This window comes from Anas acuta, chromosome 4, assembly GCF_963932015.1.
Source record: "Anas acuta chromosome 4, bAnaAcu1.1, whole genome shotgun sequence".
In the NCBI taxonomy this organism is placed as follows: domain Eukaryota; kingdom Metazoa; phylum Chordata; class Aves; order Anseriformes; family Anatidae; genus Anas; species Anas acuta.
The window spans coordinates 51,728,485-51,872,663 of record NC_088982.1 but is presented as its reverse complement, the minus strand read 5'-3'; the positions used below and the strand labels follow the sequence as shown (position 1 = coordinate 51,872,663).

The 144,179-nt window shown below is 41.7% G+C and overlaps 1 protein-coding gene and 5 long non-coding RNA genes across 16 annotated transcripts; 5 read left to right on the top strand and 1 right to left on the bottom strand.

Moving 5' to 3' along the window:
• Positions 1-50,329: 50,329 nt before the first annotated feature.
• LOC137856180 (uncharacterized) lies at positions 50,330-69,792 on the bottom strand. Of its 4 annotated transcripts, XR_011096267.1 has the most exons (7): positions 69,650-69,792; positions 69,125-69,217; positions 61,856-62,134; positions 56,138-61,224; positions 55,113-55,184; positions 54,119-54,225; positions 50,330-52,690 (listed from the first exon to the last, which is right to left on the bottom strand). It is a non-coding gene; the product is annotated as an uncharacterized lncRNA (long non-coding RNA). The 4 variants fall into 4 exon arrangements; XR_011096265.1 differs by having other exon boundaries at positions 55,113-61,224; XR_011096266.1 differs by having other exon boundaries at positions 54,119-56,285; positions 61,118-61,224.
• Positions 66,452-69,256, top strand: LOC137856182 (uncharacterized). Its single transcript, XR_011096269.1, has 2 exons — positions 66,452-66,635; positions 67,687-69,256. It is a non-coding gene; the product is annotated as an uncharacterized lncRNA (long non-coding RNA).
• A 298-nt stretch (positions 69,793-70,090) lies between the features above and the next one.
• On the top strand, positions 70,091-77,224 carry LOC137856178 (uncharacterized). Of its 5 annotated transcripts, none has more exons than XR_011096259.1 (5): positions 70,091-70,231; positions 70,411-70,562; positions 73,684-73,763; positions 74,440-75,437; positions 76,085-77,224. It is a non-coding gene; the product is annotated as an uncharacterized lncRNA (long non-coding RNA). The 5 variants fall into 5 exon arrangements; XR_011096256.1 differs by lacking the exon at positions 70,091-70,231 and having other exon boundaries at positions 70,433-70,562; positions 74,440-74,499; positions 74,944-75,437; XR_011096258.1 differs by lacking the exon at positions 70,091-70,231 and having other exon boundaries at positions 70,433-70,562; positions 73,684-73,767; positions 74,440-74,499; positions 75,261-75,437.
• Positions 70,556-72,743, top strand: HAND2 (heart and neural crest derivatives expressed 2). Its single transcript, XM_068681235.1, has 2 exons — positions 70,556-71,231; positions 71,918-72,743. Exons 1-2 carry the CDS (start codon positions 70,677-70,679, stop codon positions 72,014-72,016), a joined length of 654 nt encoding a protein of 217 aa, XP_068537336.1. The 5' UTR covers positions 70,556-70,676; the 3' UTR covers positions 72,017-72,743.
• A 1,124-nt stretch (positions 77,225-78,348) lies between the features above and the next one.
• On the top strand, positions 78,349-98,808 carry LOC137856179 (uncharacterized). Of its 4 annotated transcripts, XR_011096261.1 has the most exons (8): positions 78,349-78,939; positions 86,006-86,197; positions 86,404-87,421; positions 88,825-88,973; positions 90,260-90,347; positions 91,239-91,500; positions 96,783-96,988; positions 97,406-98,808. It is a non-coding gene; the product is annotated as an uncharacterized lncRNA (long non-coding RNA). The 4 variants fall into 4 exon arrangements; XR_011096262.1 differs by lacking the exon at positions 86,404-87,421; XR_011096260.1 differs by lacking the exons at positions 86,404-87,421; positions 88,825-88,973.
• Positions 98,809-102,170: 3,362 nt separating this feature from the next.
• Positions 102,171-109,527, top strand: LOC137856181 (uncharacterized). The gene is made up of 2 exons (XR_011096268.1): positions 102,171-102,501; positions 108,772-109,527. It is a non-coding gene; the product is annotated as an uncharacterized lncRNA (long non-coding RNA).
• Positions 109,528-144,179: the final 34,652 nt, after the last annotated feature.

The following is a 144,179-nucleotide window of genomic DNA, read 5'->3' as shown; positions in this document are numbered from 1 at the left end:
ACTGTGGGATATTGCTGGGACACCGAGGGACCAAGAACATACCACTACACCCAAGAAATACTGAGGCAGACTGAATACAAGTTCCTGAGCCATCCTGGCAGAAAAGTTGTTTTTTTCATGAAGTGGCAAGCAAGCAATTGCATGTATTTGGAATCCCCGTACAAGCAAATGTCAGAATTTGGTTTTGGCTGGTTTTTCCACTCTGTGCAAGTGAGAGGTAATACTGAGCTGCAAAGCAATATTCTTTGAAAGGTTCCAGTGAATTTACTACAAGAGCATACTCTGAACTGTTATGGGAACTTTGGGATCCATTGCAGCACTGTTCACAGTGACCCCTTCCATTATTTTATGGAACATATGGACCTGGCTGTCAATTTTAATAGGGAAGACAACTTTGTTTAACGCAGAAACATATCTTTAATAGCCAAACCTGTAGATGGGAGCATTCTGTAAAAGTCTCACTCAGACACATTTGTGGAAATACATTTGAATTAATTTAAGGTCCCGGAAAGGACTGTATGTCAAGCAAAATTTATATTTATAAACTATCCATGTTTTCATGGATTATAAGATTTTCTGACATCATGGGACTTTGGAGTAATACCGCAAATGGATTTGGCCAACACCTATAAAGAGGGATTTTTTTTTTTTTACTTTATTTTACTGATTGAAGAATGGGATTTGGAGATAGGATTTAGAGAATTCAATTCTCAGCTCTGTTACTCATTTATTGTGTGACTGGACAAGCCATAACCACATCAGAAACTCACAGCTCTCTCTGAACACATGCACACCCCTAGTAGTGCTCTGAAAAACCTGTGCTCCGGGTACAGCCCAGAGTCAAATGAATCAGTCTCTGCAGCTGAACTGATGACTGTTCATTCTCCATCCAGTACTCTGTGGTCACTGGGGAAATACTGCTCTTGGAGTCACAAGAAGCTTCTGTAGCTGCAGGTCCCAAGTGGCTCATGGGGTTTATTTTCTTTTTTAATTTAGTGTGGGCTGGCAGCCATGGAGGCTACTTTCACCTGGGTCAAACCCTTAACGATGCAGGGAGTAATACTGGACTGATTAGAAGCCATCACCCAGAATTCACACTCTGTTTATTGGCGGTGGTGAACTCCTCATAGAGTAGTAAACACAGGGTCTAGTCTGCTGTTTAGGTTCCCCACCAGCTGCATCAAATAGGTCATCAAATTAGTTTGATTTTTTTTCCCATCATTTTAGTGATTACTTCCTGGATAATATTATCTTCAATAGGATCTACACCAAATATTTTAGATGGGTTTTCATATTTGTTACTCATTGCTCACAAAATTATTTGCATTTAACAGCAGGTCATCAGTATGATTTATTAACAGTCCAATAATTTAGGATGAGTATTTTAGTTTTGTTGCATGTTTAGTTTCTTTATTACGCTTTGGAAATGCTGCAATAAAGAAAGCATCCTGATGCATTTTCTATTTGTTTTATTAAACCTCTTTGCTGCAGGGTGTTTGGCAGTTGTCATGTAGGTTCCTTTTTAATATACCAGCTGTACTTCATGCTTATTCATTTCCTCTATCCTTAAATGTTCCTCAATAAACTAAACAATCTACTTATTAGAAGTAACTTATAATGCAAAATCTGTACACTCCTTTCAGTGCATCAGAAGCTGCTATAACTTTACTTTCTTTCTGACGACAAAATTACAAGTTTTATAAACTTTGCTAATGTATTTTTCTAATCACTGGTATATACATTGTTACATATGCAAATACTGCAGCTACAATTGGTAGTTTGGAGCAAATAGACTATTTTTGTGCCCTTCACTGGACTGTTGTTTCTTTATTTTCAGCATTATTTACTTGCATTGATATAGCATCTACATGGATAAGCATGTATGACATAAATTTAAATAAACATGGATAAAGTAATTTTTCAGACAAATTTATTTTCTAGCTGGTAGTAACATCTAGCTTGTAGTGCAAAATTCTTCTGATGTGAATTAGTCCGGCCTTTATATTCACTGGAAGTGTACATGCATTTCATATGAACTTCACACAAGTGCTACAGTGATGTGGATATGATACTCATGAAATTAAGGGAATAATTCTCATTATATTATTTCCTTAACATGTGGAGCCCATTCTATGAGAAGCATAATATATCAGCCTGCCATCTGCAGAGTCTGAGCTTTAGGCCACACGTATAACTTGAATGGTCACCTGAGCATGTGCCTCTCCTGCTGATGTGCCCTCAGGTCTCACCTTGCAGGCCTATGTGGAACCTTTGACCTTCTCCAAGTATACCCACATGGGTACTATATAAAGACTCTATTTATTCTAAAAGTCCTTGAACACCTTTACAGGCATATTGTTTGGCAGGCCCATTAAATACAAGCCACAAACATAAGGGGCATGGCTTGTCTCACATTATTCTTTGCCATTACCTTGTAGCAACAGGATAGGACTTTTCAAATTCTTCCCTTAGATCAATCTCCAGTCATCTCAAAGTCACACAAATTACTGGACAAGGTAGTCTTCAAAGCCAGTTGCTGGCTCTCAGCCCCACCTAGAAGAATTTTGCAAATCAAGCTCTTCAACCAAGCCAGAACTATGTTTCTTTTGAACTTGACAGCTTTTTACACAATCCAGGGTGAGAAGGTCAGGAAAGATATTTTCCTCCTGCATGTGTCAGGGCTAAACACACTAAGAAATCCATGCATCATCTCAGTTAGTTGATTCCTAGTAGAAGAGAGACATCTACCAGAGTCTTCTGCAGCAGGGCAACCCTGAGTTCCTTCCTCAGAAGGGAAGTGGAAAATGCAGGTGAGTGAAACATGGTTGAGCATCTTTGTCTCCAACCACCTTTCTCTTCTTCTCCAGGATGACATCCAAGAACATGTTTGGAGCCAGAACAGAGTAGTTTGTCTAAAGGCAAGAGAAATCCTATTTCAATGCCACCTTGTTTCAGAGCAGCTTTGGAGAAAACCGGCTGGCAGGCTTCTCAGTGTCGTCACGGGGCAGTGGGTAATATTCTCACTGTGGGATCAGTATCAGCCTATTTTCTTTCAATGATATTTGTGGGTCCCTTTCTGATTGGGATGTTCCATGATTCTTACAGTTCTATGGTTTTGGGGATCCCCATGACTGAATCCTTTCCCTGGAAATCCTGTTCTCCAAAAGGAGAATGCAAGGGAAATTCTCTGGTCCTTTCTGAATGGACTTTGCCTGGACTGACATACATATTGCCAGGCCAACATGAGGGAATGAGGGTGAGAATAGAGTGTCTTGTCTCTTTTGTGACTCTATTTCTATAGCACAAAAGCATTATCCAGATGTGACTGAGGTCACTCTGACTTGTGTTCCTGACATAGGCATACTGTTTTGGTATGAACAGTCAGACATCAGGTGTCTCTTTCTGGAGCTTTAGTGTCTTGTTCCTTTGAAATACACAGCTGTGGTCCAGGGGAGAGAGAAGGGAAAGTCAGACATAGACAGGCTTGGAAAGAAGCCTGCAGGGGAGTACAAATACTTTGTATGTGAACAGAAAACACCACTCTGACATTTTCTTATTCTCTATGATGTAGGGAAGACTGTTTTCTACCAAAACCTGTCTAACCTGACAGATTTTTTCAGCTTGGCTGGAGATAGGAGTTAGTTGCTATAAAGGAATATGTTTGGGGGATCCTGCAATGAGGCAGTCCATATACTCATAACAGGTAATCAGGTGCCCCAAATGCTGATATGCAACCAAGTCCAGATATGCAGGTGCCAGAGAAGAGAGAAAGGGTTCTGCATGAGAAAGGCATGACGTGATGGTGCAGGCTATCCCACTGATATGTGTGCTGGCTGCTTCTGGTACTCACAGTCCCTGGAGATCATCCTTCTACTTGTGACTTAGCTCAGGATTTTTCCATCAGTAGTCCAGTTACTGGACTCACTCCCAAGTGAGTTCCCATGCCAAGGGAATGTGGCCAGTCATGCTTCAAGGCTACTTAGGGGGAAGCTGCCACAAGACAGCATGACACAGCACAAGAGAATGAGTCCTCTCACATTTGAACCAGTAACAAGAATAACTGTGGTGATGTTAACAGATTTACAGTCTGATAAAATCCAAGAAATAAAAAAAAGAGGCGGTTCCAGGAACTCTCTGTTAAATGTGAAGTCTGGTCTTCCCTGTGCAGAAATCATCTCATTCACTTCCTGAATGGACAGATTCTGTGCATCACATTGATGCAAGAAATTGGTGACAACTTCACCTATTCGGGTGTAAAAAGTTTATTTCTCTGCCCTTTCCTCAAGAAATTATCTTACAGTGTTGTTGGGGATGTTAAATACTGGTGGTGATTTAAATTTGAAATGCGTAATTCTGCTAAAATCATCTGCATTATTAGATAGCATACTTAATTATGCCCAAGTAGGAGTTCTATTGTCTTACTATATCAATTCTGGTATATTATGAGTTGAAAATAACACCCAAATATGTAAATTAATAGAAGGCATGTTTTCTGTTGTCTTACACAACAATAATTCTTTCTAAAAATAAAAAATAAAAAATAAAGCAGACTAGAAGAAACCACATCCCTGTCCCACAGCAGTATCAAGAGTGTCTTGACCACATCCAGTGAAAGTTTTTCAAAGTGGTTCTTTGACAGGTCTCTCTTATTCCATACTGAGTCCATTACTTTTGGTTCTATTATTGTTGGAGAGCATTTTTTTTCTTTCCTTCTCCAGAAACTTCTGTGTATGTAAATGCTGCTATCCTGTGTATACTGTGCCTTGTTTTGATTCCAGTTCATTTTTTCTGTATCATTCTCTGACCATTCTGATCATTCATGTTTGTCCTGCCAGTACCCTTCTGTTGCTCCAAATTATTTTTATGGTCACTATGCCCTAGTCTAAAGTGCAGAGCAACACACATGGAGTCCATATTACTATATGTCTTCACAACTCTTTGTGTATATCTCAATAAATATGACAATAACTTTTTTTTTTTTAATATTTCTACACATTTCTAATCATTTAGATATATACCATAACATCCACTGATCATCCATGCAGAACTGCTTATTTTGTTTTTTCACTTCCTGCAGTTACATGACTGATTTATTTTTGCTCCAGAGTAGTTTGGTATAGTATACTTTGTAAATTACATCCTATTTACACCTCTCCAGTATGTTCAGATCACCTTGAATACTAATCTGGACTCTTCAAATTACTTGATGGCCTGTACAGACTAATATATATACTCTTTCCAAAGACTTCCAGTGATGGTAGCCCTGATCCCCAAATAGATTTCCCCAAGCACTAGGTGATAGACCCTTCCAGCCTGACAATGACACTATAGCTATTCTGACAGTATAGCTTACCCATTGTCCACCCACCTGATAACAGTTTCAGTTGCTCAGTATGTTAACACTTTGCTTCTGAGAATGCCATTTGAGACCACATCAAAAACTTCTATTGTCAAACCATACAATATCTACTGCTCCTTCCTATTCACTAAACCATTAGCAAGAGGAATCTAATTGATATTTCTTGTCAGTATTTATTCCTGACAAATCCTTATGAGCTGTTTCTTATCACCTTGTACTTGTATTTCTGCTTACAGACATTATTTGGTCTAGTGTTTTCAGGAAATGGAAGCCAGGTTGATTTTGATCTATAAATCCAAAAGCCACTTTTAAAAAAATAGTTTCTATGTTTGCCATTGTCTAATATTCCAAAAAGTTATAACTCTCCTTCCACAAGTTCTCAAATACAATAACAAATTACTATCAAAATTGCTAAATTATATTTTTTATAATTTATTACAACTTGATATCTGAAGAAATCATCACAGAACACTTTCTTTTATGAACTGATTCTTTTGTGAGCTATTGAAGGTGTTTTTACTCACACTTTCTGGAAGTCTGCAAAATTGACATCTGCTACTTGAGAATGAAAAAAAAAAACCTGAAGCATTCTTCTTTTGTTATTTTTAGTATCTGTTGCCATTGCCTTTCATATCTATACAATACTTTAAATGTTAAATAATGTATCATACTCTTGATTGTGCATTTATAAGGAGCCTACCATGCAGTGCACCTTGCATTTCCTATACACCTGTGTAGAGGTAGAGCTTAGGATGGTTTGGGCTGATTACACATAATCAGCTGTTAAGATATTTTCCCCAAAATGGCTGAAGGGTGAGTACAACAACCTCTCAGGTACTGTTCTCAGGTAGTGTTACTCCCAGTACTGAGAACTATGTGGTTTCTGAGAAAGAACCCAAATGCCCAAAAGGCTGCATGGGAACCTACTTGTGGTATCTGCATTAGCAGTGGAGTGCAGGGATGGTGTTTGCAGTGCGAATCTTCCTCATGTCTATAGATGGATACTTTCAGTGTGTGCTTGAGTGCAGTTTTTCTTCTGGAGGAACCTGGCTTGAAGTCCTGCTGCTGAGCATGACTACTGTGAAGACACAGAAAGGACATAGCAGCTGGCCCCAACCACGTGAGGACACAGGAACAGCTGCTGCAGTGAGCTTCATTGCCTGTGAAGGGCTTAGGTGGATGTACAGTCATGTAACCATAACCCCTTAGAGCTATCGAACCGCAGCCTTCCCTCCTCATACTATACCAGTCAGCTGTGAAGATGTTGCTTGTGCATGCCTGCTCCTTCACCTTTTGGCCTTCCTCAGCCCTGCTCAGGAATTACCTAATATTTGTTTTGGAGAATACTCATGTAAGATGACCAAAGCTGATATAAAGTCTCCATTCTCCTTAGAGGAGTTATTGAGGAGTTATTTACACTTTTGTTTTATTTCATCAGCTTTTTTAGCTCCTTTTTTTTTCTAAATACTTTTGCTTTGTGGAAGGACAAAATCAAAGAAAGCATTTTCTACATGTGACCTGAAAATAATGACTCCTTAAGTTGTTCTTCCTTCCTGGGGAAAAAAAAAAAAAAAAAAGGAATTTCATTGTCTCAGGCAGTCTGCCAGGAAACACCAAGCTTAAGTCTATTGAAAACATCACCAAGGACAGAGAAAGCTCAATTGCTGAGAAACTGAAAGGGAGAACATCTAGAAGGAGGCTGCAGCTTTGAGAGGTAATGTGGCCTTTCTAGCATCTTGGATTCGTTTCCTCAAGGGTCTTTAATACACGGAAAAAGACTTCAAACATTCAGTTGTGTTCCAGTGAAGAAAACTGAAAATTAGGATGATATCTGTGCTACAATCTGTTTTGGTGAGTACAGACAAAGCAAAGAGGGAGGCACAGGATTAAGCTTGTGTTGGTCCAGTCACTACTCATTCTGTAGCCTAGTTTGGGATCTTTTTATTTAGGGGAAACTGTAATGTATTTCTTATAAGGTCTTATGATAAAGAAGTTGTAAAGCAATAATGAGTGTCCTTGTGTTACTCATTTTATAATGATCTAGTATACTTTTGTTTAAAGCAATTGTTCTTCAGTTCCTTCTAGCCAGAAGCAAGGAATGATGATCAATGGTTTACTTTGCCAATTATTTAATAAACATTCTCAACCTAACTTTAACTGAATAAATGACTAGTGAAATGACTGAAGCAAATGTCATCAATCAATCTCATATACCCAATATGTAAGCTGTTTCATTGGAGTAAAACATATGGTTGTAGTTTAAAAAGAAAATCCTTTGGAAAACTTCATACAATGTTGCTTAAATAGAAGCTAATCTTTGACATAATCCAATATGAAGAGAGTGAGAGAGATTTGTTTCCTTCTGATCTGATTATAGAGTCTACATTTGAAAGAGTCTTTTCTGAATGTCTGGTAAGTCACAGTAAAGTACTTTGGTGGAAAAAAAAAAAAAAAGTAATTATATAAATTATATAATGTTTAGCAATTGACATGGATAACACAGATCATGTGATTGAAAAAGCATTACCTAGGAAGCAAGACTCCCTATTATCCTCTATCTTAGGAAATCAGTTATCACTCTCAAGACTTAGATTATCATTTAATGTAAGGAGTGATACAAAATTCTGTAGCCTTGCCTGCTGCTTTGGTAGGAAAGCTGGCATCAAGATTTCTCGCATCTTTGCTGCTAGAATAGGCATTAGAAAGGGTGTGACTGTGCAAGAGAGCCCTCTCTCCAAAATTACTTGTCTCTAGAGCAGGTTGGGTGAACTACAGCATACTGCAGAAGGCAAGAAAACCAGGTGGAAGAACACTATTACAAAACCCACGCTGACTTTTGAGGCAAAACTGTGGTTGACTTTTCCAGATCATTACATGCTATTCTCGTGCATTTTTTTTCTTAAGTGAAAGCATCAGTGTGATCTTTTTCTCATTTATAGGCCTACAGAAAATAGTTTTCATGAGCATATGAACTCACTTCCACCCTCAAACTTCATAGCTCAGTGGAATGAAATGTGAGAAAGTTTTAAATGTTCTCTTTGCTTGGGAGTGGAAGGAGAGCAGAATTAGAACTGAAATATATTTTTAAAAAGATATGAAAACTGCAGTCGTGTGATATATGATGTGCTCTAAAAATGACCAATATTTATATGCACTCTACTGAGGGTTATGTATCAAAGTTGTTACAGAAATTTCCTCTACTATCAAAGGAAACACACTTCATGATACAATCTCATAAACTGACCCATGTTTTCTTTTTAGACTGCTATTCTTATTTTTATCATAACATTTCTTGGGTATTTTCCCATCTATAAATATGCTATAATGATAATCTAAACAGCTGACAGATTTAAGTTGTTTAGATAAAAATTGCAGTTATAAGAACATAACAATGAAATATAATTTAAGCATTTTCCTGAAAAGATTAAAACAAAGATATTTTCACTAAAAATTCCTATGAGATCCTCCTGATCTCACTGTGGATAATGCACAGTGAATTAATAGCAGATAGAAAGTTGTCACCAATTTTCGTTCTGCATTTTTTGCTGTAGTGAAACAGCAAAGCTGAACTGACAAAAAGCAAAGGTCACGTCATCATACTAAATCAGTGAAATCATAAACAACAAACAGGGTTATTTTTAAATGTTTAGGATTTAAATCTTAAACATTATTACAGGCCAACATTAGTTAATTTCTCTTCAAAAGTGATTTAGACCCTAAGTAACTTGAAATAAGATCTCTAGATCATTCAGGCTTCCTTGATCAAAATCAATCAACATCACTTTTAAATAATACCTTTAATTTGTTTAATCTCACAGTAGCTGTCTGAAAAAGCATTCAAATCTCCCCACCTCCAAATAGAAAAAAATAACACCTTTATTTGAAATAAATCAGATGTTCATCATCAGTGCAAATAGATCATAAATCCTCTTAAGCATATCTATTTTAAAATGTGCAAATTTGAGAAACACAAAAGAAAAATACATATATGAAAGGGAAAGTGTTTTGGTACTTCTAAATTCTTCCAACTGTGTAAAGCAGGGTTGTTAATGTATTAATTTGTTCCAGTCTGATGTTGCACCAGAGCCCCAAATTCTCAGTTTCTTGGGGTCTCAGAATCTGGCTTTTCAGACAGAAACAGAATATATAGTTTTCCTACAAACAAGGATAGAGCTGTATGCAAGCCAGCCTGCTCAATGAATATGAACACTAGTGAACATCTGAAACACTTGAACTTCTCTGGTGAACTTTGGAAAGCTCTGGAAATCATGATTAATGTCTAATCAGAGTTGTTGCAAAGGAAAAAACAAAAACCAACAGGCTGTATCCAGAGTCTTCCAGGTTGGAAATGCCATTGTAATTGTTGCTTTCCTAAGCGAAGAACCTTCTCAGGAGTGTTTGGGAACAGGGCTGTCTGCCACAGCTAATAACTCACTCAGTATCTACCCCTCCAGAACTGTAATGCTTTGGCCCCAGCCGCACGCCTGCTCTGTGTGACAGAGAGGCTGATGGATGGGAAGAGCAAGCAGAAATTGTAATGAGTCCTGGGATTCAGGGGGACACTACCCACCTTATGTGTTAGAAGAATTTATGAAGATAACATGACATACTAATATATTTTTACAGCCCAAACAAGATATTTTATGCCAGCTATGGGATCCACACATAGTTCATCAATATAACTTCCAAGACCTTTCCCCTTTTTTCCCTGTGCTTGTACATGGTATTATTATCAAAGTAGGTAAAGGCAAGCTGCTAAATAGAAAACTTGTGAACATGAAGAGGAGCTCTTTTTGTTCTTTTTTTTTTTTTTTTTGATATTTTTAGATACATTTTGAATAATAATAAAGAAAGTGCAACACTTCTCATACATAAAATATCTCCCTTGCATTTAAACACTTCTCTTTAACCCTAATTTCCCTCCTGGTACATTGGTAGTGTAAAATATTTTGTACAGTCACATCACTATGTGTTTCACAGATTCTTTGGCAAATTTTAAAACGTTGTGGCTAACATCAACAGAACTGATTTTTGCTAAAAACCTGTTGCAGCTAGCAGGTTTGGAAATATTATTTGCAAAACTGTAACGCTAACATTAAGTTCATGTCAGTCCTCTCTAACTGCAGCTGCTATGAAACACTAGCCAATTATTTGAAATCTATATGCAATTTAGCATATTCGATTTACTTAATGTCAATCAATGAGCCTGTTTTAAAATAACTGACTTCCCACCTTAATGGTAAAAATAATCATTTCATTCTATTGGAAAAATGCAAAAACACTAGATAATTAAGTACATAATGAGTAGCCTGACATTTCTATAGATAATTTTATCAAACTCATGAGGAGAAACTATCAGTCCGTATGACAGAAAACAGTTCCAAATATCAGAATAGTCATCCAGACAACGTTGAAATAAAAATCCACCTCGTAGCTGAAACAGAGGGTTGTTCCAAAATCACATGTGATAATTTTAAAACCTTCGTAACTGTTTCTCCCCCAGCTACTGATTATAAGATACCTCTAAAACAGGCCCATGAAATTGGGTTACTCTGTTTAGTTCAGTATTTATTTTTGGTGTATTTTGCGGGTTTGAGCTGTGGAGGCAAGTCTAAATGTATGATAATAATGCAGCCAAATAAAAAGCAAGGTGCAGAGCATAAAGCTCTCAAATCAAATTAATATGCTAAATTTATCAAAATAATATTTTAATTTCTCTTTCCCTTCTCCCTATCTTCTTTTTTTTTTTTTTTTCTTGTAGAAAAAGGGCATTAACGGAAGGAAAAAAAAAAAAAAGAAGAAGAAATGGCTATGTTTCTTTTCAGGTGGATGACAGTAAACACACCAGATAACTTTCTTTTAGTTAGATAGAAAGGATTCAAGGTTCTAAACCAAGGAAATTAATAATTCAGCATGACCAGGTAAAATGGATGTTTTGATACACACCTCATATTGTTTTATGGTGCTTGATAGTGCATAATCAAATTCCACAACAGTAAATGTGGATTAAGTCAATGGTGAAAACAGATTGTTAATGAAAATATAATAGGTTTATGCTCATTTCCCAGGAGATTACTTCTTCACTGTACAACAGCTTATAAATTTATAGTGATCTAAAGTGAAATTACATTTCTTGGAATTTTCAAAGCCAACAATGGTATTCAGCCCCAGATATAAAGGAAACCATTAGTCTTGGTCTGTCATGTGCATCAAGGTTTAGAAGGCAGTACACTGTTACATCACTGAACCTCTGCCAAATATCCCAAAAGGAAAGCAGAAGAGCTATACATCTGGATTGCAACTTTGCCAGCTACACTGTCATGTCTGCAGCCTCGGCAGATATGGTAAAATGCACACACTGAATACCTTTGCTAGGATTGCAGAGGTGAGAATGTGATGGCAGAATTATGCCGAGGCTCCTACAAATTTCTTCTGGGAAGAATTTCAATAGTAACTGACCATGACCATGACCCCAATCCCACATCAAGGCTTCACCGGTGCTCAGGAGTGAGGCTACACATTTCTTAGTGTAGGGTTGGAGTCCAAATACAAATTGAAATTTGCTCTGTCTTCCTATGTATCCCGTATGTTTGAACCATATTGTCAGCATCTGTTTAGATGAATCTAGTGAGTCAGGAATTTTCCAATGAAACTGTGTTTTACTAGAAAGATGGCAGTTTATCAAAACTGAAATTTTGTGGCACTGAGCCAGATTTTGTCAAAAAGCTTTCAGGTCCTTGATAGATTTCAGTGAGAGAAAGAACCTGCAGCCCTGAATATCTTCTTTATGTTACCACCCCACTTAATACTTATTTTTATGTAAAGATGTATCTACCATAAACTGGGCTATCACACATCTTTTACTCTGAGGATATGTTGTTCTTTTCAGCCTGGCGATTTTATTTGACTGAAGAGTTTTGCTGTTTGTTTGTGCTTTCTGGACATCTGGTACCCTGGGGAGGGAAGGAAAAAAAAAAAAAAAGAAAAAAAAAACAGCTCAATTGGGCTGTTAAACATCTGGACATTGTGAATGAAGGACCACTGTATGTGAACAGATCTACAGCATGGCAAATGAACCCATGTTTCCATTGGAGCTTCCCCATATAAATTTGGGATCTCCAGTTTCCCAAAACAACATCTAGTAGCCATACCCTAATGAGCTGGCTTTGGTATCTCTATATGTCACCCTGTTAAGCTACTTAACTCTTCACAGAGCAGTGCAACTCCAGTTGGATGGATTGAGAAACCTATCATGTGCACTCCTTAACGTGGAATGCATATTTGAGGCTAATTTATGTATCCTACAGCTGTGTGAGTACTTCCAAACCACAAGATCCAAGGGGTACTTTCCAGGCAATCTCATCAAAGATGTCAGCTGTGCCCACCACCAGAAGGTACAGCTGTGTATTACCCCAGCAGTGCTACAGCAATCCCATATTTCATACCTTATCAAACCTGTTAAATTCACCGCAGTATGCTTTTGTCAATAAATACCCACAAATTTCATGTTTTCCTGATGTAGTAAATGTTTCAATTAGGAAAACATTTCAGCTCATTCCAGTTAATTTTATGCAGGAAAAACTGTCTCTCTCCATGGTTCAGCACTGCCAGCAACAGCAGCACTCTATAAATTGATAATAATAACACACATAATAAGAAAAAAAAATCTTTTTCCTGTAATAAACCACTTAGGAATTTGATATAAATACTTGTAAAAGCTTCTCATACTTCACAGATCTTGAAGTGGCTAATGCCTAGTTGAGTGAAAGAAGATCATTCATTACTGTTGGTATGTGTTTGGGTTTTAAGTAGTGTGAGCTTTGGGGAAAAAATAGTCTCCCAGCAAATGTGGAAGAGGCTCATGGGATTGGGGTAATCTGTTTCTGCCTACCAATCCCTGTTAAACCTCATACATATAGAGTCAAGCCTGCACAGGTGCATTATAATAATATTTTTGTTGACTAATTTCCAAAGGGGCTGGAGCCCTTGCTGCTATGAGAACATAAGCAGCATCCCTGCATTTCCTTGGCCAAAAGACAAATTCCTCACTGCATTAGACAAGAGCAGATAAATCTGATAATTATTTCTATACTCATACAGCAATGCATAAGATGAAGCCACTTCTCAATTGCAGCCAGAGCAGTGTTTGTGAGCATGTGTGCATGTACATATATATGTGAATGTGAAGGCACTTTAATACTTTGCTACACTAGGTGTAGCAAAAAAAAAAACTCATGGGAGAGACCCCTGGAAACACCTATATTACAACAAAGAATATTTTCAAGAGTTTTACAATGGAAGACATGAGCTAGTCATATGGTTATATTAAAAACAGCAGGACTTTGACTCCAGTGAAATCCAACTGGGTTTTGCCTTTAACCTTGAGGTGAAAGAGAATTAGGAAAGCCTGTATTATCACTTTCAAAGAAAGCTCCAGTGGCACTCATAGTTTTGTCATGGTTCTTTTACACTAAATGGTCAAAATATTTTTTTGAATATTTGAGACACTGATGTTTTTCTGTTAGAGTTGGATTGTGTGAATTTGTTTATTTCCCTGGCACTTGGTTGCCTCAGTTAGGTAACACACTTTTTGTAAAAATGTGCTTTTTTAATTGGCAGGGGCTTCTGCATGGTAGTGTTTTCACTAAAAGTATAATAAAACCAGTTGTTTTTCAAAGGGAATATTTATCTGTATGCTTTTGATTTTACCCAAAATAATAATAATCTAGTCAATTAATAAAGAAAACTGTGTTTTTAAGATTTCTAAAACTACTAAGATATCCTATTTATACTTCTAGCTTAGGTTTTCAAAGGAAAAGACGATAAAATATAATTTCTAAATTGTATACAAGTTTTCTTTCCAGATTTGAGTTGCAGATATATAGCCACTTTTCTGTAAAGTAACGTTTGAGACAAAAATATTTTGATTAGATTATGGTTTTAGATAAAAATTATGATTGGTTCTAGTCATTGTCATCTCTCCTATCTGACTTCGATCAACAGATTCATTTAGTTCCGATAGTTGTTCCTGATATTTCCTGAATCATCTTCCTACTGTAAAGTGAGAACAGTTTTTCAGGTAATTAAATGTTTGCATCTATAGAAAACTTCTAGTTGAACTTATGAAAGACTGCAGTAGCCACATGGACCTAGAGCTCCATTCTACACCCACCATAAACTCTACTCCCCTGTTACCAATTTTGATTTTATAAATGTACAGCAATATAATATTAATATTACATCTTCTTATGGCAATGACACACTTCATTTGTATATAACCAAAACACAGTAAAACATAAAACATATAGACAAGAAATATAAAAGGAATACTTAAAGCAAGGTCAAGCACTAGAAGATTGGAGTAACCAGAATTCAGTTGCCACGTACAAACTTTACTTTTTTTTTTTATATATAAATTATCAAATAATCCTTAACTATAAAGTCAGATTTATTTTATTTAAAGTATCAGATCCCAGTCCTAGCCTCTCCATCTTTCTAGTCTATTACATGTACAATCCTAAATTGGTTCTCCTTTTCACTACTGTGAAATTCCTTCTTTGTCTTTATACTGCCTCAGTATGAACAGAAAGAACTCCAGTGAGGTACTCTCTGCTTTCAGTCCCCATACTCACCATACCAGTGTCCCACAATAGACAGAATTTGCAGTTCAGGGAAACCTGTCAGCCTGCCAGCTCTGGGCTTGAGCATGCTCAGCCCCAACAAAATACTCAGCAAATTAACTGTTAAAGTCCAAGCCAGGGTCCCAGCAGTTAGTGTTTCTTTGATGCTGTTGTTGGGATGGAAGGTGTTCACTTTGTTTAACTTGGCTAAGTTTAGGTATATCACTAGTGATCCAGTAAATGGCACTTTCTAAAGAGCAGATGGAATATTTTCCTTTTCCAAATTTTAAGGCTGTATAGAATGGATACAGGAGAGGTTTTCAAGATTTATTTTTTTTTTGTTTATGATAGACTAAATTCTGAACTCTGAGCAACCAGCTAAAATATTCAGCTGAACTTTAAGAAGTATTCCATCAGAGAGAGATAGGGAGGGAGGGATTAGGGATGGAGGGAGGGATCAGGGAGGGAGGGAGGGAGAGAGGGAGGGAGGGAGGGAGGGAGGAAGGAAGGAAGGAAGGAAGGAAGGAAGGAAGGAAGGAAGGAAGGAAGGAAGGAAGGAAGGAAGGAAGGAAGGAAGGAAGGAAGGAAGGAGGGAAGGAAGGAAGGAAGGAGGGAAGGAAGAGAGAAAGAGAGAAAGAGAGAGAGAAAGAGAGAAAGAGAGAAAGAAAGAGAGAGAGAGAGAGAGAGAGAGAGAGAGAGAGAGAGAGAGAAAGAAAGAAAGAAAGAAAGAAAGAAAGAAAGAAAGAAAGAAAGAAAGAAAGAAAGAAAGAAAGAAAGAAAGAAAGAAAGAAAGAAAGAAAGAAAGAAAGGAAGGAAGGAAGGAAGGAAGGAAGGAAGGAAGGAAGAAAGGAAGAAAGAGAGAGAGAGAAAGAGAAAGAAAAAGAAAGAAAGAAAGAAAGAAAGAAAGAAAGAAAGAAAGAAAGAAAGAAAGAAAGAAAGAAAGAAAGAATGAAAGAAAGAAAGATTTTCTGCAGTTACATTGGCAAACGTTGAAAACAACATATTCTGTGATTCTGCATTAAAAGTAGAGTGAAAATGGAGCTTTAGACAGCACAGTCAGTTCTGTTGACAATATTCACAGAGTTAGCTAAGTTTCCTACCTACTTAACTATAACTTTTGGAGAGTTTTTGTCATTTGGTCTATCATGAAGAAAGTTTTAAGTTCCCTTTGGGATCCTGCATACATATGATTCCAGTTGATGTACTTTTGGTCTTGAGGAATGTACAGCCTCTGGCAGCTACAAGTACGTTTATGAAACTAGTTGCTTAAGTTGTGACAGGATCGTAAAACCCCCAAAAAGCAAATTAAATTTACCTTGAAACCAAAGACACACGCATTCACACTTTCTAGTTAAATGGATACAGCATAGTGACTGAATAAAAGAGCAAATATCTTCAAAAACTCAAGTGAAAAAAATGCTCCAAACTCTGCATGCCATGAAGTATCTTAACCATTGTGACAGTGCCTAAAGGAGGACATAACTGTGAAACCTGTGGGTGAAGGAACGTTATTTAGCAGAGGTGAAGAGGTCTGCTATGTAAAAGAGAGGCAGATCAGGAAAGACAGCAGGAAACCCTGAGTCTAGAAAAAAAAAAAAAAAAAAAAAAAAAAGCAAGGTGCTGACGTACTAAAAATGAAGTATTTGGATTAAACGCTTATACAGTAGCAAAATTACAGGAAAAGTTCTGGTAAAGACTCAATGAAGGCTTTATTTCATATGGATTATTTCTACAGTCATAGAACCAGAGACCAGTGCTGTACCAGCACTGACTTTTTTAGTTTTGATCAGGTACGTATTCTCATGAAGTTACACACCCTATACAGAATCAGCTGATTAAGCAGACTTGATATAACAGGACTCTAACAGCTTACATTTTCAGCCATCAAAAGGCAAAGGGTAGGCATACAATTAGCCATGTTATTGAAACAGAGTGCCGTGCACATATATCAAGAAGGTTTTTGAAGATTTGCCAATTTGTTGATCAGCAAATGTTTTTCTCTAGGTAAATAACACTGAGTACACACCAAACAAGAGTATATTTGTGAACATCTACAAATGAAATTAAAGATACTGGCAAGAATATAAGAATAAACCACTCTTTCAGAGTGATTTTGATCTCCTCACTGGAGTCCTCCCAGCAGTATATGGGCTTCAACGCCTCCAGCCTCAGGTCCTTCCAGACCTCCTTTTCAAGCCCCTTGCTTTTTGCCAATATATATCTGGACCCATCTTATTTACCACTGGCATTATACTTGGACTCTACCAGCAGCAGCAGTACAAACTAGAGCAAGCAGGAGCAGACAAAGGCTTTGCCTGACAATACTTAGCCATTGCAGGAGGCTACAAAACAGGCAGATGGTGTTATTAGTGTTGGTTCAACCTTGCTGCTGTTGATATCCAGCAACATAGTTGAAAGGATTCTCTGGAAAGCCAAGGGAACCAGGCATTCAATTCTGATAAATCCTGCTGAAAGACTTACACACATCTTGAGCCAATCAGTTCTCCAACCAGTCTTCTTTGCTGCTTCTAACCAGGCAGACGGTCAGGCTGAGAGCAAAAGCCTTTCAGTGGGTGCGGGCTTACACAGCGACAAAAGAAAAAAGAAAAAAGAAAAAAAAAAAGAGGATACTGGCACTTGTAACAAGTGCTGACCCCTTGTTCATAATTCATAAGAATTAATCCACTCTGAGACATTCAAATGGCTTGAACTCCATCAAGGTATTTCAGTGTTTAGGGGCATCCTGCCAATACTCATGCCATCTTTTAGTGGTTTTCCTTACTTTTCACTTTTTAACATCCAGAAAACAGGTAAAGATTTCCGAAAGATAGAAATAGACATCAATTCTTTATCATGAAATGTGTACATTGAAAGTGACAGGCTCTATTCAAATCCCCTGAGAACGAGGCATGCCAAGTTTTATCTGGCACTCAACCACACTCATTGATTTAGAAAAGTGGTCTCAGGGATTCCTAACCACAGTCAGGCATGGGTTTTGACACAAATCCGTTTGTACCACATAAATCACAAATTCATTCCTTCAAATACCAAAGTCAATTTTGAAATCTAATGTTTATAGAGGATCATCAATATTCATCAGTACTATCACCTTAAAAAGAAGAAATAAAAAAAATTAAAAAAAAGAACTTTTAACAATATTAGAGTGAGTGCAAGAGGAACAGAACACGAGAGGTTTTTTTAGCTACAAATCTGAAGTGGAAGTGAATGTTAAATGTATGCCTCTTACTAAAACTTTATGAAAAATGAAATGTACAAAAAGCTGGATCCTTGCCATGACACCCATTATGGTGAAGTCTGAGACTCTGACCCTTCGTGTTATACTTATTGTGTTTTTGACACATTTAGTCAATTAAAATGGGTGAAGTGTAATTTGTTTTTCTTAAGTTTAATACAGCATGTCAATAGAAGCTAACCAAAATTTATAGTAGGAACACTAAAACTGCCACTTGCACTTAAACAAATGAACACAATTTATCATGGTTGAAATAAAAAGAACATCATGTGCATTTGACTTTATACTTCACATGAGCATGTTGCCAAATATAGGAAAGCATGTTACAGCTGACACTTCCAATGGAAAAGACATTTTACTTCACATTAAATATTGGTGTGAAAAATTTGGACCCTGTCCAATCCTAAGAAGTGTTAACGTTGGCACTTCCACTGTATACTTTTACTGTAAATTGTTGTAACATTTATTTGACATGGAATACCCAAAGGATTGATGAGTAAAGAAAGGAAGACTTTTTATTGTGCCATGTTCCCTTTTTCAGTCATACATACTAAGCCTTTACATCTTCAGAGTTTAAACAAGTCGCCACCTGTACTCAATCGGTGAAAGTTATTTTTCATGCAACCAGAGTTTGCCTTTTTTATAAACCTATAAAAGCACACATTTTCCATTTTATTGGTCAGCAAAGCATTGGCTGATTTAACCATAAAACTTACAAATGTTGTTTCTTAATGGACATCTATGTTTTTTTAACCCTTTATAATTCCTCGGAATATAAGCCTCCTTCATTTAATTCATTGTCAGAGACTGAAAACACAAAACAAACTGCAGTATTTTTTCTTTCTGTTAAAAAAAAATACCTAACACTACTACCACTTATATTATTACCCATGGACTACTAAAGATTTAGGAGGAACAAAGTACTGCTGCGTAAAAATTTATCCACTTCAATTAAGTACCTGCACAAGAATTCTGGGTTCGTATTATGTGAACTGTAACTACATTTATCTGCAGTAATGAAGCACTGTAAAATGTCGGAAAAGTGCTGAGGGGCACTTCATATGATTTACTGAACTGATCTCTAGGTTAAGAAAGCATGTCTAAGACAGGAGATTTTTTTTTAATCCATATTTTTCAAATTAAGAAATTCCATAGTGTTTTGAATTATAAAATTTAATTTTAAAGCCATGAAAATGAAAATGATTGGGGTATTTTAAAAGTCTTTTTTAAATACCAGATCCAAGACCTTGGATTTTGATCTATGTAAATACAACACTTTGAGAATTCTGTGTTTGATTATAACTTAAAAGAGTACTGTACATACATAAATACTGGGAAAATAGATTTTACAAAATAGACAAGCAATACAGCTGTCCTCTACCAGGTAGAAAACTCATCAAAAAATTGACATAATGTACCAGGAGAATTTAACCAGCAGCAGAGGCTAGCTGGTGCCTAGGGGTACATCTGCCAGCACCAAGAACATCATACAAAGGCATCTCCAGAACATCTCTGTAGAGAGGGATAGGCTATTATTTAAAAATAAATAAATAAATAAATCATGAATGGAATATTGGTGGAGTAAATGGAAAATAAATACTTTATACTTTGTGTGCCTACAACCTGCCTGCAATTGAACAGACAGTATGAAAACCAAATCTAAGTTTTGGAATCCGAGTCCTAAGAGAAGGATTTTGAACAGAGGATCCACATATCAGAAACTCACCAAGCACACCTTTCCCTTCTTTCTGTAAATAGCAAATATCCTCTCTAGAAAAGAAAAATGAGGAAAAGAGACAGAGGACAGAGAGGGTCTGAGTAAAGATAAATTAATGTTTTTGGTAGAATTCATAATGGTAGGATGAAGGCTAATGACAACATCGAGAAAAGAGTGTCAGTAAAAGCAAATTCACCTAATCTTCTCTCAGCCATGTATGAGCAAGCTGTGATGCTTCAACAGACTGGGTACAGGCAGTGCCGTATATGGTTATTCTATATTATCATATTCTATATAGAGATCTCAGCAGCTGTTCTCCTGGTTAATTCAAAGTAGGCTGAAAGTTGCTAGAAATAAGGAGTCTCATCACACTTTGATATAAAGGGAAATAAATGTGGCCCCTTATCAAGATGTATTCAGATACAGGTGAAAATTCCAAGTAATTGCACAGGGCTTCAAAAAATATTCATCCTCATTCCTATAAAGCCATTCATTCACAACAATCTGATCACACTGCTTAGCAGTATGGAAGGCAAAAAAATATCTTATATTCAAAAAAATACAACAACAGCAATAAAAAACACTGCCTACAGGCTGCCATTTGCTTTGGAACAGGTTTCCCAAAGAGGTCAGACAGGCTCTATTCCTTGAAGGTTTTCAAGACCTAGTCTAAATACTCATGGGTTACTCTACAAAATGACTTAATCTATTGTCATATGATTAAATTCCATACTTCAGGTGAGACGAAATATTTTTTAAACCTTTTGATTGCTAATGATTAATAAACCATAAAAAAATCTTGTCTGTGCTGCTCCCAAGAGCACACCCTACTAGAAAGTGGGTAAAGATACAGGTGGGAATTTTCTTAGTTCCAAATTATGATGGGGAAAGAAAGTCTGCAGGTATTACAGGGGGCTGCCTGGCTTTTTTCAGAAAAAATAAAAAAAATCCTATCTTTTTGTTTTGTATGGATGTAATGTTAAAATTGGACAGAAGAAGGTTGTGTTTGTGTTACTCCAGTTTCTAGCTGAAGTTAATAATGGGTGTGCGGGAGGAACACTCCATTTTAAAGAAGTAGCACTACCTTTCCTCCCATGTCGTGCTATCATCTTTAATGGCAACAATAATTCACTTAAGCCAGGAAGACATTTTTTCTGTTTTATTTATAGATCATTAGGAAGGTCTGTCTGCTGCATTAATGCCTGCTAAAACGGTATGCTGCTTCCAACTTTATGGCTCTATGTCAAAACTGTCTCTGATAGCTAGTTACTCACTCCACTTTGTCTGTTTTAAACAATCCATTTCTTATTAGATGAACCACACTATCACATGTCAGTTACTTGACTTTTATAATATTGTCTATGGGTCTCAGGTCTCTGGAGGACTGTATGTCCTCATCTCCCACTGAAAACAAAGGTAGATAACACCTCACAGATCAGATGTTGCGACTTTCTGAAGAGCTGCTTAAGATTTTCAGAGGAAAGTGTGGGCAATATTTTTAGCCATACAGCGTATCTCTTCATTTTTGGTAATTTATTACCATCCATAATATGTTACTATGATATGGCCCAAAAAAAATAATAATAATAGCAAGGGCAAATGAATGCAGGTATGAATGTAAAGAACCAGGAGCAAATGTTCAGTAGATAAAATCTATCTCTGTTACATTGACTCAATTACTTGACTCTCAGAGCCTTTTCTTCTCCGCAGTATAAGTGATATTATAAAAAGCCATGGAATGTAAAATCTCTAATTGATTTAGTGAATCAATTGGTCTTAATCAAATTCACTTTTGTTGTATACATTCTGGAAGTTCCCCACCAAGAACAGTAGTATTTGAGAGAAATAGGGAGTAAAGCTAGAAAGAAACAGAGGCAGAATAATAATATTCAAATAAATAAATGAGGAAATAACTAAAAATAATTATACATACCAAGAGAAAATAATAAATCTTTTTGTACAAGTACATACTTGTACAATTGCACAGGAAAGTTTTCTGCATATATAGGGTTGAAAGACTTTAGATAAATCATTCATCAAACTGGAGACGATTTTACAGACTTTTTAAAGGAATATAACATACCTAAAGCTTGGGACAGAAATGGTCTTTCTATAAATGACAGATATATATTCCTGTGTGACCTGATCTAGGTGTTCCTGCTCTGGCAGGGGGATTGGACTAGAAGATCTTTCAAGGTCCCTTCCAATCCCTTACATACTGTGATTCTGTGATATAATGTACATGTACATCTTCTTATTGGTCATCTGTGATTTACATAAGCTAGTTTGCACAATAAGCTGTCTTCACTTTAAATGTAAGACCCAGAGGTCCAGACTGACATAGGATTCCTTCAACACAACCATTTACCAAGGGTGTTTCAAAAACAAATTTTGAAACTCATATGGTAAACATTTATTGTGCTTCTACTATTTATCTAAGAGGCTTTGAGTATGCGTGGCTTACCTGAGTAGATGAGCGGGCTGAAAGTTCCAGTTCTTTATGTGCTGGGCACAACACAAACACAAAACAGAACTCCTGGTCATTATCTTAATCACTAGTGTGCATCAAGATCAATGTATATTACATTTAGAAGAAGACTACTCTGAATAAGAGAACTTCCTCTGTGTCACTAATTTGGTACTTGAGAAAGCAAATCTGAATGAAAGATTCTGGCTCAATTTTCCAAATGTGAAGACATTTTGTCACTTTTTAAACCAAAATCTTGGTTTGAAAAACTCACGTTTTGCTGATTACTTGCTGCAGTCTTCTCAGATAATGACTAACACATTGGTAAAGTTTGGTATAGATCTTCAAAATTTTAGAGTTAAGGTGAACGGAAAGTCTAGAAAATCACAGATGCAGAGGCCTTTCATTTCTGGGCCTTTTTCTTTCTTATGTTCTTACAGGTAGCTTATGGACCACCTTATTTCTTATGTTCAGAAGGCAATATGAAGCTCTGATAAAAAAGTGAAGCTTACAGTGAGTCAGATTAAGTAGACTCTGATTATTAGGCTGTAGGCCTATTGGAAAATGGTTTGAGGCTTCTCTTTTCAAGCTAGAGGACAGACTGTTACCTCCCACTTTGGACAGGAATGTCTTGGCTCCATTTTGGTGTTATATCTATTAGGTGCAGAGTGATGAGTCTATCTTACTGCTGATTCACACAGGCTGTTCCAGCAGCAACATGTGACTGATTCCTCTGTGGCCCAGAGGATATTTTCCATCAGCAGGAACAGATGTTACTAATTCAGAAGGCCAAAAGAAAGAATAAAATTATATGTACATAATATATATAAACATTTCAGTCATATTCTTTTCACCATAGGATCAATAAATGTGAGAGTTAAAACAATGAATGCTGCTGCTGCTGTTTATATTGTTGGAAGACAGCAGTGGTCAGGGAGAAGTCCCGCTGAATAAGGACATGCAGTAAGTTAAATTACTGATGGAAAATAGAAAATAAATTCTGTGAGATCCTGCTTTTCTGAAGGTCACTAGAAATAGATGCAATTCATCTGAAATATGAGGGAAAGTGTTATGAAGAAATGGTGATACAATATAAAATCTTAGCTTTCATCTTAAACATTAAAAAAAAAGGAGGGGGGAGAAGAAGAATTTTATTCCTTGCACCTGCACATTAATTGCATTTCTAATAATTTGAGACAAGTCCTTTAGTTGCAACTGATCCATGGCCAAGGTCAGAATCAAAATCGAGGAACTGAGGGCAAGATGGCTGATATTAATTCCAAACAATATGACACACTGGAGAACTTATGTAGCAGAAATGACAGAAACAAATTTAATCTCATCTCCATCTTTGGCAGGAACTCTGTCATTTCCTAATAGATCATACCTCATCTAAATACAATTTTGGCTAGATATTTATTATTGAAAATTATCATTTTACAATAATCATTATAATATGTGTAATTTATTGGTGCCTGTATACTAAATGAAATATATATATATATATGAATATATATGTACCCTTCTTCATCTGAACTGTGTTGTCTTTGTCCTAGGTATAAATTCTTTTCTGTCTCAACCAAAAAAAAAAAAAAAAGCAGTAAGTTGTATTTTTTAATCTTCTTTCTTTCTGATACAGCAATGAACTCTATATAAAAATAAACTTACAATTCTGTGGATTAATCAAAGTGAAATAGTGATCCTTTTAGGCAGAGGGAACCAATCACCTCCAGTTCATTACATGAGCAGGGCTTTTGTAAATTGTTCAGAACAAGGATCATGTCTTATTCACCGGATAAATTTTGTCATTATATACACCTATGTTATTTCAAGAAATATGGGTTAAATAAGAAAAACATGCAATTTGGAACTTGGCCTGAAACCCACTGAAGTCAAAGAAAATATTTCCATTAGCTCCAGTATGAGCTGGATTAGATTCAAGAGTTCCTATGAACAAAACATCCATGATAATATAATAAAGACTGCACCATAATGTAATCACTCAGGGGAGGCAAATTAAGATACACAGGTGACCTAAACTGTTGTATTTCCGTATGCTTTCAAGCATTTGATTTTGCAACCTTAACATTTTTAACATAGCTGTATTGTCTGTGGTACTTGCAGTGTCACATTACACTACAATACAAATCAGCAGATGTCAAGCTTTTAAATTTTGTCTTTTTTTTTTTTTTTTTTTTTTTTTTAAGCAGGCAACAGCTTTTCCTGCAAGTTACTGTATCTGCAGAGTTACTTTTGGGGCAATAAAAGCATTATATAAGCAAATCTCTTCAAAGTCAGATATAATTACACTTTCTATGAGATACTTTGTGGAATATTTATTTCTATTAATATTGGAATCTAAGCGTTTTGTTTATTGACAAAATGAAAGCAATGTCAAATATAGACCTACACAGGGGAATACACTGGAATTCTGGAAATGTTCAATCTAATTCAACATTTTTGCCATACATGTATTAGGAACAATCCCAAGTGCAAAAACTAATGTCTCTGATGTAAAACTGTCTTCCAAAAGTTTGAAAGTCTGTCATCTTTCTCTATATACTCACTTCATTAAATAGTTTACAACTTGCAAGGGGATCACAATGCTGGAGTAACAAAATGACTGTCCTGACAGATTCAGACAATAAAACAACCAGATTGTTATATGAATGTTTTCTCAGAGACTGTTGCTGCAACACGTAATAAATACAAATATTGAAACACCTGCATGATAAACATAATACTTTTAACAGATGTTAATCCCCCCTGAATGCAACCAGTGGACTTAGATCACATAAATACAACTTGCCCCCTTCAGGTCTCCTTGGAAAATTGCAAATCACATGGTTGCTTTCTGACCAACTGCTGCATGCTACATGCATGGTTGTTTTTCAGTTCTGCTCAAGTACAAACATTTTAGGAACAATCCATATATACAGCAATAGGTATGTATGAAACTGAATCTTATCAAAAAGTTATGCTAGTTGTCTGTTGTCAGCATGAATCAGTTATACCATTTTCAGAAAGGAGTGTTCCAAATGAACTGTTCCAAGTGTTTATTTATTTGTTTGTTTGTTTTCCTAAATAGCCTGGACATGGCAAATAGAGCTAAATGTTCCTCTTGACTTATAGGACTTAGCTATTCAACCTCACTACCCTCCAATCATACATATCTTCCATCAACTTCAGACAATTTAATGAATGTTCAGCATCTTTGAAAATTAGCTATTAACCCTCCACAAACACCACTCAATTTTTCATAGCCCTAGAGAAGCACAGACTTAAAATCCATTGGCTCAAACTTAGGCACCTGTTTATCCACTTTGTTGGAAAAAAGCCTGAATCTACATCTGTCTTTTCATCTTCTGGATGTATTTGAATGTTTATTGGTGTAACTTAAGTTTACACAAACACTTCTGTATCCATATGGCCATAACAGCACTACCAAAGATGACAGTATACTTTTCTGCCATAGTGAGTGGCATTATTTAGCGTTAAGCTATCTAGTCAGAAGGTTCTGACCTACTAGCATATGCATGACTGAAACTGAACAATGTCAAAAGCAGAAAATAACTGGTAAATGATTATGCATAGAAATAGTAAAAAAAAAAAACATAGACTTGATTTCGTGTCTGGACTCCATAGATGCATTAACTCAGAGAAAGTCATGCAAACAGAAACAGGGGCAGAACATTGTCCAGAGATCAGCATAATAAAAAAATAATCCTTTTTCATGGAAAGACAAAAACTTGCTTTGAAAGCTGGAGGATAAACAAATGAAATTTAGTAAAAGAATTGGCATAACAATTAACAATAACTTTTTCTATCCTCATGCACTATCTAGGGCCACGTTGGGCCTAGTACCATCCACGTTGACAGAAATGTGGGATAATCATATTATTTCAAAACAGAAGGTTCAACTGGTGAAGAATTTCCCCAGAGTAATTTATGGGTGTAGAATAGAAGAAACAAATGCAGCTGACTAGAAAGTAATGAAAGTGTTTGACAAATGACTCCAGCGAATCTCCAGAGTTTCTCTTGGTGACAAAGGAAGACAAATTTATGTCTTAGATGCATACTGGAGAAAAAAAAAATATCATTATCAGAAATTAAGACTCTATTTATTAAGCTTAAATTGTATTCTTGATGAAATAATTACAGAGCAAAAAATGTAGTTGGCCATAATAAGAAAAAAACACCAAGATGGATTGCTTGAGTCATGTTGAGCTACAGGAAGATGCTGTTGAGTGCTTGAAGACAGAGATGGACCAAAGAAAGTCTCCAAAACTTCCTATTCAGGCATGAATAAATTAATTTACTTTCTTGCAGGCAAAAAGGAGGATTTCTCACTACTTTTAATTAATTCTGCTATTAATTACTAAAAGATGAGAAGAGGGAGCAGAGTAAAAACATTTCTATTGTCTATGAAGTGAAAAATTTAACTGATTCTTCCACTTTTTAGGATTAATAATCATCATAATTAAAACAGGAAAGAGTATAAAGATTTACATTCAAACAAACAAGCTGTTTGGTTGGATACACAATGAATTAGAAGAGAAAACGTTCTGAAATAACACTGATGATTTCCATTCATCAATGGAAATATCTGTGCAATGGTGTTCACCTCATTTTTAAAGGTTATTAACAAATGGGATTGTTAACTTGTCCAAGTATTGCTATTTGTAGCAAAACTTTCATATGAAGGGGAGATGGCAATATTCTCTGTGTCATTAAAACACCACAGAAAGGTGATAATAAATACATAGTTAAGATAACTAAGGACAACTTCTCTTCTCATCTTACATGTGATAATGACAGAGAAGGATTGATGAAAGTGAAAAGTGACAAATTCAAAAGAGGGAAAGGGTCTTTTTTCAAACCACACCTAGACCAAGGAATGGTTTTAAGCTATAGCAAGGTTCAAAAACTGTTTGTTTTCTTCTATTGTTAGTAAGAATATAAAGAATTTTGATCTATAAAGCACTTTTTTGGGGGGTGGGCAGGATTACATTTATTTTTTATTTTTTGAAGAAGAAATTTAGCATCCCTCTTTTTTCTCATCTAAGTGTAATTTGTAATTTTTAAAACTAAAGCATGGGGCTCACTGCAGGGAGGTTAAAGCTACTTTGATGCAATTTGTTCTAACCACTTAAAAAAATGATGAGACCCAGTAGTTATTTTCTCTGGCTTCAAATCTAATTTTTGGCCTGCTATAGCTATAGCAAATGCTTTCATGCTTCATCTGTGTGTCTGCAGATGACTGGTACCCTGGCTGGATTCATTGCTCTTATCAAAATACAAAGAATTGAAGAGAAATCTGATGTCTGGATGTAGATAAATCTTAATTTTGCCAGGACTGTCTCCCTTATTCATTATAATGCCACCAATTTTACCTTTGAAATTCTGGAAACATCCCAATTCATAGCTAGGTGAAATGTTTTCTATAAGTTAATAGAAAAATTATGCATAGTAATGAAATATCTGATGATAACACCACCCAAATAGGAAGTATTTACTCTCCTTTCTCCCTTTGTCAGATTCCCATTATACGTTATGAGTCCATCTTTCAGCCTATGCTGAGCCTGTGCCTGAGGGTCAATGGTTAGGGCTGACACCCTGGTGCTTGGGGTCACACGGGATCAGACAAGCGTGCCTGTTTCCACATCTCCTCCTCATAATGGTGAAAACACCTGAGCAGACTGGGAATTACTAGTATAAGCCAAAACAAACAAGACCAAAACTCCACTCTGTGTTGGTGGAGTATGCACTGTTTGCATCTTAACTCATTTGTACAAGCTTGTTCTAACCAACCTTTGTGGCTCCCACTTTCACAAGCCGCTGAAGTAGCTCTGAGCATTCATTAACCATTCGTTCATGTTTTAAAAAACATCTTAAAACATTCACTCATGTTTTAAAAATAATGCCCTGAAGCCTTCTTTATGCAGTGCTTGCACCAGACAGGCATCATCTAGAAGAATCTCCAGCTACGGCTATTGCCAGATATTGATGGCAACTGAAAACTTCACACCTCCCAGGATACAGGTGCACTGGAGCTAGGGTGGGTCATGCTCTCCAGTGCTATTCGCCTGCATTCTCCTGCCTTACACATCTGCAGGTATCTGTTTTCTCTCATCTCATGAACAAGTGTTAATGCTCCGGGATTAGGTTTTTGTTCTGTATTTGCAGAGGGGAAGTGTGCAAGGGGATATTGGTATGCAACAATATTCCTAGACAATGTTGTTTTAGTAAACTGTGATTATGATTAACAACAAGCAAATAGTCATAACATGTTAAAAACAACTTTCTTGATTTTCATTCTTAAACCCTGTTTTCACATTGTATTTATGTGCCAGGGTTTCAGCTGAATTTATGTTATTTAGGCATTTCTGAAAAGTCTACACTTTAATGGGTTCAAATGACTAAGTTGAAAATTTAATTTCAGTAATTAAAGTGCAAGTAAGGGGAGGTGTTTCATTTAGCTTTTTGTTTGTTTGCTTTCATTTAAAGGCCTCCAGTGTTTTTGTATCTAAACAGGATAATATAAAATCATCTAGTTACAGAAGAAATGAAAAGTTGAATGATTGGTTATATTTATATGACCTTGAAACATGTTGCAGAATTGTATTTATTACTCAAAAAAAAAATCAAAACAATAAAACATCTTATTGAGTAGACGATTATATGGCATTACAAAAATCTGCCTTCCAGAGGAATCTCTTGGCCTGCATATGTACAACACTATAAATCTTGCTAAATATTTGTTTCAGAAATTGTCCAGAAGGATGAACAGATTGATTTTCCAGACCTAAATCATTTCAACACCAAATAGTACTCTGGAGAAAACTGTGTTTTTCTTCTTGTTGTTTGCAGACACATTAAGATCACACACTAAGCAGCAGCAGTTCAGCTTTCTGGTCCCTTTACTTTGATAATGACAAGACGGAAAATACACAGGCTGGAGATATTACCTAAATAAAAGCAGTTGATGAAGGAAAAAAACACTGTGACAAAATTAAGGAACTAATGAGTCCATTTTATTAATTCTGAATTTCTACCCTACAGATTTGTATGAATTTGAAAACTCAAAGAAGAAGAAAAACAAAGAGGATCTAGGACTTTTTCATAAAATAAAACAGCTTGTAAAGATTTAGAATTTTTATAGAATAAAAGAGTTTCCTACTTTTATGCAAAAGTTCAGTAAAACCTATATTTTTTATTAAACTTGTCAAACTGACAGATCAGCATTTTACAAAGGTAATTTTTTCAGCTATAAAAATTTTGATGTAAGCTATTTTTGTAAGCTATTTATAATTTAGAACCTCCATTTAATGGTGTTCTGATTAATTTCACCAAAGCATTTGCTGATCTGTTCCGAGCTTGCGGTTTCAATTTATATAGCTGTGATTTTAAAAGTGCTATAATACGTATTTCTTCAACTGAAAAGAGTTGTGTTTTTTTGTGTGTGTGTGTTTTTTTTTTTTTCCAAATGCTCTCAAAGGATATCCCACGTGATATACCTTCCTATTAAAGACAATACATACTTACAGCCTAGCACTTAATATTGTGCCTTTAATTCATCAGCAAAAACCTGATGCCATACTTTTCCTGTTTGCACTGCAGGCTCCCACCCTAAGCAACATGCTTGCCAAAGACGATATTCAAAGACCTCTAAGAACAGAAAGAAAAAAACTACATTACATCAGAGGTCATTAAAAAATGAAAAGTAAGGAGTGTTTTTTCTCACTTCTGTCATTTCTAGCATGTATCAAATACAATTATGTGTGTGCATGCTCATCAGTAACATTTTACAACTGCAGTTACTAAACTCCTAAGGTCCAGAAATACTGGTTCAGTTTAGACTTTTTTTATGTAGTCTGATCAATTTTAACAAATCAGGTTTAAAATGTGGAGGCCTGACTCTGTTCTATCTCTGGCAAAGATGAGGAGTTATGCCTAGTATTTTTAAGCATGAAAACATTGCATGGCTGATATGAGACTGGACTTGGAGCCATTATCATATCTGCTAGATGAAATTCTCCTGTAAAGCTAAATGAAAAGTCCAGTTTATTAATTTTCTAGAGGTTTACATACCTTTAAATGCGAGCATTCAGTTAGGGTGCTATGGAAAGAGACTAATGTCTGTTTATATATGTTAAAGTTTGGTATAAAGGAAGTTTAGTATGTAGGGAAAAAAAAGACCCATCCCTTCAGCTGGCAAGTTCTTTGTCTCCCAAAAGATTTTTATTTTTCTGACAGGCTTAGGTCAAGAGAATAATAATAATAAATGCTGGAAGAAATGTGTTCTTCCAACTATGGAACCTGTAGAACAGTGAAGAGAACAGGGAACCTCTGTCATTTTCACTCTAAGCCTCTTTGGATCACGAAAAAAAAAAAAAAAAAAAAAAAAAAGCCTCTCATATTTAACCTCTACTTCTTAGAGAGAACTGTATCATTTAGATAGATCCTGAAAGTCATTTGGATTTGGAAAGGTAGGTTTCATGCATCTTAAAAAAAAAAAAAAAAAACTACAACACCTATTTGTCAAAACTCTCATTTCCTATTAAGTGAAATGGAATTGTTGGTGTTACAGTGGTTTAGAGGGTTTCTCCTTTTCTAAATGAACACAACCTGCTGGATCTAGCAAATTCATTAAAAATGTGATTTTACAGGGTAGAGAGCTTAAGGAACTGCACAAACCCATCAGACTTTATGAGTTTCCAGACCAGTTTCATTCACAGGGTGCGAGTGAATATCTCCCAGTTTCCAGAGAGCCTCCCTTCACAAATAAAAAGAACAGAGATAAATTGGGAAACATGTAAAGCAATCATAAAATATAATTAAAATATAATTGTATTCTCAGTCTATTGTGTCTATCTTAGTGATTAGCAGTTCATCCATCTGTAAATCCTCTGATAGATCAATCACATATAATCACAGGGGGTCCAAGCCTAATTTCACTCTAGTTTTGAAGGATGGCAGTGAGCAAATTTTCCAATGTAATTCCAAGCAGGCTGAGAACCAGTAAACCTACATTATGAAGCGGCAAAACATGTGCCTACTTTAAACCTATGTATGATCTCTGAAGTTAATGGGGTCATTTACATATATGTTAAGTACATACAATACTTAGCAATTGCTGAATCAGCACCAGGGCTCTTTCACATGAAGGAGTTTCAAAAATGAACACAAGTAAAGTAGGCAACCAAGCACAGGTTTTCTCCACTTGATATGTGCAAAATATACTTCATAGTCAGAAAGTGAAAATAAAAACCAGGTAAATTCCATGTTACTGCACTAATATCAGACAGATGACCATAATTTTCCACTTACATCCCAGTTCACATGAGTGTTAAATATCAGTCCTGCTGGTGTTTTATGAACTTTACTCATAGCGATTACAGATGGTACTAAAACCAAGTCCATTGTTTGACTGTTCTTTACAGTCCCTTTCTTGTACATGTGGGTAGTACATCTGTAGGAAAAACATGCCAAAGTAAAAAAACTCAGGGCCAAAAAAAAAAAAAAAAAAAAAAAAAACAGAGAAAACAGGTGTCTGCTTGAATATTCAAATAAAGATGGGTTATACATGCAGTGAATGCTCATGTTGCCCTCTTCAATTTCAGTCCTACATTTCTGTATAATATGAGTCTATTATCCCAAATTAAGTCTTCCAACACATAGCAGCTCTCCAACCAGTGCCAGCAAAGTGACAGGTGAATGACTGCCCCAAAAACCCAGGCCATGTGCTGGTGGTCTTGATGACTGTTAACACCTTGCCTCAGTTCCTGCTAAGCATTGTGAATGGAAATGGCAATGAGACAGTTTCCCCTCCAGATCTGTAGCTGACATACACTTCATTACATACCAGCCTTTGAAGGAAATCACAGTGTACGCTCAAATAAATGCAGCTATATGGGAAATCTAATACGCGGGAGGTTGGCTTGTAGTTGGTGTTTCATGCTGTTTTGATATAAACTGTCTAGGGAAAGTATAACCACACTGACAAGCTTTGTGTTGGTTCAATGTTCTGCCTCCTCGGCTGTCATGTAGCTGTCTTGGTCCACCATAAAATGCTATCTGAGGCTGCCATTTTCATGTAATTGTCTTGCATTCACTTGTTTCACTCCTGACTGAAAGAGACTCCTCTCTGGTGACTCTGCCATCCCTGGGATGGGAGTTTGAGTGCAACCCAGGCACATGCTGACAGATCCCTGTCTGGTTGCAAGAAATCTCATGCCAAGACTTTTTCACGGTGAAAGTATACTTAAGATTTTAGGAATGCTTGAGTGGTTATTAAAATCCAAACCTTACAGATAAGACAATACAGACAGCCACCAGCTGAGATAAATAAATGCCAAACACAGACAGGTCCACCCAGGCATTTCTGGGTTCAAGGATTTATGCCTTCATACACGCCCATCAAGGAATGCTTTGCATTCCCAGTTGTGAAAACCATGCCTAGTTATTTGTTTGCACGTATATGGTAATAGATCTCCTCATGATGTAAACATTTGTGTTTACAAGATGGGCCTTGGACAGTAAAAATTTTTACAGTTCAGGTCTTCTGTGTCTTAAGTTATTTTAAGTTTTAAAAGTTCATGACTCTTGTTTTTTTGTAGCAACTATATGAATGATTTTATCACTGTAGCAAATGTTTCCAATATTTTTTTCAAACACAAAACCACTAAGCAATCTTTGTATTTACTATGCTTTGCTTTAACACATAAATCAAAAGACAATAACAAGCCTAATGTCAAAGAAAATTTTTGACACTTCATACATTAAATAAAAGCAGCCGATAAACAGTTTAGATGAAATTATGGCTTGAAATGTAGTTCCCAAGAGGACTGTGGTTCATAAATTGTTTTTATACTGCCTCTGTCATTGTTGATTTGAGATATGCACAAGACACCCACAGTCATTACCAGTGCGACCATTATTTAACCTGCCTCTGCTCTGACTGATATTTAGACACACGGAGACTACCAACCATCTATTTATGTGAAAAGTGTGTTGTTTTGTTGTCATCACATGTGTAGCATGTTGCCTTCTATTTGAAAGCTTGACACATAATAAAAAAAAAATAAAGGGGGGGGGGGGGAGGAGGAGGAAGGGGGAAGAGGGGAAGGAGAGAAAATCAGACTTTAAATTTTGGCCTTTCCTGAATCCCAGAAGATTTTCTGTAGTTACCTTGGGTACTCAAGGCAAGGTGATTTCTGATCTGTGCAAAAGGCACTTAATACTTGATTGACAATCTATTTAATCTCATTGACTCTCAAAGGTGAACCATTTCAAGCTCGTAGATTCTTCATTGCATCACAGTTTTCAAATTTCTTTAGAAAACATACTTTCTTTTTCTTTTATGCTTAATCTTTTGCTGTAGCTAAAAGGGACAACATAGCTTACTGTGTCAAACATTCCATTCTGATTATTGCCAGAATATTTGTACTAACTGCAAAATAAATATGCCAATATTCACTTTAAATACCAGAAACAGGGAATAGTTTGTGTGGAACTAACCATTATGGTTGGCACAGTTCAGAGCAAGATTTTCATTTCTTCCTCAGTTTTTCTGGTGGAAGAACGTGTTTTCAAAAATACTTGAAATTACATAATATTGCACCATTCACAAGGTCTTGGTTCTTCAAAATTGCACTCTCCATGTGATCACTTACCTCTCAGAAGAATAAGATAATAACTTACTCAGCTATACTCTTCGTTATTTCACCACTGAATACTTCAAAATAAGTTGAGAAAGAGAGCTAAGAGTTGATTCAAGTATCCACTGTAGAAATGTTCTAATAGCAATGAATTCTAAATAGAACATCCATGGACAAGTCCAGTGAAATGATAAATTTATTAAGTCTACCACTTGTTTTTTTATAGGTCAAGGTACATCTCTCTGCAAGCAAAGGTGGTAAGCTTCTCAAAGTACCCCTAATCACTATGCTAACTATGTGACAGCACATTTGCTAAAAGCTATACAGATGGAACATTGTACCTGAATGGCAACTATATGCTTTCAGCACAAACAAAACTTTAAGAGAGATTTTATGCCTTCATGAGCAGCTAGTCTTTAAAGAGTATACATCCTTAGCACAAATCCTGATGATGAAGTATGTGCAAGCAGAGATCTTAAAAAGAGCCTATATGAAAGAAAGTCTACATGGCCCAGCAGATTTCCTACTTGCTGTACTTTCAGTTCAGTATTCTAACACCTCTACACAGAGATTTTACAGCAGTACATGATTATTTGAAAAAAAAAAATAATAAATAAAAAGTGGGTCTATCTGAAATAAACCATAAATATATTCCAGCTCCTCCACTTATGACATTTAGTTGCCATTGTTTTGTGAGGAATGGTACAGTTTGTTGATAGCACTATTTTTTTTTTTTTTCTTCATGACAATTTATACTAGTAGGTGTCACTGACACTGCAGAAAAACTGTAGAAGCTAGCTGGCAGCTAGCAGGCTATATTTGTAAAGTGAGCCTTTGGCTACTGTGTGCATGCAGTGTTGTGGGGACAAGCTGAGAAGTACAAACATATTGTGCTCCTACAAATCATGAATTTTTCAATAGGGAGATTCACAACAATAAATAGTGTACATAAGTGTAACACATGCAACCAACTTAGAAAAAAAAATAACCAGAAGTGGAAAGCTCTTTACCTGTCCTATTTGCAAGTGAAGGTTCAAATAGTCTTGTTGTTGTTGTTATTATATTTCATTGTTTTTAAATATTATGGAAAGGCTGTTGCTCTACTTCCAGTGTCATTAAAGCATATAATTAATTCCCTGAAAACCACAGGCTTTTCCTTTATTTTTATTATTATTATTTTTTGTTGTTGTTTTTGAGGGAGTGAGTGTAAAGCTAATCATCCAATGAAAGGTTTATCCTTTTATGGTATTAGGAGTTGAGCTCACCTTTGGGCTGTATCCAAGGAAAAAAATCTACAGAGAAGAAATGTATTCCTTGAGGGCCATTAAACTTGCACTAAACATTAACATTGATAGTATGTTGATCTAGCTTCTGTCCTCTTACTGCCCTCATTAAAGTGACTAACAACCTTTCCTTCATCAAATCCAGTGGCCTCTCACCCACTCTTTTGTGCTGAAATCCCTGCTACCTTCAACATGTGGGAACAAACTCTTCTTAGAACTTTAAATGTTGCTTCCTTTGCTCTTCTCTCTCTTAGCCAAGTAACTCGTCTCCCCACTTCCTCTTTATTGCTGCAAAAAGAGAAATTCATGATGAGATTCAGAGTGTATTCAGTCAAACATCTTAGTTGTTCAGGACAGGAATTTAGCTGCCTTGTACCTAAGCCAGAGGTTCAGAAACCCTACTCCTGAGCACAACAAAAAGTCTGGAGTCACCTAAATTCATCCAGCACTAACTCTCCTGAAGAGCACAGATTTTATCCTCATGCTTGGGCTCCCCACTTGAATGCAACCAAATTTCAGAAAATAGTAACTGTTTCCCCCCTCCCTTGCTTTCTAGATAGAGTAATTAATGATATATTCAAGAACCAGACATTAGTCTTTCAACACTCAAGAGGCCATCAGTGTTTTATAGAAGAGTAAGAGAGATCCAAATGAAACCAATACCTCCTAGCAACTTTGTTGCCTCCCTTTCCAATGACCCTGTCTTATCCTGGACTCTCAGGTTTGGTGACACCCATCAGTACAGCATCAATACAGCAGCACAGCTCTGCACACTCTGCTCAAGACCCTGCTGTACTGAACCCCTTTGGCAAGGACACAGCCTGTGTCAGGGTCACACTTGGCTCCTGCCTTATTTCCTTAGTGGAGGAGCAGTCTCCCTGTGCCCTGGCAGCCTTATCAACTCAGGGCTGAGACCCTCTGCCTGGTGTCAGCATCCCTGAAAACCCAGTATCACAGTGACTGACTTACTGTCAGAAGGCTGATGCCTAGCATCTCTTCTGGGATGGCTTTACTCAGGGGCTTTGTGCTGCCTTGGCTGTGAGACCTCAGGCCTCCATCTCTGTAGCTTGTCATCTAGCTGTCCACACCCCTGTTACTGTATTTGTTATCTCTTTTTCTTGCTCCAGAAGCAGATTAAATGTGCACAAAAATAGGCACATTTCATCTCTACTTTCTCCCCTCTGTTTTGTCGCTTTTTTATTATTCCATTACATTCCCAGTTATTTGTTGTCCTTTGTTCTTTTATTTGTTTTTTGTTATGTTATTTGTTGTTTTTTGTCCTGTATGTCTTTCTCAGACAAATTCTAGCTCCAAACTGAGGTCCAATTCCTCTGTCTTTCCTTGTGACTAACTAAACCTTCCTTCAAACCTTCTGACTTCATCTCCCTTCACAGTACATAACACCTCACCCTGAAAATGTTCACAAATCATGATTTTCTGTGTTCATGGAAATAGTCGCAGTTACTCTGTCTTCTAAGTTCTCAGGCCAGGGTTGTTTATATGGTATTTTCTAGGTTAAGTTTCCAATATCAGACAAAATATGCAGAGCACAACCCTGCACTGAGGTGAATCTGAACTCCTGCATGTGAAAGCACCCTGCCCAGGCTTGCAGCACAGTTTCTTAGTTTCCTGAGAATAGAAAGAAAAAAAAAAAAAAAAAAGCCAGTAACACTGACAGCTCACTGCAGCTCTTGACTTGAAGGTTAAGATTCAGTTGTTAAATTTTCTTCCTTGAACACTTAAGGATTAATTATTGCCAATGGGCTAAAAAAAAATACTAGTCACAGAAGATGTATTCTAAATTGTTTTCTTTTGAATTGTTTTCTTTTGATGTCAGTTAATGATTTAATTTTTTCAAGGGCTTATGAGAAATATGCTGCTTATTCTCAAACAGGTATATAAAGGGACTTGTCTATATGTGGAACACAAACAGAAAAGAGTTTTTACATAATCAAAGTACAAACATGCTTGACCTACATTTGGTGCTTCTTCTATTTGTTCTTCGTATGTGAGATATAGTGTGACATTACCTTTATGTCTAAGATTTTATTTTATTTTATTTATTTTATTGTTAGAAAAGCAACTGAGGAATGTAGGCACACTCACAACTAAAACAACCTCTTTTTATTCCTGACTGTTTTAACCCTCTCCTCTGAGAAAAGTCCCCTGAGTGAAGGTTTATAGCCAATCACCAAAAAAAAAAAAAAGTAGGGGGTCCATTGCCTTCCCCTTTTAATTGTAGGGCAGGGGCCTTTAACTTTCCATGAGGTTTTACTGAGAATTTCTTCTGGGCAGAATTTCCTTGAACCTGGTAATCAAGACCACAGGATACGTGTTAATTGTCTTTGACATGCAGAATTATCTGCATTTACCCAAGCTAATAACATCACCTCAGACATACTGTTTACATTTTAAACACATGGTTTAAAATCATCTATAAATTCAATTTCTATTTAAATAATACAAAGATTGACAAATACTAGAAAAGATTAAAGAAATTAAGAGAAATAGACAACTTTGTCCTTAGTTCATCCTGTTTGAATTATAATCCCTGAAAGACTAACACAATTTGGGAAATCTCTCTTGTCTATAGTTCTTCTCATACTAAGGTACAATTGCATCGACTAAAAGTCAAGTTAGAGTCTTAATTTTGAATGGGCTTGCTTCTGTGGGATGAATTCAATAACCTTAGTGATACGTACAAGATTTCCAGTTTTCAGAACATGAGAAAACTGAGTGTACATGTATAGTTGTATAAAATGTTAGAAAGAAAAAAAAATATATGCCTTGTAGAAAAGTAGAAATGAGTAGGTGTACTGTTCTGAAACAACATATCTGAAAGTATTTATAAAACTTGAACAATTTTTTAAGTATTTATATAACTTCTACTTTGAAAGAATATCGTAGTTGGTAATGAAACTAGGTAGCATTAAGTAATCTATGAAACAATTTAACACAACTTAATTTCATTTTCTCCTAATTTATCCACAAGATGAGATTTATTTAAACAATATTCATTGCTCAAAGTTACTTGATTAATATTTTCTTAAACTTCATAACTCATTTGCTTTACCCATTACCAAGCACATTTTCAGCATGTAGCATTTAAAAAATAAAAATAAATAAAAATAATGGAAGTTAGTGTACTTAGGCACCAGTTATGTACCCATGACCAAACTACATAATTTTATAAGAATAACTTCTTTTTGTTAGCTAGTTTATTCTATTTGCTAAAGGCATCTATTTGACTTTCTTCTGTCTCCCTTATTCCCATCCAACTCTTATGCCATTTTACAAATTTCTAGGGGTGCACAGCTATGACTATTTCATATTTTATACTACAGTTAAGGCTTCCTAAATTATCATTAGCTTCTCTTGAAGTAATTTGGACATTCAGATCTAAAATGTTAATTTTAAGATCATTTTAAGAGTTGTCTTTCAGTAAATATTCTTGTTCTTTGTTAGACTCACAGAATTTCTAGGTTGGAAGAGACCTCAAGATCATCGAGTCCAACCTCTGACCTAACACTAACAGTCCCCACTAAACCATATCCCTAAGCTCTACATCTAAACATCTTTTAAAGACTTCCAGGGATGGTGACTCCACCACTTCCCTGGGCAGCCTGTTCCAGTGTCTAACAACCCTTCCTAACATCTCACCTAAAACTCCCTAGGCACAACTTTAGCCCATTCCCCCTCGTCCTGTCACCAGGCACGTGGGAGAACAGGCCAACCCCCACCTCACTACAGCCTCCTTTAAGGTATCTGTAAAGAGCAATAATGTCGCCCCTGAGCCTCCTCTTCTCCAGGCTACACAATCCCAGCTCCCTTAGCCGCTCCTCATAGGACTTGTTCTCCAGGCCCCTCACCAGCTTCGTCGCCCTTCTCTGGACCCGCTCAAGCACCTCGATGTTCGTCTTGTAGCGAGGGGCCCAAAACTGAACACAGTACTCGAGGTGCGGCCTCACCAGAGCTGAGTACAGGGAGACGATCACCTCCCTAGCCCTGCTGGTCACAGTGTTTCTGATACAAGCCAGGATGTCATTGGCCTTCTTGGCCACCTGAGCACACTGCTGGCTCATATTCAGCTGACTGTCCACCATCACTCCCAGGTCCTTCTCTGCCTGGCAGCTCTCCAACCACTCATCTCCCAGCCTGTAGCTCTGCTTGGGGTTACTGCGCCCCAGGTGCAGGACCCGGCACTTGGCCTTGTTGAACGTCATGCAGTTGACCTCAGCCCAGCAGTGCAGCCTATCCAGATCCTCCTGCTTTCCTACCCTTGAGCAGATCGACACATGTGCATAACTTGGTGTCATCTGCAAACTTACTGAGGGTGCACTCAATGCCCTCATCCAGATCATTGATGAAGATGTTAAAGAGGACCGGATATTAAAGAGAACACTCAGTGGAAAAGGACAGCTGTGTAGAGAGAGTGTGATGGGTCTTCCTACAGCCACAGCTTTCATCCAGAGTTAATGCAAGCTGAATTAACAGGCTTGATATTTAATTATGTAAACATCAAAGCCAATAATCATGTGGGGAAAAAAAAAGACACTGCAATAATAGCTAAACTTTGCTTATAATTATAGTGCTGCATTGGTCTACCTGGACCAATGCACCTGCTCTAAATCAAATCTGCAGAAGACAACTGTGATATCTTCCTTTCTGCAGTTATTCCTTACCTACCACACTGAGTTGTATTGTTTTATTGTGAGTGGGGACAGTTGAAAGCCAAATGAATAGATACCAAATATGTATTGAAGGTGACAGCATGGAGGTGACAGGACAGTGTGAAGATCAAGATAACAGATAGTGATTGAAAAATAAAAATAAATTAAAAAAAAAAAAAAGAAGTAAAATAATGCTTTTGAGATTTTTTTTTTATCAGCAAGTATTGTTTATTACCAAAAGTATGCTATTTGTAGCTGGTCAGGGGTCCTGTTCATGGGTTAATCAGCCTCAGCAGGTGCTGGTGCGAGGGCTGGAGGCTCTCAAGCTCTCATGGGGACAGGTTCCCTGTCCTGGCCTTCCTGCTGCCTTTCCATCTGCAACTGATCTCTGTTCTCTGATCCTTCCTCCTGTTTTATTCTTTTGCTAAGGACATTGGTAGAGCTGGCTGGCAAAGATGGTAGCAGCACCATCCTGAGAACAGGAGGGATAAGGGGAATGAGAATGGAGTCACACACTTTGCCCTCAGTCTTTCCTTCTTCCCCCTTTATTTCTTTTTTTCTCATGATGAAGATGCCTGACCTGATAGCTTTTCACTTCACTGCCTTCAGATGTCTCTGAACTTTCTTTTGAAGCTGTAAAAATCATGCTATGAATCACAGCAGCAATGAGACACAAGCACAGGCTGACAGAACAAGAAGTCAGGCTGCCAGTTCAGTGCAGCAACATGCTCTCCAAGGTCAGTAAGGTGAATATGCTTTTCAGCAAGGTAAAATTAATGGAGCAAACCTTAAAAAATAAATGCATGGATAGCCTCTAGATCACAGTGCTTAGTGTAATAATCATCTCTCATCCCTTTTGCCTTGGAGTCTTTAGGCTTTGGTGCCCTTTATGCATCAGGTGCCTGAGCAGCAAGGTCTTCACCCCCGTTTTAGGAGCCCAGTTGTTATTGCTTTTGTTCAACCAACTTCCTGTTCAGCCATAATTCTGTAGTAGTAATAATTCTGTAGTCATAATTCTGTAGAGGTAATTTTAAAAATGGCCCCAGTTCTATCTGCATCTTGAAGATTTTGTTATTTCAACACACATCTTCGAAATGCATGGGGGGGGACTGTTTTTACATATGGCAATGCATAGTTTTGCCCTGAGGGCTGTGGTCACAGTAGTTATAAATCCAGGACTGAATATCTTAAAGACAGTGTAAATGTTTTAGAGGCACTACAAGTGGCACCAGGGGAACAAGCATTTACAAAAAAGAGTTCTACATGTAAAGCGAAGTTGTAAGAACACACTTCAAACTGTAACTTCCACTATCGATTAGTTCTCCTCATTTATATCATCAAAGCTCAAGCACAAAGCAACCTGAATAAAAACAAGCAATGTGTATGTTTTACCATTGTTTTATGTTCAATTAAACATCTTTGCTGCTATTTACATAGTTGAATGGCACTACATTTACACCATGCAATTTTGTGTTTTTTCTATGTAAATATTTCTTTAAAGCCAGATGTAAGTTCAAATTAGTTGTGAAAGAAACAGTAAAATTAAATAAATTTCCATTTGGGGGTGATCCCAAATTACTCTAAAACTGAAGAGCAATTTTATTAAGATACAAAGTGAAAAGCGAACAATATTAAGCAATCTGAACAAATGAGGAAAAATAACAGACAAGAATGACTTTAAAAAGGTTTATCTTATTGCAATATATTATGAGGATTACAGGTAAATTTGAATTCAATGAGAGTTTTAATTCAAGCAACATGAAGACACAGTTGTTTGAGATAAAAGCTTGTTGAAATTTCCACAGTGCAACTGGAAGCAGAATTTACCCTTTCTTTCTTTAATTCTAGTTAAATCATAAATGGCAATTTTATTTTTCCATCCTGTTTCCTCTTGAAATCCACTGCCAAAGTACACACTCCCTCAGAAGCCTGCCAAATTCTACATGATTTAAAAGTAAACCTTAAGAGAAAGAATGGAAAAGCACAATCACAAAACAACTAGCTCATAATCTTTCTTCACTTGTTTGTCTGACATCATGTTTCTCTCAGATGCAATGTTGTACCTAATTTAGACTTAAAAATCCTCACTGGTGGCCATGGTTTTATTCCGTCTCTATTTTCTTTTCCATCCCACAGATGATGTTATGTACAAATAACAAGCCAGCTCTTTAAAGCTGTATACTTCGAAATTCCACAGAAGTCTATTGGAACTGCAGGTGTTGAGGAACAAAACCTGAGCATTAAAAAAAAAAAAATAAAAAAACAATTTGAGCTTTTGGGATGTAGTACATTTTCAAACCACTTTGTCTGAAAGAGTTAATGAATACATGGTAGCAAGCTAGATGTACAAGTCCATGTGTCCCAGATTTTCAGATTTCTACTGTTTGGATAATGTTATCCACAGAATACTTACCAGTAGTCGTTTTGCAAATAGAAAGATAGATCAGCTGGTGTTCTGAAGAGATCTGTCCCGGGTCTAATTATTGTCAGCATCTCTATGGATGGTCCCAATCATAAAGTATAAAATGTACATACATTTTGTACATAAAGGATAATAACAAGAACTGCAAGTATGTGGAAGAGAAAGGCCTGAATTAAAAATAATCTTGATGTAAGTGAGAAGTGATTGAGGAACAAATAGAAAGTTACTACACTTTCTGCAATAATCAACTGCACAGTAAGACAGAGAACAAGCAGCTCATGTTAATTTGTTTTAGAGAAATATTTTGTTGCTTTTAGTTGTTATTATTATTAGCTGAACATTAACAAACAACATCAAATTACTATCAAAAATAAATAAATAAATAATAAATAATAAAAGAACATAGGAGATATTAATAGATGCACATGCTGCAAGAAAAGTGAGGTAAGCCTTCATTTTTACTCAACATGGGAGAGGTCTTGTTGCCCTACTGTGTCCGATTTTAGTCACTAAAAGGTGAGCTTAATTAGAGACAGCAAAACACATTAGACATTTAAGAAGTGTAAAATTTAAATAAAATTTAAAAAAATAGTTTTTAAAATAAATACAGTGTCAAGAAAAGAGTACTAAAAATAAACATGCTAATCAAATATATAGAAGTCTGCTCTAAAGAAGAAAAGAACAACTTGCTCTCCATGTTGATGGTAGCTAGAAGATACAACAGTTTCAGTAGCAGCAGAAGAGTGTTCAGCTAAGATTCAGGAACAACTTTTGTCAGCAAGAAAGAAATACTGAAATAAATCACCTGGAAAACAAAGATTTCCAATCTTTGGAAATCTGTGAGAACACAAACACCTGCCCTGTACAGTGTTCTTGACACACCTCTGATCACACCTTGCAGCAAAAGGAGAAATATATGCCTCCTCAGATGCCATCCAGCCTCTCTGGCTTCTTTTAGTCTTTACAGTGTAAGCTGAGATTTCTAACAATTTATTTTTAATACGAAAAGTAATACTTTATTAAATTTATTAATTTTACTAATACTTTAATAGTAGCTTTAGAGTCTAATATTTCTTTCTGAAAATATTTTGACTTTGTTTATTCAAAAGAATAATGGAAGGGCCATTTTGTCCTGTCAAAAGCCTAGAAAGAATATTCATACTGAAGAAAAACTAATTCCTGGTCATTTTCTGAGTATGCCACCATTCATCTAACACACTTCTTCAGCTACTTTTCAGTCCCATTATCAGGACGAATTCTGACTATGCCTCTGCATATGGTTAGGCTTTGCTCAGATGAATGTTCTTTAGCAAGGGAAGTAACTTCATTTCATTGTATTATTAAGGTAATTGCCCCCGAAAGTGAAGGGTTAATGACACACACCAGATTTTACAAAAATTTCTTAAGGAAGAGATTCATCTTGGACCCACAGCCACAGAAAAGAACGACAATGATTGATCTTCTCACCACTCAGCAGCATCGGCAAAGTTACAAACATATTGTTTTTACTCCTCTTGGAGTTATTTATTGAGCAAAGGGAGGGTGGACAGCACTTCCTTTGAAGTCAAACATCTTGCTTGGATAAGGAGATATGTTGCATGAAACGAAAGTAATAAAAGGACAAAATACATTATTAAATCTTCTTTATCACAACATTGTGTTCCAATAGCATGATCTAATTAAAGACGTATATGAACCTCTTTTCATCTGAGGATTAGTTCAGAGGCCTTCATTTATTCTGAAGTAAATACACTACTGAAAAGTTTCCAAGATTTCCAGTGATGTATTCTTTCCATTTTCTCTAATAGGTGTTGATGCTTTAACTACCTCTGCAAGATTTGTTGTGCAAAGAGGGGGAATGGCAGTTTCTGAAAGAAAGAGACAAACGATGTCTTTATTATCAGAGCAGCAAGGAATATACAGGTTAGTCACTTAATATTGTAAAACTTCATAAATTGCATAGACATAACAGTAGACAGTGCTCAGAGTCTATTTCATTGCTTAGAAGTAGATAACTTCATTTCAGTCCTTTCCTTTGTGTGCGAGAGATGTCAAATCAAAAGTTTTAAAGATACTTTGGTCCAAAAACCTTTAAGAAATTTGGCATTCCATGCAATTCCCTTAAGATCAGTCTGACTTCCAGGTAATGAGTAGAGGGTGCTGATAATTTTCCTTAGGTGCTGCTAGAGGGGAAAAAAAAATGTGGGACAAAGCTATTACCTTTATCCTCAACCACCTCACTAACTTTGTCTCTGATACTTGCAGTTGGCTTAATCCAGGAACAATATTTGCATTCAAAAAGATCTTGTTTTACTTACAAAATATTTTTCAACAAAGTTTGTTTCTATTTCCTGGTAAATGTGGTTCTGTCATGTTCAGTATAAAACAAACAGATAAATCTGATATTTCACATTCAGTAAGAGTTAACCATATAAACACTATAAATTTGTTTGTTTGTGCGTACTCTATTTCAAATCTGTAATAGCAAGGATTGGATGGCAAATAATTCCAGCCATTCTATCCACTATCTACATCTCAGTAACTTTTGTGCAATGGAACTGTAAACTTGCATCAGGAGTATGAATGCCCCAAATTAAAAATCAGGCAAAATACTATGTATGTATTTTGAAGTGACAGAATTGAAGTGTTTTTGTAAAATTTTTGTATTGCTGAGTTTCATTGACCTAGACCTAAAGGAGATTGTTACTTATCTAGAAACAAACATTTAATAAAAGGAGTGTCTCTTTTCTTCATTTCTTTTGCTACTAGATTATGTTTTTCATATTGCACACAAAGGTCTTTTGGCTTAACCTGCACTCACTTTTTGGTTCTTCTGCATTCAACAGTCATCCCAATATGTGTGTATGAAGATTCTTAATTGAGAAAAGTAATTTGAGTGTAATTTTTTAATTATGCTTACAAGTATGCTTCTTGTAGCCCTTACCAACTTCCATCAACCCTGTAATAAGTTCTTTACTCTTTGTAATCATGTATGAAATGACTGAAAGCAAAAAGCAAACAAAAACAAAACCAAGAAAAAACAACAAAAACTTGACACATATACGTGCTTTTGTTCTTATTGATATTAAATATTCAAGACCTTTGTTCCTCCCCCTAAGCCCTCTCAGAAGATGGCTGAGATGAGGATGGGAGGATGACTTTACATTGTACTCCTTATAGTCAAACAGAGCTCAAATTTGACAAACTTAGGACCTCATCCAAGACCATCTGTTTTATCAGGCCTTTAATCAACCCTTCTTAAGCCATTGTTTTAAAAGAGAGAATAGGGATGCATTATTAACTTCTGTAGTCTGGAGGGGGAGAGAAAAACATTTTCCTCTTCAAGTGATATAATATACCCATGTGCTAAACCAACTGAAGCTATTACAAACAGCTTTTAAATACTGTAAATTAAAACTTACCTACAGAATGTGTAAAGCAAAGTAACTTTGAAGAAAAACAGATGAAATGGACTATTAAAGTCAAAGGAGGAGATATATTTGGGGGAACAAGGAGCTCTATATTTGTATTTCAAAATTTTTTTCAACTAATGAAAATTCAGGCTATGTGTTAAACTTTTGGGGAAAATGAACTTCAAATAATATATTCTTTAGACTAAGAAAGGAGACAATTTTAGAGAAAAAAAAAAAAAAAGTATGAGCAGACTGGAACTTCTATTGTACTTAATTTTAAATGTTTTTGATAACTTGAAATAATAAAGACCATCAATATTTAGATTAATACTGAAATGAACTGACATGTTTAGTTGACCATAACAGAAAGTCACAGCAGTAACAATTCCACATCATTAGCTCCTAAGCAGGTGAAATTCCAGCAAGTCACAGTAGGAACTGGAAGATCGTTTTTCCAAAAAGTGAAATCCTTGCCATCTCTGAAAAGCAGCTAGAAACTTCAGTATCTTGTGTTTAGATACAGAATCATATCTTGTATCCACATTTAAGTTATTTTTTTTTCTTTTATTTTGTGTCCCAAAACTGTTTCAACACAACTGGACATGAAGCAAAGCTATAGAAGAATGGCCAAATATTTTGTGTATGGGAAAAAGGAAAGAAACTGTCCCAGTCCTAGATGAGGACATAACAGAAGACACACAAGTGGCAACGGATGGCTTTGAGCTAAGATTAATGTTCAAAAATAGACCAAGAAGACAATAGCAACATCTACAACAGACCAGGGTAATTCAGACAATGATTAAAGCTGAAGAAAAGGAAATAACCAATGTTGTTAGTTCTTGGTACGTTGGCATTGGGTCTTCTTCACTGGGTGCACAAGAGGCCAAGTTCATAGCTAGCATAAGAGAGGTAAACATAGGAATTTGCATATGTCCCTATGTAGTCAGTTTTCTACACATACTTGGAACATCCTATATACAGCAAAAACGGGAAATCAGTATATGTGCAAATACATCATATTACTAAAATCTGAAGGAGAGGAGGCTTTTTCACCAGGCAACTTGAAAAAGACAATGTGGTTTCTCCAAGGTAATGAAGTATTTTAAAGGAAATATTTCCCCTCAACAAACTAAGCAGCATTCATTTCTCTTTCAATGAAGGGATGGTAGATCAGATTCCCTAGGAACAGGCTCATCCTATAGTACTCCACAGACCTACATGTTTTTTATTTTCCTCTCTCCTTGTTGTTTCTCCAGACCAAAGATGATGGTCATTTTGGCACTACCAACATTGCAGATTTCCTTCACTATTGCTTAGATGCTCCCCTTCCAAGGAACCAGTAGCAAGGACAGTGAAGATGTACAGCAGCTCCACAGCTTTTAGCAAAGCAAGGAGAAAAGAGCTCTGAATCACCAGGAGGGTCCCATTCTAATACTTCGGTGTAAGTCATCTTCTGGGTATCAGTGGCTGTTGGAAGAGGTTCACAATGCCTAAGAAATTGAGTAGAAAAGGCAAGACACTTTGTATTCTTTTATTTTGGACAAGCAGAATACTTCTATAGAAATACAAGTGTAATTTAGAACATCCTTTACAGAAAATGAATAAATAAATAAATAAATGGTCCTATTACAAACAATGTCTCTTCCCACTCTAAAACCAGCCTTCATATTAAAAAATGAGTTTTTTCTTCACAGAGATTTTCCTTTTTAAATTGTTGTTTCCTGCATCATTTATTGCGTTCTTTGATCTTGGACTATACCTTTAAATCTATGTCATCTTTCTTAGGCTGTTTAGATAAATGTAGCCTAATAATTTTGCAGTTTTATCTTTAGTAACACAGATAACTATCAAACATTGTTTGCTGTTCAGTTGTGAACAACCACAAGATACTATTTTTAAACCTTCATAAAAGCCCAAAAAAAAGCTGAAATCATGAAATCACTTAAAGTATAGTACTAGTAGCTATCACCGTAATTGTAAAGAAAACCTATAATGTCATGAAAGCCATTTCTCATGTTTTGTTAATTAAAAAAAAAAAAAAAAAAAAAAAAGATACCAAAGAAAATATCTTTACTCCATAAGGTCTCAGTTATTCAAAAATTCTGTATTTCTTCGCATTAAAATCTCTGACTATATTAGTCAGACTTTTAGTGACAAATTACGTCCCTCCAGCATTTATATGTATTACTTCTAAAGACATTCTGAGTTGTAGATCTCTTTGCAGACAGTAAAAAAAATCTGAGTAAGAGAACTAACATAGAGCAAGGTAATTTTAAAATAATGAAGTATTAGCAGAATTTAATACTTAATGTTACAGAAACAAATTTAAGGAGGTTATCAGGAAGCTACTGAGTAAAAATGTAGCACCAGTAGACATATTTCCACAGACTTCTAAAAAGACAGAATTTCATATTGAGAAGTGTTGGTGGCTTTACCACCTAAGATTTTCTGACACCAATGTGCGTAATGGATGTTAAGAATTCAAAAAGAAAACTGAAGCAATGTTTAGGTACTAGATTATAGTTTGGAAGATTTTGTTGAATGTCATTTCCACAGATTCAGTGCTTTACATTGAAAATTTATATTCACTATGCTCTTCAATATATTAAAAAGATCTGAACGAGACACAGAAAAACAGTTAATTATCAGTTACAATCTTTTGTTCTGAACTTTTTTCATAATAGCTCCTGTAAATGTACATATTCAGTAAGTTTAATTTAAACAAGTTTAAGCTCACATTTTCCCTAGCATCATCAATCATTCTTTCTATTGCAAGTGCATATCAAAAATATTGTGCAAATAGTTAAGAGATCAACTCTTCTAGTAATTCTTTCTTTTAATAGGACCTATCAAGTTTGATATATATTGTCTCAGGTGACAACCAAGAATATAGCTACTGTGGAAAATTAAGATATATTTATAGCGCATGAGTGACTCTACTTAGATGTAGGTACCCTCCCTGACAGTGCTTGTGAAAACCCTTATATGTTATCTAACCCTTCACTAAATAACAACTAGCAAATTGAGCTGACAATAATTACTCTTATATTTCTTTTACTGTGAAGGACATGTTCTGCTGCAGTAAATTTCTTTTCTACAAACAGTGAGGTAAGATAAAATATGAATGTTTTATGTGAATACTACATTCCTGACTCTGTATGAGCAATTTTCTTATGTTGTAAGGATTGAAGAACTAGTCCAATTTAAACACCTGCATTTACCTCAGATATAACCTTCATTTGAACTGAATGATAAGATTATTTCCTATAGGTTCTAAGATAAAATAAACTGGTTAAATCAGCAGCTGGATAAGAGGCAGAAGTATGAGCCAAGTGAAGACAGAGGAAGAAATGTCTCTCAGAAAAGTTTGCCCTGATCAATATGCTCAAGTTCACCTAATAAAGCTACCTAGTAATCACTCAGAAATGAGTGGGAGAAAGTAGTGGACAGGTAGGAACCACAGCTGATAAAACTGAGTGAGTCCATCATAGGATCACCAAGAATGTGAAGGGGCACTAGACTCTGTGCAATCTCTGTTCTTGAGGGTTTTCATGATCCAACAGAACAAAGCCCTGAGCAATCTGATCTGACCCCTCAGCTTACCTTGCTCTGAGACAGAGGTTGCCCTCCAGAAGTTTCTTTAGCTTTAAATATTCAGCGATTCCATGGCTGAAGATAATCAAAGGCATCTCAGATTTAGAATGATCATCAAGAAGTTTCGAGTTGTTTCTGACAATGTTGAAATGAAGTGTTTGTACCACTCACTTACATGGAAAGTTGTGAGACCGATCAGCTGTTTCACAGATTTTCCAACTCCTGCCAGTTCTCTTGTCTGTGCAAGAGACTAGATAGCTCTGGGAAAAAAAAAAAAAAAAAATCCTTCCAAGTACGTGTCTGCCTGTCCATCCGTTGGTGTACTATGACCTAGCACTCATCAATCTTTACTTTTTGAACCATGGTAAGACAATGAAGTTCCCATTTTTAAACTATAAACTGGCTTTACAGGAAAGCTGTTAGGTTTTGGGGTGGAGAATAAATAAGGGATGAGAGAGACCAGTTAGCAATTCACTTTTTATTTTTGCTATAGATAAATATTTGGTGATAAAAGCAGGTACCTCATAATGAAAAAAATCTCAAAGACAAAATTCTTTAGATCTATCAATTTGTAATGAAGTGGTTATCTCAGTTCATCTTCAGCTTTTTGATTAGCATTGTGTTATACTATTTACATGCCTGCATACAAGACTGCATCAAAATTATTGGTATGTTTTTCATATCAATAGATGAAAAAATGAGTAAATATATATATTTTTAGTTAACACTACATGGATTTTGAATTTTGTTCAACCTTCATGGAAGTTAAAGAATGTTGCTTTAACATCTTTTGAGGAAGCTCACTAAAATAAAATAAAATAAAATAAAATAAAATAAAATAAAATAAAATAAAATAAAATAAAATAAAATAAAATAAAATAAAATCAGATAAAGCAGATGACAGCGGACATATCCCATGATAAACATATATATGGACCTATTATTGTCTACTTGTACATTCATACACAAATACACACTTTCCAAATGATAGTTTATTCATCATTTTCTCACCATCACAATTATATCACTGTGTCTTACCTAACCTATCCTTACTTTGATAAAAGGTAATAGGTTGGTCTGAGAAGCAGACTAGTCTTTCAGTTAAGGCTTGTATAAAAAAGAGCAAAATTTTCAAAAAGCCCATAGTGAATCAGAAATCTACTCTACCCTGAGAGTCAATGGGGCTTGAGTGCCCAACACTCTAAAGATATACTGAGAACTTGCCTCTATCCTTGATTAGACATACAGGAAGGCAAAAGGACTACCAGCCAAAATTATCCTCCTGCCTTTCAGTTTTGCTTTTGCCCTAACTCTGTATCTAGGCTCTTTACATACATACACACTCATATAAAAATGAAGTATATGTTTGAATAGACACTGTTTCTTCACTCACACTGAAATACCACTGTGGTTATTTGACAGTTTTCAGGAAAACCACATATATCTGGTGCCCACGTACCAATTAATGTATTTGCCTGTCCTTCCAATGTTGCTGATTGTTCCTTGGGCTTAACCTTAGACAGTGACTTAGTTAAACGCTATATTGAATTTCACCATTTCCATTTGAACTACCTTTCTGGTAGTTCGCTGAAGGGTTTATAGTTATCATGAGTGACCAAAGTACTTGGATGTGTGTACTTAGGTCAATGTATAGGCCTATACATGTGGAAAGGGAGTGAAATCTTTTAAAATAAAACAGCTGCACAAGAAATGGTCAAGCCATTGAAGGCAATATGATAGCTGCTATTAAATCCCACTTTGAGAAGCTTCCTTTAGCTTTGATGATTTTTTTTCATCTCAAAAGTTGCTATCAATTTTTCAGTGACCTCAACTCAACCTCACAAAATCAACCTAGCTTCTAGTCTGTTCGTATTTTCCTTATGTGGTGACAATAATAATAAAATAAAAATAGTAATTTACCCCAAAAATGAATATGACAAAAAAAAAAAGGATTATTTTGGTTTTGAAAATGAATTTTATTTTGTTTTTGCAAGACCATTACCCTGAGTTGGCTCAGATCAGGATCCCTTTAGTCTAAGGTTCAGGGAGGTTTGGATACACAGTTTGAGACTTCACCTTTAATTGTAACCAAATGCCCTGTCTTACAAGCAACTGAGGGTTACCATAAAGGTGTTCTCAGCTTTTCAGGAGCTGTTGCTGTGCTTGGAATAAAAATTATTTATCCAGTGCTTGCTCAATACAAAGTCTGAATAACTCATATTCTCTATCTATGTTAATAGTGTCTTTATTAAACATCCTTGCAATTTTGGTCTCAGATATTCCCATTCAGGTAGGAAATGAAGGCATAAAAACCATGGTCTCTGTATCACCTAGAGCTGCGCTGCCTACATGAGAGTGGGACCCAGCAGCACAAGTTACACACTGAGCATCTTTTTCTCAGTGCATATGAGACATCCTGCAATGAGATCAACAGAATCCCTATGTCAAAGAGAAGATTTCTTGTGGACCTCATGCTGAACACATCTTAAAATATTACCTCTCCTCAAGACTTAAGTGACTTGGCCAGTATAGAGTTCCTATATTTCAGCCTGGGAAATCTGTGCAGCGTATGTGCACTCCACCCCACACTTCAGGAAGCAACACGTCCTGCTGCACATGCAACATTTCATTGCTCTGCATATTCACAGTAAATCTGACTTACAGAGCCTTTACTGTGTATGTTCCCAATGACTGGGCAGCACATGGGCAGTAGGTCCATTAGACAATCCCCAGAAGTGTCAGTCTTACTGTGCAGGCATGCAGTGACTTTGTCACATGTGCATAATAAATATGATGCTCTCCAAAAGTGTTGGGCTGACTATGAGAGTTCATGCAGTCTTGTGGTTACCACCAGGCTGTGTACAACCTGCTCATAGAGCAGCCAGGGCAGAGCATCTGACCTGCCACAGAAAGCAAACAGCTTGAAATCTTAACAAATGTATAAATTATTCAACAGCTGCCTAAACAATGTTTCTGGGCTGAAAAAAAAAAAAAAAAAAAAAAAAAAAAAAAGAGAGAGAGAGAGAATGTGTTCAGTAAATCCAGCTGTTTAGTAGTCTTAAATCAGCAGTTTATGAAGGTGCCTCTGAAGCTCATGGTCTTCTCTTGAACATTGGCAACTGCACCTCTATTCTCACACTGGGATAAGTGACCTTCTACCTCCATCTGCATGTTCCAAACCCCACCTCAGATAACGAAGGAGCCGGTTTCTTTCATAGCCTGGGTGATATTTCTAAACAAAAACAAACAAACAAACAAAAAAAAAATCTGTGTTTTTGTAAAGTCAGTGGAAGGACTTTAAAATATACTCAAATCAATATCTACAGCAGTTGGCCAGAAATGTGAATACTTATAAAGTAAGAATGACATCTAGGTTGATAAGTGCATGGAATACCTGTCTTGAGGATTTATGCACCTCTGTTTTTGCTCGTCCAGAATTGACACAGCCTCTCAAAATTACAGAAAATGTCTGGAGCAGAACTGGGGCATTCGAAGCTACTAATTTTGCTGTCACATCATAAATGCTGTAGGTGACATTTGATTTCTTAGCCAAGACTATCAGCACAGGCTGAGTGAGAGGGATGGTCTCGGAAGTGCTCTGCTTTCCAGCCTGCTCTGCTCTTCACAAAGTCACGCAGCCCTCAGCACCACATGCAGTAACATGCAGCATTGAGTATTAGGTTAGATCTGATGGAGAAAAACAGGAAGTCAGCTTCCCATGTGGAGTTTGTGAGTTCACTTTTCTCATAGCTGGTTCACTTTCTTCTGATGGGATGTCACCCTATACTCCTTGGTACACACCAGAAAAGTTCTGTCTCTCCCACAGACTAACCTTCTCATGGTTACAGAAATTAGCATGCCAGGTGAAGGCTTGGGTTTGCCTGCCAGACTGCCTCTTCCAGAGCAATGGTTGCTGTTTTTCCATGCAGTGTCCAGCTGTTGAACATCCTGATGAGATATTGCACCACTCCACAGGAAACCAGCAAAGATAGTGGAGGGCAGCTAGGCGGTACGGCTGTTTGGTGGGGAGACCTGTTACTGCTTAACGTTCCTCACATACCCACATCTCCCTGCTCACCTATGTGCTATTGTTTTACTTCATATGGAAAAATGTTAATAAAAAAAGCAGAACCACTGTCCACCAAGATGAGGCAGCCACAAGCAAAGTTAGATGTTACACAGTTACAGCTATATGAAAGTGTCAAGAAAAAAACAAGACCATTATTGAAATGTTTTCATATTTTATTTAATTTTAATTTAATTTAATTTTATATTTTATTTTATTTTTGTTATTAAACAAAATATTACAGAAATGTCATCCCCAATTTTATCATAGTGCTATGAATTTTGCATTACATGTATGCTCTTGACAAATATTCTTGCAAGTACAATGTAATTCTGCAACCTTTTTACAAAATCTTCAGAAGAGACAAAAAGAAGTGAACTACCTTGGGGCCAGATTCTGTTCTCAAATGCATTCTTCCTCCTACTGACTTTGGTGGGGGTTTAGATTAAGGATAAAACAAAATGCCTAAGAGTTCAGATTAACCATATTAGTTTGTGAGGTACTGACAAGTTTCTAGGGAGTGTCATTCTGATTTTTACGACAACTTTTTCTCTGAAGGTCTTCAGTAGGAAGACATCTTAAATGAGCACTTACCGTGTCAGGAGTCTTTCAGCTATTCAATCACTTTCCCATACTTCTTCCAGTTTTTGCAGTATGTCCTCCTCTCATGCTTCAGATCTTTTCATCCTCTTCACCTTTCCCTATAATATTTTTTACATCTCCTTTCTTTAGTCTGCTTTTCTTTCTCTGACCTTTTCCCTCTCTATTCTTACTTCCAAATCCAGTTTTTGATTTAGCTTCTTTCTCGGACTCTCTATTCAAAGTCTGTAATGTTACCCCCACTATAGAGTGCATCCCTTTTTCCTGCTATTTTTAGGTTGCTATTTCAATATAAGTTTGTTTTTCCTCAACATTCTTAAAATCTCTCTTCTATATATTTTATATATTTTTCATATTCCTTTACTTTCTAAATCATTACACCCTGGTCAGTTCCAAATGTAACCTTCTTCTCTGCTGTTATAGTATCTATTTGTGTGATGCTCTCACTCACAACTTGCTCTACTTCTCCATCCCTTCAGTTCTTAAAGGAAATGGCATACCATGATAAATCTCCATACAAAACTTCAAAGTTGCTACCCAATCCTCTGCAGTTTTCTTCATAACCCACCCCATCAGGAAAAATTTATCTGTTGCCTACATCTTCTCACCAGCTGGTAGACAAGAACTCACATTGCTTAAGAGAGCTAAGGCAAAAGCAGTTTGGGTTCTTTAAATTCATTGGGGTTCCATACATTCTCTATCTACAGCAGAAGGCTTTTGGTTATCACAGGTATTCTCCATTAGAAATGTCTTCATTCTGGAATAATCATTCTATTACATTATCAACACTAGGTATGGAACAGGGTAATATCAATATTGTTCTTGAAGAACAAGTCTGCTTAGAAGACATGATCTATGAGCACATTCCAAGACTACAGCTCTTCAGATGCATATATTTCCACTGAGGATAGGAAAAATACCTGCTCATCTGCTTAGAATTTTGAAGCCAATCCTTCAAAGTCATGTAAAGTGTTGTTTCTCAACCTACCTACTGCTGAAAATAGGGCATGAATCAATGGAAATGCTGCAAGAACTCAGCTGACAACATCCAGATAGATTCCTGTTTTTAATATGTTAGGAAAAAATAAAAAAATAACAAGAAATAGAAAGAAATAGATCAGATGTATCTGACGGTCTCCAACAAAACCATTTAAAAGCATGTATTACTGTGAAAATTGTTTATCTACCTACTTATCTTTATCTACCACTTTCAACCACAAAACTAGTTCCTTCTATGCTGCCTTTTTTTTTTTTTTTTTTTTTTTTCTGGTATCAGAGAATCACTTTCGACTTCCCTACATCTCCTTTCAAACTAGCAGCAAGGACACAAGTTACTCATCTTTCCTAGAGTTCTTGCAATCTGACAAGAAATTCTTGGACATTCTGAAAGTAAACCCTTGCTCCTTGCACTACCATCAGTTGATCTTTTTCTCTAAGAGGCCACTTCAGCAATCCCTTTGCTTCTTTCAGATCAAGGCCTGATCAAGAACACAAATCCACAGTCCTTTCCACAAAGAATGACTAGAATTTTTTGCACTTAGACTGCTTTTTAGAAACACAAGAAGTCTTTCCCATACAGAAGATATACTTGCTTACAGAGAATTGTGAATTTTGTTTTTTTTTTATGCCACCTAAAAACATGAAGATGAGCAATGTAAGCACCTGTGTTGGTACTTTTCTTCCTCTGCTATATAGAATTTTAAAGTTTAATTGGATGATAATTTCACAGTGACCATAAGGATATGTTTTGTATCTACAGATATATGCCATGAATAACTGCAGAAGTTGCTCCTAGTATGATGACTAAGTAAATGCTAGACGATATATCAAGGAAGTAGTTGATTATTTGCAGATCAAAAATTGGTCTTGAGTAACAAATAAGTTTTCCACTTCTAAATGGCTATCTTTTCTTTTCTTTTCATGCAATAGCAGACAGATTCTGCATGGGGAATAAGAGGATCATAAGATCTGTGGATGGATGGGTAGAGGCTAGTGTTAGCTTGGGCTGCATACCTGGGTCTCCTTTTGTTCGCTGGCAGAATTTCTCAGGGCAAGTCCTTAAGCAGAGATGAAGGCTGAACTCAGTGGTAGAGGCTTTGTTTAACATGCTGCTGCATTAAGTCCACCAAACAGACTTCAGATAAGTTGGTAGGGACTTGGACTAGCAACACAGAAATGAAAAGCTTCATTCTCTATTCATGGTCTCTTAAACTATTAACTCCCACTTGAATTGCTCCACTAGATTCTCACTGTAAGGTCTTCAGCCTTTCTTTTGTTCTTTTCTCTTCACTTTATCCTGTTGATTGTGCAGGAGAGCATTCTAGACATGTAGAATTTCAAGCTGAAAAGTCCCTTCTACTGGAAATTTAAATAGATTAGACACTATGAAAATATCTTGCAGCATGCACGTGTTGCGTGTTACAAGGGAGTGCAGTTTCTGCCTGAGTCCAAGCTATTAATAATGATTTGTATGGAGACTAAGTAACAGAAAAAAATATTTAGGAAAAGATTTCTTAGTTCTTATAAGATTGATTCTTTGGTAGGCAACTTTCTTAGTTTATGAAGTAATTTAGAAAGTGCTGTGTTGTAAATTACAAAGTACAGTACATAGCACTCAGGCTAAGGGCAGTTTTGTTATTATGACTGCCTGAGATCTGATAAACTATTATATCTGCCTTTATAAACACTTTATTAAATATCACACTATCGCAAACCCAAGAATGTTGTATAAAAGCAACTTGAGCAATTCAACATCCACTTTTTGTCATAAAAAAAAAGAAATATTCTCTTGATTAGTTTCTATGAAGCATAATAACTGTAAAATAAACAAGATAATCCTTATGTAAACAGCACAGGGTACGTGGAGCACAGAAATGGATAGAGGCACAAAGAACATTCTTGGCTTTAAAACTTGAAAGCAAATTTCCTCTTCATTTAATCTAGTTTAATAATAGTTTTAATTGCAGTATTTTTAAGTCACTGGAAAAAATAAAAATAAAAAACTTTCCTAGTTTGTGGATATATTTTGTTTTGTTTTGTTTTGTTTTGTTTTTTGTTTTTTTTTAACTGCATCTCTCCTCCAAGGAAGCATCCCCTGGACAGCAATGAATCTTTGTGTTCATGAGTTGCTTCAGATATACCCCTAGATTTCAACTGCCTGGCAACTATTGTTCTGTTCTTCATATGTCAAAGAAACAAGGTTTGGCTTGCCTGCACCCAGAGTAAATGTCTAACCTAGGGTTCACTGGCAACACGCCTTACTCCATAGTAGAAAAGCAACAAGTGTTTCATGGCTATAACCATAGGAAATACAGACTTGTCTGATAATCAGCTCTTTCCCATCTTCAAACATTTCCTTCATGTCAGACATAATGTATGGATTATCCCTGGAGGTCTTTAAAAGACGTTTAGATGTAGAGCTTAGGGATATGGTTTAGTGGGGACTGTTAGCGTTAGGTCAGAGGTTGGACTCAATGATCTTGAGGTCCCTTCCAACCTAGAAATTCTGTGATTCTGTGATTTTAATTTCTTTTTTCTCATTATTTTAATCCCTAATTTTGAAGGCTGTACATTCCCATACTTGACATTCTCACAGTGACCAATGTCTACAACACTGTGCAAATGTTACATAGTGAAACTTCATGTGGCCAGCTGAGATGCAGAGACACCTGCCTCCGCAGAGACCATCATTGTGGATGCCAAAGAGAGCAGTATCAGACCTTTTTCAAAAACTAGATAATTCTCAAACATTACTAATTTTGCCAGATCCTAATGTCTCTTTTGAACTAGAACACTGACTAAGGTGGTTATGTAAATACTGGAAGGAAATTACTAAATCCTGTGGGGTTCTATTTTTTTTCCAAATTCTCATATAAGCATACACGTGTGTGTTAATCAACTTATAAAACATGTTTAACTCCTATAATAAAAATATTAGACATAAACAATGTCAGAATTTAAAGTTCTGTTTTTATCTTATTTATAACCTCATAGCATCCATCCTACAGATAGCAGATTCTCTGTTGACAGCAACCATGGGAATGTGTAGTAGCAATCAGTATTTAAAATGGTTGGAGTCCAGGCTAAAGACTGGGGTGCGCTGAAAATTCCCCAATGTTTTTAATGGAAGACAGTGAGGGAGGAAAGGACAGTTAGCTTATTTTCCAATGTCTAGTATAGAAACACTAGAAATTCTAAAAGAGTCAGGAAAGAAAGAATCTTATTTAAAATTATTCTTTCAAAACAGTGACATAATTCTGGACTAATATTTCAATCATTAGATCATAATTGCTGGATTTCATAGTTTTTTAGGTTAAGGGAAGAAAAAGAAAAGAAAAGAAAAAAAAAAAAAAAACTATGCAGTTTCATATTATATTTCTCATTTGAGCACTTCCAAAAATAAGTAATTATGGTTCCTGTGATCTTGAAGATATGCAACATATAACTACAGTCATTATTTAATTGGAAATGTTACTGATTTTATGAGAAAACAGAAAAGTGTATGAGGGTCTTTCTTTACCATTTGCTGTTAGGCTACCTCTGGTGATTCCCATTTTGTCATGGCACATGAAGGGTAAAGGTTATTGTAGAAAAAAATGTCAGAAATGTCAGAAAGCAATCATTGAAAAGGCCTGTGCCAGTCAAGCCTGGGGTGTTCCAGCCTACTGGAAGATAACCTGTCTCCAGACTCTTACCCATAGTCTAAAGAAGGAAGCAATCCTTCCCCATAGAGAAAAGTATTTGAGCATATTATACCTACTCTTTTACAGAAGCTGGATAAGCATCAAGGTTTTTCACTTATACTAATGCCATCTTTCATCTAATTTACCATTTATACACCATTTCTGAAACCCCCAAATTTAACCTGTGGCAGATTTATGAGGAGTCAGAGTGAGAAAATAAATTTAACTTCCATTATTAACTGCTAGGTAGCACTGTACACACTTACACACTCCTATGGCACATTATGCTTTCTTAGTCATGCACCACCTCAACATAGATTAGGTCAGTGTCCTCCCAGGGATTATCTTCCTGTTTTTTATTATTATTATTCCTTTATCAGGAGGGTGGATGCAACATTTGCCACATTTATACATTGTTATATATTTTTAGAGATAGACCAACAGGCAAGAGCAACAAAATGTCTTGCAGATGTACCACAGTGTTCAGTGCAACTCCACATTTAATACAGACTGCGTTTATCATTAGTCTAGAGGGTAGAAGCATAGTTATGTCATTAGCACAGCAATTAACGTGTTATGTGGTAGTCAATAAATGTAATTACTTGTACTTAAACAGAGACATGTAGTTTAGCTTACACAAGAGAAACTAACCCAAGTTAGCAAGTTTTTTTTCCGAAACGATTTTTAAGGGGAACACAAAAGGGAGGAGCTTTTCTCCTCTGGCTTTTCAGAAGAGTTTCTAGACCACGGTGCCTCTAATCAGGATTAGATGATAGCATTTGAAACACAGGCAGCTGGGGCTCTGTTCACCACTCTCCCTGGTTGCAAAGCTGCGTTGCTGAGCTGATAACAGACAAAGATTTAAAAGCCTATCCCAGGCACAAGCTCATCTCTTTGGGAGCTGTCTTGGTGATATGTGGGTGAACCTCTGCCCAGTACACGTGGCCTAATGGTCACAGAGCAGCATACATAAGGAATACCATTACCTACAAAGGTATTAGGAAAGTGTTCCCAGCTGAAATCCTTTATCCAATTCCAGTTGTTGTTTGAACAACAAAAACATTAAGGGCAGCATTGTTCCATTTGCTACTGTGTAAAACAATGCAATGACTGTTTAGAATCACATTTTGTTTCATGAGTAGCTGAATTTACTGTGGGAGTAGAGAAGCATTTACATCCAGAAAATATGCATTCCTCAAAGCAGATGTTTTTGATTTTAATAACATCAGCCTGTAGAAATGAATATCTGAAATATTCTGATTGCTGTGTGCATGTTGCTGTTTAGGACTAACACTCCGTTGTGGTGGGTGTGTAGAAAGATTCAGGAGCCACCAGGAGAAATAAGCTGCTGCTAACTCAGCTACCAAGAATAATGCTGCATTTTTTTTTCTTTGAAAGTCACTTTAAAATGCCCTCCTGTGCAGAAGAATGTCATTTTATGCACTGTAGATATGCTGCATTATAGATCCATAGACCCCTACTTTGAAAATTGCACATGTAAAATTGTTTGCGGTGTGCGCCTTTACTTTTCCACACATGCAGCCCAGATGTGCGCGTGCACATATCATACGAAATGGGCATGTTCTGTTTTTACAAGTTAGGACATATCTTTAGGAACTGTGCACCAATGGAATTGGGGGAAGCCCTTCATGGGCTCCAGAATATGCAGGGCATAGCCCCTGGCTTCCAGCTAAGTAAAGATGTATGTATATCCAGGGCTCAATTTTCCCACTGCTCTGTCTATACTGAAGACTGCAGTCTAGCATAGAGCTCCCTGAAGTGACTATAAAACAGTGCTTGCTTCAGCGCAGTAGCACAGACCTCAGTCCAGGCTAGCTTCTCAGTGAAAAACTGAGTAAAAATAATCTTTGTGTTCTGCCTTTCTAAGCAAGACTGCTCATTGTATTACAGCCAGCTCAAGTACATATAAATTATTTCTTTTAACAGTACACACTTGCAAACCTTAAATTCATGTAAATGAGAACCACTTTCCTAAGCAATCCTATTGCCTTAAGCAGGAAGACTTTTGCTGGTGAGGACTGTGTCTGTCAGTTTTTGTGGTCTTTCTTTTTTCCATGGATATATTTTGTAGGTGTTGTTCACTGTATGGCTAGGATTGGCATATCTGATCTGCAGATCCTTCTACAGCTTTCTTAATAAATAAATAAATAAATAAATAAATAAATAAATAAATAAATAAATAAATAAAAAGGGTTCTGAAATCAACTCTAATCCATTTTTTAAAAATGAAAACAGTAATAAGATTTCCATTTAGCAACATATAAGAACATTTTTAACTTAAATGACTTACTTTTGAAAGAATAAATGCATCCACTACCTCTGCTTTCTGCTTCCATCGCTGCTGGAGTTCCAAGTGACTGATAACTTAGGAAGCCATGCTGCCTGCATGTCTGTGTGCTGAGAACGGGAAAAAGCTGGACTGTGAGACTACACATGAAGTCATTTTACTCAAGTGCTGCACTTCTGAATCACAGAAGCCCGGTAGCAAACCACTGGACCTAGCAGCTATTCTCTGCTCTCTTGGTGCCCTAAAGTAGGATTTGGGTGATCAGAGTTAAGCCAAATCAGGACTTGATAATAAGAAAAAAATAAAACAAGGCACGAAGTTAGCAAAATATTCCTAGCACCTGAGAAGCAGACTTGCTAGCATTGAACGAAACAGTTTTAGGATGTATAAATGCCATTTTACAGTGGAACACGACCCTTAAAAATAAATTCTCTGTAAGGCAGATTTTTAGAGGTACTGAGATGCAGAGAGCTGCGTATTTTGGTTTCCAAACATATCTAGGGCTTAAATCATCAAAGGGATTTATATGCTGAACCTGCGCATACTTCAAGGAGCATTAGACTTCTTGCCACTTTGAAATCCTCCCCCTAAAGTATCTGTCTTTATTTTAGTATGTGAATCTCTCTATAAACCTGGCCCTGTGAAACCAAAGCTGTGTTTCAGCTCCACGGGTGGATAAACGATCTCAATCATTAATAGTTTGGGAGGAACTAGAAAAAAAAAAAATAATAACAGCCTTACGTGTTCAGATGGATGGTAGGGCATTAATTCTGGCTTCAGGTTTTGCGTATCTGTAAACCATGGGAGGGCACTGCCAGTGGCATCATAAATAACCAGAACATGCCCCTGCAGCGGTCAGACAGGAACCCTTGCGCCAGTGCCGCTCCCGTGCGAGTCCCGGGGAGCTCTGTCTCTGGCCGGGGGGGGAAAGGGAGGGGGGGGGCAGGGGCGGGTGTCCCCGTCTCGGCGGCCGGTGGAGATACGGGGAGGTTTTTTCTCTGCAGGCGTCTTTGGATGTACCTGTAAAACAGCTGAGTGGTAAACCCGTTGAATCCTCGTGTTTTTGCTGCTAGAGAGGATCTATAAAAAGAGATTTATTGTCATATTTCCCTTTTGTGTTGTACCGTTCCTCTCCACCATAAAATATTCTCGTCGGTTTATGGCAAAGCAAATATAGCAGCTTAGTTCGTAAGCGCCCAAGTTTCCCTCTGCTGCACGCCGGGTTTCAGATGTAATTGAATTAACTCCTATTTTTGTTGACACCAGCGAGCGGGCGTCTGCCCCGAGCTGCAGCAGCGAGGCTTAGAGAGCCGGAGTTCGTGCCCAGGGCTTGTAATGCGGGGACCCAAGTGCCCCTCGAGTCTATAGGAAACCGTCCAAGCGGTTTTAGCTTTTATTCTTCCTGCAGCAGCTTTAAAGCGGCTTTATACACCAGTCAAACAAGAGCCAGCAGCTGTGGAAAAATCTAACAAATCATAAGGGCGGTTTAACGGGGAGAGGGGGAGCGAATCCCGCAAAGTAGAGGGAGCCGCTCGGGGAGCCGGCTGCGGCGACAGCCTGGCCCCTGCCCCAGGCCGGGGGACACGGGGGTGCGGGGGCACCCCATGCGCTGGGATGCTCAGGGCGCCGCACGAAGCTCGGGCAGCGTTTGGGACTGGCCGGTTCTGCTCTGGGATTTTTAACACGCTCGCCCCTAAGCCCCCCTGCTAAGTGTCCGCGGGGCCGTGCGGGGAGCGGGCGAGGGGGGGCGAGGGGAGCTGGCCCCAGCGGGCAGGTAGCTGCAAGCCGGCCCGTAATTACAAAGCAAACAAGGGTGAAATATTGGGTCGGCCTCGCCCGTGACAAGATCTGCGCGTTTTGCCGCCAATTTGTTTGTGGAGCTCTATTTAAAGGCGCTTGATTGAGGAAATGTTGAAAATAGCAGTTAGGGTTTCCCTAATGAGACCTCTAGAGGAAAGCAGTGGCATTCAGGGGGCTCGGGGGAGGGGGGGACCTTAACCCTTTCCAGCCTGCCCCCAGCCCGGCGGGGCTCCTCCGGCCTCCCCATCGCCCCCTGCCCTCCCTGGGGGCGCCTCCAGGGCTCCCCACCCCCCAAGCCTCCTCTCGGACCCCCTCGGCCTTTCGCATCGCGACCCCCGGCGGGCTCTTGGGGGCGGTTTGGGGCAGGGCCGGGGCAGGGCTGAGCATCCCCGGCCCCTGCCGGCGGGGGAGGTCGGGGACCCCCCCTCCTTATCCCCCCAGGGTGCGCCCCGGCAGGACCGCGCCGTCGGGGCCGTGCCTGACGGCCGCTCCCCGTTTGCCGGGCCGGGTTGTGGAGTGGCTGCGGGCTGGTGCTTCAGGAGAAGCAGGGGCCCTGAGAAAGGCTGAGACGGCTGGGAATGTAGTGAGCAAGTAACGAGATTTGTCACATTAATATGCCCCGCGCCGGGGCCTTGTGACACTCTTCTCCATGCATTCATTGCTCCCTTTTCCCTCACCGTGTGAGCCTGCCCCGGCACTAATGCCCGCAACCTCCCATACACTTCCATGCTCAATTAGCGCCTGTCTGAATTCCCTACTAAATACAAATGAGATCCTTGGTAAAACGCATGTTGATAATATTTTGAAAGGTGCTAAATCCGGGAGGGAGCGCGGATTTCAGCCCTCTTTCAGGTTTCTTCTTCGAGTGCTAACACTTGAGCGACATTGAAATCTCCCGGCCGGCTCCCGGTTTTATAAATCAACTCGAGTGCCGAAAAAAAAAAAAAAAAAAAAAAAAAAGGATGGCTTCGGAGCTGCCCTGCCTGCAGCCTGCGGGGCCCTCAGATGCTACCCAAGGCACGGCTGCTCCTCCGCCTCCTCGGCCACCTCGGCATCACACTGCACTCTCGGCACTTATGTTGAATGTAGAGATACATACCTGGACCAAGATCAAAATGGTCCTTTAAGGAATACCTAATAAAAAAGGGGGCATTGTCTCTTCCTAGAGGGAAGAGAAATGAAAAGCAGAAAAACAACGTGTTGACTTTGTAAAATATGTTCTGCGCGGGGACGTAAAATAGTTTTTTGTTGTTGTCGCATTTACACCCAACGTTTTGGCCACGGCTCCGTTTCCCTGCAGGTTTCAGGAGGTAAATGACACTCGGTTCCGTATTTCTCTGCTTCTTCAGCTACTTTCCCAAATAATTTTTTTTTTTTTTTTGGTGTGCGAGTGTGCCGGCGAAGGAGAAAAGGAGAAGCAAAGAAGCGTTTTGCATATGCACGGCTCAGCTCTATCATCTGCAGGAACGTATTGCACAGGACGGCCTCGCGTTTCCAGTAAAGTCTCCTGCCTTCTATTTATGTTATGCCATTTCTGTTTGTAATTATTTTTATTTTAATTTTATGTCATTTTTAACAGAAGCCAGACCGTTTTTCCCTCCGTGTTTTGTACACAATGCTCTCTTTCTCGATAAGATGTTCTTTCCTATCTTTTCGGTTTTTCTTTTAAAAATGTTTATAGTTCCCCACGAGCAATTCTCCAATATTTCTCTCTTGTATTTTAAGGACTTGTCCCTGTCTTACTTTATTTGTTTGTGTGAAATTTAGTTTGAAAGGAGATCAGAGAGAGCAGGAGGGGTTTGTAATAAGAGAATGACCAAGTGACCTAAAGGCTGATTATATGTCATTAACTGGAGACTCGGTGTATCCAAATTACCAAAAAGACCTCACTCAGCCAGATCAATTACACCGAGATACTCGTAGAGGAATTGCGGTTCAGGCAGCTACACAGGCTGATGCCTCCAACAAGTGTGCAGCCGACTTGTGCAGCAGTCGGCTGCTTAGTTTTAAAGCCCAGCCCGGCCGGGCGGGCCGGACAAGGGGTGCTGCAACAGGTACACGGCGCGGGGGCACCGGGAGGACGACATCGACATTTTGGGGCGAAATTGCCCCTAATTGTCAGCGCTCCGGACGGATCTTTTTAAGGCAAGCTAGATTGCCTTTGATCTGTGAAAACCGCTTAAAGCCCAGCCTTGTTAAATGGGCTCTCTCCATGAATAACGACAACAGGAGTGTTGAGTTTTGTCAGCCTAAACTCCAAACGATGCCAGCCTAACCTCCAACGCTTCCTCCAAAGCGAGAATTTCAGATGCTGGAGGAAAAATATTCATTAATAAAAGCAATGACACTCGCGAGCTAGTTCACCAGCGCTGAGCTCAAGAGCAACTTCGAGATGCTCTTTCCCAGGAATGCAAAGAGCATGACACCGAAAAAATGTGTGCGTGTCCTCAGACACACGTGTGCGTGGTTATACATGCGTGGATTGAGGAGAAGGCCAACCCACCAAATACTGCGCTTTCACTGCGGGATCTGAGCAAGTCTTTATTGTTCTTCTGAAGAAGAAGGGGTCTCAGGTTGAGTTCGTTGTGTTTTTCTTTTCTTTCTGCGATTCCTTTGCACGGTCGAAATGCAACTCTGGATCCTCGGTCACAAATATAAGCAATCCTCGAATAATTGCTTACACATGCAGGGGTAAAACGCGTACGGTCCCGCGCTTACCGCCAATCACTGCGACTCACAAAATGGTCAGTGTCTTGGATTTTTCTCGTCTCTACTCTTTTTTTTTTTTTTTTTTTTTTTTTTGTATACACAACGGCTGTGAGATTATCATGCCTGAAATATGTGGGCGTTCATTCCCGATAATAGTAACGTAAACCAGGGTTCCTCCACCTCCAATGGCAGCAATTAATTCGGGCCTGGTGGGCCCAATTCTGCCCTCTGCCCTACACGTTGGAATAAAGGTTGCGTGAGCGTAACTGAGGGTATAAGTAGGCCCATTAGGCACAAGTCCTTTTCATTAACCCACGCTGACAGGTTGACCTTCAAATGATATTTCTCCGGTGCCTCTTAAAAAAAAAAAAAAAAAAAAAATCCCCTTTCTAGCGGGTTTGCGCTCTTCTGCGAACTCCTAAGCGGTGACCCGGGGAAAGAAAATGCCGCATCCTTGGGCCAGAGGGTACCTCGGCTTCCCCAAATCCATCCAAGAAGCATCCCCCTCTCCCGCACATTGGCTCGCAGGTCAATGACATCATGGACTCCATAAATTCAAATGCTATTTCAAGCCCTGCGCCGGGCGGCTGAGCGATGTGGTAGGCAGAAACCCAGGAGGGGGCAGGAGAGCAGGGCTTAGGGGTGCCCTTGGGGTGCCGGGGGGCGGATGCTGCCGGGCTGAAAGGCACCGCCGAAGAGAAGGGAGGAGCCGGGCGCTGCCGCTCGGAGTGGGGACAAGCGGGGACGGGCGTCGGGAGCTCCCCGGGCGGCCTTGCTCCGGCCAGCATCGTGCCCCCCAGATGGCCCCGTCGGTGTCGGGCACCCCTGGGGAAAAAGGGGCAGAAGGGGAGCGAGCCAAAGTGCTCGCCACCCCCGCCAGGCGCTTTTACGCCCCTGGGCTGTTGATGAAAGCGCCCGGCCCGGCGTGCTTGCGACTCTCCCGCCCGAAAGCCCCGAGCAGATGTGCGCTTCCGACCACCCAGCTCCGGCACCTCTTCCCCGTTTCCATAAGGTTTCGTCCGACTGTGAGAAATTAGCTTAATTCGCAATTTAGTTTAATTCACGCAAGAGCGGGCTGGGACGGTCTGGGGGTGGGAGCAGGACTCTGTTGTTTTCTTATCCCCAAATTTCTCCCTACGTACGCTTGCTTGGCCGGGAGGAGCGAAGCGACCTGGCGATAAGTGGCCCCGACTCCCTCCCCACTTCGGCCCCGCTCTCCTCGGCCCACGGGGGCTCCCCGTTGACGGGACCGCAGCGACCGGGGGCAGCTCCGGCTCCGCGCTGCCGCGGCTGCCGGACTGGGGAGGCGACAGCCGCGAGGCAGCAGCGTGAGGCAGAGGCACCCCCCTGGAAAAATTAAATAAATAAATAAATAAATAAATAAATAAATAAATAAATAAATAGCCGGGGGAGGTTTGGGGGAGGAAGGGAAGGGGGTGGGGGGTACACCAGCCTCGGCACAGTCGCCACCAAAATTTCTTAATTACGGCGGGCTAGGAGAGTCCTGTCTGGCAGCAGAGCCCGGATAAATCCCCGCCTAACGTGCAACCATTTTGGCAGGGAAATAAGTGACATAAGGCGAGAGCTTCTTTTTTTTTTTTTTTTTTTTTTCTTCCCTTTTCTAAGCGAATGATTTGTGAGCGAAAAAAAAAAAATCAAATCAATAAATGGAAGATGGGCAAAACGCTCGGGCTTTTTTAGCGGACTCTTCTAAACCTCGTATTGGGAAAGTCACTTTGGGCTGCAGCGGTTTGAAACGCGTTGATCAAACAGAAAAGGCTATTATCCCTGATCGGGCAACCTGGGTAGTTAAAAGCTGAGGTAGTACACAAGAGCTGCATTTGCTCTAAAACTCACTTTATAAAATGCATAAACAACCGCTGGGGGATAGGAGGGAAAATTATATGTAAGATCCTGCTGGGTGCTTTATCTAGAGACCCTCTTTCTCCAAAGCCAATTAAGCAATAATGATGCTAGCTTTGGAGACTGGTGTTCCGATCAATATCTCCTGTATCTTTTATTACTTTTTCTCTGCGTCATGTTTTCCGTTTCCTTCATCACAGGAGATGTTATCGGAGTCACCGTAGTGGCTTGCCACGGAGACTGTCACAGTTACAATCCAGCCCGCAGTATTTTGGAAAGCTCCTACACAAATAAGGAGAGTGCAAAGAAACACGACCCTATTTGCAAGCCAATATACCTTTCCGGCCTTGACAATGTCCGCTTCTTCTCCGCATGAGGGAAAACACCGCAGCAAAACAAAGCCAGAGAACCGCTGCAGAAGCTCGGTGGGTTTCCAGCCTGCTCGCTGCAGAGCTGGTACCCCGAGAGGCTGGGACACAGCGTGCCCGCGGCCTCTCTGCATTTTCAAAATCTGCGCCGGAGATGCGTTATTTCCTCGGGGTGATACAACATGTGTGCACGCAGATCGACACAGAGATATTTATCGGTCGTTTTAAGTGCCGGCATGTGTGCGTACGTACGGATGTCCGCGTATTTACATACGTCCTACATCTGGACTAGCTTTTCACTTTCATCCTCCGTTTACACCCGGCCGCACACGGACACGGGCGCAGGTTTAGACGCCCGTATGCCGAAGCTCCTGTCCCCTGGGCACGTCCCGGGGCCGGCCCCAGCCCCGCTCTCCCCTCGAGCTTCGCCCCAGGGGTTCCCGCAGCACCGCAGCCCCGTTCAAAGCACCGAGGCCGCTCCTCCTCCGCCGGCCTCGGCCGCGGAGCCCGCGGCCTCCCCGCCGCTCCTTCTCCCCCGGAGAGCCCCCAGCCAGCTTGGGAGCCCCCGGACCCCCTCGGCCGAGGGCGGCAGCCCTTCCCCAGGCCCTCGGGGGCAGCCCGTGTGCTTGCCGCCGGCGCGGAGCTGCTGCCCCCCGAGCAGCGTTTTAGCCGTCCTTTCCCCCGGGGCCCCCCCAGAGGCGTCTCCGCAGCCCGTGCGGAGAGCGCACGGAGCTCCTGCGAGAGCGGGGCTTGCGGTTCCCGCTGCCTCCTTTGCAGCCTGCTCCATCTCTATCTTTCTCTTTCTTTAATTTATGACCTCTCAGCTCCTGTTGACACAGTTTTCCACACTGCCTATATTGTAGGATCGCATTGTAATATACGCCGAATCAGCTCAGTCGTCAGCCAGCACACGGAAGGGTGGGTATTTGATATTTCACAGCTATTTAGGAACGCTCGGCTCCATCTGAGGATGACAGCAATTCGCCTCGCCTCCAAGTTATCCGTGAATTACAGCTCGATATCTGTTTTCCTTTCGTAACGTCTTGGAGATTAGCAAAGCGAAACACCTAAAGAATCACGGCTGCTCTCCTCCTGGCCCGCCTGTTAACCCGACGTTTAACTGTTCCCTTTCGATAGCTAAATCTGCTTTCCACAGATGCTGGTCTTTTTTTATTGCAGAAGCAGGAGCGCGGAGAAATTTTTATATATTTGTTAGTAAAAGCTAGAAAATAAGCTCTGAACATGCTGTAAAAAATATTCGGTTACTTACCAATCAGCCTAGTTAAACAAGCATGAAACTGATTTCAGGAGCATAACTGAACCGGGTGAACACTGGTCGAGGTGCGTGCCCGCAGCCGGCAAGCTGGAAGAGAATCGTTTAGAGTCGGTTTTATTGCTATTATCTCAAAGCAATTCTTTCTGGAAGAAAACACCGTCCCTGGCCAAACCCCGAGCCCTCTGCTCGGTCGGGGCGCCAGCAGCCGCGGAGCCGGAGCCAGTCCTCGCTAACGCGAAAGGCAAACCCGGTGACAACGCAGAGCAACTTCATCTCCCTCCTCTCGGAACCTCGTTACTAGTGATCTCTTTGTGTATATTAACCGGCAATAAAAATATAAGCCCGAGTGTTGCTGGGGCATGCCTAGCACAACCGGGCAATCGATAAAGTGCCCTCTGAAGAGGTTTTTATGTGTTCCTCTACCGGACCGGCACAAAGCGCTTTGTAAAAGCAACGACGGAGCTTACCAAGCTCTCACACAGATTTTTGCCAAGAAAAATCCTCGCATCCATACTGTACCTGGGTTGAGATTATCCGATATTTAAGTTTTAATGAGTTTGTTGCTTTTTTTTTTATATAACGAAGATTTTACAGTAAGGCATCTGCTAAACACTTGCATTAACCTCTGCCTCCATGATAATTTTTCCCCCCTTGTTTTAATTACATTATGGATGCGGAGGGGCAGCCAATCCTAAAAGAGGAGCTCGGCAATTAGCAGGGCGAACATCAAAAAGTTTTATTGCGGAGGGCCGCGGGCCCCGCCCCAGCCGCCAGCCATTGGCGGCCGCCGCCTCTGACGACATATATTAACCCGAGCGGCCCTAAACATGTAGCTGTACATGGAGATCGGGCCGGGGAGCCCTGCCAGTGCCCCGCGCCGCGCCGAGCCCCGCCGCCCGCCCGCCTTCGCCTCCGCGCCCGGCCGAGCGCCGCGGATGCCCCTGAGGAGCGGGGGGCGCTGAGCCCCGCGGCGCGGCGCGCAGGGATGCTCGCTCACTCCCGGCACTGACGGCCCCCACCGCCGCGTAGGGCAGCGGGGAGCGCCCTGCCCGCCCTGCCCTGCCCGCCCCGAGCCCGGGGGCGCATGGAGGGGGGCCGCGTGTAAGTACCACCCGGCCGGGCCGCCGCGGACTTGGCGAGAGCGGAGGGAAGCAAGAGGCGAGGAAGATATCCCGGGCTGGGAAGCCAAAGCCGTTTTGTTTGGTCGACTTCTCTCCATAGCCTTTTTTTTTTTTTTTTTTTTTTTTTTTGGTGGTGTGTGTGTGCGCGCTTCCTCGAAGACCCAGCCCCGGGCGAGGAGGAGGAGGAGGTGGAGGCACAACGCATGAGCGGCGGCGGCGGCGCCTGGGGAGGGGGGATCGCTCGGGCACCCGCGGGGACTCTGCAGCAGCGCCCTATGGAGAGGCGGCGGGCAGCGGGGCTGTGCTGAGGGGTGAGCGGCGGGCAGCATCTCCCGCCGGAGCGGCGGGGGGTGGGGGCGGGCGGGGAGGGGAAAGCTTTGTTTTGGGGCCCCGGGGGGCGGGGTGGGGCGCGCTAGGGAGCGGGGATGAGTCTAGTGGGCGGCTTCCCCCACCACCCGGTGGTGCACCATGAGGGCTACCCCTTCGCCGCCGCCGCTGCCGCCGCCGCCGCCGCCGCCACCCGCTGCGGCCACGAGGAGAACCCCTACTTCCACGGCTGGCTCATCAGCAGCCACCCGGAGATGTCCCCCCCCGACTACAGCATGGCTCTGTCCTACAGCCCCGAGTACGCCAACGGGGCGCCGGGCATGGACCACTCCCATTACGGGGGGGTGCCGCCCGGGAGCGGCCCGCCCGGGCTCGGGGGGCCCCGGCCGGTGAAGCGCAGGGGCACGGCGAACCGCAAGGAGCGGCGCAGGACTCAGAGCATCAACAGCGCCTTCGCGGAGCTGCGGGAGTGCATCCCCAACGTGCCCGCTGACACCAAGCTCTCCAAGATCAAAACCCTCCGCCTGGCCACCAGCTACATCGCCTACCTCATGGACCTGCTCGCGAAGGACGACCAGAACGGGGAGGCGGAGGCCTTCAAGGCAGAGATCAAGAAGACAGACGTGAAGGAGGAGAAGAGGAAGAAAGAGCTGGTCAGTGCTCCGCCACGGGCCGCGACGGGGCGGGGGGGCGATGCGGCTCGAAGCCGGCCGCGGGGGGGTCCCAGCTGCGGGGCGGCGGGGCGGGGGTCCCGTCCCATTCCGTCTCGGGCCGGGCCGGGCCCCGACGGCTCAGCCGGGCTCTGCGCATCGGGGGTGACCCCGCGGCCCCAAACGCGCGGCCGGGAGGCGCGGGGCTCGGCGGCTTGAGCGCGCTGCTGCGGGGCGAGAGGCGGTGAGAGGCGGCGGGGAGCTGCGGCCCGCTTCCAGCCCGGCCCGGCGGCACCCTGGGGCCGCCCTCCCCCGGCTTTCGGCGGCGGCTCTGCCGCCGCGGGGCCGCTTTTTGCCCGGCGTGCCGGTGCCCGCCTCCCCGCGGGCCCGCAGGGGGAGGCTCGGCGCGGCCTCGCCGCGATTCGGCGAGCCCCGAGGTCCCCGTTGCGGGCCCGCACGGAGCGGCGGAGCGGGGCGAGAGACCGCGGCGAAGCCCCGCGGACGCCGTCCCGAAAATGCTCCGCAGGCCTCCGCCGGAGCCCGCGGCTCCTCGCAGCTCTCCCGCTCGGTCGCAGTAGGAAGCGGAGGAAGCTCTCTAATCTTTTTTTTCTCTCCTCTCCCTGCTTTGTTTCTCTCCCTCCCTCCCTCTCCCTCTCCCCTCTCTATTCCTTCGCATCCTGTCTCCCCAGAACGAAATCTTGAAAAGCACAGTTAGCAGCAACGATAAGAAAACCAAAGGGAGGACTGGCTGGCCGCAGCATGTCTGGGCTTTGGAGCTCAAGCAGTGAGCACGACAGGACTGGAGGAGCCGTCCTCTCAGTCTCGGTAGCGAGCTCTCCTCTGAGGACTCTTTGTATTTGGAATCATCCAGTTTATTTATGTGCAATTTCTCCCCCCATCCCCCCAAAATGTGGATATTTGAAGGAGAGGGAAAAAGCATTCCATATATGAATATGAAGAGGAAACTCCAGCTTGGTAAGGGGTAACGTCTCTAATAGTTCGTGAATGTTATTTGCTCTGTATAAAACACACGGGGAAAACAGAACCGTAGAAAGAAAAGAAAAAAAAAATCCCTCCCTGGCATTAGTGTGTATGTGAAGTGTATCTTTAATACTTGGCCTTTTGGATATAAATATTCATGGGATTATAAAGTTATATTTCAACAGAAGCAGTTGCACCAATGTTTCGGTTGACTCGGTATTTAGTGTTGTAATTTTGTTGTGGTCGTTCAGTATTTGAAGATGTTTTCAGCAGTTATTGGTTATGTGCACTTCCGTCCGTAAGGGAAAAAGTGGAATCTAATTAATATTGAAGGTGTAAACGTTGTAAGTACTCAATAAACCACTGTGTGTGTTTTTTACAAAAAAAAAAAAAAAAAAAAGGAAAAAAAGGAAAAAAAAGAAAACCCAAATCTTTTTATGTTTTATACCTCAAAATGTTTTGAATAACAGCGTTGTTTATGGCTTTTTTTCATAATATTTAAAATATTCGGAAGTAAACTAAATTATAAAGATGGCTCCGAAGTTTATTTTTAAACAAGTGACTGAGGGAAAGGAGGGGTAGAGGGAGGGATCTCGCCAGCCCTGTGAGTGTCGAACATGCAAACGGCAGTTCGGCAGAGGAGAAATGCCTTGCGGTGGTGTTCTCCAGGCAGGAGACCTACTGCTAACGGGAAGCGGACAAGGCTGCAAACGGGCCCGGGAGCGCCAGCCGCGCCCGTGCGGGCTGCTCCCGGCGGCGGTGCCAGGCGGAGGCTGCGGCGGAGGCTGAGGTTGAGGCTGAGGCTCCGGGGGCAGGCGCGGGAGGCTTTTAGGGCTTTGCTCGGAGCGATTATGTAACAGGTAATTCTACGTCAAGCACGAAAGAGCGAACAAGGCGAGGGATTTGCGCGGGGGTGGGGGGAGGACGGAAGATTTACAATGAGCGACGGTGAACTTAATATTAACTTTGTGGTTCCCAAAACTCTCCTGGGTTGCATGTTTCCAGTCTGCAACAGCGAGCTGTTTTTTTTTTTAACTTTTTTTTTTTTTTTACCTTTTTCCGTTTGCAAACTGCCGCAAGCCGTGCTGCGGCTCTGCTGTGCGTTCATCTATCTGCTTCCCCAGTGTGACTGCTCTTCCCCTACGTTTGTGTAGCTACCTGTCTGCAGGCTCCTTTGCAAGGCTCCTGGTGCTAGGCCACTGGGTTTTTTGCTCCCTGGCGTCGGGACGAGCTGCAGCGGTCCACCTGGACGCTCAGTGCTGGGAATTGCCTGGCTTCCCTCCGTGTGGTAGGCAGGCAAGGCAGAAAGTTAAACTTTTGCGAAATAATCTTGTTCTAGGTACGCTCGGTCAATTCCCGGTTAGACGCGAGGTTTTTACACTTTTCTCATAATAGAATTCGGGTTCTTGTTTCTGCGCCGTTGAAACCCTTGTTTAACTCAGCTCAACCTAAACCCAGCTGGCTCTCTCCCCAGGTCCAGGGGCTGCCTACCTGCCTGCCTTCCCCTGCCGCCGCGCCTAAGGAAGTGGCTCCCGACGCGACCCGACAATAAGCGTAGGTAGATGTGCAATTGCCCATAAAAAGATAAGGGAGTCCCCGCGCCGCTTCGCCGCCCCCGCTGACAATGGGAAGGTTGCGGGGTTACAACAACCAGACAAAAGTGATGTGCCCTCTCTGCCGGCGGGTCAGGCAGCCCGGCTCTGCGCTCCGCCGTGGGTCTGTGTTTACCCACACTTGCCTTTGTTTATAACACTCGCAAAGAAGAATCTCCCCTTGTTTGCTTTTCCTTGCCTGTTAGTTGCCCAGCTGATAAACCAGAGGACCTCGCAGCCCCCCGCTCCACCTCCGCCAAAATCTTTTTGCACGCAAACGGCGAGGGAGGATGGCTCCAGGGGGGCGAGGGCTGTAGGGCGGCAGGGCCAGCCTAGCCTTCCCCTGCCCCAGCAGCCGAGCTGCTGCTCCCCGGGCCTTGGGGGGCACGGGGAAGCCGCCCACCCCCTGCGCCCCCCGGGCTGCACGGCCGGGCGTGGGGTGTGGAGGCGGCTGCCGCGCCGCTGAGGGAACTCACCGTCGTCCCGCGGGGCTTTCCGATCGGTACCTCTCCCCTTTTTTCCCCTGAATTTCTCAGGGATATCACCACCACCACCACCCCCCACCACCCCCCCCCCCGGACCCGCTAAGAAGGATTTCTTTTAATTGCTCGGTAATGAGGATGTTGCCATTTTCTCAGGAGCAGTCATTCCCGGAGCTAAATCACAAGAGCCCTAGACAGGCCGGAGCCGACAAAAATGTAGGTTTTGACGTTAAAAGCTAAATGGGGAAGCAGGGCGGTAGAAGGTAAATTGATGGTAGACGGGGATGTCAGTGCCCTGGCCCCAGCTCCCGGCGAGCGGAGCCGGGGGCTGATAAGAGCAGAGCGCTGCGCCCGCAGCCAGCCAGCACCCTGCGACCGGGGCTCTGGGGGGGGAGCTTTTTTCGGAGGTGACAAGCACGTAGCAGTCCATGGGACCGGGAAGCGGCGGTTTGTCCCCTCCTCAGAGTTTCCCTGCGCTGTGCGGGTGGGTAGCGATGAGAGGGAGGCACAGGGGGTCGGTACGCTGCAGCCGGGTGGCTCCAGCCGTGTCCCTGCAGGCGCGCGGCCCATGTGTACTCGCCGCTTCTTTTCATTTCTGGGGAAGCCTCTGCTGTGCCTCCAGAGAAAATAACTTTTTTTTTTTTTTTTTCATTTGAAAAGAAACAGCAGCACAACACCCCCGGCTGGCGTGTCGCCTGCCCTGCCCTCCCAGGAGGCCTCCCCTCCTCTCCCCGGGCCCGAAACACAGGCGGGGGTCGGCACCCACGGGAGACAGCGGGGGCACCCACCCCTCGGGGGCACGGCTCGGCACGGCCCGGCTCTGGTTTAGGCGGAAAACAGCGCGGTTTTGGCTGCTCGGCTTGTCCTCTGCACCATGGGGCGCGCAGGGCACCCCTGCATCTCCATAACGGATTTCTTAATGTTATTTTATTTTCTTGGTTTATTTATTTATTTATTCGCCCGTTCGTTCCCGGGAGCGCCAAGAGCTGATGGCAATAATTAGCGCTGATTTGCAGTCGTTGTCAAAGCGGGGCAACGGGGCCTTTCTGGGCCAGCCGCAGACACCCCTGGAACAAGCGCTGAGACATCCGCGGGCAACTGTAAGGACATAAACACGGCCGGGGGATGCCATTGAGACAACGTGATCTTGAAAGGTGGGCGGGGAGGAGGGGGGGAAGACGGTTAGTAATAAAACCTCTAAGCAAAATATCCTCCTCCTGCGCTGGGAAACCTAACCTTAATCCTCCGTTTTCACACGTACTCGCCCAGCGGCTCGCAAAGGCACCCAGAAGAAAGCTCCAAGTAGCAGTGGGAAGGAAGCGCGTCCCGCGCTTCTGCAGAAATAATCCCCTCTGCTGTAACGAGGGGCTTACCAATGCTTTATATATATATATATAATTTTTTTTTAATTCGGAGCCTTTTGTTTTATTGTTATTTTGCGGGCCGTGAAATATGGGCCTTCGCAAACGAACGCTAATCTTTTCTACTTCTAATTGGCCAATTACTGTTCAGCTGTTTCAGCTCGTCCCGCACAATGGAGATTAAAGCCGAGTTGTTATCTGAATTATACATTCACATAAATTCTAGCGAAGCCGGCCGATTCGCGGGGCCAGCGCCTCTCTGGGAATCCCTGTGGCCCTCTCTCCCCCTTCCACGCCAGCGTGGTGTGTGTCTCCCTCTTCCCCAGCTCCCCCCACCCCCATTTTCCTCTCGAAATGTCGCTGCTTTGATGATCCGATTGTAGAGCATTGATTACAAATTTATTCTCAGACACTATATAAGTCTTTATATCTGCTATTAGGGACATCTGGGAGTGATTAGAGCCCTCCCTCCCCCGGCTCTGCTCCCTCTATCTCGCAGCGAGGAGCTATAGACATGTTGACGTCAGATCAGACGGCTAGGAGCCATCCTGCTCTCGACTTGGGTGTAATCACGGCAGCGCTTTCCAAGCTCCAGCCCGGCCGCGGCCGCCAGCTGGAATGCGGGTGCAGCGGGACGGCGCTCGCCGGGGCTCCGTGGCGAAGCCGGATCTTCAGCCCCCGGAGGCTCCAGCGCTTCTGGAGTCCGACGCCGGGACCGCTCGGTCGGTGGGTTGAAAAGAAGAAGCTGTGCTTCCCGCAGGGGTGCTCGCCCTGCTCCTTCCCGGCCGGCTCTGGCTTTATCTTCCATTTCTCCCGGCGTGCTCACCCGGAGCACTGCCTTCCAAACCAAACAGCAGGCCAGGCAGATCTCCACCTTGTGTCTTGGCAGGGAGAAATGAGCGAAGCAAAGTGCAGCGCATACGTGCGGGCACCGCGGGCCGCCTTCCCCGCACCCCCACAGCCCGCTATCCGAAGCGGCGGTCGGGTTTCCAACGAGCTGGAGGCCGCCCTAAATACGGAGCACTCCCGAGGCGAACGGGCGTGCTGCTGACGGGGAGATGGATTTGCACCTGCTATTAAGTCCTAATGCTAATTGAGAGTTGGGGCTGTCTCAATGTCGCGCCGAACACCTCACAGGGACCCGAGATCATCTTTGTCAGAGTCGGTTTTACAAAGTCTTTATTGTTTTGTATATTTCTCTCCCCCCTCCTCCCTCCAAGGAGATAAAAATAATAAGTCGATAAATACAACTTGAGCCTCCGCCGCCTGCTCGCAGTCTTGGACGGCCGACACTTGTCCAGCTGTACGTTGCACTCGGTGCTGCTACCAGGAAGGGGGGGGCGGAGGGGTGGGGATGAGAAAGCAGTTGATCTCGTCTCCAGAGAAAAGAGATAATGTTAGATTATTTGTCTGAAGGATTAAATTCTCCGGGTAAAACACGCTTGCCAGGAGTAAAAAAGCCCTGTGTAACCCTAAAGAAAAAAAAATGTGTAAAAAGTGTTTCCATTTCTTTGTTCCAGCAAAATAAAATGAAATGAAATAAAATGGTATAAAATAAAACCCCAAAGATACCGCAACGCTCCGCTGTGTCTATGTGTAATCTCGAAAGGAAAAGGAACATTTCCTTCCTAAACCAGTGCAAACAGTGCGCTGTGCGCTCGGCTTCGCACCGCATCCCCCAGCCCCAGGGCTGCTGCAGGGGTGGGGGAAAAGCGAAGAAAACTGGCAAGTGAAAGGAAAGAACAAAACAACCCCACGGACACGAACCCGAAGGGAAAACTCCCAATGAATCCCATAGCAGAGCTTAGGGGTCGCTGCCCTGCACGGCCGGAGGGAGCTGTTGCCCCGGCCGGGGGCTGTAGGGCTGGGGCTGCCCGCAGCAGAGGGCAGGGAGCGGGAGGGGGGAGCGGATCCTGCCGACCGGGGAAAGCGGCGGGGAGCGGGCTGGTTTTGGGGCTGTGTCCTGGGACAGGCGGGAGCAGGGTTTGGGGAGCAGCGGTGATGTCTCGGAGGCACAATGGGGATCGGTGCGTCCGCCTCCGGGAGCCGCTATCTGCTAAGCGCGAATGCTGTTCGAGGGAGAAAGAAGCCCCTGTGTTGCCCAATGTTTTCGGGAGAAAAAATGTGAAATTATATTTTAATGTAGAGCAGTAGAGACGTTTTCCCGGCCACGTCTATTGAACAAACATGTGGGGATAATAGAGAGGACGATTCTCCTATAGGGGTCTCTATTTGCATGCCATATGTGGCTATAGGCTAAACCAGCTGCGCATAATGAATTTTTAAAAAGCTAAATGCGTATGCAGACCCATGGAACTTTTCTAAAACCGGCCTGAAAGACAATGAAATCTTCTGCCAGAAAATACAGGAGGCGGAAGAGATTAAAACTAATAATAATAATATGAGCCCCCCCCCCCCCCCCTCCAGCCCAGCCCAAGCCTCAAGACTTTGCTGGGAGCCCTGCCCGGAGGAAGACCCCAGCAGCCGGGCGGGAGGTCCGGCAGGGCTGTGGGGCCGTGCCGTGCCGTGCTGGGTCGGGCCAGGGTGCGCGCCCGTGGGGCCGCGCAGGGCGAGCTGAGGCTCACGGCCCGGCCTTGACTGCCTCTCTGCCCAATCTGGTTTTCATAGAGCCGCGCAGTAATTACCTAAAGCCATAACTGTCTCCGAAATTATTCATTAAAGTCATTCCCAAGAATCTCGCGGCGCTGGCGCTTACATTTACGGCCTTTGCACCATCAGAGTATGACACTGTCTTTTCGCCCCGTTTCCTCGGCGGTGGCGTGTTTAAAACCGAGGAGGAGAAGGGGGGTACTGCTCCCTCTCCCACTCCCTCGGTGGGTTTATTTGCTCGGGATTCAGGTTGCTTTCCACCTTTTGGCGAAGGAGCGCGATGCAACCCGGCAGACACCCTGGGAGCAAGGAGGGTATTTTGGGGAGTTGCAGTGTTGTGCGGAAGATCATGTCTGTGCCCTGTGGTGCTGTCAGCAGTGACAGATCCCAGATGCAGCCGCTACTGTATGGCAGATTGAGTTTCTCAGCAGAAAACTCTCTCCCTCCCTCCCAAACGTCTTCAAAAACCTTCTCCAGATACTGCGGGTCACTTCGGCTCAAACAGGGAGAGAAAGGGGGAAAAAACGCTTTCCCTCTCCCCCACCCTTTCTCTTCCCCGAGCCAGATCTCTCCGGGGTGCGGGGGGGGCATGCCTGCTCCCCTCCCCGCCCGGGGTGCCCCCTGCCCCCCTCGTCGCCCCCGGCTCGCTGCGAGCCCGCCGCCGACCATGGGAACCCTCGTACAGGTAAGCGGGGGGCGGCGGGGACGGGGACGGGGCAGGAGCCTGCGACCGGGGGGGGGCCAAGCCCGCCCCCCTCCCTCGGCAGGGTCTCGCTGCCTGGACGGGGCGAGCCAGGGGAGCCGGGCAGCGAGGGGATCCCGCTCCCTCAGGCAGTGCCCGGGGCGGGGGGGCTTGGGGACGAAGCGGGACCCCCCTGGCCCGGATCGGCTCGGTTCTGCCGAAAGCGGCAGCGAAAGCACAACGCTGGGTCGAAGCGTGCTGGGGGATCTTCGCCTGCCCTCCGGGAGGGACCCCCCGAGCTTGGGCTCCAGGGGGGGACTGTAAGCACGGAAAAGGGACGGGGGGGGCGCGGCTGGAGGACGCGGGAGGGACGGGACGGGACGGGCTGGCGGGGGGGCACCGCTCCTGGCACCGGCACCGGGAACAGTTGGAGGCTGGGACCCCCCCGCGGCCCCCCAACCTCGTCCCCCTCCGCTTTTCCTCACCACTGCGAAGAAGCGGTTGCGGCTCCCGGGAAGCTCAACCCGCTCTTCCACGCGTGCCCCGGGCCTCCTGCCCCTCCTGCCCGCACCCCTGGCAAGTATTTACCGCCCCCCCCCCCAGCCCCCCCGCTCCCCCTCCGAGTGCCGAAATCGGAGGCCGAGGCTGGGCTGTTTCCTCCTGCACCCTTTTTCCCCCCCCTCCAGCAAGTATTTGGTGCTTAAGGGCTCTAATCTGTCTGGCACCGGGCGGGTCTCACGTCCGCGGATCAGCCCCGAAAGCCTCCGCACCGGGCGGGCAGAGGCCGGGGGGGGCCTCCGCTAGCGCAGCCTCGGGCCTCGGCCTCCGCTGCAGACCTCCGAGCAGCGCCGGGATGGAGACGAGCTGGTTTCATGCACGCACATGCCTCCCGTAAACGATTCCTGCCACCCTCGCTCTCGGTCCTTCCTTTCCTGCTGAAGTGAAAGGCTTTAATTCAGCCGCTCGCCCAGCCCCCTCCCCTCTCTCTCTTTCTCTCTCCTTTTTTTTTTTTTTTTTTTTTTTTTAAAGCTCTTGCCTTTAGCAGAAGTATAATTGTGACCCTGCCTGATCCACAGAGCCTCCTGTTGGGAGCAGTTAGCTGTGGTTGCATTAGGCCAAAGGACCTCCCAAGTGGCGGTGGCCTGGGTGTCATAGGAAGGGACTCTGCACATTGTCCATTCTTTCTCATCAAAGTCCCAGGCACCGTGGAGCCAACAGTTTGGTGGAGCAGGAAAATAGTAAACAAGCCTCCCCCCTCCCTTCCCAAGCCAGCAGCACCGTGATCTTCCTAAGAGGCAAGAAACTGTAACAAACTTTTTCATAACTTCAGCTCTACGGTGTGATTTACATTTCCGGCTCCCCTGTCGGAGTGGCAGTAATTTACAGAGTGATAAAAACACTTTTACAACGCCAGAACATGTTCGAGTAGTGTCTCAGTGTGCAGAAAGGTTTTAAAAGACGACACACATCAGAAAAAGTTATTTTCTCTGCCTTTTTTTTTTCCACCGTGGCTTTCTGAAGAGACAAATGGGTTGAAATTGCAACGTAGGCAAAAAAAAAAAAAAAAAAGTGAAAAGTAGACGCGAGCTGAAGCAAACGTGGATGAAATCAATCCTGGGCTTTTGTTTATATGGTGTATATTATATGTCCACATTTCTCCTGTTTCTGCAAGGCTTTCGCTTAATGCATGCTTCTATTTTCGTGCTTTCGGGCCAAATCCTGCTTGTCTTGCCCCAGGGGATGCTTTCATTTGGTCATGGATCTATTGTGTTTAAACAATTTCTTTTATTCAATAACTCATTTCTTCTCCGGAGTCTTAAACCGAGTAGGTCTGTTAGCGTTTATGAAAGGGAAGCATCTTTTATTCAGTTCTAATTTCCCTAATCTGATATAGGCAGCTTTTCCAAATACCGGGGTAATAGGGTTACCCCTTCTCCAGGAGCATCCAGTTTGTTCCAGCCACGCTCCTCCGCCAGGGAGGACTCCTGCGGCGGGGCAGGACGGGTCTGGAAACTAATGGACACCATCCCTGTCCTGGGAGAGACGATAAAGTTTAGTAAATTACAAATATGCGAATTTGGCAAACAGTTAAGGATTAAAATGATCAAACGATTAAAAAAAAAAAAAAAAGGCAATGAATAAACCACATGTAGCAGTTGCCGCTTTCATGACTTTGGTAATTATTTACACCTGAATTGTAGTTTACTCCAGCCACGGTTTCAAAAGTAAACCTTTAAAGAATTTAATTATTTCCAGTTTTCGGCCACAGAGATAAAAAAAAATCAAAATAAGAAGTGTGGGTTAGCGAGCAAATGCTGTCTCCCGGCTCTCCTAAAAGTCTTTCCGTGCTTTTCCATCTCGAAGACCAACGCGGCCCCTCCGCGCCTCCCTGCCCGCGCACGGGGGCGAGCCCCGCCGCCCGTGCGCGCCCCCGCGGCCTGAAGCAGGGGCACGGGGACGAGCCGGGTGCCCGCACGGGTCTGGGCGCTTGGGGTGCGTGCGGGCCAGGCACGCTATTGAAGCGTGTGCGGGGAAACTGGCCGGCTCCTTCCCTGCGCTCTATAATAGCTCTGTTATTCTTGCTAAACGAGCAGGATGGCTCTGCGTGACCCCTCGGCATTTAAAACCGTTTTCTATCACCGCACGTGTGCCGGTGGGGGGGTGGGTTGGAGGGCAGGAATCTAAAGTCATTGAGAACAAGCGGGGAAGCCTGTGATGTATGGCACGTTTTATCTTTATTTAGGCAGCGTGTCGTTCGCAGGATGGCCCGGGTTTCCGTGCGCAGTGGGGGGATGAGGCACATCCATCCTTCGGCAGCACCGGGAGGGAGGCAGGGGCACATCTCCTTCCCCTTCTCGACTTTTTCTGCGTGAGAAGTCGGCACTTTTCGAGGAAAAAAAATATTAAAAAAAAATGAAAAAGGAGTTGTGGGGAGCGGGGCCGGTGCTGTGGGGCTGTGGGGCATCACCCCGTGGGCATCGCTCTGGGCTGGGACCCCTTGCCCCGTCCCTCGTGTCTGTGGGCACGGCTGAGTGCTGCAAGCTGCGAATATTTTCAGTATTTCACTGCTCGCTGCCCTTAAATTCCCCTTTTTTCCCCGCCGGGGATGCCTTGGCATCCTTCCCGCAGCCTTGCATCCCTCCGTACCCTGCGGCCGCAATGGGATGCGAAGGACTCGGGGACGCCCGCCCCGCGGCCCCTTCGCTCTGCCCAGCTGCCGCCTGCCATTCGGTGGGATGCTCCCGGAGGCCAAACCGTGCCGGGATTTCAACTTTCTGAAGCTTCCTCAGCACCACCAGCAGCCGCGACCTGTTCAGGCTTTAGGCACTGTCCCCGCCCCGAGCCGCTGCGTTAGCTGGGGGACACAAGGGACAGGTGGGGGCGTGGGGAAGAGGGGGGCTTGTGGCATAGGACTCAGTCCTCGGCCTCTTTAGGGCGCTGGCTCCCACACTGTAAAACACCTGTAAGAAGTGTCTCGCTCCCTTCCGTAAAACGAGCTGGGAGTTGTATTTTTTATTGTATCAACGGGAAAGGAAAATTACGCTGGGCGCAGAGACGCGAGGCGAGGAGGCACATGGGCTCTAGCTCATTTTCCTACAGAGGTAAAGCACCTCAGCCATGTGCTCAGTCATACTTCGCATGTTTGGTGGCCGGTCGTGGATTTCAGGGCTGTTGTATTTAGTACCCCTTTTGCGATGACTTTACTGGCGCGTCTTACTCCTTTTCGAGAACAAAGGTATTTCGGAGCTGACCAGCCCTGAGAAGACAAGCACGCACCTAGGATGAAAAGAGCATAGCCTATGGAAGCCGGGACACGACCGTTCCCACTGCAGCATCTCATTAAAAGCAACAAGAAAACAGAGGCTGAAACATGATAAGGTCATATGATATATTCGGATTGAGCCTAAGCCATATAAGCACAGAAGGTGTTTAAAACTTGAACATTTCTCTGTTATTTCTTTTGCAAACATATGGTTTTAAATAGACAAAGCAGTTGTTTTATTTAATTGGGAGTATATATAGACATCCATATATAATTCCCCCCGAAGAGAGTTCCGACACCTGTTATAAGCTCCGAAACAGGAGATCACAGAGCAAATGCTTTCCGCATTCTTTAAATGATAAACACCGTTCTCAGGCAGAATAGCAACAGGAAAGCTTTGCTAAGTAAATACGCTACGAAAATATACTTGAGGTTGAATTAAGCTTCGGTCGGGACGAAAAACGTGTCGGATTCGCCCTGCGTTTCCCCAGTCGGACACATCCGCACAGACCGCTGGAAATGCCTTCATTATTTTCTTAAATTCTGGAGGGAGTAGTTTGCTGAATTTCCTGGGGTTTATTTTCACTTGCTGAGCAGCGGCAGGGAAAGACCGGGAAAAGGCGGTCAAATGAAAAAGGCTTGCAAGGGTGGCCAGGAGAAAAACAAACAAACAAACAAACAAACAAAAAAAGGAAGAAAAAAAGAAGAAGAAGAAGAAAAAAAAAAAAGACCATTTCTCCATTTTGCCGGAACGAAGACAGGCTGGGGGTTTCTGCCCCAAGAAGCTGGGTTCTCTGCGTCCCAGCAGGGCTGCCCTGGCTGCAGGAGTGAATTCCCCCTGGGCACCTCCTGTGCAGGGTGCGGGGCCGGGGCCGGGCCGGGGCCGGGCCGGCCCTCCCGGGCCATTAGCGAGGCAGCGCGGCGGAGGGGGCCGCGGCCGCCCTAATTGTTTTCCCTGCAGATGTTGTCCTGGTGTTTAAAGGACTAAATCCCAACTTCCAGGCGCAGCTGGGGTATGTTGTATCCTATCAATTCATAACAGGGAGGCATTCTGGAAAGACTCGTAAGAATATTTATTTTAAAATGTGTGCTGAAAAGATATATGCCGGGGGAGGGGGGACAGGGTTGGGCGTCTCGAGTTTTGTTTCGAAGCCAAAATGGCACAGTTCGAGTTGTGAACAAATGGTTTCCAGAGAATAGTTCTTTTCTCTTTCTTTTCCCCCGAAAAAAAAGGTTGTTTGAAGTTCCTGGATTTTTAAATGTTAAATAATATTAATACCAAAAGAATACTTCGGGACTTCTTGTTTTAATTTGGAAGGGCTGGCATGTGTTTTTTCTTTTTCTTTCTTTCTTTCTTTCTTTCTTTCTTTCTTTCTTTCTTTCTTTCTTTCTTTCTTTCTTTCTTTCTTTCTTTCTTTCTTTCTTTCTTTCTTTCTTTCTTTCTCTCTCTCTCTCTCTCTCTCTCTCTCTCTCTCTCTCTCTCTCTCTCTCTCTCTCTCTCTTCTCTCTCTTCTTTCTTTCTTTCTTTCTTTCTTTCTTTCTTTCTTTCTTTCTTTCTTTCTTTCTTTCTTTCTTTCTTTCTCTCCTTCTCTCCTTCTCTCCTTCTCTCCTTCTCTCTCTCTTTCTCTCTCTCTTTCTTTCTCTCTCTCTTTTCCTTCCTTCCTTCCTTCCTTCCTTCCTTCCTTCCTTCCTTCCTTCCTTCCTTCCTTCCTCCCTCCCTCCCTCCCTCCCTCCCTCCCTCCCTCCCTCCCTCCTTCCCTCCCTCCCTCCCTCCCTTCCTCTCTCCCTCCTTCCCTCCTTCCCTCCTTCCTTCCTCTCTCCCTGGCTCTCCCCTGTTTTCTGTTGCCCTCTCACTTTTCTCTGTCTTTCTTCTGTTTGGAATCTCCTTGCAAACTGACCGTGTTTGGGATATGGGTGTTGTGCATAAAAGAAATAAATAACCCAATAAATAAAGCAGGCTCCTGTTATGACAAGTTCCAAGCCAGAGCAACATTTTACAAGTTAAAAAAAAAAAAAAAAAAAAAAAAAAGCCCTTGAGGAAAAGGGGAAAAAGGGGGTTTAATAACAGAAGCGCTGTCAGTGGCCGAGGTGTGGAGTCCTGGTCCAGGGCAGGCGCTGCCGCCGCCGGCCCTCCTCCGCCCTGGCCCCCGGCCCCCGGCGGTCGGGGCCGTCCCGTCGCGGTGCCCTGGGGCACGGCGGGGGCCGGACAGGGGCGGCCCGGGCAGGCGGGCGCCGCTCCCAGCTCTGCGGGATCAGCCCGCAGCATTTAGCACCAGCAAATCCTCCACGGAGCAGCCGGCGGCTCTGGGAAGGCGCAGATTGCTTGGAGGCTCCCAGAAGATGCCCCGACAGCCTTAAAACCGTCGAGGAAAGGCGGAGGAAGGGCGGCAGGGCCGGCTGCTTCCCAATCCCACCCAGCTGGGAGCTGCCCCCGGTCTCCCCCCGGTGCGGCCTGGCTGTCCCATTAACCTGGCTCAGCACCTTGAACCGCAGCCCCGGCGGATTTTCCCCCCGAAATGGAGAGGCAGAAAAAAAAAATAAAATAAAATAAATTTGGGATTTTGAAGGGGTGTGGGGGTGAATCGAATTGACACGTTTCGGTGGAAGGGAGGCTTTTTTTTTTTCTTCTCCGCCCCCCCCCCCCCCCCCCCCTTTTTTTTTCTTTTTTCTTTTAAAGCTGTTAACTCCTGTTTATGGTCGAAATGTTACTCTGTGCGTTTCGGTTCGTTCTGGCTGCCATTGGTTGGCCTGGGTTTAATCAGAGGGAAAAAATGCTAGCCGCAAATGTAGCTATTGTTTGGCTGGAGAGGAGGAGAGCCGAGGGGACGGGGGAGCAGCGCTACCGGCAGGGGTGACAGGGACGGTGGGAACAGCTCCCCTTCTTCCCCTCTCCCGCAACCCTTCTTCTGCTCTCAGCCCTTCCCAAAAGCGAGCTCCCTCTGGCCCCGACCTGCCTGCAGCGGTGTGCAGAGGAGCCCGAGGCGCGTTATCTCGGGAACATAACGCTAATAAACGTGCTCATATGTTGGACATTCCCCTTGCATGTTTTATAGGGTTTCACTGGTGGTGCTTAATGGGCTGGGTCACCGGGACTGATGCTAGCGAGGCTATTAGGATTAAGTAACCTAATGAATCGTAGGGCCATTAGCGGGCTTTGAAAGAAGGTAGTTTTCCCTGTAACCTGGTCTTCTGCCTCTTAACACGGGCAATTATTTTTAACTGTCCCTCAATCACAGGTCGGAGGGGGGGCTTTTTTGTTGTTTCTTTAAAACCTCTCTCTGATGCCCAGCAATGGATTTCTTTCAGGAGGAGCCCGTCTTTTTATCCCGGGGTTCCTCAGAAGCCGAAAAGCCCGGCTGCTCCCTCCCGGCCCGGCCCAAGTGAGCGCAGAGGGCAGCGGAGGAGCCCCTGCGGCGGCTCTGTGACTGCGTGGTGGGGGACACCCCCACTTTGGCTCCAGCCAGGTGCCTGTCCCTTTGCCTTTCTCGCCCAAGGCAGGTAAGAAAAGCAATGTACGGTCCCTTCTGCAGCTGCTCGCCCCGCATCTCGCCCCCCCCGATGCGGGCAGGGAGCAGCGGTGCTCGGGGTGGGGGGAGCGCAGGTTGACACACGGGTGAGCTCTTGCGCCATCCACCGTCTTGTCTGGCACGGAGAAAGCAAACTTTTTTTTTTTTTTTTTTTTTTTTTTGGCACCGGGATTTAAGATTTGCGTCGCTGAGGATTTTGCAGACCTCGTTGATTGCCCCCGGGGGAAGGGGGAGGCTGGATGCGGCCCCAGGGTATGGACCGTAAGGCTCACCCGGGGCGGCTGTACGGGCGGTGAGGATCTCTGCTTTAACGGGAACGAGTGTTAACGTTTAATTAAATTGGATCGGAGCTGAAATGTTCGTCCCGTGGTTTTGTTTTTCAGGCCGTTCGCACTTAAAAAAAAAAAAAAAAAAAAAAAAGCAGAGCGGTGTGCTAGGTTAACAAAAAAAAAAAAAGAGAGAAAAGAGAAAAAAGAAAAAGGAAAACAAGCAGCAGGAAGATGCTGGGAGCAGAGGAGAGACCGCAGGCTTTTGGCCGGGCGCCCCTCGACGGCTGCAGGCGGCGGGGCTAGTGGCCACAAGGGATGCCTGATTTCCCGATTTTCTGGCTACAAGGGGGAAGGGGGACACCGCACCTGCCCTGCTGCTCGACCCACGGCTCCCTGGACGAGGCAGCTCTCTTTTGGGGACCGGGGCGCGGTCCCAGCGGCAGGAGCAGCGCAAGGTGTCTGCCTGCAGAGGGGAGGAAAGCTCCAGGCTGGCTGACTTGGAAAGCCTCCACTTTCCCACAGCTTTTTCAATCCCCAATACTTTTCACACCCTGTTAGGAGTTAATGCCGCCGAAACCGCTAAACGCTTCCATGCCTGAAGGTACGCCCCGACGGGGGCTGCGCCTCTCGCCCCCCGGGGGCCGGCGGGGCTGCAGCGCCGGGCAGGGGCTCGCTTCCCTACTCGAAATTCCTCGGATGCTTCTAGCCTGGGCTAACTCCTCCGGCCTGCTGCCTTTCTAGGGGAAGGATTCCCGGGATACCTTTTCGGGAAGCGCCGGGGGACGCAGCCGGAGCCGCCCCAGCTCCATGGGGGTATGGCAGACGGCAGCCCCCCGGCGGCTCGGCTGGGGGGGCCGCAGCCAGCCCCTCCGTGAGGCCGGCGGCGGAGAGAGTTCCCAGGGGGCGGAGGGGGGAATAGAAAGCAGGTGAGACCTTGCCTGCAGTCGGTAGATCCCCTTTCTAATTGATTTTATTTTTATTTATTTATTTATTACTTTTTCGGGAGCCCAGACGGGGGAGAGGGGGCAGTTCTCGGCGTCTGGCACCTTTCAGACGGACCTCGCCCTTGGTGTGCCCCCAGCCTGATCGCTCTCTCCTCAAGGCCGAGGGCAGGGAGAGGACCGCTCCTTCCCTCATCTCACCGCGACGGTGGCCGACCTTCACCCACGTTGAAAGGCAGAGCCTGGAGGGCACATTTTCTGCCCGTTTTCCCACTGAAGCCCACCGGGGAAATTCTGGGGGACTTCTCTTGCCACTTCTTTGCCAACCTGCCAACCGCCGCCCCAGCCAAACTGGCTGATTTTGGGGCTGGCTCTGCCTCACCTGGTTTTGGGGCCATGCCGGACCGAAGGAGCATCCCCCGGAGGATGGGGCTCTCCCTTGGGGTGGGCTAAAGGGATTGATCGGAAGCATCACCCCTCAGCTCCACCCGTGCTTCCCTCGAAAGCTTGTGGCGGGGAAGGTAAATCCGTCAGCAACGTGCACTTGGCGGAGGGAGGATGCCCGCGCCCCAGCAGCGCCCTAAACCCACTTTGGGGCGGGCACAGGAACCAGGTGGATCCCGCCCTGCTCGGTGTGACCTGGGGCCGGGTGTCGGCCGTGTCCTGCCCGGCACAGGGAGGGTTTGGACCTCCTGGCGATTATTCACGCGGGACAGAGACCCCCGGGGCTAGAACCAGGAGGACCCTGGGGAAGGGATGCTCCGGGAGGGGACGGGGATGTGAAGCGAGCGCTGGAGGGGCCGGCAGCTGGGTGGCAACGGCAGGCCCTCATTACAAGGTGTCACCCGCCGAGAGCTGTCACCGCCTGCTGTCCGCAGGCACAAACCCCCCGCCAGCCGCGGGCAGGTAACAGGCGGCACCGGAGAGCTGCAGATGCCGGCGTGACCCTCCCCGGTCCCTCCTCCCCAGTCCCCCCTACGCTCCTGCCCGTCCCCCGCCGCCGCCGCTTCCCCACTCCTCCCGCAGCGGAGAGCCGCAGCACTAGGAGAGAGAAAAGTACCAAACTCGTGGTGTGCACAAAGATGGTGTCTTTTTTTCTTTTTGTTCCGAGGTATTTCTTTTTATTATTTTATTTTATTTTATTTTATTTTATTTTATTTTATTTTATTTTATTTTATTTTATTTTATTTTATTTTATTTTATTTTATTTTATTTTATTTTATTTTATTTTATTTTATTTTAATTTTTTCATTCCTTTTCATTTCATCCTTTCATCTATCTATTATTCCCGTTCTGGCTCTGTTCCTCTGTTCGTGCCTTCCTGTGCAGGCAGCAGCTCTGCTTGGGGAGGGGTTGTTTCTTAAAACCTAATCGCGCCCTCCCCACAGGTCCGAGAGCAGCAGAGTGGGAGCGACCCCCTTCCCCCCCAGCACATCTGTCCCACTTCTCAGGTCCTTCTGTGGGTGTACGGCGGCTCCGCGTGGGCTCAGCGTGGGGGGAAAGGCGCCCCGGGCTGTGCACGGCGAAACACGTGGGGGTGCGTGTGTATAAGTGGCTATACATCTCTGCATATGTGTGTATAAATACCTGCGCATGTACCATTAATATATGCTAAATTAATACAATCGAATATACATTGCATTATTTTAGTTACCTTATTAAATAACAGGGAATTAGTCCTGCAGTTTCCCTTCATTTGCGTCATGAACTCCAAGATCCTCAACAAATAAAAACTGGGGAATATTTAGATATGCTTTTACATATTAAACATAAACAAACGACATTATACTGTACATATAAACACATATCGACATGGATGTATGGACGCGCATACAAATTTTATTGAAATACTCCGGTATTTAATACGGCAGGATAGGACAAGTGATGTGCTATGATGTGTGATATGACAGAGCGTTTCTTGGCCAGACCCCCCCAGGGCTGGCAGCTCTGACCGACTCCCCCGATTCCCGGCAGGCTCCGGCCAGCGCGGCCCCGGCCCGCTCCGGATGTGGCCCGCGAGAAAGGGGCCGTGATTTGCCCGCCGCTCGGCGGGGACTGCGGCGCTGCTGCCCCATGCTCGGGGAGAGCGGGGCAGTGGGAAACGAGCGAGCTGAAAACCGAGATGGCTTCGAGCCTGGGGAGCTTCTGCACGCCGGGAGGATCGGGGGGTCCGCGGCAGTTTGGCGGAGAACGCAGTGAGAGAGTGTCTTTGCTGATTGTATGTGACGTACGGCTTTTCCCCGCAGAAATAAATCTTATCCCAGAAGGCAAGGGGCTCCTGGAGTTATTGGCATATCTCGATATCCCCTCTCCGCCCCCTCCAAAAAAAAAAAAAAAAGGACTAAAAAGGAGAGGGACTACTGTAGGAAGTAAGCAAAGGAGCCCCGGGATGAAGTCCTTTCCCCGTGTGTTGCGGAGAGATGAGGGCTGCTTTTCATCCGTACCTCTTTTTCAAAACAGTCCTGTGCCGCCAGTAGTAAGATGTCAGCTCAAAACCGGCGTTTCCAAAATTCACGTGGCACAGACCAGATTTTTCAAACACCTTGAGAAATATGAAAGAACAGGCATTTCCCCGCTTTTTTTTTTTCCTCTCTCTCTTTTTTTTTTTTTTTTCCTACAACTGCAGGCTGCGGGATACGAAAAATGTGGATAAATGCATCCATCCATCCCTCATGTATAACATGCCAGAACAGCGATTTCAAACCTGAATCGGTAACTCAGCTGAGAGTAAAAAAAAATAAATAAAAAACAACAACAATAAAAGAAAACGGGGAAAAAGAAAACCGCAGTCATTTTGGCTATTTGTTGATATTTTCCCATCAGTTTCTTGCACGAAGAGCCGAGAGCGGGCAAACAGCAAGGCAGAGGGAGCTGCCGAGCGCCTGGAGCCGGGAGCTGCGAGCTCCCCGCCGTGAGTCGGAGGGCTTTAAGGAGCTTTGCCTTCCCTTGGGGAGCTGAGGATGGCGTTTCGGGGCAGATATGGGGCCAGGCGGGCGGACAGGCCAGATCCCCGCAGGGCACGGCTGCCCGCCCCGTCGGGGCCACGCCGCCGGCTCGGCCCCGGGCTGCGCCTCACACGGGGCCAGGAGCGGCAGGCGAGGAGGAAACGAGCGGGCTTGCGGTGGTGAACGGGGAAAGCTCTTAGACAGTAGCGGTCAATAATAATAATAACAATAACAATAACAATAACAATAACAATAATAATAATAATAATAATAATAATAATAAAGAAAAATTAAGAAAAAATAAGGTTAAAAAAATAAAAAAAGAGAGAGAAAAAAGGGAAAAAAAAAAGAAAATGGGTGGGGAAAAAGAAAAGAGAAAAGGGAATAAAATATCCTTGTGCACTGGGGGCTGCAGAAGCGGTGCTGGGGCGGGCTGCCCGTGGCTGCGGCGCGGTGCGCAGGGTGGCACCGGCCGTCCCCGGGTGAGGATCCGGCCCCACGCCTTCCCATGAACGAAACCCGACATCAAAGGGCACGCGATAGGCAATGTGGAGCGCACATGGGAGGCTCGCATGCCTTTTCTGTCAAAACGCGTTTCCTGGTGTTTTTCTCCAGCCCCCCCCACCCCCCCACCCCCACCTTGTCAGCCCTCGGCCCCCGGGACCTTCATGGGACCAGGCAGAAGCAGTGGGGATGTACAGACCCATGGGATGGGCTGTGCCTGGTCACAGCTCCCAAAGGCAGCCCCGGGGAGCCACTCTGTTCCTCTCTTCCTCCATGGGATGCAGCAACTGGCTGCAAGTAAATAGCCATTGTCATCCAGGGGTGTTTTCAATTATCTTTTTGGGCCTCTGCAGACTTAACTCGTCTTCTGCCACTTTGCTGTGCAACCTGGGCACCAATCCAACATCCACTCTCAAGCTCAGCCTTTACAATCCATACTTCACCTGCTCCATGTCTACCTCACTGGCCAACTCACTGTGCAGCCAAATGCAGCTACCTCGGGTCTGAGGCCATGATGGATTTTCCACTGCTTCCCCCATTTTGGCCCTCCTGCCTCGCCACTGCTTGTGACCACCCCGTGATTTGCCAGGGTCTGGAGGCATGGTGCGATCTGAGGTGGGTTGTAGTGGGAAACTGAAGGGCATTTTAAGGCTCTGGGCTGCCTGGGAGTGGAAGGGAGGCAAGAAATGAAATTAAGACCATTTAGCTCTGTATGAGTATTCATGAAAACAGTTTCATAAGCATTTTAGGCAATAAATTAAAGAAAGTTCTTATTTGGGATGGAACCAGGAATTTGTAGTATATTAGAATTACAGTTTGTTTCTATCATGTTTTAGATTCCTTTTCATTCACTCACACTGCGATGTGTAGGGAGATTACAAACAGAGCAGGATGTGTGTGTACACCCATTTTTACACTGCAGTATACTACAGTAAATACTACATATTAATATGTAGTGCACATAATATGTGTGCATTCATTTCTCATTGCCACAATGAGTCTCGGGAAAAACGTACATTCAGAGGCGGTTCCAAGGTGCAGTATTTAAGAGGAATTACTGCACTACTTCATACCGTCTACACCTAGAAAACTGCTATTACGTAACTGGGACACAAGTCCAGCTCACAAACATGCCATCACTGGGGATTAGGTGGAAATCTGGTGTTTAAATGCAAACTGTCTTTTTCATATCATCGTGGCTTTACCAAGTAACCCCCCAGGCACCAGGGAAGTCTCTGAGATGCCTGAAGTTCTGCTCTGCACATGCACTGAAGCCTTTTGGTCTTGACAGGGCTAAGTGTGTATCTCACACCTAATCCCATCCGGATTCACAGACAAAGCATTCCTCCTCTGAAGAAGCCTGCTCTGACAGTGCACATGCAATACACACTCACACAGGCAAGCTCTGCACAAAGCATAGTGGTACCGCAGCATGGAAGGAAAATGCCAGCACAGAGTGCAGGCAGCCCCATTTTGCACAGCAGCCTACTAATCATGCACAACTCAAGTCCAGGAATAGGTCTGTCTCCTTCATCTGCTTTTGGGAGTTAACCACCACATCTCCTGTCACTGCCCCAGAAGCATGTAGCTTCTGGGATAGCAGGCAACCAAAGGGTGGGAGAACAAATAGTTCTACCCCATGTGTAGGAAATCAAGTGGGGAAGGCAGGAAACCAACATGATTGAGCAAGGCCCTGCTGGTCAAATTGAAGTGCAAGAAGGAGATGCACAGGCAGTAGAAGAAGGGGCACACAGCCTGGGAAGAGCACAGGCATGTAGTCTGGGTGTGCAGGGATGGGATCAGGAAAGCCAAGGCATGGATGGAACTGAGCTTGGCAAGGGATGCAAAGAATAACAGAAAAGGATGCTACAGGTGCATTGGTCAGAAAAGAAAGGCCAAGGAGAGCATACCCCCTCTGATGGATGAGAAGGGAAAACTGTTAACTACAGGCATGGAGAAGGTTGAGGTACTCTATGAGTTCTTTGCCTCAAGCTTCACTGCTAGTCAGGCTTCCCACACCTCTCTAGTCCCTGACCCTCTAGGCAGGGTCTTGGGGAGCAAAGCCCCACCCATTGTAAGTGAAGAACAGGCCTGAGACCACTTGATGCAACTAAGCAACTACAAGTCTGTGGGACCTGATGACATGCATCCCAAGGTCCTGAGGGAACTATCTGATGGAGTTGCCAAGACTCCCCAGCATATTTGAAAACTCATGGCAGTTGGATGAAGTCCTGAGTGACTGGAAAAAGGGAAACATCACTCCCATTTTTAACAAGGGTAGAAAAGAGGACCTGGACAACTACAGACTGGTAAGCCTCACCTCTGAGTCTGGAAAGATCATGGAACAGATCCTGCTGGAAGCAGTGTCAAGGCACATGCATTAGAAGAAGGTGATCTGAGATGGACAGCATGGTTTCACCAAGGGCAAATTGTGCCTGACCAATCTGGTAGCATTCTATGACAGAGTGACTGCATTAGTTGACAAGGAAAGACTGACCGATGTCATATACCTGGACTTCTGCAAGGCCTTTGACATGGTCCTGCATGACATCCTGATCTCTAAATTGGAGAGATAAGGATTTGAAAGGTGGACTCTTTGGTGGATAAGGAATTGTCTAGATGGCCACAGATAGATAATTGTCGTCAATGGCTCTATGTGCAGGTGGAGGCTGGTGATGTGTGGTGTCCCTCACAGGTCTGTTCTGGGACCAGTACTGCTTAATATCTTTATCAACAACACAGACATAGGGGTCAAGTACACCCTCAGCAAGTTTGCAGATGACACAAAGCTGAATGGTTCAGTTGATACAACAGAATGAGGGGATGCCATTCAAAGAGACCTGAACAAGCTTGAGAAGTGAGCCCATGTGAACCTACTGAGGTTCAATGAATCCAACTGCAAAGTGCTACACCTGGGCTGGGGCAATCCCAGACAGGAGCGCAGACTGGGAGAAGAACTCACTGAGAGCAGCCCTGGAGAGAATGGCTTGGGGATTCTGGTGAAATAAAAGCTCAACATGAGGAGCAGTGTGTACTTGCACTGCAGAAGGCCAACTGCATCCTGGGCTGCATCACCAGTGGAGTAGCCAGCAGGGTAAGGGAGGTGATTGTCTCCCTTTGCTCTGCCCTCGTGAGGCCTCACCTGGAGTGCTGTGTCCAGGTCTGGAGCCCTCAGTACAGGAAGGATGTGAGGCTATTACAGCAGGTCCAGAGGAGGGCCATGAAGATGATCAGAGGGCTGGAGCACCTCTACTATGAAGAAATACTGAGAGAGATGGGGATGTCCAGCCTGGAGAAGAGAAGGCTCTGGAGGGACCTCATTGCAACCTTTCAGTACTTAAAAGGGTCTTATAAAAAGGATGAAGAGGGACTTTTTTACACAGGCAGACAGTGATAGGACAAGGGGATAAAAATTAAAATTTAATTTTTAAATTAAAAAGGGGAGATTTAGATTAAATGTTAGGGGAAAATTCTTCACTCACAGGGGGGTGAAGAACAGGTTGCCCAGAGAAGCTGTGGATGCTCCATTCTTGGCCAGGTTGGATGGGGCTTTGAGCAACCTGGTCTAGTGGGAGGTGTCCCTGCCCATGGCATGGATGGTCTTTAGGGTTCCTTCCAATGCAAACCGTTCTGTGATTCTATGATATGATTCTTCAAATCTGCTTTGGTTTGCATAGCACAACTAGAGGTTCTGTGCCTCCTGCCTCCCCGCTTCTTCTGTAACAATGTAGGAACAGCTTCTACCCAGATGTCAATGTACCTTTGCAGAGGAACGAAAAAGAGCCCCCCATGGCCTCTGGGAACATCCAATTAACCATCACACCATTGTTACCTTTTTGCAAGAAAAAAAAAAAGAAAAAAGAAAAGAAAAGAAAAGAAAAGAAAAGAAAAGAAAAGAAAAGAAAAGAAAAGAAAAGAAAAGAAAAGAAAAGAAAAGAAAAGAAAAGAAAAGAAAAGAAAAGAAAAGAAAAGAAAAGAAAAGAAAAGAAAAGAAAAGAGAAGAAAAGAGAAGAGAAGAGAAGAGAAGAGAAGAGAAGAGAAGAGAAGAGAAGAGAAGAGAAGAGAAGAGAAGAGAAGAGAAGAGAAGAGAAAGAAAAGAAAAGAAAAGAAAAGAAAAGAAAAGAAAAGAAAAGAAAAGAAAAGAAAAGAAAAGAAAAGAAAAGAAAAGAAAAGAAAAGAAAAGAAAAGAAAAGAAAAGAAAAGAAAAAAGAAAAAGGAGCATTTTTTATTTAGTTTCTGATAGAAAAAATTTATTCTCCACCACCACAATGCAGGATAGAAGGACGCTGCTTAAGTGGATATAGCTGGCATGAGCACACTGCAGCTGGAGACCCAGGGAAGTGCATCTGTGTTGCTTATGTGGAAGAAGTCAAAGGCCAAAACCCTCACACCTATAAGCTCCTGAGGCTATTGGCACTTCTGCTTGAATAAGGAATAGAGCATAGGGTCCAAAAAGTGTAATTTTAAAGCAGTCTGAGCCAAGTCTTCCTTCTGTACATGTCAGTACAGCCTGTCAAAGAAATTTATTCCAATAAATATTTTCAGAGTCCAGCAATGGTGCTGAAATGGAAATCATAGCTCGTTATGCTGGCAGCCACACTGACGTTTCCTAGAATCCGCACAGCTGATCAATAGGGGATGTTTTCTGAGGAGGTACAGTTTCTGGTAAAGAAAGGAAGAGGAAATGCAGCAGTATGGTTCGTGCGCCCAAGGCCTTAATCTCCCCCAATCCCACCCCCCATAAAATTAACCACACAATTTGTAATCATTCATAACAGTTGGAATTGTCTTGACTTTTAAAAGGCTTTTCTCATTAACCAACCCTTTTTTCCTTGTAAAGCATATTATTGATCTTAATATGCAGAAAATACCATAGCTAGCAACTCATAATGTCTGTGCCATTTTTGTTAAACAATGAGAATTGATGAGGTTTGGCAGGACATTAAAATATTTAACATTATAGCTTTGAGAAGGCTTTTATGTGTCTGTACTAATAGGAAAATCTTTTAACAGGAAAAATGTTTTTCTCTGCCTCTCTAAAATCTTCAGTGAGGGCTGATTCTGTTTGTATTAAACCCAATGGGAGGTTTCTTACTGACTTCAAAGCAAGCCAAGAGGAATTCCAGTTTAGAAAATCATTGCTAGACACAAATCTGAGCCTTTTAGTCACATGACCAGTGCAATTTAAGTTAGCATTTTGTTACACACCCCAGCACTTCAGGAAGCATCCGGGGCCGGCACATTCAGCTTTGCCCAGAAAAGCTTGGGTTGTACGGCTCCTGCACCATCCTGTCATTTGAAGCATGTGAGATGGACCAGGTGCCACCCCACATGGAGCTACCAGCCTGTATTACACCCCTCAAGAGCCTGATTTTTGAGACATATCTTTATTTTAACTGTCCAGCTCTCTGTTCTTGCTATCCAAGAGATGACCAGCTTTGAGGGGTTCAGCTGTGGCACTGTGGGGGCTTCTCTGTCTTTGCATCATTATTCATAGGGTGCAGGACTCAGGGGAAGCACTACAGGAGGCAGGAGGGCATTCAAACACCAGGCCATTGCTTCATAGATCAAGGGGTATTTGCTAGCCAGCTGATTTGCCACACCTCTGTCCATGGTTGCTGAAGGGCTTTGGTAGAACCCCTGAAAAACAGAGTCATCATCACCCCTGGGGCCGTAAGGGCATCTCCAGGTGCTTCTCCTTCCTGGCAACCCAGCCAGGTGCACACCAGCACTGAGTCTGTCACCTGCAGTGTGTCTGTCCTCTGTCTGTGTGTCCTTGCATTCAAAATGCAGTGGCAGCTGGGCAGAAGGACAAACCTTTAGGCTATCTGGGTAGCTTTAAAGAAGGATGTGACAGACAGGAGACTTCAAAGTCCATGCTTATCCTTGTCTTTCAGTAATGAACCGACACTCACGTGAAGGCACTCCAGTCCTCTGGGCACCTCGAGCATGAAGGTCCTTTGCTCCACTCTTCTAAAGGCTCTACGCTCAGGAGCCCATTCAGGCCTCTCGGACATTTTGCAACTTAAAAAAAAAAAAAAAAGCTGGCGCTAGTTCCCATACTCCATTTTATCCATGAACCTCACTCACAAGTCTTCCAGAGGTGAGTAATTTAGTTATGAGCATCACATTATTTGTGAAGGTCAGATTTGCTCCGTCATTTGAAATCTTCCCTTCACCCCCAGAAGGACAGCACCTCATAAATGCCAGCAGGAAAAGAACAAAATGTAAGATTGGTAACCAGTAATCATATTTATTCCCATACATAACAAGCTCAAACTCTGGGATCTTTTAATAGTTTTTTCCATATTGGACTCTTTGTTTGGATGTGGTTTTCCTGATGTATCCTAGTAACATGTTTAGTTAATTTATATTGTGTGTATGTGTAGACAGATATACACACATCCATATGTATGCACACACATAGTCCTCATTAAGTAAGTGTTAAACCTCCCACAGCAGAACTGGATTTGGGGGGCAGTCGGGCTGGAAACTCGCAGTCTGTTCCCTTTTACTTAAGGGTACTGCAGGGACGACTCCAGGGGGACACACACAACCCCCAGGGGGAACCCGGACCCCTGCACCTCATTGCGAAGGTTGCTCTGATGTATGGACTCCGGGTGGGATGGAAATCCTAGTTTAATGCTGGAGTGACTGCAGTGCCGTGCTCTCAAGTCTTCTGGAGGGCGTGTGTTCACAGCCCCCCTGCCTGACTGGCATGTGCAGAAGGCAACATGCTTGGCCAGCCCCCAGTAGCAGAGGGGCTGCTTGCTTGTAGTGTCAGCAAGTACATGGGTGGCATGAGGACTCGATCCTTAGCTTGTTAGAGCATCTTGGCTGTTGCAAGACAACATCCAAACCCAGAAACACTTGGCAGATGATGAAAAGAAGAGCGATTCTCCATATTTCATAGCAAAACATAAGTATAACCTACTTATTTTGTTAGAAGATTCTCCTTCGAAGGTCTCAGTACTGGACTGTGTGTGTCTATAAACAAAGAAGAGCTGGTTACAACACACACTCTTGGAAAGCCCACGTACTCCTTATCCTCTTTTTATCCAGGCTCACAACTGGATTGCAGAGATGAGATGATGGAGAATGAGGAACTGGCTGCGAACAAGCTGCTTCCCAGGCACTCCTGGCATGATCACTCTGTGCCTGTGAACAGTGTTTCTAGGCAGTAATAAAATGGTGTGGTACGTAAAGCTGGAAGCACCAAGCCCTGCACAGTCATATCTACTCAACAGCAAAGCTCCTATTTGCTCCAAGAATTCTGCCTACACAAGGACTTAAGAGCCAGGGCTAGGAGCAAAGAAAAGAGCATTCATAATTTTCTTCATAGCTGGTTTAGAGAAAGCCAACCGCTTTCTACAGCCTTGCCAAAACTAAGAGGAGATGGTCTGAGGTTAAGAAACATGCGGGATGATTTTCATACCAAATGTGAAAAATGAGAAATTGCTTTAACATATAGTAACTTGCCATAAAAATGTGATCTGTGTTCCCTTCCAACTTTAAAAGGAAACTTTATAAACTCTACAGCCTTTGATTTGTTAAGGTAACTTTATACTTATTTTTTTTAATTCAGAGGTTTGTGAGAAAATATAATGGAACACTTAATGTTTTTATGATCTTGATTATCACTTCATTGTATAAGTATTTGCTTAATGAAACATACAGTAAAACACTGTAAAACCTGTTGCAATGTATTCAATATCTTTTGGAATTAATAGAAAAATTACAAGATTGAAAAAAAGCACTATTTTTTATTTTATTTTATAAAAAAGTTACCTGACTGCACAGTTCTTTATTTTCTCATTTATTTTATATGTATTTGAAGAAAAGTGTTTGTTGCACTATCTAACACTAAAAACTGATGCTGTTATTTATATGTTAAGGAAAAAAATAAACCTGTTTGCACTTTGATTTCTGTCTTTCCTGGTGAGTGATTCTTCTGGAATAAACATAGCTCTAACACATGTAAACAACACAGGAAATTAATAACAAAATTCTTTGGATTTATTTCAGATGCCACATACTTTATGTAAATATATGTGGCTTTAAATTTCAATGATTTTCCAGTAAGTAATAAACTTTGCTCATTAACCTCCTTTTAAACTAAACATTTATTACTTTGTAAGTGTTATTTCAACTAAATCAAGTGGATATGCTTTGTAAATTAATGCAACAGATCTGTTCAACCAGAGAAGTAGGATGGCTTCTTTTGAGTTGGGCAAACTGTGAGTTTCTATTTAAACTTCAACAGAGTGAGATGCAGTTTAATATGTTGATTTTTTTTTAATGTAAAAAAAGGTTGATAATATATTTATTTATTTATTTATTTGAATTAACCTACATTTTCCTCATTAGCTCAGTGACAGAAAATGGGAAAATTCCCAAAAGTCGAATAAAGTTACATATATCCTCACTGTGAACCTTGTCCTAGTATTTCACAGAATTGGCTTGGTGGATTATTTTTCTTACCCAATGTGATCAGTCAACATTTTCCTGGCACAATGAATGGGGTATCCTTTACTTAAATGGAGTCTTCTTTAGTTTATTGTTTTTAGAATATAAAGACAAAAATGTTTTGCATTTTCTGTGTGGAAAAAATGCATACTAAGAAACATTCTGCTTTCATATTTATGATCATAGAGGTTTAATTGCTGAAAAGTTGTCAGGGCTCTGTGGTGATGCTTGGAAGTACCAGTCCCCAGGGTGTGGAAGAAACTTTGCCGTGCCATGAAGGTTTGGTCTGGGACACAGCAGGACCTTGGAGGCCCTTACTTACCCAAGAAACTAGGAGCAAACTGAACCTAGGGCCAGGGTCCCAAGAGAGCCTGCCACTTCTGAACCCGAATTAGACAGAGGTGCTCAGGCAGTGTCAGCTCGTTTTCCACACAGGAGCCTGGAGGAGGTGGGTGGTGGCATAGCATGGGCATCTCCACTTTCAGGGGCTGCAAGCACGTGTGGAGGCTGCCAGCTCTGGGGCCAGTGGGAGTTATTTTCTTGCTCTGACCACGTCAGATATCAGCGCACAGCTGAGTATTCAACATGAGTACTAGGCTTCTGGATTTTATCTCTTAATGAGGCACAGGCTATCCTGGGGGGACAGTGAATCATCACATTTCTCAAGCACTAGATCGCAACCAGCAGCACTCATTTCAGGGATTGTGTTGGCTGGGATTCTGCACGAGGCGACATTAGCTCTGATTACAGAAGTCAAGCACTAAAATCTATTAACTCAGCCATAAGAGTTTTCAGTTTCTTTTGTTATTATTTTGTTTGATTCAATTGGATTTGCTTCAGACATGACTCATTTCCACTTCCTGCATCTCCACAATAGTTCCTGCAAAACCCTCAGCCATGGAGCATGGCTTGCACCCACTTCAAACACAAAGCGTTTCTATTTTTCATACTGAGGCTTCATCTAAATTAAACATGGCAGGCCAGAGGGTATGCAGTACACATCCTTGGTTCCCTTAGTAGACTGAAAAAAAAAAAAAGAAAAAAAAAAAAAGAACTCCAAAGCAAGCAGAGAGAGAGAGAGAGAGAGAGACGTGGAAAGAAAAAAAAATCCTCTGGATATATAAAAGAAGTCAAATTCCAAAGTTCACAGGAAGCCAAATTCCCCAGGCACGAGAAAAGTGACATTATCCAAACCAAGCCTCAACACAGCATGGAAATGTGATGAAGAGTATGGCTGGTATTCTCAGCAAGGCTATAGACATGTATGTAAATACAATCAAATTGGGAACACATTATAGGGATTAAAGAGATCTGCGTAGCACTAGAAGAAAGAAGCAGCAGATGTAACTGTTAGCAATAAAGGAAGGGATTTCTGGCCGAAGTTCAAGATTTTCTTGCACCCAAGCTCATTGTTGCAAATGAATCTGGACACAGTAAATAATTTGTAGTGACTTGTAGATCCAACATCTTTCTGTTGTTGTTCATGAGCTAGCTACCATTTACTAACATGCTGATTTTTATAAATGAGTTCCTTCAGCAAACACATAACACAGATGTATTCCCATCTAGGCAGTGTCACTGCTCTATTAAACTAAGCCATTACAGTGGATGCGAGATGAGTGGTGACCAAAAAGTGTTGATGACCAAAGATGCCCCAAAATTTCTGAGCCCTGGGTGGCCAATGTCCAGCACCTGAGAGGCACGAACACCCATAAGGCTCATCTTCAAGGTTCAAAGAGTCCCAGGCATCCTGCCTCACATCAACCTCCCAGTGAAAGAGGGGGGACACCAGACAGGGAAGGACACCTTGGTGGAACACTCTCTGGCCTGGGAGACAAGCTCCATCAGGATAATTTAATGCTGATTTTAATTTCTTGGTGTCTGTGACCAGAGGTCTCTGACCCACTTAGCAGCTGGTATTAAAGTCATTAAAATAGGGCAGTGTAATTAGAAAATCTTGCCAGGCCAAGACAGGCATAACAAAAGTGATAAATGTCATTTCAACTTTCACATATAGTTGAGAGCATCCTGGACATACAAGAAGAGTGCTCGGCCAAAATCAACCCGGAATTAAGATTCATCTTGACAAGCCTTTTCCTTTTACTAGTCACCTGAGAAATATCAACAACATTTTCCACATTTTGAATTTTGTGTTCCTGTCTGTACTTTGTGAAGACCAAAAGCCTGATGGCTTCGGGAAACACAATGGAATCTTTCACTATCCAACATACTTCACTGGTGTCCACAAGAAATGGATGACAAAACATTCTGACAACTTTAAATTAGTGAAAAACAGGAATGCCAATGCTGATGATGGTACTCTGTCTTGCTGCCTGTGGTAAGGGAGTCTTTCTCTTGTGATGTGCAGTGATCCTGAAGGACAGAAACACTGGGAGACAGAGGAAGAAATACCAAATATCTTCTGTCTGTCCTTGCTTTTAAGGGAAACAAGCCTTAATAAGGGCAGCAGCAGAACTTCCAAACCTAGGGAAAAACAGGAACAGTGGACAAACTTCTTGCCTTAAATACAGAAGATCTATGAATAAATAAATGAGTGGGATATTTATCACTGAGTTAGTTGATTATCTCTCTCTCTCAAGCTGTATGAGCTAATTTTGCTGGCTGCACACAGCTTTTTGGCAAGGTTTTCAACCTTTTCCTCTGAGATATCCACAGAAGATCCAGTTATATTAGCAACTGATACCACATTGATTGCTTAGCTTGGTGTGAAACTTTATGGCTGTCATCAGGACAAGTAGAGAGGTTGTTTTTGCAGGTGATTTTATAAGAGCAACTGTGAGCTAGGATGGGTGAGAAAAATGAAGGTTTCACACCTGTGTCTGCACACAAGAAGCAGGTGTGCTACTGCATTTCAGGTGAAGCAAGGGGAGTTTCTCTGGTTCCCAGCAGGGTCTTCTATGTTGATGCCATAGGCCCTGCTGGGAGATAACTGGCATCTTGAGCATTCAGTGTTGTCTCAGCCCTAAGAGACTGCTGCGAATCTCCAACCATCTGCAAACCCCCTGGGCAACCATTCCATCCTGCCGTGCTTGCTGCTAGCCACAGCGTCGTCTCAGTCTGAGCCCACACCACAGCCTGAGCTCTCCTCTTCCTCACCCGGGGAATGGCAGTAGATAAAACATCAATAAGGTATGACTATTTGTTCTATTTATTGCTCGAAAGAAAAGTCCTGCTTTGGTACACAGTACTTTTATTTTTGTAAGATCCTGTTCTGCAGAACAACAACAACAAAAAAAGGCAGATAAATGAATCTGTATTATATATAGATTTGCATCTCTCTTTTTAAGCCTTAAGGCCTACGTTTGAGTATTTCTAGTATTGATCCAGGATGCTAAACAATTTTTAATATCTTATTACAAAAGCTTTTCAGCTTGCTTTTAACAAAAGGAAAAGCTGGATTAACATATGAAGCCTGAAATATTGCCAACTATAAAAGAACATCACTCTTTTTTTCTTTTTTCTTTTCTTTTTTTTTTTTTTTTTTAATTATCTGAAATGCTTCTGAATTCCCAACATAGCTATTGGGATCCAAGGTTATGATCTAAGAGAAAAGATATGTTCATTTAATTAAAGTAGCCCTTCACATTTATTTTTTTTTAAAGTTACTTTCAAAACATTCATATCAGTGTTTATGAGCTTTGGGAGGACAAGGAGCTCTGGGGATTGCTAATGACATACAGATAACCATATGGTCCTCTCACCTCCACTGTTTTCTCTGGGACTAATCCTTCCCTGTCTGTGCCATATGCAAAGGAATAGCAATGTATGTCTCTTTTATGGAGCTTTGTAGCCTTTGGCAACAAAGCATCAAATGGTTCTGTTACAGATGGGAGATGGAGGCACAGGAGGTGAGCTGGTTTGACACCCACTGCAGATTGGTGGCAAAGCTTGTCCCAGAGCAGTGCTGTCCACAGTGACCTGTGCTAGGTGTGAAACATTATCACCTGAAACTGCTGACTCCTTCACATTCCTTTGCTACTGCAGATGTAAAGAATGGGGAAACATCCATGGATTTCAGTGATTTTTTCACTTCACTGGGAAGTTGGGCATATCAGCAGCAGCATGATTAAAGCAGCAATAAGAATTTATCATGTAATTCTTATTTAATAAGAGATCAATTCAGTTGCAGCCCAGCCTCAAACAAATGCCTTCAAAGCAATGCTCCAGTCACTGTTTGGGGGCTGTGTGTTACAGTCCCAGCATGGAGCGCTCTCACCTGGAGTTCAGTTTTACCTGTCATGCTGGCAAAGTGAACAGCAGGCTGAATAAAAGAGCCAAAGCAGCAAGACAGCACAAAGAAATCCATACAAAGAGATCTCTGGCTTTCACCAGTCAAATGGCAAAATGGTTTGATTTTCTTTTCTTCCTCAAAAGTTAAACCATGCTGACCTCCCTCAGAGCCACAGCTGTACTCACGAGGTCTAGCTCCGTGCCTAATTACCAGAACGCTGTCTATGATGGAGCCTATTTTTAAATAACTTCCCTTCCATATTTGAAATCAAAGAGAGAGTATGTGATGTAAAGAACAGTCTAGGTCCAAATAAAGTTTTAAAACTATAAGAGAGGAAGTAAAGAACAAGTAAAGGAAGAGAAGGATGGTCTAGCGGCCAAGATAAGGCTCATAAATTCCCTATGCTTAAGGGCAGAGAAGTCATTGGAGAGTCAGCCCTGTACATATTGCAGGCCACCAAATTTCATCCCGTTAGGCCTGCAGTGAACTCAGGCTGACCGCACCATAGCTGGTATTGCAACAAAGGCTTACATTTCTGATTTATTTTGTCATATCTTCGATGAAATACTAACAAATTGGTCATTGCAATGAAAGAAAAAAATTCAGTAGCTAGGGTGGAAATACAGTGAAAATAAATCAATTTTTAAAAAGCTTGCCTTTAAACTCCATTGGATAAGAACCATGGCAGGGTGATAGCTGGAGGATCGGTAGTTGTGTCTGTATCCCCTTGTTGACTGGAGAGTGTGCCAGCTTTGCTGGTGTCCCACGCAGTCGCCATGGGTGCTCTGGATCCTCACAGGGAAACATCTTCCCTGCCAACACATAGAGTCCTCACCTTGCCCAGGGAGGCAGGATGGGTGCAAACACTGAAGACCTCCTGATCCAAGGGAGCTCCTTGGGCAGCATGGGCATAGCCACGGGCATGGAGCTGGCCATCCTCCTTACACCTGAATGCCTCCACGACACTGGGAAGCTCAGGCAGATGCTGTGGGGAGTAACACTCTCCTAAAAAGGCTGTTTGGGTAGCAGAATAACCTTCTCCTCAACAGACACCATTGCAACTCTTTGCAGAAAAAAGAGCATGGGACGTATCAGATGGAGACAAAATGGCAAGAGGAGACTGAAAATTAAGATACCTCTTGAGTGTAAGCAGGTTTTCCTTCTCTCTACAGGCTCACTGTCTCCTTCCATGCTAAATAAAGCACCTGGTGCGAGCCTGGTGTGCAGATGGCCCTGCCGTGGTTCGCGCAGCGCACAGCCTGCCAAATCTGGCATGCAGCTGTTTCGGTTTCTTTTTGCCAGGCTGCCAGCTCGAGATTGTTTTTACTTTTCTTTCCCCTTTTCTGCTCCCTCTGTACTCAGCCTTACCCTCCGCGATGTAAATTGGAAGAGCAGATGTATAATCTGGGAAATTTTCCACATCCATCTTTTAAAGAGGAAGGTGGATAAGCTAACTCAGCTCTTTAAGGCCCCAGTTCGGAAAAGGCACTTTAAGCACATGCTTAAGTTCTGTTGATTTAGGAAAGGCAAAAAAGGCTGGTGATTTCATAGGTCTTAAACACATGCTTATGTGTCCTTCCTGAAGAGCAATATGCACCTGAACAGTGGCCCGATTATGCCAGTGCAGAAGGCACAAAAATGAGTGTTCACTATAAAATACACAAACCAAGTAGTGTCCTAGCTTAGCTCTCTAAAACAATTACAGTTTCATTGATTTTTTTAAGGTCAAAGAAATGTGCTTACCCTACACTCTTGTTAGTATCAGAGCAATCAGAATCCATAGCAAATACCTAAATCCTGGTTACCCCAAATCTTCCAAGCTCTTCCTCTGCCAATAAACCCCTACAGCCATTATCCCTTAATAAAAATATTGACAGAGTTTCCTTAGGGGGCACATTTGGGTTTTAGCAAGGAGAAAAAGAAAACAGTGAAGGCTTCTACATGGAGGATGGCTTCCACCAGATGTGGGGTTAAATATTCTCCTCAGCTGCTGCAGCACCACAGAGAAATGTGCTGCAGCACAGGCAACTTTGCTGGTTGATCAGCTGCGCCTGGGAACACGCAGCGAACTGGAGAAAGCTGCTCCCTGTGAGAGCTCAGTGAGATGCAGTGGTTTCACATCACACATGCTGTTTTTTGCCCTGTCTTCTCCTGCTCCCCCCCACCAGCACCACTCTGCAGGCTGCTCTGTATGCAGGTGTTTTCTGGCACCCTGGTGGGAGGGAAAGGTGGGGAACCCACTCCAACCCAAGGAGCTGTTGGTGGCATTCCCGTAGTCCTGTCACTGGCTGTCTCCTTCAGTCCCTGTGTCTGCTGCCACCTGAGCTCTGAGTCCTAGACCCCTGTAGCACAGCGTGAGCCGAACATCTGCACCAGCTGCTTTAAATGAAACAGGCAGAAGTCTCTCCCAGGTGTTGCTGGCATCATCTCCCAAAATAGCTGACGAGCAAAGCAAACCAGTAAAACAGAGCTAACCGTTGAGGCTAATGAGCAGTCATTACTGCCATCTTCAACATCCCTTTTTGAGGGAAGAACGTGCTCTCTTGGGATGACTTATGGACTTCATGACCACCGAGCCACAGAACAACAAGCACCGGGGCATAAATATGGTGATTTGACCTTTGTTGGTTTATCATTTCTGCCAAGAGGTTTCTGCAGAAGTCTCCATATGAATCCAGGCTTGCTTTGCCCTCTCTTTCAGGAAGAGCTGAAGAGATCAGATAGCCAAAAGGCTGAGGATCACTTCCATGTTCCTGGTGCACTGTTAGCTATCAACAGGCAAAAATCACAGAAAGGAAGGAAGAAGAAACAGTGCTGGAGAAATTAATGAGGAGGCAGATTTGCCTTGTCTTTTCCCTTAATCATGGTTTGTGGCAGATTAACAGGGATCAGCTTTCGTTGCAGCTGCCTATGTTGTATTTGACCCTATGGAGAAAGAATGAATTTAGTCCCCAAGCCTGGAAGTCAGGCACCCGAGCCCAGCTCTGATTTCTCTTAAATAATTTTAATTAAACAAGGGGAAAAAAAAAAAAAAAGTGAACTGACAGTTATGAATAATGAAGTGAAAATGGGCTATGAATACAATAAGAACTAATTAAACAGTGAGGGTAAGACCATGTTGATTTATTTCCTTTTTTTTTTTTTTTTTTTTTTTGTCAGACTTTTAAATGAAATACATGTGCATTAGGCCTAAAGAGGGATTTAAATCTGCTGCACACGCTTTCCTTCAGAGCACAACACATGACAGATGTTAGTCACATCACTTAGTGCACTACTGCCTTGGGTTCAGGCCCTAGTGAGCAGTGCAGCATAGGAACCCATATTGGGAGGGCATAGAAAATGGTGCTGGAGAAGTACATTTTACCTTCTGCTATGGATGTGCTTGAACAAGTGCACAAGGAACCTCTAGCACCGCAAGCACCATAACAGCAAATCATTCCCAAATGCTAAGATGCTTCAGCCTGTTCTAATAAAAGTATCTGCATTACCCTAACATGTTACTACTGAAGATGTGCAAATAACAATAGCAATATATCGCACCACAGTGAAAATGAAATCACTGGCAAGGGACTATCCCACAGACCACCTGCAAATTATATATCATTTCATTTCAGAAAAGCCAGAGCAGGGGGAAGAGAGGAGATTATTTTATTCCACAGAAAGTGATAGCATCAAGCTGTAAATGATACAGGCAATATTAATTGCTCACTCCCAAAGAGGGAGACAAGGGCCAGCTACAGAAGATGAGAAGGCTCTACTGAAAGACTTCCTGGATGAACCCCTCCAGTGTCCTTACTGATGGTTCCCAGGCAAATGACAGGAAAAACACTAGAAAAGGTGACCCAGTAGCTGACCAAATAGCCTCTGCTTCCCCTTACCTGGCACTGCAGATCCCATCCTTTCGCTAGCACTCACACACTCCCACTCCAGTGAAAGTGGGTGGCTGAGCATCATCTAAATGTTGCTGAAAACTGGCTGCCTGCCTCCCTGCTCGAGACTGACTTCAGACTCCCCAGGTTTTGCAGAACATCCCTCAAATTCCCTTGTTCTGCCTTTACTGATCATCGCGTTCCTCTCCAGCAGAGAATGTCACTGAGTTTGGGTCTGTTAACACCCAACCAAGCCATATTTTTTCAATTGTCCTACGGAGCAGACCGTGTGATGTGGTTGCTGAGGAGATGGTTAAAGCCGTGGCAGTAGAACTGAGGATGGATCGCTCTGTGCATTCCTTGCTCCTTACACATTTCCCTACACAACTGCCGGGGAGAGAGGAGGCAGAGGTAGGCGGGCCTTTGGCTCAGGCTGCCACAGCAGGTTTCCTGCTCCTATGGGAAGGAGGCCACGCGTGGCTCACCTTTTAATCTGTACCCTGCTCTCCTTCCCCACCCTTTGCTTATGGGGACTGACATCCACCTACAAACCCTTGAAGACCCTTTGAGAACCCATGTTCACAGAGCTGCAAAACTCACTGAAGCAGTGTGGTCTATCTACACACACAAAAAAATGTATATTCTTCCTGAAAACAGAGAAGGGCTGCATTTTCACAGAGCTCACTTGCACACAGAAAGTCTCCTTTATGAATCTATGCCGTGAAAAAGTGCACTTTTTTGTGAATAAAGCCTCAACTGTCTGCTAGCTGCGCTAACACACTGACATCACTCTGCAAACATTTTCACGTAATACAGTCTCTGACAAGCTTTGTTTCCACTCGGCTCAAATTACTTGGAAAAATCACACTTTTCCCATTAAAAAATCATTTTGCTCTTTAAGCATCTTCCAAGGCACTCCACCCCACCAGCTTGCACTTGGAGCTGGCTCGTCCCACTTGGCCAGGCCCAGCAGCCAGAAGAGGCAGGGTCCTCGGTGCCGAGGGCAGGTGGGAGCTGGACAGATGCTCTCTGTCTCCAGCACACACATTACATGGAGAGCACAATTGCTTAAGTACTTGCAGCTCTGGCAGCAGAGCTTACGAAGTTATGCACCCTGAAGAACAAGCAAATTTTTTTTGGCAGCTTGCAAAGTAACGCAAGTAACTCCCTGCTTTCTACTCAGAGATTAAAAATTCAGGTGAAACTCTCACAGGGTTTATTTGCGTAAAAGCATCCCGTGCTTCCGAGCAAGGTCCGGATTTGCTGATACACTCTGGATGCTTTGTATTTTCCTGACAGCCACAGAACAGCTCACAGAGGCCAGCTGGTGACGCAAAAGAGTGGAGAGGAACTGGGTTTGCCTGCAGAAAAAGATGTCACATATCTAAGTGGACTGACAGCAGAGGTTTGATACGTGCCTTGAAGATGAAGAGTGAAGGAACTGATAATTATTGTCATGTTAATTATCCTGGGGTGCATCTTCAGAAGGTCTGTCTTTTGTGGCTGTGGCTTGGACTGCAGCTTATACTCCAGGACAGAGCATTAAGAACAAATCAGCTTGATTGTATATATGTCTACTTGACAGCAGATGGAAATTCTTAGCTGGAAATTAAGACTGAATTTCCATTTTCACTAAGTCAGTGCAAATTTTGGGAAGGAAAAACATAACAAACAAAAAATACCTTAGGAATTAGTCAGTGTACATTATCTTTTTTATAGGAAAAAATATGTTGTTTTCAAGGCTGTACTATTTTTAATATGGGTAATGACCTTAGTGTCACTTCCTCTATGAAATTCGTACTGTAACACCTTTGTGCTTGATTCACTTCCTGAATTACTGAATGAAACTAAAGTGTTTTGTCAGTGAGAAGACAATGTTCAAGCACTATCCACATGCAAGCTTGTGCTTTTCAAAAAAGCTATGAATGTTGAACATTTGGTCTCACTAAGACATATTTGTTTTCTAGAAATAATGTGACTATTATAATCTGAAATGTTTTCTTATTTTTTTTTTTATCTACAAACAGACAAATTACAATGCTTTTGTATTGCTTCCTCAGCTTTTCTTTAATTATTATTAGATTATTATTGGATAAAGGATGCAATTTCACTATCCATATTCTACAGTTGGGGAAAATGCAAGGAGGAAAGTGGCCGTGCACCAGACTAATGGTAAGGCAGGGAGAGCACCCATGGCTTTAGAGTCCCAGCACAGTGCTTTGACATAAACTGCTGCTCTGCAGAGCATTTTTACAGGCTAGAGAACAACGTGAAAGGGGTTGAGATTCCTCATGCTGTCATTTTGTTGGAAATGAGAAAGAAGTGTCAGTTCAATATGGATCTCTTCAAAAAAAAAAAAAAAAGAAAGAAAGAAAGAAAAACGGCACTGTAATAATACTGTTTTAAACTATTGATTTTTTTTTCACTTTGTCTCCATTCCTTTCTGCACAGTATTTTCATATTGACCATCTAAATATCCTCCTGGGATTAGGCATGATCTTTTTTTTTTTTTTGTTTATTTGTTTCCTTTCATGGTATCAGTGTTTAACAGTGGGAATAATCATGTTCCCTTGACCAATAAATTTTTATTCCAAGGTAGCTTCATTAACTAATATACTTAGACTTGCTTAATTTCACTAAAAAGTGCCTATTAAGATTGAAAATCATCTACAATTCTTGCTACACGTGTACAAAACACAGAGATTTTGTGTCTTGCTTGGCTTAAAGAAAAATAGAAGGGATGAACACTGATACTTCATAGAAGCTCAGGGGAAAGACCAGAAACATTCCTTATTCATTTACAATGAAAGATGAAGATATTGGTTTAAATTATTGGAGCTACACAGAGGCAGGCAGGTGGGATGGGGTAGAAAAGGGAGGTGGGAGATGGGAAGGGAGGAAGGTGGGAAGGGAGGAAAGAGAAGGAGAAGGAGGAAGGAAAAGAGAGGGAGGAAGGGAAGGAGGGAATAGCTAAAGTTTACCCCCTATGTTTGATCAAAGGACTGCCTTTCTAGGCACCATAGCAGAGATCTAAAGAGGCCTGAGGAATGTGCATTTGCTGTGGTGTTAAATGGCTTCCAGAACTGACCCTTGTCCAGCAGCTCCAAGCATGGGCAGAGCAGGTGTGCAGCTCGCTGTGTGCCTGTGTGGTGAAAAGTCTATGTTTGAAGTGGAAAGGCAAAGGAAAAGAACTTGTGGGCTGTCTGTCTGTCTTACCCTTGACGGACATTCAGTCTTGTGTTTTCAATCTATATCCAGCCTTGCATTGAATAATTATGTTACTTTATAGACAATTACAGATACTCATATGGAGTTTTGTCATCACCTGTTCAAGCTTAAACTCCCCCAGGACACCATCCCCCAGTATTACCATAAGCATTTATGTTCCGCACAGCAAGCTAGGGAAAACTCACAGCATGGGATCTATTCAAACACTTGCCTTACCGCAGGCACCTAGGGTGAGACAACTCTCACCTAATGGCAACTGCATGTGCTGCAGACACATATATAAGGCAATCAGCCTGGGGTCCTTCTAAGATTGCTGAACTTCTCCGGGTGCAAATTCATGTGGTTCATTTTTTATGGTTGCTTTTGGTGAAATTAACCACTCCTTAAAAGTGGTTATTTCTTTCTCATTGTTTTAAAGAGACTCTAAAAGAGCAAGTCAGGCTTAGAAATTTGCATTATAAATGTTTATAGTTGAATCCCGGTCTTACAATAGATACCAAAGGTTGTGCTGATAGTGTCCTTTCTTGACTAATTGGAGGAGATATTAGTGTTTTGAAGGACCTGGGTCCCTAAGCTTGCCCTGATCATGCTTATCATCCCCTGACAGCAGCAAGTTTGTATCAGACACACTGCCAGGAAAGGTCACAGAAGCTTGCTTTTTAATAATGATGTCCCCAGTCAGAGCAGTTGCTTTTGAATTGGGTGCCGCAGTGCCTGCCCCACCTGTGGCTTGAGAGGATAGATTCTCTTCTCACAAGGATATGCAAAACACCAGGAACATGGGATGATACTTGCAGCTTGAACTCAGCCATTCTACAGTTAAGGACATATATCTCTTTCCTTTCCCCTCACTACTATAACACTTCTACTTTTGTAAAGGAAACAGAAATCCTTTCTCAGTAAAGATTCCCAGAAAGGTGTGCAACATGATTTGGTCCCATATGAGCAGGATTTCCTGCCTGACATCTGAACATTGTTCAAGAATTATTTTGCCTAATTTTACTTCTAGCATGTAATGTGAAGCTTTCCAGTTGTTATTACTTACAAACAAGTATCATGATTAATTTGACAAATAGTTCCAGACATGAATACCTCTGCTGGAATCTTTATTTAAAGGCTACATAATTTTGGACAAGTTGTTGTGTGAAGCAGAGGAGAAACAACCTCTTTGGCAACAAATAGAAGAGAACTCTTAGTTCTCATTAAGGAACAAAATGGATTTCTTCTGTACCTGTGGTCTCAACTTCAGTCATGTACGTGGATAAAATTTTGTTCCCAGAGAGATCAATGGGGATTTCAGCTGCCAATGTCAAAGGGCTGAGAATCTATCCAAGGTGCAAATTACATTTTCCAGGGGGAATTAAATTACCAGATTTCTCTTTGAACAGAGAATTTCCTGAAGAGAAATTCTTTTAATTTGCACTTAGCTATGTATATCCAAAATGAATATGAGAGTTAGAAACTAACAGTCTGGTCCCATGATACTGAATAAATTACTACCCACTGGATCATAAATCAAGTGTTTGCATAACTTGGCTATTTACAAACCAAGCCTGCGTCCAGAAAATGCTCTTTCCCAATGCAGTCATTGTAGTTAAGCGAATACTTGGAAAGCATACAAGTTTTCATCTATTTATCAGTTTCTTTTAAAACAGCTGTTAGTATCTGTAGTAAAAAGGAAGATGCAAAATGTTCTTGGAACATATTCAAAATATGAAAATGATCATAGTAACAGTGGGAACAACATGAAACCTCACAGAGGGGATCCAATTTCCTTTCCATCGCCTCTCAGGACCCAGATGCCCATGAAAAACAGGAGGATATTTGGACAGTGCAAAGCAGGATCACCTTTTCCAGCCAAGGGATATTTTTCCAGCCACGTGAGCAACCAGCTCATCCAGTGGCTCACACCCAGCTCTGTCCCCATCTCCAAACACCTGTCTGTGTTCCCTTCTGGAAGGTAATGTGCACTGGCTTCCTCAGATGCTGCTTTAACAGAGGGATTTACTGCTTTGCTCTTATAGGAAAAAGGCTGGGATCAGGGTTTTTCTCCTATTGCCATTATATGCTATTCGTACAGTATTACGTACTATTGTATGCTACTCATATTCTTGAAAGGGGCCGAGCCAGTGCCTACGCCAAAGCTTGTGCTGACCTGAGCGACAGAAGTTTTACACTACTGAGATAAATGGCCAAATGCCAGAGTCTGCCCAAAGTTGCAGCAAGACAATCTCCCAGGTCATGCAGCGTGTCCTGGTGTTTCAGGAAACCCTGGCTGCAAAGTCCAAGCTTGATGCTGGTTCACCTGAACACTCTCACATCCCTGGGGTGCCTACTGTAACCTGAGCAGAGTGGGCACCCACACCTAGCCCAGGTTTGGAGCTGGCAGCATTGCCACCCATGTGAGTGGCAGCATGAGGACTGAACCAGAGAGCCAGCTCACTTGGAAGTTGTGCCCTTGGCCTCATTCAAAACAGACTTTTAGAACCATAATATTGTGCTTAGAAATACATTTGAGTTTCCGCAGTCATTTTTAGATGCAATAAACTAATGAAAGGCAAGAAAGCTGGAATTGGCCGCTGTTAACATTTCCAAGATAAACATCTTAAAATACATTATGATCAAAATAAAGCAGACAAAGTTACTAGTGAAGTTTCCAAGAGTAGGTGGCTTATTTTGAAGTTCCATTAATGTTTTTCATTTTGCTTTGGTGCCAGCCTGTAAAACAAAAATATTCCAAGAGATAACATAAAGGTACATGCTCAAAAGAAGAATAAACCAATTATTCATTTGTTGCAAGGCATTTGGCCACAATGAAGTCAGAAGGATGGAGCATGGAAAGTTGTTGACGTGTCTGGAAGATGGAGATTATTTTGTGGAACACAGTGTAAAGCTTAGCAATATCCGTGAAAAAAAAAAAAAAAAAAAAAAAAAAAGATAGATTGCTGGGCTGTGGGAGAAGGAAAGCAGCTACCCAGAAGATATAAGTCCCACAGGCACAGCAATATCATCATGTGAAACTGTCTGTGTTAACCAGTGTATAACTGTGTTTTTGTGCCCCAGATACTAAATGTTTATTTCTCACACTCTTGCAAAGTTCTTCTCCTTCCCGCAATAACAATCATAACACCTGCAGTAAAAGACCAATACTTGCAGTTATATGATACTAGAGTGATACTAGAAGAAGAGAATATTCTTTTATATATATATATATATATAAATATATATATAAATATATATATAAATATATATATAAATATATATATATTTATATATATATATTATATATATTTATATTATATATATTTATATAATATATATATAAATATATATATATATATAAATAATATATATATATATATATAAATATATATATATAAATATATATATATATATATATATATATATATATATATATATTCTGATTGTCTACAGGAAAATCAGCAAAAATAATTCCCAGATGAGCCTCAGAAATGACACACCTCACGCTAACACCAGTGATCCCTGACAGCCTAACACAGGAGAGAAAAAGGAGCTGCAAAACTAAGGTTCAAAAAGAAACACATGGGCAAGTTACAGGAATCATATTGAAAAACATTTGGTATCACAAGGCTCTTGAGAAAATAGCAACTGGCAGTACTCGGATAATACTGTTAATATTTGTAATTCTTGCATCTTAGCTACTTTTTATTTAAAGAACAAAGCATTATTCTGTTTATGCAGGAATTTAAATCCAGAATTTCTGGATCAGCAACCTCTATTTTTATTAGCTTTCACAGGAAAATAAATAAATAAATAAATAAATAAATAAATAATTAAAAGGAAAGGAATGTCCAGGTTCTTGGAGTCTAGGAAAACAAACAAACAAACAAACAAACATAGAATAAGATAGTTCAAATCTTGTTGAATGACTAAATCCTGTTTGTCATATTTATATATACATATAAATTCAATACATTATATATATAAAATTTGTCCATAGCTATGTCCAAATGTTTTATAGCATCATTTAAGAAAGGAATTATATTATATTCCTTAAACGTTTTTCTCATGCACATTTTTTTGATTGTTTTTAAAGGCCAGGTTCAATAATTACACCAATCCAGCCTAAAAGTCTCCTTGAAGGCATACTCTGCTTTTCTGGTTCACATGTTTTGAACTTGAGTCTCAATAAAAGAACAAATAAGTTATCAAAATTTGTCCACATTTGATTTTTCTGTCCCTGTTTCAAATACAACTAATCTCCAAGAGCATCTCAAACCCAATGACCTTCTAGCTGAAGATCTGTAGGTGAGCACCCACTCCCAGTCTTCACTTGTGAAGCACACGTCTTGTCCCTGTTGAGGCATCACTTGGCTTTTGCTGTCCGTGACAGATGTTAAAATAAACCTTCATTTTTCAAGTACATATTAACATTAACACATGTCAATGAATAAAATTATTCTGTTAATGAAAACTTTGACCCAATTAATTAGGCCCTAGCTCATCACCTGTGCCTCAGGATTCTGCAGTGGCAGCTCTGTGATCATGCCCCCATCCCCCAAATTTCTATCACTTCACGGTTGTAGTGCTGTAGCCTGGAGATGGCACCAGAGGTGCCAGCTGATGTTTTCCTGCTGTAGCCTTTCTGTGTGAGTCCGAGTTTTTTACTAATATTGGAAGGAGATCTATAGGGCTTGTTTTATAGGCATGTTGGAAAGGACTGCCGTAGGAAAAGGAGCAGCAGGACTTTGGGAGGTTGTTCTGAAGCTGGCAAGGTGCATGAAAAGGTCTAAACTTGGCATTTGAATGTTAGAGTAACCCCTCTGCCCTCTGGTGCTATATGGTTCAGAATATGTTTGCACGGTTAATTTGATACTCAACATGTGCCAAATCGGCATCTGAATTCCTTGCCAAAAGAATTACTATAGCAATAATGATAAAATCATCGATGAAAGCTCATTTCCAAGTGTGTTTTTCAGTACAGAACAGCTTATGACTTCCAATACATCTCTATAAATCCCAATACCTAGCTGAATTATTGCTGATTTACACAGCATAACAGAGCAGAAATGGGTCTGGACGCAGCCTGACAAGCAGCAGTCACAGCCTTCTGCTCCCAAACCACAGGCCTTTACCACTCGAGCTAAAGGAAAGTTTTCATTCATTGTGATTAATGCAGGACTAATTTAGAACATGCAAAGCTGAGAAGCTTCTAACCTGACCTTTCAAATATACCGGGGGAGGGCTTTCCAAGGAGAGTCATTAAGTTTATTGCTAGTTACCATAATTCCATAGAAAGTTAGTGTCCTCTCACATATATTTGCACAGAAAATTAAGAATTGTAAAAATGAGGTTGTGGAGGTATTGGTTGTAGAAGAATAAATCCCACAGCATTTCAAGTTTCCTGCTTAAATAGAAGTGCCTTTTTTTTTTTTTTTTTCTCCTTAAAAAAAAAAAACACAAAAATCAGTCAGTTTATATTTGTCATGCATTTGAGTTTTGGCAAGCAATGAACTATGTTTCAAATGAGCCTCAAATTTCCCTCCAGCAATCATCAATTCTTAGTGAACCTGAGTCTGAATTTCAGGCTCATTAAAAAAAAAAAAAAAAAAAAAAAAAAAAAAAAAAAAGCTGAAACCAGGTGAATGAAGTTTTGCCTGGTTTTACGTTTCATTATAAATATTTTGCACACCTTTGCTCAGAAGTACTTGGTGAACCAGCCATTAGAGGATGACTATTTTTAGTGGTTGAGGAAGTAACATTCTGCTCAGCATGGATTACAACTGCATTATTTTCTCTCCTTCATAATAATATTAATAAATAAAAAAAAAAGACTTCTAGTAATCATTGCCAAAAACATAGTCTTTTCCTAGTCCTAATATCTGATGATATGGCCTTTCCTAAGCTGATACTTTGTCTACAGGTTTGCTCCATCACCTTCTAGATTGCACATCCAGTTAATAGGCTGTATTTGACCAGTGTATGGCAACTCTGGGTGGTCATGGCAGTGTCTCTGCAGCAATAACTGCATTTTCCAAATTCTCTCAAGGTCAGGATATTGCTATTTGCCTCTGGCACCCTCAGCTCCTCCTAATGAAAATTTCCAGAAATCTGCTCTGGCACAAATCAGAATATTAACACCCTCCTGAGTCATGATGATTTGATTTTTCTCACTTTTGAACAAGAATTAACATTTTTGTTGTACTAGTTTGCATTCAAATGACTTTTTTGTTTTTTCTTTGAAAAGCCAAAGAAGGAGATTTTTCAAAATATTTTAGGAGGTTAAGACATGTTTTTCACTTAATTAATCCAATTAATTCAGATTGGTGAAAGGTGTTGAAATCAAAGCCAAAAATTTGATGAGCTTTTAAATCATGGTCAAAAGTCTCTCTTCAGTCCTAGCAAGACAGTCTTTCTCATTCAGTTAGAAGTAACTTAAAGTTGCAAAATTTGGACTTGAATTTACAATGCACCAAAGGATATTCAGACCATAAGACTGAAGAAACAAAGCCATCTATGAGCTTTGCAACATAAGGCTGCAAACTTACCTTGTTTATATGTGCCTTCATGGAGTCCTCCATAAGGGAGATGAAAAAAAGGTTTTTAAACCTTCTTATCCATAGTAATTTGTGTTAGTGCCACAACAGAAGTGGAATATATCTTTGGCAAAGGGAACAGCATTGATTTTTGCCTTGTAAGAGTGAAAGAGAGGACTAGCTCTTCTATGAATAATTTTCCTTATGACCAGTTTCTCCAGATGAAGATCTTTGGTAGGACTGGATTTTGCAGTGCTTTCTAGGTTGTGATATGGCTATACCCAGTACATACCATGGCCCAGTCCACAGCATGGACAGTGCTAGAGCTCCTGGGCTGGAGGGGGAGGCAAAAATACCGGCACACAGAGGTGGGGGAGCAGCACTGAACATGGTCCCCATTTTACTCCATGCACTAAGAACCACACCTTGCTGCTCTGGTGCACTCAGATGCCTCTGACCTGGCATATTTACCCTGAATAGGTCTGAAGCAGTCCTAAAACATCCCAGACAAATGTCTTACCTTCAAATCAGATTAATTGTGTTAAGTTCCTCTCCTCATACTTAGTCTTCTCCCAGTGGGGCCCAGTGGCTTCCAAACCACTTGTTAATAGCTACTTAGTGTTTGGAGACAAAACCACTCTGGCTTATGTATATATACATAAAAGATACAATTATCCACAGTCTGTAGTAGTGTCAGATGGATACCTCCTGTGGTTCTGCAGGATGTTCCTAACACACTGTTATATCTTTCCCTTCTTTTTATGACATTCTATAAAACACAGTTAAAAGACTGAAATAACAAATTCAATCTACTTGTTTTTCCTTCCTACAATATAGAATATTTAGTTCTAAATAAGGGCATTATTTGGTTACCAGCAAATTATCTGGGTGTTATTACTGCCAGTGCAGTAAACCTGGCTTCCCAGAAACTGCAGCCTTAATACTGTTCAGATTTAGAAGTGATTTCTGGGACTTCTTTGCCAACTAGTTCCTGAGTCTGCAGTGCATGACTTTTACTTATAAAGAGGAAGATGTCATCCATGGAGTATCTGTTCCATTGGCCTAGTAGTACATTTGCTTAAAAAATATTTTGTTCTATATTAGTCATAAAGATTTCATCAGTTAATGGAAGAAATGGGTCTATAGTTGCAGCCTCAGTAAATTGACTGTTGTTCTGCCCATTGAACTCAGCATACACAGCAGTAAAGTGATGTACAGAGGACACTTCCAGCAATTCCCCCTGTACCTTAAAATTAAAATAAAATCATGGAGGTCAATGGCAGTACAAAAATGCATTCATTACCAAATAAAGTGTTGAATAAAATATCTTATGCAATGATTGTCCAGTTAAATGTACAAAATCTAATAACAGAAGGTCAATCTATCAAGGCAATTGTATCTTCTGTTATTTACATTAATATTTATTTCTCTCTGTAATGATTTAAGCAAAAACTCATTTGCTCTCCAAAGCATGTTGCATGTCTCAAAATAAATAAATAAATAAATAGAATTTTAAAAGCCCTGCTATTGCAATGGATAAGTAGAAGTTAGAAAAACAGAGTAGACCTGATCGGTGATTTGTTCAACAGTAGAGGGAATGATGAATGGGACCAAGACCTCCTATGGAAAAGTGGAGATAAAATAAGATGGACTGAATGATCTCTCCAGCATACTGCCCACCACTTAATTTACAATCCAGTTGCCCTAGCACATGCTGCACGTAGCCAGTGTCAGTATCCAAGTCTCCTTATCTTTCTGCATTGAGGGCTGAGGTTGTATAAGACAAGAGGGCACTGTCCAACAGGTTCCTTACTCAGACTGTTGACACTGTCACTTTCTGCTTTAATTCTCTGTGTGTTAGCATGCTAACCTGGTTTATTTAAAGCAGAAGATTCAAGGTGCTCCAGCTTTTGCACCTGGTTCTGAGCTCACTTGTACTGATGTCTGGGGTAAGGCTTGAAAACCAGGAATGACTTCATAACCAGGTAACAGGTGGCACCAAGCCACTAACTCATTGGCAAAGAGAAAGAAGAGAACTCCAACTGATGTTTCAATTTCATCAGCTATTGTCACTACTGATATTGGGTAAGGAGCAAATCCATGTTTCACAACCTTTCATAACAAGGTCACAGAAATTTCATGGCCAAGTTTCATGACCTTCTGAAAGCAACTCACACTCCATGTTTGTGCCTGCCCAGAGCACATGGAAATTATGTGACAGTGATGAATGAAAGAATTGAATCATCGTGAATAAATGATGCTACACCTACTTCCTAAAGTTCCTGTGGCTCCTAAAGCTTCTGACATGTTAAAGTTCCACAACTTTCTAGAGGATTAAGGCAAACTTACCCTCAATTTAGTTTATAATTTCTGTCTTATATGCCATTTACCAAAGAAAAACATCTGAAACTTGTGGGTCTGATAGTAGTCTTTGGCTCAGGTTTGTCTGGCCATTGTTTTTCATTTCCATGTCAGACTGCTGAAATCTGGTTTGAGGGGAAGGGAAGAAAAGAGGAGACGAGGAGACAAAGCACAGCAGAAAGCCTGACAGGCATAAATTTCACTTTCCAGAATGTCTGCACTTGCAATCAGCAGCCTAAAAAGTTCTGCTATGATCATCAAGAGATGATGCCTATCAATCAGTCTTTAAACACTGCCTGTTAGGTTCTCTTGTTGAGGATGTAACTGAATCTACAATTCCCTGAAGGCTATTTTTATTCTGTTTTTCAGCCAAAGGAGAAATAAGGGAAGTTCTTTTGCTTTCCAATACATTAAGTGGTGTGGATCAAAGGGATTAGTATCATGGCCTAGAAAGTTATATTTTAGAGTTATAGTAGAATCTATACTGCATTTTTTCATGGAATTGTTTAAGACATAAATCAGGTCACATGGTATTGATTGTAGAATATATTTGCAGATGTCACCCCTCAGTATAAGGAGACTTAGAAAAAAAAAAAAGTGTTTTATTTTCTGGTGCTGTAGGATTTTATATATTCAATAGGGTGTATGTGAAATGCATTATATAATTCTCTGAGTTCAGATTTTTTCCAGACGACAGGCGTTACTTTTATGATGCCTTGAATGGAATGACAGAGCAAATTGCACTGATTTATACTCCATTAGAACCAGTGATATCGCCATCACAACTGCTGCTCTTTCTCATTACACAACATCATATACTCCCTTGCCTAGCAATGAAATAAGCTGCAGAGTTCCCAAATATCAGCAACACAGGTCGCTTCCCATCATGTGTCTTACTCGCTCACCCTGGGAACTTTTCCATTTTAGACCTTGGCCTACAGATCCTCTTACGGATGGTTTCCATTCCGTTGCCTTATCTGGGGTATACATGGTATCCCATTCTTCATTTTAGATGTACTGTTTGGAGACAAGCACCAAAACAATAAATCATGAGACTAGGTTATTTTTAGGCCACATTTCCGAATCAACATTGAGACTATTTCTGAAGAACCTGCACAAGGAACTTATTGTGTGCATACACAAATAAATGACACAATTCAATGGTTTAATACTATCTGCCAAGTTAAACTACTGCAGAGCAGCTGTGTACATTTAAAATGATCCCTGGCACTTCTGAAGAGTTCATAAATCAGCAGTAACATACTTTCTTCCAATTAAGAGAGTTAAAGGAAAAAAAAAATCAGAAATTAATGTGTCTAGGACATAAATGACATCTCTACACACTTGTGAATGTGGATCTGAAAATAAAAAAAAATAAATAAAAAAAAAAAAAAGGAAAGCAATGCTCTTTAAATTATTAGCATTATAATCATTTCACAATGCCCATTTTTGTGTTTCAGATATTGTTAAAAGTATTGTTACACGCAGATTTGTTTGAAACCAGCCAGTATTGTTAATCCAAATCTACTGAAGAAAAGAGAGACATTCAACAACCAAAACACAAAAGTGCCTCACCAACCCTCAAACTATAGCTTTCTCCACTAGGAGTAATGTAAAATGCTACCACCCCACAGGGGCAGATGCAAATCACCTTTTAGAGATCACTCTGAAAGCAATTGTTAAAATACTGATTATTACATTAAAGAACCACATTGTGTTGTTCCACTTCTAAACTTTCTTGCCAATTCACTAGCATCAACAGCAACTGTCACACTAACTGAACAACTCTGTAGCATCGATTGTTATGCTCTGTTATAGTAAAAAAAAGATACATGCATAGAAGATGAAAGGTGTCACTAGTTCTTTACTATTATGACAGTCTCTACCATTTGTGCATTTTTCTTCCTTGTAATGACTCATCTTATCACCATGCTTCAGCTTCCCGAACCATTCCACTACAGAGTTATTCTCTTGCAATAGCTGTATCGTCATCCCAACTGTATCTGACAGTTATTTTTGTCGGCATGAATATACATAAAAAATTATATATTACTCTAGTCTAGAACTTACTGAGGAAAGCAGCAGTAATAAGTGTACAAATAAAAACATTTAAAATAAATTACAAAAAAGCAGCATTAATAAGTGTACAAATAAAAACATTTAAAATAAATTACAAAAAACAGCAACAAATTAAAAACCCACACTTGTGAGCATGAACCAGCACCCGACCCAGTCATCTCCTTTTGTTCTCTGGCAGATTTCTAAAGTGTACTCTGGAAAGCTTCATCTGATGCAACTCTTCTTCCTCCCTCCCTCCATTGGATGGTGTCCACAATCAGCCCATGGTGCTAGCTCCTCAGGAAACACAGCCCTTGCACATGTACAATCGCAGAAACGTGTAGGCTGGAAGGGACCGCAGTCAGTTACCTAGAGCATCCTCCTGCTCAAAGGAGATTTTTAGAGCAGGTAGTCAAGACCTTGTCCAGTCAAATTTTCAGTATCTCTGAAGATAAGAATTGTACAACCTAACTGGACAATCTGTTCCAGGTCTGATGACTCTCATGGTGAAATTTTTTTTTTTTCATTATACCAACCTGGAATATCTTGTTTTCCACCCCTTGTTTCTTGACGTTTCAGTGTGCACAACTGAGTAGGTGGCTCCATCTTCTTTACATCTTCCCATTGAGTATCAATCCCCAGGAGAAGGCAGCACAGAAATGAATTCATTGCTATAATCAATTTACTCAAAAACTACTACTTCCATCTGAGCACTTCCTAACATCCAAAACTGGTTCTCTCCATGTTCCAGAGGAGGGATATCTCCTTTCACTCTGTGCTCTGGCAGGATGGAGGACTAATGTATGCATAATTGCCAGAGTGTCTGGAGCACGCTTGAATCTGCTTCTTGTTAACTGGTCCGTCATTGCACATTTGAAACACAGAAGCTATGTTAAAACGTGTCCTCTTGTTTTAAGCTTATAGTAATCCAGGCCATTTTTGTGGTAAACCAAGTGTGGAACGGATAAGATTTGGAGGACTGGGAGACAAGTCTGGGTCAATGCTGCTGCATCTTGACATAATGAGTTCATAACATCATTTAGCTGTAACTCTTAAAGAAGTGCATAAAAGTTTCAGCATGGTATGATGTTAATTTAATTAGAAATAAAAGGCTGGCTTTAATACAGATTTGTAAAATGTTTTGTAAAAATGCCAAATCACTTGATTCTTCCATGGATTTATTTCCCATGCCAGCTGTCTCTGGTGACAATGATCTGTTTGACAATCCAAACAAGGACACTTTAGGCCTGGAGAGCTCCAGAAACTAAACAAAGAAACATTTCTAACTAATGGCATAACCCCTTTGGAAATCTAACAGATGTTCTGGAGTGCTATAATGCCCTTTGCAGGTTCTTAGTGGCTTATGTTCATTCAACAATAAAGACGACAGGTTACTGTTCTTCAGGTGAAAGCTGATTGCTATATACAACATGCAGGCAAACAGGTGTTATATGGACACACTTTCAGGGAGTTAGTCAGGTAAATCACACCAGACAACTGCAAATGGGGCTAATATGGCTACCACAGAATCACAAATTGTTTAAGGTTGACAGGCACCTCTGGAAGACATCTGGTCCAACCCCCTGCTCAAGCAGTTGCCCAAGACCACATCCAGGTGGCTTTCAAAGACCTCCAAGGAGGGAGACTTCAAAGACACATCTTAGCTATGGGTTATGACATGCTACATAGTGCATGGAGGATGCATGTTAGAGGAGATGGTATGCCATGACTAAGTCTCTCCCCCTTTGCTGTTGTCTTTGCTAGCCTCTGCAGGAGCAGACAAAGGATTTGTGTCTTCCAACAGCTATGGGGAAAGCCCAGTTGTTGCCTCACCTGAAAACTGATAACTAAAGAGTTGCCATCACCTTTGCTTGTTTTTCTTCTCCCAATAGCTGCTAACAAAAGTGAGCTTTTGTTCTGGGTGAACTATCCTGTGACCACCAAAAAAAATGGTCAGATGAGAAAACTAAGGTGGTCTGTTCATTCCTTGTTGCAGAAAAGTAGGCCTTAGTGTACCACTAGCACAGAAATGCTGGAGAGGGTTAGGACAAGAATGGGCTTAGACAACACATTCCCCATTATTATATCCCCTTATAAGCTGCTGCTCACCCAGAAAGTGGATGTAATGCTTCAGCACTTCCACTTGCACCACAACCATTTACTAGGCCAGGTCTGGGCATGCACTGAATGGCTTTGCTTTGACATGACTAAACAAGTTATTACAAAGTTGACCACAACCCCTGACAATTTCTAACCTAAATTTCACTGATACAAGGAGGCCAGGTCAGGAAACAACAGGCAAAGTTTAGACGGTACACTGCTGGTTAAGTCCCACAGTGAGTCTGCAACTCTTCCTTGGCCTAGCCCTGTGGAAATCAAACCCTAGTGGTTCTTTGCTTATTTTTTATTATTACTTGAACAATTGTCAATGGAAGAGTTCAGCTCATTCAAGGGAGAGGCATTTTCAATTCACTCATGCCCAAGAGTTTCAAATTTACCCATCAGGAGAGCACTTCTAAGTGTCTTGGCTGGAAAAGACCCTTCTTGCAGGAGGTGTTCCCCAAGCCATCTGTGAATGCCATGATGAGAGAGGTCTCCTTTTTATCCCCAAAGATGGGACCAGGTTTAATATACCCAGTACCATGTCCCCTGGGCATTTTTAGCAGCATGGGCTTCCCTCCTGGGGCAATCCATTTTTCCGCATGCCTTTTCTGGGAAGTCTACATCCTTGCTGAGAGCCTGGAGGCTCTTCCAGAGAGCCAGCACCTAAAAAACAACCAGCTAAGTCCTCTTCTGGCCCTAACACTTAGGAATCAAATTCCCCTCCTGAACAAAGGAAAACCAGCTTAATGTGATGAAATGTTTTATACATTCCAGTAACTAAATTAGTAGGAAATTGAAGATTTTCCATTATGGAAAGCTAAGGAATTGTTACTAGTAAATGCAAGTAATGCTACAGAGTTTAAGTTTCTGAGGAAGTCTGTGTTTATTTTAGGAAAGATAGTAGGCCTGATCTGTTTTCTAGATTTTCATGCCCCTGATGAAGTAATATTTTGCAAATGTTGTTTATAGTTTCAGTCTTACAAAGCCAATATGTATGTATGTGTGTATACATGTATGTATATATATATATATATCCCTAACTAGATAGCCTATAAGGAATCCAAATAGCATGCAAAAAGTTAAAAATGTTTTTATAGAATATACATCTTACTTGGTCTGTAAATATCTGACAGAGATAAGAGATGTTTACGACCTACAAAATGTTCTTTACTGTCACATTCAGCAGGCTCAAAAGCCAAAGTTTCAGTTAAAGCATAAAGAATCTCACCTAAAGCCTAGTAAGATAAACATAATACTTTCAAACAATCATTTGCCCTGTTTAAAAAACAAACAAACAAACAAAAAAACACTTCATAGCTGTAGAGTACATGGCTAGATGGAGGGAAAATTCCACCAAGTATTTTATCAGCTGGCTGCCATTCTCTGTATGTGAGCCAATAAAAATGAAGAATTTTATTGGGAAGCAATAATTTCCTCTATATCAACTCGTGCAAGCACTATTACATCAAATCCCAAGTGTGCTCACAGAAACAAAACACCCCTTTAAATGTTTTCCCAAGATATGATGCAGCCATTCCATCTATCATTTGGATCCCACTATTTTAACTAAATATGCTTACACTGTATTGTCAGAGGTTTGAGATGCAGACATCGTAGCTGTGTGAAAGGACTACAGGTTTAGTAAGGTTTTCCTTCATTATTTTGTTGTTTTAATTTTGAGGGCCAAAATACTGGGCTATCTTGGCTGTGATGTAACGCAGCTCTAAGAGGTAATGGCAGAAAGACCGCAACTTTATTGAACAGCTCCGGTTACACAGGGAAGGGATGTGAAAAGCCTTTTCAACACAGGAAGCCATAGTCACTCCCTTGACCAGAGGCAACACTTTAAACCAAATTAAACAGAAGTCAGGTGACTGGGAGAGCACCTGCATATTCCCAAGACCGTTTGGCTATTGGTCTCTGGGACCTGACCATCTGAACTAAAATGTAAGTCAAATAATTCTTTATGACCTTAGAAAGCATTAGAGCTGTCCCCCAACCATTTATACCTTTACTGCAAAGCTTTGCTGATATGCTAAATTTAAATAATCTCCCATTTTGTAGCTGACTGAGATGGGTAACAGGCCATCTCTTCAGCTTCAGCCTCAGCCTGGCTACAATAAATAAATTCACGCTTTGTTCATGTTTTTTTTTTTTTTTTTTTTTTGTTCATACAAAACTTCAGAAACTGTGTAGCCACTCAAAGCCCTAAGGAGCCTTTAACAATATTTAAAAGCAATCATTCTTTTGCCATCAGCGTTAGCGTATGTTACTACCTCTTGCTCAGCTTGCTAGTCAAAACCGAGGGTAAGCAAAGAGATGGAAATCACCTAAGGTAGTGCCACACAAATGTTGAGTTATCCCATTCAAACAGCCTCATCCATCTCTTGTTACTGCTTTAGCCACAGATCACTAAACTGCAGTCCAGGCCCTGGCTGGATGGTTAGAGCTGGATGTCCATGCTTGCCAGCTGAGGCAGGCAAAGGACACACCGCATCCCTATAGGAAAGCCATAAGAAAGCATTGCTTCCAGCCCCAGCATTTGCACCTGCCCTGGGTAACCATCCTCAGTCCAACCTCAGCATTCTTCCTTGAAAGCCTGAAGAGATGAGCACTTTTTATTTATTTATTTATTGTTATTATTTTTTTTTAATAATTTGTGGTGAAATATCAGTCTCCAACAGGAAAAAAAAAGTCTTTCTCTGCCTTATGATCAAAAGATTTTGAACTGGCTCACTTGAACACCAATAAATGAACACTTATCACATTATTAGAAAGAAAAATTAGTTGACGCCAATACTCACTGTATTTTATTTAATGATCCTTTATTTTTGCACTTGATGTTTATCTCCTTCCACCAGTTATATATCTTCCTTTTTTTCCTCTTTCAGACTCAATGTACATTATAACATTCATTAGCCAAAGCAAAGCTTTATTTAATTTGTCTGCAATTGGCATTTCTGCATAGCATAAAATGAAATAAATCATACAGCAGTCCCCAAACCATAATACCAGCAGTGAACCTATAGTCTTCTCACTGATGCTAGGGACTGAAGGATGGAGCCCTACCACTGATTCACTGCTCTGTCTTCAGAGCAAATGTCCCCAGTCCATCCCAGAGGTGATTTCAACAACAGTGCCTTTGGTTTAGCTTGGTTTGCTTTGAAGTGAACATTTTTAGTGTTTTTGTTGTTGTTGTTGTTGTTGTTTGTTTGTTTGTTTGTTTTGTGGCAAAAAAAAAGAGAGGTCATCAGGAGCAAAGGAAGCCACAATGGGCCATGTCTACACTGAATATTGCAGCCAATTGTGGTGCTAACAGCAGCATGGACACAGCAGAAGGAGTGGAGCAAGCTGTCAGCCCATTCTGCCTAAGAAGAAAAGGAGGGATAGGACGGGATGCTTTGGACGCTGGGTTGGGTGCTGCTTTGTTTGTCCTTTACTAAGCTGAGCCAGATTTAGAAACAAAGTGATCTGGAAAAAAAAGGACTGAAAGGGTTTTCTGTAGAAAAATGTTAAAATGAAATACTCTGGATTTTCATTTTTTTCCCTTCATGTTCTTGACCAAAACTGATGCTGTGAATTTGACCTCAAATCCCAGACAGTTTCTATCAATCCAAACCTGCATTTCAGGCAAGTGAGATACCTAAGATATGTCAGAGCAAGACTGTTGACCAATTTTTCCACTAGAGTACTGGGACCTCTCATATGTCACTGAGAGCTTTGAATATAACATTTTTTTTTGTTTTAAGCAATTTCCTTTAGTGCTCAGTGAATTACCCTGTGACACATTCAGCAACTTGTTTTCATATTCCTACATGCAATTTTCTAAATGAAATTTATGTAGCAAAGTGTATTCTCAGTTTTAATTAAGCTCTCTTGGCTGAGGAAAGACTGATATTTGATAGTAAAATGGGGGGAGGGTGTGAGCAAAAGGATTTCTCTTTTCTGTCTAGTATCTGAAAAAATAATGATATTTAATTTCATTAATGTCAGACTCATTCAGCCAGCCTTGTTCTGCTGAGTACCAGTTGCAGTCACAAAAATCTCAGGACTCTGATGCTTTGAAGTCAACAGAGCTGTGCACAGGCAGTACCATAAAAAGAAGAAATCAGTCAGAAAGAAATGTAAAGGCCATGTATACTATTTAATTGACATTACTTTGGAGACGCCTATGCAAGCAAAGTAATTAAAGGCCAGGCAGTAAGGAGAACAGGAAGAAAACTGAGAAGCAGCAATTAATTAAAAATATTATGATGTTTCTCTTTGCAAATTCTGTAATTTTCATAAAACAATACAACCTAGAAGTACCATTTTGCACCTTCAGGATGCTAGTTTGTGCTAGATAGTGACACCTACCAAATACAGTATGTCTAGGAGATGAATAAAAGGACCAATTGTTTTAGCTTCAGCATGATGGTGAACTTTGATGGCATCCTAGTAAAACACATAACATTTATTGCCATGATAAACTGCTCTTAAGGGAGTGATTTCCCTGCCCTCCCAGCTGGAGCTGTCGTGCTGCAATGACAGAGTGGGTAAGGAAGGGACGGAACAATAGTGAAGTCAAGGAGCTGGAGCCTGACCTTAACAGAGTGGGTGGTATTTGCTGCAGTCCAGAAAAGCAAATAACTCATTCAAAGGTGATAGATTTTACTGGGGAGTGGAAATAACAAAGCTGAGAAATAAAGTAGTGCAAGCATGGTATGAAAGCTTATTAAAGTAACTGAAGTGGGGACTTGTCAATAGATTCAGCTATTAAGGCAAGAAAGAGAGCAAAAGAGAAAAAAAGAAAGCAAAAAGAAAAATATAGGAGATAGGAGAGAGGGATGAGGAAAAAGGAAAATAATAAAAAAAGAGAAAGAAGAAAGAAAAAAAGAGGAAGAAAAGGAGAAAAGGAGAAAGAAAAAAAGAAAAAAGAAAAAAGAAAAAAGAAAAAAGAAAAAAAGAAAAAAGAGAAAAGAAAAAAGAAAAAAAAAGAAAAAAGGAAAAAGAAAAAATAAAAAGGAAAAAAGAAAAAAACAAAAAAACAAAAAAGAAAAAAATAAGAAAGAAAGAAGAAAAAAGAAAAAAAAAGAAAAAAGAAAAAAAAGAAAAAAGAAAAAAAGAAAAAAGAAAAAGGAAAAAAGAAAAAAGAAAAAAAAAGAAAAAAGAAAAAAAGAAAAAAGAAAAAGGAAAAAAGAAAAAAGAAAAAAAAAAGAAAAAAGAAAAACGAAAAAAGAAAAAAGAAAAACGAAAAAAGAAAAAAAGAAAAAAGAAAAAAAAAAGAAAAAAAGAAAACCTCACAATTGTGAGGTGGTCTTGATTAAATGCATCACTCAGTAACATGTCCAAAACACACCAAGCCATGTCATGGAACACCCTGCCTGACAGCAAGGGTGTAATTGAGTAGTTGGTACAGGAAAAATTGTTTCTGTTTTCTCTTCTTTGAGACTAAAGACTGTAGGGGACTGCAGGGACCTACAGGCAACAGAAATGTCCTTCTTGGTCACCGTCTCAAGTCAAGAACATGCAGGAGAAAATACTAGTTTTCCAAAGCATAGGGAGCATTGTTTTTAGTTGTTGTTGTTGTTTTTGTCCAGGGCAATTACTTGTACATTTTAACTATTCTTGCTTTAACTTCTGTAAAGCCTAAGAATGAGAAAGGCCAGAGACCTCCTCAATGGTCTAAAAAATTAAGAGTTGCTCTGGGTACCACTGACCTTAATCCAGTTGCACTTGCTGTGTGCAGACAAAACATGACACCGGCTGCAATATGTGCATTTGGAACTTGAAACGGGTCAGTTTTCTAAAGCTGAAATAAATCAGTGTGATGACTGACTAAAAAGTGGTATTGTGCAAAGATATTTTATTTGCTCAGAAAAACACCACAGATAGGAGAAAGCACTCTGGCTGAAAGGAAACACGGAAGCTGCAACACACCATAAATATGCATCGGGAATGACAGAAAAGGAAAAAAAAAAGTGTCAATGAATTAAAAGTACAAGTTGAAAAGTGTCATAGCTGAGAGTGTTCCAAAACACGTGCAATAAAAGGTACTCTCTCTCAGTCTGAGGTATTTTTATGGCTGCTGTTCTTACTGCATTAAAGTACTTCAAAATAGTAAGATAACCTTACAGTGTGCCTTTGAGAAACAGACGTCTCTTTTGCCTCCATGTTGCAGAGGTGGAACAGGTAAAGAAAAATTCATAGATGTCCTCAGTGCCAGAATGTGCACTGATAGGGCAAGATAATCTGCATCTCTGGAAATTGATGGAAAGAGTTTGAGTGGGTGGTCAGCCTCTCTCCAGTGCCCCTTTGAAAACTTAATAAAAAGGACTTTATCATTATTAGTAGTAATAATAGTAATAATATTTTATTAGTGTGTCTCCAACTAGATTTGGGTCCTGCAGGGAAGGCAACATGCAAAGGTCTTGCTGGAGACTACATCCCAAAGAGCAGCAGATAGCAAAGAGATGAAGAGGTTGATAAGTCAAGGTAAACCATATAACAAGATCCACTCAGTTCTCAGACGATAAAGATCAGGAAGCATTCAAAGACTTTCAAAGACCACATAGGCTCCAGTTTTTGCATGCATTGGGAGACCTAAAGTGGGATGGGAGTGTAGAACATTAGAAGCAGCATTGCATGATTTGACTGGCAAACTGGCAATATAGCATCATCTCCAGGCTGTTCTTTGCATGGGGCTATGGAAACCAGGAGCTGTGCTGTAGTGGTCAAAAGATCAGATATTTCTAAGCATGCTAATGAGCTTTTAATGCCTTTTTGTTCTAGGTGGAATGATAGGACAGGAAAATTATTCTTAAATGTACCTTAATAAATTACAAGTGACTAGGCAGCTCCATCACATAACAATGCTGAGCATTTTAGGGAGCACTGCTGAGGCCAAGGCAAGTGCACCTGAGAAGTGCTGCTCCCCAGGATGCCCAGGGGATCACTGCAAAGCTGCTTCTTGTACACATTCCCTTTACTGTCACTTGCCAGTTTTGGAAAGCATGCTGCTCAGAGCCATGTCCTTTCCCTCCAAGGCAATTACTCTGCAGATCAGCAGCAGGCTCCTTGTCTTCCACTCCAAAACTTAGCATGGTATAAACAACTTCTTGTGCAGAAGAGAAAAAAAAAAAAAAAAAGAGAGAGAGAGATTACAGAAGCGCAAAGATGTTGATGGGATGTTTAGCTCTTTGCACATCCAAAGAGGAGACCGATTTCCAGCTGCAGCAAGGCAGCATGTTCTTTGCATCTGCAGATTGCACTGTTGCAGCTTGTGCTGCTGAAGCTGTACCAGAAGGCTGCTGCCTTGTGCAATACACAGACAGGCCCCGGGCATGGTGCTCCTGGCAGAACTCTTTCCCTGTGTTTCCAGCCCCAAACATCCTGCTGCATTTCGCAGCATGGCTCTGCAAACCTCCTGCTCAAATTAGCACTTTTTCTGCTCAGCTCACTCACTTTGTTCTTCTTTTCTACTTTTTTTTTTTTTTTTTTAAACAGATATATTTACCAGAGTAGCTTTCATTAATGAATCCTTTACATCTTGTGACTCCTGCAGAGCTGATAATTTGCAAGACAAATACTCAACAGCCAAAGTGCCCCACAGAATACATTAAAACCAGCCCTCCCATTCCCATTAAGCTTGCTCTGGGTATGGCCCAGATTTGGGCACGTTGTCTGCCTCCAGCATCCCATCCCTTTAAGCCTGTGTCAGCAGAGCTGCCCAAGCACAAACCCCTGGACTGGGAAGCCCTGGAGGAGACTTTTTCCAAAGGCACAGCATGCAATAGCCCTGCTCCCTGGCTCAGCCAGAAACTCATCTTGATGGGGAAGGTTGGATACAGTGGGTTCATTTTTGCTTGGAGTGTGAAGGTTGCTGAGCCAGGAGGGAGATGTGGGAGTTGTTGGACGCATTTTTCTGAAAGTACCACTACACCGCTCTCAGTTTGCTTTTAATATCATTTGTGTGCACATGTTAAATATGTCCTTGCAAGTGCCATGGCGAGACTGTGATAGAAGGTATGTATAAACGAAAATACCTAAAATAAGTAATTCTTCATAATTCAATATGACATCCTTCCTTTAATTTAAACCTAATCAGGGAATAAGAAACTAAAAACAGCTGTAAGCATTCACATTACATCTCTCCAGGGAAATGTACATAAAGTTAGGATTTGTTTTCACCCAATGGAAGTTTTGCAATTTCACACAGCCACTCTTTTTGTTTAAGCTTCTTCTTTATTACATTTTCCATAACAGAATTTACAATCTCCACAAAATAAAAGCAATTCCACTGCATTTTCTTTGGGCAACTCTCTTGCCCTACCTTCTCCTGCTCTAAACATGAAAAGATTAAACACATAAGTGTTTCTAGTAATCTGGCTATCTCAGCCATAAATTCAATAGGCAGGAAAAACTCTATTTTTTTTTTTTTTTTATCAGTAAAATATGCCTGGAAACTCTGCATGGCACAGCACAATGCAAACATTTCAGTTTTAACATTCATATGGTAAATAAGATTTCAGCAAACCACATCCAAAAGCCTTTTAAAACTCTCCACTCTGCCTGTATCAATTTATCTCGGACAACAACACTGAAAAAAAAAAAATACATGGTGAGCTTAGAAGTGAGCACTCCCAACTATTAAAATTTTCCAGCAGGCATTCCCGTACATGGCATGGGGGAATGCAGGACCCTGTGGCATGAAAGGACACGGCCCTGGGACCCCAACAAGACTTCACTATTATAGCAGGGCAAGATGCAATGGAAACACGAGACAAGCAGAAGCCTGTATCCTCTGCAGTCAATGGGAAGCAAATAATCTGATTACAGTGTAAATCTCCTTGAAAACCAGTCGCTAATGAATGTTTTTAGAAAATGCTCTGACGATGAATCTCACTCAAATAAAACACAGTATTTGTGAGCAGCGATGTCCTATGAATCCACAGTTAAATGCTAGGAACAACCTCTTAATCTGTACTTAATAATCTTCTGGCAGAGTGAAAGGCTGACCGAAGGCAAAATTTAATGACCAAGTTGGCAATTAGAGCTATTGGTAACAATTCATTTTTCTGCAAATGTGCTTTCCATAGTGGGAAGTACAACTATTAAACTTCCAGGCATTTTTCACTACTTAAAAAAAAAAAAAAAAAAAAAAAAAAAGGAGGCACTACCAACCATGAATACTGTGTGAGACCATATTTGATGTTAAATCCAGAAACAGTGGCAAAATCTTGCTGACAAAGATGATAGATGAAATTGGGACACTTGGCTACAGTCAGAGCCACAAGTGTTTTCTTCTTTACAGACAAGAGGAACGTAAGGAAAAAGCCCTGGGAATTTTTCGTCACAACAAAAGGCTTTGAACTTGCCCTTGTAGAGGAAGAAAACAATATGCAACAGATGCATATGGACTCTTGAGAGTCATTTGCCTTCAATGGCATTGACCAGGTTTATCAGCAGGTAGAAGCAGGCTTTGCCAACCTAATCCAGCAAAGTATGTAAGTACCTGCTTGATTTTCAGTGAGTGGTTTCAGTGGGACAATTCACAGCACATAAAAGTACCACCAAAAGTATTGGAGGGTCGCTCTCCTCCAATCCAGAGCCTGAGATTACACCTTCTGACCTGCTCGGTGCCATCTCCATGTTGCTCTCCCCCCATCAGGGGTTTTGCAGCCAGAGATTTATGCAGGTGTCAGGGCCAGCATCAAACTAGCCTGGGTATTCCCCTCCCCGTGGCACTTCAGAGGATGCCAGCTGCAGCCAGATTGCACCAAGGCTTTTTGCTGCCGATGCTCTTGTTATTGTTGGAATTAAAGTGTTGACATGCTTCTTATGAGGAAAAAAATGTGTTTGTGCATTGGAGTATGAGGGAGTTGGGAGAGGGAGACAGAAAGAGGTTTTGGAAAGAAAACAAGAAAAAGATGACAGCCAAGAAAGGCCTGGTCTTACCCTGTTTTTAACAATTTGCCCAGCCAATATTACAGGTTTTAAACAGTTTTGCGGTTTTGGAAACTCCATTTTTCTTTTTTCTGCAATTATGAATTTAATTGGGAAGGAGCGTAGAGGAGCGTAGAGGAGCGTAGAGGAGCGTAGAGAAGAGAAGAGAAGAGAAGAGAAGAGAAGAGAAGAGAAGAGAAGAGAAGAGAAGAGAAGAGAAGAGAAGAGAAGAGAAGAGAAGAGAAGAGAAGAGAAGAGAAGAGAAGAGAAGAGAAGAGAAGAGAAGAGAAGAGAAGAGAAGAGAAGAGAAGAGAAGAGAAGAGAAGAGAAGAGAAGAGAAGAGAAGAGAAGAGAAGAGAAGAGAAGAGAAGAGAAGAGAAGAGAAGAGAAGAGAGAATTTTACTAGACAATTAAATCTTATGTGTATACAGGAGCAAATTTGAACTCGAGGCAAGAATTAGTACCCTACTAAAATGCATATTGTCATGTCATAAAGTTGTAGTTGGTAGGAATTGTACTTCTAGTAAGCAAACACTAAAAAGCTTCAGCAAATACAGAGAGCACAAATGCATTTCATATATAGTGCATATGTTGAAAAATATTTCTGGCCTATCTCATCAGATTAAAAGCTTTTACCAGCCTATCTACTTTCCAGTCTTGTTTTTGACAAAAATACACAGTACATATACATTTTCTAAGATAACCATAATCATGTGTACAATACACTAATTAATATTTGTAAGACTTTTTAAACCATTATTGGTAAACAGAGCTAGCTTTCCTTACCAATTCTAAAGTTCATGTACTCAGTGTAGTTCAAATCAGGACAAGACAAATGAAATGTGGTTAAAAACCAAATACAGGTACATGCAATTCTTAAAAATTTATGTTATCTATTGTCCCAATGTTCCCTCCTGTGTGGGGATTTGTTTTGTGCGTTTATGTTTGTTTATGTCTTTTCTTTTTTTTTATTCCTTTTTTTTTTTTTTTTTTGGCCTGGAAACTGCTGCAGAAAAGTCTGGCAGCTATAACCTTCAGCTAACTACTAGCAAATGCTAACATGCTGTAAAGTGGAACATTTATACAAGATCCATCTGGCGCATACAAGTAGGAATCCAAGATTTAAAGCCATTACACTGTGCATATGCATTTACACCTTCACTGGAGTTGGCAAAAGAGTCGATTTTACCCCATGACTCCACTAGTAAAAGGAGGGGTGTGAAACGTGCGCTGACCTACGCCCCCCTGACCAACTGCAGTTGTTATATACTGCACTTTGGCATGTTACATCCCAGGCTTCATGCCAGGAGTAAATTAGTCCAGTCCTGACTCGCCTATCAGAAATTAAATAGTACAAGAGTGAAACATGCCCATAAAGTATTAGAGTAGCTAAGTGTTTTCTTTTGATCAAGCTTGCAGCTTTAAAAGGGCAGTCCACCAGGTCTGGTAAAACAGGCACTGCTCCCATCAAAAGGGTGTCTCAACTGGCTCTTTTTGCCATAACTGAACAGTAAGGAGGGGGAAACAGCTTTGAGCTTTTTTGTTACTCCTCATGTAGCTTAGGTTTGCTCAGCCGTCTAACACTTCAGTATTTTTCTGTTTGGTATGTTCCCATCACCTCGGGCATAGCAGACCTGGGTGCAGCAGTGATGTTTTTCTTTAACTGTGTATAGGAAAAAATTAAGAAATTATGCACGAAGCAATGGCAATTGTTTCCATAATCATGAAAATAATATAATAAAATAAAATAAAATAAAATAAAATAAAATAAAATAAAATAAAATAAAATAAAATAAAATAAAATAAAATAAAATAAAATCTCAAAGTTGAAGGTAAAGGGTACATTTATACTGCCGCTGAAATTGACAGTGTAGCTGGGAAGCCGATTAAGGGGTTCATTAATGCCCTCTGCTGTCTGCCTGGGCGAATTTCAGTGAACATCGCCTGCCTCTCCCCAGGAGCAGAGCCTCTTTAGAAAGCTGTTTAGGATAACAGAGCTTTCCTTCCTTCCTGGAGCATTTCCCCACCCTCCTTGACCGGCCGGGCCGTGGCTCCATGACCCGAGGCCGCAGGCCACAGCCCCCGGCCCGGTGCCGTCCCCGGGCAGCCGCAGGCCTGCTCGGGCCGAGCCGTTCAACACCAGGTGGCACCAAACAACAAGGCTCGGCAGGGATGAGGCTTGGGATTTTGGGAACACGGTGGTGTAGGGCTGAACCTCTGGGGGTCAGCAGTCTCCTGCCCAAAGAGGGGTTAAAGTTGTGCCCGGTGGTTCGAGGTCTTGTACAGGGAAGTTTTGGAGCTGTTCTGAGAGGGAGAGCACAGAGCACCTCTGGGCTATGCGCTCCTGTTCTCAGCCACCCCCAAAATCAATTTTCCTTGTATGCAGGTTCAGTTGTTGCAACTTTCCAGCCACATTTTGCTACATGCACCCAAGAGCCAGGCCCCCACTACTTGGAGGGTCCCCCCAACGCTTCCTGCCCATGCTGAGGAAGCCCAACCTTTCATCACACATCACCCGCCACGCTCCCCAAACCTACTCCCCACTGGCCTCTCTCCAGGTTGTTGCATCCCATACAGACTGCAGAGCCCAAGTCTGGGTGTAGCCCCACCATACGCAGCCTCATGAGCACTGGGAGGAGAAATCAGCCCTTCTCCAAGCCATCGGACATGTACTCCTGCTCCCACCACCCTGTAGGTGCTGGGCCTTCACCAGCACCTCACTGGTCTGCCAGCACCCATGCCCTCTCTGCTAAGCTGCCCAGGTTTGGTCCATCACCAGCCTCATTCAGGGCACGGCTCTTCTCCATCCTCATCTCATGGCTATAAGTATTTCTTTATCAAACTTCTTGAGGTTGCTGCTGTGCTGCTCCCAATAACTGGACAAAACCAAACACATAGGACAAGTGCAGAACACTGTTATCTGTTGGGTAGCCTTATATCTCTTAACAGACCACAGTGAAGTTACTTCAAATTTTATTTGATATAACCAGCATGGTTACTCTGATTTGACCTTTGAGTGTGTGTGTAAGAAAAGCACACCCAAAGACCACCATGTAAGTGGTTGAGAAGCCGCAGTACTGCTGTAGGTGAATTTCTAAAGTGAATTTCCCAGGGAAAGGGAATCTTGATTACACAAAGTTAATGTATCTATTTGAATAATTGTCTTTTACCTGCCACAGATGTTCAGTCGGATGCCAGCTATTTAATTTCATTTCCTCTGCGGGAAGCAAAGAGGAGCGATCAGATTTTATACACTCACACCTTGCCAACATAAAAATATTGTTTTTATGCTCACGTGCAGAAACTGAACCTTGTAGCTTCCTCAGGTTTTGCCTGTAAAATATATTATACAATTTTATTACAAATTATCCACCAGATGGAGCAGGAACATCCCAGCCAGAGGGAAAGTTGTTGGCTGTGGAGGGGAGAAGTGATCAGTCCATCCGGCAGTGGCAGCTGTGAACAGAGAAAAATTGCTCTGATGTTCTTCGCAGCTGCACACAGGGAGGCAGGATTAAGTATTACTTACAAAAACATGTATATTCATGTGATATACACATGCTCTACAAACATTACATCAGCAAAATAACTGAATGGGCAGGTTCACATGGAATTTCTCCAGGTGATGGCAGGTTTAGGGTGGGATTAGTGTAGTCAGAACTAGCAAAACAACAGTGCAAAGCCACAGATACACCCCACCTGTTTGATCAACCAGGAAAGTTACGTACAAGTCAGCCTTTAACTAATAAAAACAATTCAAAAAGAGGAATAAGGAAAGGAAAGGAAAGGAAAGGAAAGGAAAAGGAAAGGAAAGGAAAGGAAAGGAAAGGAAAGGAAAGGAAAGGAAAGGAAAGGAAAGGAAAAGGAAAGGAAAGGAAAGGAAAGGAAAGGAAAAGGAAAGGAAAGGAAAAGGAAAGGAAAGGAAAGGAAAGGAAAGGAAAGGGAAAAGGAAAGGAAAGGAAAGGAAAGGAAAGGAAAGGAAAGGAAAGGAATAGGAAAAGGAAAGGAAGGAAAGGAAAGGAAAGGAATCCAACAGTCTGTTTAAGAAACATCATTAAGGAAAGGCAGTTCTGCACTTTAATATTTACCACTGCGTTTTGCAGCTGAAGTTGTCCCAAAGGTGACATGAACCTCATTGCTTTCTGATACGGTAACAAGGTAGGCTTCCTATGCAGTGTTCCTGCAGTGTCTCCTCTTCAATTTCCAATGTATGCTCTTGGGGCACAACTCAAATCATGTGCCAGCCTGGGAGACCATGCTTGTTGGATTCCCTATACACTCGACTTCTTTGGACTGTCAGCCAGGCTGTGAACCTTCTAAAATGCTTCCTATCATAGTGAGCAATCAGACAGTTTTCTTGAATTTCCCATTCCTCATTGTCCGAACTAGCATCCTCCCTGCAGTCAGTAGCATGAGGGGTGTCCTCTCTCCACTTCTGCATCTCTGATACTTCCTTCCTGTAAGTAAATTTTTGGGAAGGCTGGGTGACAAAATTTTGCCAACTTCTGACTCAATTTCTGTGTGTCAGGATCACTGTTTAGGGTGACGGTGGGTATAAGGAGCTGAATACCAGCTTCAGTAAATTATAACTTTCAGTTTTTCTTCTGTGGCAGTTGTGTTGTCCTCTGACTGCTAATATCTAAAGCAAGTCATGGTTAGGTAATATTTTTAATTTTCACACACACACATTAAAAAATAAAAATAAAAGTTTAAAGATTCCTTTTTAAGAATTTTCTTAAGAATCTCATTTTTATTTGCTCAAAAAAAAAAAAAAAAGATTAATTTAAATCAACAAGTGCTTCTTACGTGAGTAAAAAGCTGCAAGATAGGGCCCGAGTTCAATTATATGGGGAACTGGGAAGCAGATGCCTCCAGTGAAAGGTCAAGGGCTTATTCCCACAAAGCATTTCTCATTCAAGCAAGTCACATAAAAACACTCTTCACAGAGAGTTACTCACATGAACAAGGTGACAAGACCAAGATCTTGTGTGCTCTGTAACCACTGATACTCTCAAGTTATAGGAAAACTCTTATCACAATGATAGTATTTGTCTGCTAGGATTAAAGTTGATTTTAAAAATACTTTATATATGTAGAATTTTGTCATAACTTCTCATTTTTCTTTTTAAACTAAAACCCTACTTTTCAAAGACATGAATGTTTAGGGATGCATTGTTTAATGTATGCATTAAACTTACAGACTGGACACCTAAAAAATCAGTGCTTTGTGCCACCATTACATCAGTGGAATTTAAACAGCAAATTCAGCAGTAATGGATCAGAATTAAACAAGGGCTTAACTTCTTTAATTTAAAACTGAAATCCAAATCTCTTTTTATCTGAAGCCCTCAAAATGCTTCAGTTTTCATCACCGAGGCTTCCCAGGCACCCAAAAGCATTGTGTCAGTGGAAGATCAGCAGTGCCTGCACAGGGGCAGCCGAATGCCTAATTCCCTTTGGCACTATGGGAAACATCCTTCTAAATGCTCACCCCCATGGGTCCAGTCTGGTCAGCGCCCTCCAGAGAGCCAACAAAGCACAGGCAGTGGCAGTGGGAATGCGCATTTCATGCAATATCTCATCTGTAACAACTGCAAAGATCAACCTGGGTGAAATTAATCATGCTTCAGTTTAACCATCAAGGACTGGCAAGTCCAATCCGTAATCACCAGCTCATCTTACCTGTAATGGAGACAATTTATTCTCTCCTCTTTTCCTTTCATGAACATAAAAGTAATTACACAAAATAAAACAGCTGCCAATTATCCTAAACAAACTATAGCCTACTGCTTAGAGCACTGTCTTAAATTGCAGAGAGAAGAAATTGCCTCCCTTATCTTGGTAAAGCTAACTAACCACCCAACTACTGTATGGTTCCCTTCCTCCCTCAGGAAAGATAAGAGCAGATTCCTGCTTTGTTTCCAAGGGAGAGAATTTAGGCATCTGCCTCCCCCAAAAATATGGGGCTATGAGAGCTTTTAAAACCCTCAGACTGTTTAACCTGGAGGATCGCATGTGACTGGTACAGACTTTAGGAAATCTTCCTTAACTGTACAATCCTTCTCTGCTCATTTTCTTTCCCTACCATCTCGTACAGGAGAGCCTTCTCTATCCAGCTGGCAACAATACTGCCTTTTATTGGTCAATCTTTCTGCACAGGAAATTTGTGTTAAAAATCTGATTTCTTTGGGAAAGTCATCAAGGAAAGAAGCGCCTCATTGTTCCTACTTTCCCCTCCCAAACACATCTTGCATACTTGTAATGATGATAATAGTACAAGGGGAGATTTTCCATGAATCTGTTGCTGGGAACCTTTATACTCCTCCTCCATTAGCCACCCAGAACAAGGCCAAACCTTGGGGTTTAAATTTGAAAAGTACTCCCAGGCACCAAACAACTAGTGCCAAAACAACCTATGAATGACATGCACCCTCTTCAAGGCACAAACTGGGAAAATAAAAGCCTAAAGCAATAGGTGATGCCTACCAAAGTGACTTTTTTTTTTTTTTTTAATAAGAAAAATTGTTACCTACCTAGTGATTAAATGTGACCAATCAGGGATACATTGTGGTCATCACATGACATATTTATTTCACTTCTCATTCCACCTTCAGGAAGCTGCTACTGTGTGTTGTCAACAGCATTCATAGTTTTGTAACCTGAATGCTTTCTTTTTAGGTGGATGCCTGAGCTTTATGTGTGATATGACACAGTGATATAAATGGAAGAGAAAAGGAAACTGCAAAAGGAGCAAGTCAGCTACACTTAGGTTTATTATTCACATTAAATTAGGCTCATCATCAAGTAATATTAGAGCAGGAATGAATTCTTAGCCAAAAGAACTTACCGAGCCATTAATTATGTGAGCTGCATGATGGAGAAGGCAAACGAAGAAAATGGCATTAGAGTAAACACTGCAGGAGTATTCAAAACAACAGAATCTTCACACTTTTCAGCAAATCCAACTTTAGAGTATACAATTAACAATGAATTGCATTCCTATTGGATAACTAAAAGCCCTCAAAACTTGGCAGAATGAGGACCAGGATTTAAGTAAGCCTTCCTATGTTTATTCAGTTGGTGAGAAAGCAAACCCATGATATTTAATGCAAACAGCTTTCAAGCATGAACTCTTCGTGATGAATTTGTAAATGGTGAATACTCACCATCTAGAAGTCAATGTGCTGCTTTGCGTGCCAATTACTTTCAAGCACGGATTTCTCAAATTGAACAAATCCTTCCAGTGACAGTGCTCAGGCAGCTTATCATGTTCCAGGGTGTAAAAATGTTGGCTGAACTGTGCACGCTAATATGCTGGTATTGACAAAAGGAAACTGGGAAAATTGACTCAGAATTAATGAAGCAGTTCAATAGCAGAGAACAGAATTGGCAAGAGGAGTTAAACGCAATTACAACTTAAATAATGATGATTACTTGAGTTGTGAATCCCAGGGAGACAATCCCATTACAGAACAACAGAACAGAGAAAAGTAGGTTGGAAGCAGGAATCTGGTTAACCTTTTGGACTGGTTAACCATCTCTTTCCTTAGAGAGCATGCCCTGAGAAATGTGAAAAATGCTAGTGGTTATCTGCTGGAATTTTGTTGTCACCCTACCAGACAGAAAGGTTTGTCTGCAATTGCTTCTGAACTATTAAAAAAAAAAAAAAAAAAAAAAAAAAAAAAGAAACCATAAACCAAAACCCCACAAAATATTAATCATTTAGTGAGAACTCTGCTGCAAATGTATGTCATACGGGCAATTAAACTTTTATGCTGTGATATGTAAACAAAATCCAAGGATGGAGACTCCCCAGATGGAAGGGTTTCTGCAGTTTATTCCCATAGAGCTGAGTATCTTGCAAATACAGTGATGAATTTTTTTAAGGAGAAATACAGGTCCTGATTAATGTGGTGGTGACAGGCTTAGGACAATGTATAGAAAATATTAAATTTTATATAAACATTTACATAAACATATAAAAATAATTTGACCTGGGAATGCTGTGTATTTTCCATGTTTTGGGCATATCTTAAGCTTAATGTGTGCCAAGGCTGCTGAAGACAGCAATAAATTGCTTCAGTTTTTGCTTTATGCAAAATCGTCCTTTTTCTTGGGCTACTTACTGTCAAAACACATTGAACTCTACTAGATCCAAACTGAAGAACTGCATAATGTTTACCTAACACTCAACTGTCAGCTCTTACTAATACAATCAAGGGTCTGTGCAAAGATTATAAAGTAATAATTCAGTTCTGGTTACTGTGAGCATAAAGCTTTTAGTCTCAGTTAAAGCAGCAGCAGCCTAGAAAGACTTGTTGACTACTCTTTGGATGAATTTCTCAGTCATTCCAGTGAGCCAGGGAAGATTTGATAGGCTCTCAGAAAGGTGAGGACCCCCATCTGTATATGTGCATAACCATTACACAGTATCTTTTACAAAATATGTATATTCTTAGCAAGTCTTGGAAATCAGAGATACACAGCAAGAACTGATCTATTCTGTTTAACTTTAAAGGTAAAAACTCTGGAAACTGTTTACAGCAATGGCAGTAAACATGCAACAGTGCAGTGATTACCTAAGTATCTTTGAAGGAATTGCTGAAACAGCTCCTCAAGGAAAGCAGAAGCACTCTTTATTGACATAAGGGTCGCCAAAAGGCATTAATATATGTTTCTGGTTTCATGTTTTTTTCAGCTGAACTGGAAACTATGGACATTGAGAAAAGGAACTAGCATCAGAAAATTAACTCTTGATCAGAGTGACCTGCTAGAGCAATGTGAAAGATACTTACTCTAAATTGTGCATAACAATATTTATTGTTCCTGCTCAGCTTCTATTCAGCAATAAAGATTGATAAGCTGGATTTCATATTTCCACAAATAACATTCCTTTGTGGATTTTTCTGGGTTATGATGATAGTAAACTACAACAGTAAACAGTTGTCTTCTGTAGTTAAAGCTGATTAAAAATGAGCTGCACTGACATATATTACAGCTGAGACCAAATTATTTGTCTCTGCTAAGTGTCTGGTATAATATTCTTCAAAAAAAAAGGTTTCAGCTATGATTTGTAATTTTGCTACCCCAAAGTCTAGGGAGTAGTCCTTCTACATGTCAGTTATATGACTGCAATCTATAGTCTGTATGCATAAGACACTGATGTTTTGACTTCAAATGTAATTCAGGACTCAAAAATTATTTTAGTAAAATTCCTCTTTATTTGCGACAGTAAAGAAGCTCAGACAGCATTTTGCTCAGGGCCCCAACATACAGGACAGCCCTCTCAGCAGAGAAGCATGCTGTTTTGCTTTACACATAGATGTCTCCAGGTGGAAATGTGGAGATGTTCCCCTCTCCATCTCCCATCATCTGATAGAACCACATCTGCCCTTAGAGGCAAGGACTTGTCATGACAAAATGCTTTTCAGAAGGGTCTCTTTTTTTTTTGCCACTAGTAATCAATATACAACTTAAAGTCATATATCCTAACCTTTCTGTACTCTAGGGGAGTCAGAAGAATTGCTTCAAACTGAAATGTCTACAGCTCTTACTAAAAGTCAAACAAAAGCCAAAATAAAACATCAGCAGGACCAGAGAGTATGGCAGTAGTCAAACATGACACTGCAAATATGACTTCTGGTGTGTAGCATGTTACATAAACAGAGACTACACCAATACAATAGAAGATGAGGATGGCAAAAGATATGACGAAATTTGTGAAGGGGCTCCCAAGGGGATGTGAGAAATTGAGGCCAAGGTGGGAAGAAAAAAAAAAAAAGAAAAAAGAAAAATCAGTATATACATGACATGATTTGTATGAAATGCTGAAAAAGACTCAGTGTTTTTTTCCAGGGAGAACTTACACTTCCAAAATCTAGATGAGCTCTTTGAAGGACTAGATGACTAAGCTGATAAGGGTGATTCAGCTTCTATCACAACACTTGAGTTTCCAGAAAGACTTTTGGCAAAAATCCCTTGTCAGAGGCTCTTAAGGAAGCTGAGTTGTCTATTCATACTTGAAGTACAGAAACAAACAGTAGCACACATGGTCACTTGCCACAATGCAGGGAGGTTACTGTTCTCACAGGGAATCTTTGCTGGAACTTGAGAAAGCATGTGAGCAACCAATAAGGGATACACAAACAGAAATTTGCTTTGCCAAACCACAAATTACATGAGCTCATTCGAGATGGTGCTCTCAGTACAGACAAATACATTTCTGCAGCATGCACTGAAATACAAACTCACTTTTGTTAGAGCATGGTGCTGAAATCACAGTGTGACTGGAGCTGGAAGGCATCTCTGGAGACCACCCAGCCCACCCTGCTGTTCAGACAGACTCAGCTATAGCAGGTTGCCCAGGATTGCATTCAGATGAGATTTTAATATCTCCAGGGATGAAGACTCAACAGCATCTGTTGGCTACCTGTGCCACTGCTTGATCTGCCTCCCAGGAAAGCTCCTTCAAATGTTGAAATGGAGGTTCCCATCTCCCAGACGGTGTTCATTGCC

Bases quoted from the DNA above. Each gene is read 5' to 3' on its own strand.
- HAND2 (XM_068681235.1), top strand. From the start codon at position 70,677: ATGAGTCTAGTGGGCGGCTTCCCCCACCACCCGGTGGTGCACCATGAG. The intron at 71,232-71,917 runs GTCAGTGCTCCG...CTGTCTCCCCAG, and splicing joins AGAAGAGGAAGAAAGAGCTG to AACGAAATCTTGAAAAGCAC.